We start from the raw sequence: 123996 nt of genomic DNA on the forward strand, positions 1-123996 counted from the left end.
TATTAACCAAACTAGTTTCTTTTTTTTTCTTAGCATAACTTCACCATTTATATCTTCGCAGGTGACAGACGCCCGTGACGGCGCCTCCAGGACGGTTCGCCAGTTCCAGTTCACAGACTGGCCAGAGCAAGGCGTCCCGAAGAGCGGCGAGGGTTTCATCGACTTCCTGGGCCAGGTGCACAAGACCAAGGAACAGTTCGGCCAAGACGGTCCCATCACTGTTCATTGCAGGTGCGTTGTGGGTTTGGGAATGTCAGTAAATAATAATCGGTTTTTCTTTTACGGTCTTGAACTTATTACAAGCCTAGCCTGTATCGACAGCCCGAATTTTCTAAATTTATTATTATTTTATGGCCTGTGCCATATCGATATATAGATATGAGGGTAGAACAGAAAACGGCATAAGACGCTTACGGAATTGTACTTCTTGCCAACGGAATAATATATAAGCACTAGAGTTTAGGAATCAGGATGAATAATTTGTCAAGATATTTTGATGTTAAATACACTTAAAAACAAGACTTAAAATTATGATTCAAAACGCCATCAACATTTCTGGCACCAAAGCGTCAGTCAAAGAGATCTAATCTAATTGACAAAACTTTAACGTTGCATCAACTAATGAGAAACAAAAATAACATATAAACCTATCCAAACAAAGTGACCCGTTATTTCTGTCCGGTGTAGTTGCCGAGTAAAGAAAGATTTAAATAGCCTTGTCCCAGACTAAGTAAAACTTGTGCTATGCGTACTAGGCACCTGATAAACGTACTATGTAGCAGCAGTACATATATCGCAGGAAAATGGAAAACAGTAATTTGAACAAATCTCTTAGGGATATTATCAAATTACGCAGGATGTTAAAATGGTGAATCCATTTTATCATTTGCCCAGAAAAATCACTCATTTGATTAAATCTCTGAATCTCTTTAATGGATACACAAAATCAGCCAAAAAGGCAATTCGTTTGTTAATTTTACCAGATATATTTAGTCACTTGATGTAATCCCTAACCACTTGTCTATCCGGGTGTCAAAATTCATGCTTCTTTTTGGGTGACATTCTACCGGCCCGGATAGTACCAACATGGAAATCCCGACCGTGTTCCGTGTACATACACGCCCATTGAAACTCATGTCCGTTTACAGTGCGTGTACACGAAAAACAGGGTCGGTATTATTAGTTCTTTTGTCGGAGTGTCAAATAACTGGCGTAATGTTTGGTGACAGCGCGGGCGTGGGTCGCACGGGCGTGTTCATCACTCTGTCGACGGTGCTCGAGCGCATGCAGTACGAGGGTGTGGTGGACGTGTTCCAGACAGTCCGCACGCTGCGCACGCAACGCCCCGCCATGGTACAGACTGAGGTAAGTGCCGAAACAGAAACGAAGTTACTCGTCAGAGAATCAAAGTCTTGTGATAGTCCACGAGTATACAAATGCTAACATAGCTTACGTATTAGCAAACTGAAATATATTGAGCGGCAAACAATCTGGCCCTAAAATGCAGTGACAGGTAATTTTGTATGTAGAGTGGGCCAAATTTTGTGCCACTGAGTAGGTAGGTCATGTATGCCGTTGAACTGATGACTGATGACGTTGATGACTGTTGCTGGTGATGATGAAGACTTGACAGATTTGAGTAGAGACCTCTTGACAGGAATATTTGTAAGGCAGTGGGCATGGATTGAAGGAGGAGACCTGAGGTTAAAGCTCAGTGGCATACCACGGGTGAGGAACATGTTCAGCAGTGGTTAGATTCAGTCGGATGATTAACTATCTGCTCGCTAGACATCGCAATTGCATTAGTCACAAGTCATTTCAGAAATCATTATTTTGTGCAACAATTCAAACTTTATGAACGAAATCTCAATTAAAGTCAGAGTACGGCAGCATATACGAGCATAATTGGTTCTATGAGGAATTATAAAAATGCTTGTGTTACAGGACCAGTACGAGTTTTGCTATCGCGCGGCGCTCGAATATCTGGGCTCGTTCGACCACTACGCCAACTGACGCTGAGACATGCTCGTCTAGTCGAACTCACGCTTAGCACTACGTATGTACTTAACTGTATTGCATTTACTCTGAATTAGGTGTTGAACGGGTGGGCGGGTCATCGCCGGCCGGTCTTCTTTTGTTTTGTAATAATCTTGTGTCCTTTCATAAAAATTTTGAAGTCGGTTTACAAGTTAGTGTCGTTTTGCTCAGTGAGTGCTATACTGGCTCGTCCAAAAAGAAAGAGACGCTTTTAACAACTATTAGTCAGCACGCGTAAATGTCGCGCCGAGCAGATAAGTTTTTTTTTTAATGTGTTTGTTGGCAGTATTCAAAATTAGAGAAAAAAGTGTGCTGTCACAAATTTTGACGAAGGTAAAAAGATGGGTGGACAGTTTATCTAACTTATTTAAGTAGTTTTTGACACTTTGCCGCATATTCCTTTTCTGTAACCTCCCTGCGCTCATTCAAGGAACGTATAAATACTGAATTATCAGGGGTCAGACGAAATCGAGTTTGGGGGCGTGAATTTATTATACTTTCCTAACTTTTATTGACATGTTTTGTCAAAGTTGGCTGACTTCCATATTTGTTCGCGAAAGTTCGCGCTCGCGCCGGCCCGCCCGCCTGTCAACTCGTCCTGCCGTAGTGACGTTCGACCTCGTGTATTGTTGAATCAATGTGTAGCATACAATTATGAGGCTAAACATGTACGAGTGCCTAGGAACGCTACTTATGACGTATATTTAAAGAATGTGACCACTAACAAAATCATGATTGTGAGTCTGAAGGGTAATAACTATTAATACTTAATTAACCCGTATCTACTTATGATAACTTATACGATGCTGTTCGCGCTATTTTTGTCTTCAAATAGGAACAGTTAATGTTGAATTCCATATAAATCAGTTGAAGAATAGATGCATTTAAAATATTGAGACAGTTCCAAATGGAAGGTACTTATCTAAATCAGTGTAATATGCCAAAATGTATAATTTGCTATCAGGTAAAGTAATTAGGGAATAAAATCAGTGCGCTTAGAGAGTCAGTCTTCGCAGGAAAGTTTCTAAACGGCTCGGGGAAACGGTGAAATGAAATTGAGATCCGTTCTTTTTCAATCAATCCTTTGAGATCTGCCTGAAATAAATTACCTTTCCAAATGTGAAGGAACTTGCCTGCGTCAGACTATGATGATTTAACGCGATATAATAATAAATTCTGGTCGTCACATCACATATAACTAAAACTAAACTAAATATTATAAAATGTATAAATAGTTATTGCAGCTGTAATTTAGAAGTTTATTTTTCATATCGTGTGTTAAAAATATGTTAAGTAGTGTAAAGGGCGGTAAATCGTTTCATTATTGCAATACACGTTAACCCTTAGACGAATCGGCTGTGTCGTGTGAAATGAAATTTTGTGTCAGTACTGTGCTTAGTACATAATTATTTTGTGTACATAGTGGTATGTGACGTTAGTTCGCTTTATATACACCCAGTTATACTTAATAATCAGCCAGTGATATGTAGGTTAATTTTGTTATTAAGGGTCCGCAATCGGTATACTTGGATGTGTCAATTGAAAAGATTGAAGTTTTGATTTTGATTGTATATTAATTGAAGTAGAAATTAGTGTGAGTACTTACTATGAGGGGAGTTAATATTATGCTATTGCTATGAAAGTTACCCATTGTGACCCCTTAATCTTCAATGACTGCTGTTCTATTCATTCCGTTGTCTGCTTGACAGTCACTCTTGCTACACGTCATATACCTTTTAGAATTACTAGGTAGTATTTTTTTAATCACTGCTTGCTTTTAGATGAACGTGATTCGATGACATATCTATATTTAGGTAGAAAAAAATGTTTCGTCGGTGTGGTAATGTTTTAACGAATACGAGGGTAGTTAAAAAATAATTTGCATAATTTTCGGGACGAGTTGCGTAACGAAACGGCTAAATGAAAATGAGATAAATTAATTAAACTGTTGAACGTGTTATTCGAAATAATCAATTAAAAAATGCGATAACTTTAATGTTTAAATTTTGTTTAAGTACCTTTTTATAATATTGCATAACATGAAACTTCCCAAGTAAGCGGACTCTGTACTGAAGGTCCCGGCGACTCCGTAACCCTACATTAAGCTATCTCTAAGTGTAGTACGTTGATTAATCTTTTACAGTAATCCCTTGCCTAGTATCGTGTAAGATTTTTAGGTTTTTCACTCATTTTATACAATATACCTACTACCTACTTATACCTATCAATGTACGTATAAGTTAGTATTTAAAGTTGAGCTTCTAACCTAGGAAATACGACGCGTCTATGATTCGAACTAGAGGCGAATTTAAAGTGTTTTCTGAAATAACTTTGCGGGTACTCAATTTGATCGTTAATTGGTCGTAACTGCCAATTTCTCTTAGATATAATAACAAACAATAATATACGAAACGTACGTAGAGATAATGAGATATTGTTAAATTGAGGATATAGCGAAATTTTAATACTCGTTGATGAATCACATGTCGAGGACTGCGGCAACGCATCATACTGCCACTGAATGGGGAGCTTTATTTTATCTTTATTTTTTTAAGTCCATGGCAGCTTAACTGTAACTTCTGTCCACATTTCGTTGTATATTTATTATAATTTTTGTTTAACTTAAACTATAACGTCCATTCCGATGTAATTTGCTTTATTTTTATACGGTATTCAATTGTAATGGATTACGTTTATTTTATGAACAAAACTTTTTTAATTTACGTGTTTTTTTATATATTCTCACAGCTTGCCGTTTCATTTTATTCTTAAGGTTTCCAACGCACACTATCGATCTCTTGTACAATAGTTCCCATTTATGCTTAGGTGACCAAATTAAATAACCTAATGTTGTTAATAAACCGTGATTTCCATAGCCAATTTTTTGTTAATTCGTAGTATGTAAAGCCATAGAAACGGTGCTGGTATTTCGTTCCATTGTATAGTACAAATTATTTGTCACTGTTTAATCGCTCCTACTTATTCTCAATCATAGTATTATGTTAATCAATAAATTAAAAAGACTGATTTAATCATTTCGACGTGTTCTTAATATAATTTTGTTTCATTGTAATTACTTCATGATTTCTTAATGTTTAAATTTTAAAATTAGCATTAGTTTCATCTATCGATTGCCAGTGTACCATGGTTAGATTTAAATGTGATTTGTACAAATGGATTATTCTGTTAATGTGTAATAATGTCTCTTTCATGCCAATGTTACTTTTTGCAAAATGAAATCGCAACCAATCGTATGCTATCTGTGTTATAAATAAAAATGGCACTGTCTCCAACTTCGCTTTAAAAGTTATTATTTTAGTGCAATTAAAATGGCGGACGCATGCAAATGGCTGGCGGGCGACGTGTAAATGTAGTTGTAAGAGTTTGTAGGCGATGATTATTTTGTAAAAATTCCCGCGCTGCGTCTCGGGACACAGTGGATTCGCAAAATTATACATATGTATATGAACAAATAAATTATGTGAGACCATATTATGATATTTTTATTTTGTTATGAAATAATAGTACATTGTGCATTAAGGGCCGTAAGAAAGGGATTACTAACGAGAGTCTATTAGAAGTCCGACGCCTAAGGCGGAACACTTTTAATGACTCGAGTTTGTAATCCTAATAAAGACTGCTCATGATGCACAATGATTCACACTGCGAAGAAATAAAATGCAAAAACTAAAATTAAATATGTGTTTTGTGTCTAGAAACACTTCACAGCTTGGCAAGAGAAAGAGGATAAGAAAACAACTGAATGAAATAATGGCTACCTACCTGTCATTACAGGAGGGGCTAATACGAAATTCTCTTTCCGTTCCTCTCACTCTCGTATTAAATAAAAGTATTAGCGATAAGATACGAACATCTATTTTCGAGTTTTGTAGTAGTTCCCCTGTGCGCCTAATTCGAAATTCGAAAATCGAAGTTCGTATCGTACCGTCCCTCTCACTTGTATTAAATAGTATAAGCGTCAGAGAGCCGGAACGACACGAAATTCGAATTTCATAGTAGCCCCGCTAAATGTCACTTTTTCAAAGTCGTCTACCATAAATAATGCTAAGAACAGTTTCGTTTAGAATTTGAATGGTCATATGGCCAGATTCTACCATCATGCTAAAAAGATACTTGCTAAAGTTATTATAATATATTATAGTTGATATAAATTCAAAATATAAAAATTTAACGAAGTTTCATTAAGCGTAGATAAGTTTTATAGTGTAAAATTGGGTCATAGCTAAATATAAATAAAATGTTGGCTGACTTGAAACCTCTTTAGTCTGAAATGATGTACGTACTAACTTGATTGCAAACTTGAAAACAAAACTTTTCCTCCCTTGGGAGAAAAAACTAAAAGTAAATCCATTATTCCCGTGGGAGCAATTAAGGCCATTTTCCTTTAGTATACAGGCATGGAACAACATCATTGACGAGCAAGTATGATGAAAATAAATACATTTCATATAAAATGACATTAATAAAGTATTACATTAGAAGCAAGGTTAAACTTATTTAAAATTATTACTAAAAGTAAAATAAAAGTGAGTAATAACAAAACTACTTATAACTAGAAAAAAATTGTTAATAGGATCCCCCCGTAAATTAAATTCACATCGATTCTTTTTAATAACATGAATTTAAAGGGATTCGGAAAAATAATAGAAATATCTATATCGGTCTGTTTACAATCATAATTCATAAGTGAATAACTGCTGGCTTATTTTTTTTTTAGCATTAGAAAAAGACTCGTCAAAATAGTTTCCTTATTTCTAATGCTAAAAAAACGGATACGGAGTATAGACTCATGGATTTCCAAATATACCTATAAAAACGATCTACATAATACTTACTACCCAGACCCACCTATGTCCCTATAAAGTTAACGAAAAAAACATGGTGCAAATAACGTAGATACCTAAGCTCTGAATTAAAGATGTGTGCTCATTTTTACCTACGTAATAATTAAAGTTTCTACCGTAGCGTGTAGTCATAAAATTACTTACGTCATTGTAAAATAAAAACAATAATAATACATAATTATAATTAAATATAGAAAAAGCATTTATTTAGAGAAACATTACCTCTTCCAAAGCTATACAGAAAATGCTTTTCACGACACTGCTCGAAAATGTCGCCTTAGATACGACAACAACAATGTAACACATTACGAAAACAGGTCGTATCAATATATATGTATTTCATAATACGATACGACTTTTTAGAATATAATTACTGAATTCCATTCCTGGCGTGCGGGCGTGCTGGCGGGAGGGGTGGCACTATTTTTATTTCCTCGCAGTGATCGTGAAAAGCACAATGTTTAGTCTCGGCCAAAAGTGCAATAGATGAACTCGTATTATCGAAGGCCTCCCCTTCGGGTCGGCCTTCAAACTAACTCGTTCATCTATTGCTTACTTTCGTGCCTCTACAAACAATGTACTGTTCAACTTGGTGGGGGCACTGCGCCAATAGAGAAATCTCTTCTACCCACATTTCATAAATCAAGAAATTCAAACCTCGGCCTAACCTATCACCATAAATAATTATTTAAATAATCCAAAATGCATTAATAGGCGTTAAGCAATGGCTTCAGCATAGGTTCAACGCAACCATCTCCTAATACCGAATAATCCAATTATAAGAACCTGTTGAAGGCGTTAATTTAAATGGACCTCCGCAAAGTAATGCCTGATTCAATAAATTGTCTCAAACTACCCCAAACCAAATTTTATTATGATCAATTTAGATTTTAAGCGTAACGAAGAAGCATACTCACATTCGCATTAGATATATTAGTTAGGAAATAAGTAAACTGAACCAATGAATTAATACAATGAAGACTGAAGCAATGAATACGCATTGCGATGTTAATTATAACCTTGCATCTCGTAAGATTGGACAGTCATTGTACGTCTCGGGCTTCGATGGCCTTTGAATTGGACGTGAATGTAGTTATATGGAAGAGACCAGGGGCTGATCCAGCTTTATAGCCAGGGGGGTCACATTCACATGGTCAAATTCTAGCTAAATAAATAAATTATCTATTGTCGCAGAATATATTAATCTCATTAAAATTAATAACTTTAGAAAAAAATCTATTGTTGTCCTAGACCCAGCCCAGAGTCCAGGGGGAGGGCCATGGCCCTCATGAACCCCACTGGATCCGCTCTTGGAAGAGCCCCTGAAACAGTATCAGGTTGTGAAAGATTTTGACGGCGAGAGGTAAGCGTTATGCTGCTTAAAAATGCAACGTTGCCAGCTCAGCAGGTATAAACGCTCTTAAGGGACATCGTACGTAACTCCTTGGAATCTTGCAATCGAGAATATACTCGTAGAGATGAATCTGATAGAACTAATTTTGGTATAAGTACCAACATCTTAACCATGTCGCACAGAAGTAGTATCTGCCTTGCACGTGTGGTCGCGATATAACAAAGTGATCACTGATAAGTAAGATTCTTCATTGATATAGACCTCCACAAAGTACCGCCTGAATCAATCATTTAATACAGAAGTATTTTCTAACACGCGGACTCTCGCCATCGCTTTCACCATATCTTTCTGTCATCATCTTACACCGTTAGATTAGACACTGTCTAATAGACAGAAATAAATAATGAATGCGATAGCCAGCGTCCGCAATACGGCCTCTCAAGCGTTACTTCGTTAGGCAATAGCCTAACGTTTCTGACGCTCGCGATTGCAATCAAATGACAGATTTCGCATACAAAAACCGTCATTTGATTACGATCGCGATGGTCGGAAACGTTAGGCAATACAGCCTCGGATCCTTCTAGTAAATCTACAGCCTCGTTGTCATTGTGAGCTGAAGCAAGCCGACCGCCTTTGAACATTCAACGTGCCCGTACCGTTCTAGATTCTAGAATATGGATTTAGATTTTCGACACCATCTTGAGTTAGCATATCAATTGGTTGTGGGCAATCGAAAATGACAATTGACCGGATTACCTGCCTGAGAGCCAAGACGTATTTATGACTTTCCGTATAACGTTGAAATTTCGATAACCTATTTGTTTTAGGCAGGAAAACGTCGAAAAGTATCTGCTTCTGATCGATTGAGAGGCAAAGATTCAGATATTTAGTTCTACAAAGAAAAAGAAGTTTAGTGTTGATATTTATTTTCACATGCTTTATTTACCTTTGCTTTTCAAATATTGGAGGTTGAATATACTCTACTCGTAAGATATAGGCACCTAACTCACTTACAGTAGTTGCTACGATCAGCTAAAAAATAAATATCTGTTTAAAATATTATTTTTTATTAATTACCTACTTTTTATACTGTGAATCTCTATTTAAAACAAGAATATCAGATACATCATAACGACGTAAGTACCTTTAATTTCAATTTCCCGTTGCTAAATATCATAATCAACGCGCCGCTATAAAAATTTCTAAAACTCCATAAAAACGTACCTGGAACGTTTCGTAATTTCACTTTCCCTTTTTATACTGTACTTACGCTAAGTCTTCTAAGGGCTAAAAATATGATTAATGCGTTTCGCGTTTTACCAAATCGACGGGCTTGCGGCTTAAATCATGGGCTTACCCGCCATATTGGCCAGGCGTTGCCGCGCTAATCCCGCCATAAATAACTGACTGACACTTGTCTATGGTACCTAAGCAAAGAGTTTCGTCTATGCCATCTATAGATCCATGGTAAGGATGAAGAAAGGTTTTATCGAAAACTGTTAAAGAGGTTTTGAGAAATTACAATTAATATTGGCGTTAAAGCGCGAACAACTGGTAGTTTACAACAAATAATGTTAACACAACGGATCCGACATGACAATTTTACTAACAATGAGGGTATTTTTACAGGTGAAATATCGCTATATGGCGTTAGTATCGAAGAGGGCCGTTATATTATTCTCCTGAATGGCGGCCTTAAGGTTTTGACATTACGTCTTGCTTGCAGTTAGTTGATTTAGTTACCTATTTAACCAATTACAAACGTGACACCAATGTTAAAGAAAGGTGTCAAATGGGCGGCGCCAGCTTGGCGCCAACTAACCTGTCAAAGAAACCCAATCAATCCATCGGACTTTAGAAAATTTAAAATAAGAATTATAAACTATTCATATACTACGAGAATGAGATGGCTTCGATCCAGCCAGTCACCAACTACGTTTATTTATTTTTTAATTTCTCCCAACTTCACCTGATTAGTTTATTCCATCAACAGAGCTCGTCCTATTCAGGTTATTTAGGCAGAAAGAGTAGGCTGTTATTTCCGTCTCGGTTATTATAAACACCGCCATTAATCTTTCTCCCTGCGAATGAATTGTGTCACTTAATAAAGATCTTCGCCACCCACCGGGCGAAAGAGTTAACTAATAAATAATTTATGCCCAAATAAAGCGACGAAGGGAAATATTATATTTCGTACTTCGTTTATTTTAAAGGGCTGTCCTGAAGCAGAATCTAGTTTCGTTCCTCTGAAAGTTGAAAGCGGTATAAAATAATTATTTTATAAATAGGTAGTAACGGTATCGAATAATTCATTCAAAATTACTTTCTATTTTATTTATTTTTTCCTTTGTCTTAGGCTCTACGCTTTCATCATAGAATGACGACTTAAGTATCACACCATTTTCTATTCAAGGTGTATTCAACTGCTCGGTTTTAGTTTAGTTAGACTATTTTATTTGAAGCAAAACTTCAACAAACTGCAAAACAATACTTCCTTCACCATAATGCTCATAGAGGTGCGAACCGGGCTCGAACTCACGACCCTCTACGTGGGAGGCCATAGGCCAAGCCACTAGGCTATCGCGACTTTTAAACAATGCAAAACTTACTTAAGTAAATATATAGAATTTATGTTTTGACTTGGACTTGATTAGGAAACGTCGAACGAAACGTCGGGATCATCATTATCACCGTCGTATCAGCCGGAAGACGTCCACTGCTGATCAGAGGCCTTTGAAGGCCACAACAAACGACAACTCGCCACTTGCATCCACCAGTTGCCCGCACACTCACGATGTCGTCAGTCCATCTGGTGGGAGGCCTGCCAACGCTTCGTGTTCTGGTTAGTGATCATCACTCGAGGATTTTCTTCCCCCAACGGTTAGCTGTTTTTCCAGCGATGTGGCCCGCACATTGCCACTTCAACTTACATGTTCTCGAGCTATGTCGATGACTTTAGTCCTTCGACGAATTTCAATATTCCGCGGATTCTATTGCGCAAAGACCAAGCATAGTTCAATATATTTTGCTCAAAATCAGATGCATAAAACAATGCTTATGACACTGTAAATATAATAAAAAACGTAACGAACCCCCTGCAGGTTAACTTTACCGTAACAATGAAGATTAATAACTCCCGCCGAGCACTTTCTCTGTAAAAACCCCATAATATCCGTACTGTTGGTTTTGAGACAATTTGTCGGGCCAATTTAATTTAATCTAAGATCCGCCACGGAAAAGAAACAATGAGCGCGTAAAACCATTTTATTTTTAAAAGAGTAAAAATTACTGAGCCCTTACCTTACCAGACTATGTACTTTACATTTTAAGAAATGGATCCCGTAATATCCATTACTTTAGCCAAATTAAGTCTTATTCTGCGTGACACCGTTTGCCTCTCTTATTTAAGAATTAAGTAGAAAATGCCTCGCTATAATTACTTGCCTCGACAAATTGCATATTTCTCCTTCAAGGTGCAAATAAAGGTGAAATTTTTCGCTTGTTTTTTTTTCATAATTAAACGGCGAGGCCTGTAAGTACATTTGTCAGCTGCCGCATGTTAAAAGTAAAATGTTTTCTTTTGTTATTTGAAAAAAACAAATAAAGTTGGGGACATTATGTAGAGAACGGCGGTAGGTACTTAGGGCCTTATCACGCTAGCGATTTGCGGGCGAGTTGAAAGCGAGGGCGGTTACGATTTCGCCGCGAGCGCACAACGATATCGCCGCGAGCGAGCAACGATGTCGCTGCGAGGCGCATCGAGTTAGCTGCGTAAAGCGCCGAAGACGCCCTATTATTATTATTGTACGAGTGTTTACTCTACAATATGGAGTTTTTGGCGCTAGACGCAGCTAACTCTAGTGTGATAAGGCCCTTAACTTGATTGCTTAATATTGGACGGGGGATTCGGCAGGCAAAATAACGTCAATGTGGCACACATTAAATTTTGCCACAATAATAACCAACTTAGAAAAGTTGGTATAGCCCCGACGACAAAATTCGATATCTTTAAAAAAAACAATAACAACCGATTTTTATCAAACATAGAGCTAAGAAGGAAACTCACGTAAAAAATTCGCAAAGAAAACGGTGCATTCGTTTGAAAGCTACGACGTCACAGACAGACAGACAGACATTAGAGGCAAACTTATTTATTATAACACCCCTCTTTTTGCGTCGGGAGTTAAAAACGTAAAATACAGACCTGTGTGATCGAGAATGTTAGTAGTTATAGAATTGGAATCACGGAAATCCAGCGCGGAAATCGCACCAGCCGAAACTCACGAACAATATAAAATTAAAGGATAGTTCTAACCTCAAAATTTTTAATAAATTTATATAGATATACCCAGCTTCAAATCTGTTCAACCTACTTCGTTTATAATACCTACTTATTAGTACTTGTTTACAATTAATTCCTACTCTGAGATAACCGTCTCGCGTTTAAGACTGATTAAATGAGACTTTATTTATTTATTTATACAAGGTGGTAATGAAAATTAAGCATTACATAAAAATAAAAAAACAATAAAAAAATAAATGTATACTTGATTAAATATATTTTTTCATTACTGTACCTACTGCATATAAATTAAAGGTACTATACGTAAGCTAAACAAAGATATCGAGTTATTTTATGGGTGTTCATACACTGGAGGACCGAAAACAGAGATTAAATGGGTAATAATAAGTAATCCATGGCGTTCCAAAGCACCTTCCCATTGTTAGCGAAGAATTAATTTTGTCGCACCGCGCCCTTCCCATATCATATGTAAATTAAATCGGCTGAGGGGATAGAAGTCGGTGCATTTGATTTTAAAGAACCTTTGGGGATAATAAAAGGGGGAATTAAATAAGATGCCGGTTTAAGCGTGGTAATTTGACGCCGGATTATTGAAAAGGTAATCAGAAAATCGAGTGGTAAACAGTGTTACGGCCGGTTCTTGGGCATTTTGAACGCTCTTTTTGACTGTGACCATGGGTAGGTATATACCGTTTTAATACCGGTATTCTCGGTGCCTGAACATAAACCGAAACTACTATGGAGGAGCGGGACTTCCTGATACAGGTATCTAGTAGTAAATAGTAGTACAAACTTATCATAATAGGGGGACCCTAACATTCTTTTATGTAACTTTTGAACATTTATATTTTTTAAATGTTTTTTATATGTATATCGGCAGGTATATACCGCTTTAGTACCTGTACTTTTGGTACCAGTGTATGAACGTACCGATATTAATGGTACTAAAAACGGTATAAAGGGCGTCCCAAGACTATGCGACATGAAGGGAAAGTACCTTAAATATTGCAGGTAGGATATTTTGCTGGAAAGAGACTTAATTTTATTTTTAAAAGTATGCATTGAGAATATTATCTAAAAATGACTTGCCTCGTCTGGGAACCGAACCGACTCAAATGTGAAATATAAGGTTTGTCGTATGAACATTTTATCATCACTGAAAAAAAATTAGATACCTATTCCGATGGGAAACGAGTTGTTATGAAGACATTAACAAATTGCAACACCAACTAATAAATATGAGGTTAGAGGCATACTAGGCTAATACATTATACATACATACATATAATCACGCCTCTTTCCCAACGGGGTAGGCAGAGGCTACATCCTTCCACTTGCTACGATCCTGGCATACAGGTCCCGCTTCCTCCACATTCATCAATCTTTTCATGCATGCACGTCGGTTTAGAGTACTCCTGACCCGACCTTTCCTCAGAACGTCCTCGATTTGATACTAGGCTAACTTGTGAGATATTACAATTTCAGAGCTTTAAGCTAATAATTTGAACATCAATGTTTGCCTCAACTTCGAGATATGAAACTAGATATAACAATAACACGACTTATACTATAGATACGGCCTAGTTTATTTATAACGAGTTACTTAGGTAACGTAGATACGAACACCGTTGCGCTGAACTTAGCTTGTTTCTCTAAAGGTTAGGTACAATGAAGGCAAGATTATTCGATCAAGGTGAACAATGCAATATTACAAATGGCAGTCTATTTTTTGGGGTTCCGGAGCCAAAATGGCAAAAACGGAACCCTTATAGTTTCGCCATGTCTGTCTGTCTGTCTGTCCGTCCGTCCGCGGGTTTGCTCAGGGACTATCAATGCTAGAAAGCTGTTATTTTGCATGAATAATGTACATATTCATGTATGTAAACTATGCCGACGAAAAGGTACAAAAAAAAATTCAAAAAAAAAATTTTTACTGTTCCTCCCATAGACGTAAAGTGGGGGTGTTTTTTTTTCTCATCCAACCTTGTGTGGATAGGTCTTGTGTTGGATAGGTCTTTTGAAATCATTAGGGGGTTGCTAAAACGGTTTTTCGATTCAGTGATTGTTTTGCGGGATATTTAGGTACCTACCGGAATATGTTTAGGTAGGTATATTCGTCGGATGACAACCAGAAGTCGCTATGTGACTAGGTACCATTTAAAGTATAGAGGGATAATTAATGAATTCTATTACACTTTAAAGTTTATTCGAAGAAGTAAGGTAAAGCAAAATGTTTGATGTTTGTAGCGTGACAGACGACGTCAATTCGGTTGGGCTCTAGGATGGCGTCCATTGAGAAAAAGGGAAATTCAAAAGACGTGGAACTAATGTTCAGTTTGATAAGTATGTACGATCCATGTTTTAATTATTTTCTCGTTTTATAGGCTACACCCAGTATATGATATTATTGCACATGAAACTCGAGCGACTTAGAACCCAAGCCAAACATAACAATCTCTCGTTTTCCTCATCCAATTATTGAAAATTCATAAACTCTACTAATGCGCCCCGAAACTCGCGTAGAGTCCAACAGGTGAGTATAACTTATCGAAAACGCACATTTATCAATTACGGGAATAGGTCGACATCGAGCGAAATTGAAAAATAAGTCACTCGCGAACAACTTTTCAGCTTGATTGTGATTTATTGTCCACATTCATCCTTCCATTGCGGTGTTGATTTATAATAGTCAAGTTAGAATCGGATTCACCAATCTAGCTCAGCTGGTCAGGAGTGTTATTGAGGTATTCAGTTTCTCCCAGCCAAAACTATATTGATCGAAACCCTTCTTAGGGTGCCGGGTGTCACTTCGATGTGTGTAGTTTGACTGCTGATCTCAGCAGGGCTACTATGAAATTTGAAAATCGAAGCTGGTGTCGTTTGGTCCCTCTGACACTTACACTATTTAATACGAGAGCGAGAGGGACGGTACAATACGAAATTCGATTTTCGAACTTTGGGTAGGCCCTCAGCATAGGTACGGTCCTCCCTGTTCGCTTTACTTCTGCTTCGAGGATGAGTCGAGTCAGGTAGGTAAGTTAGGGTTTTTAAAACGTCGCGAACGAGTTCGGCGCCCGTTTATAGCAAGACTAGCTTTAGCCCGCGGCTTCACCCGCGTGGAATTCGCTTATCGCGCGCTGTTCCCTCGGGAACTGTCACTCTCTGGCCCATAAACTATCGCTATGCCAAAAATCACGTTGATCCGTCGCTTCGTTTTGACGTGAAAGACAGACAAACATACAAACACACACACTTTCGCTTTTATAATATTAGTATGGATTAAGCAAGCAAGACAAAGTACGGATTTTTAAGCATTTAAAAGTAGAATTAATTTAAGAAGTAGAAGAGACATGAAGGCAAAAATAAAAGCAATATTATCATTATCTCACAACCATACCAACTGTTTAATTCAAGCCGAAGCTTATTTAAAATCCAACGCATCCTTTAAAAACAGGGCAACCCTGTTTTTTCAGCTTGCCACATTTGTAAATTTCTGTTTCCATGAGCGTACCTACCTACGTACGATTTTTTTGTCTAAAAAAAAGGAAAGCATAACACGGCATTTCGCATAGAGCGGTTAAATTCTCTCAAAGGGCCTTTTTGCGTTGGTCGTCGTTTTAATGAGTGTTTAGAATATGTTTGAACGAATGAAAAAACCAAACGAGTGACTAATTGGGGGGCTACTACTAAATTCGAAAATCGAAGTTAACGTCTTGCCGTCCCGCTGACGCTTATATTATTTTATACGAGAATGAGAGAGAGACAGAATTTAGTACAATACGATACGAGCCTCCCAGACCCAGATGATAACAAGCGCTTGCAGACCGTAGTAGACAACTGCAATACAAGAGGGGTAGCGAATGCGTTCCAGCCTAAGAGGGTTTTAGAGTGAGGTTTGTTTATATACATATATTATATTATGTATATATGTAATATAGTCGGCGCGGCCAATGAATTCTCTGTGCATTGCATGGTCGATACGCTCACATGATGGATAACTCTGATATTTAAACAATATCTTTTTTTCTCGAACAACGTAGGCACTTTGAATCATGTTAGAGCAAATAAATAACTTACCGATTAAAACAAACATGAACCGACTTAAAATGTATCGAAGTCAAAATTACGACAAAACCTCGAAAGTTAACACTTATGTAATAAAATAAATACCTACAAAAGAAAATAACATCTTCTAAGTTAAATATGAATTAACTGAAACCATTAGGTATGTACTTTGCTCACCCGCGACCTTATGATAAGTAGCTACATTTATGCAAGAAATGCGTGTTCATGTAGTTCCTCCACCTCCACACTGTAAGAACACACAAATCACACAAACCCATCTAACACCCACACTGACGCATTTCGAACTCAATCAGAGCTCATTTTCAGAGCAACACAACCGTTTACCATGCTACCCAACAAAAGAAATGTCTGTTTGCCACTGTAACTCCCCAAGTACCTAGGTACCCACTTTATTTTTCTAGGAAAAAACCACCCACAAAAAAAATCTAAACTTTAATCATCACATCAAACTAATACCTTTAATTTTTGTTTAATTATTGTTAAGGCATGTTTTATTAATCCTTATTATGTTTTATAAAGGTTAAATTTAAATATGCGCCAAAATCCTGAGCCAACCAAATAGGTACTTTAAGAATCGTAACTGAACCAAACTCCAATCAATATCCGGTTTGGAACTCTAGAAATTTTAATTACACGCCTATTGGCAAATATTCAAATCCACCAGCTTCTAAACAATGGTGGAATTCATTCGGATTCCAATTTAATTTGGCCAGCAGGCTTAACGGTCAAACGTCTGCGATAAAATGATATAGGTTCAAATTGATAATAAAACCGTAATAAAAGGTACTCAAAACATTGTTTAATAGTATTTCCTGGTATTCTAACGGGTGAGCGGATTCCGCTAGAGTAGAAAAGGTTTTTATACTTCGAACGTGCTAGGGAAATTTTATGTATGTACCATTTTTATTAAAAAAATAGTAGTTTATTTTTTTAGCGAAGTAATTTGCCATGAGGGCACACAGGATTCTTTCCATTGCATTAAAATGCCGAGGGCCCCCGTTAGGTTAAAGACGGCCTTCATGGCACGGATTACGTTATCTATTGTCGTTCATTCCGGTGGCCGTATTGCCTAACGTTCTGGCAGGTATGGGATGAAGGCAGAAAGAGATGGCGAATGCGATCGCGATTGCTCGGGCGTTAGACAATACGACCACAGGTTTGCCATATAATCAAAGTATCAGTGGCGTGGTGTTTTACGTTTTGTTTTACGTTATGGTAAATTTTTAACCTCTTCAACGCGAGTCATCCAGTCGGAACAGCCAATAGAATGCCTCACACGTCACGGTCATCTATACATGACCATCATTCAACTCGAAATTAATCCTTATGCAAAGGAATTAAAAATCAAGTTGATTTGTCGCTGGTTTTTCTGTGGCGCACAGAACACGTTACTTCGTTCGTTTTGTGGCGGTGAAGAGGTTAATCGTGGTGATGACAGGTATTGCAAAGTTAGTGTACCTTCCTACTATTGCCGACCCGTGTGTTATAGTTATTATAGTGTCAATTTTGAGAGGTGACAAATTTTTTGACGGTTTGATTCTCAAAATGCGATTTGTATTGTATTGTGCCTACTACGGTCATGGCGGTGTCATTACACCGCCGTTAAGCAGTTTATCGATAATGATAAAGTGCACTACTAACGGTACTTTCATTCTTATTTTAATTACGGTCGAGTAAGAGTATTGTCCTGTATAAGGGACTCAACGCGGACCCTAGGGTAGAGCAAGAGGAGCGGTCGCTCTAGGCGCCGGAGCCAGATGGCAAGCGGCGCCCCTTTCCAGTTTAAAGTGCAAAATAAAATAGTGATGGCGCCTTTTGAGAGGCGCGGAAGCGGTGCAGACATCTCGCTCTACCTTAATCAAGGGCTAGGCCGACGCTGAACTTAACAAACAATTAAGTTAAAATACACAATGCAAACTTAAAATTGTTTTATTCACATAACAATATCACATAATCACTCAATTACACTCACGGAATCACCAGGACTTATTTCGTCCAGTTCAAGTCATAAAAAAGCTACTATGAATTATTAATACTAGGTTAAAACTTATCTCTATCGAGGTAATGTTTAATTTAAATGTTTTCACCTCTTCAGTACTGGCCTGAAACAAAAAATTAAATAATCAACAGCCAACCTTGACAATTTTAGTCCAAATGCAGATTCAAAATTATCATGTCAAGTTTTATGGTTTGATAGCCCTTTGAGTTGGGAATCTAGCGAGTTAAGAATCCGTTGAATTGGGGAATCTGGTGAGTTAGAAATCCATTGAGTTGAGCATATAGCTCTTCCTTGGGATAGTGCACTAACCTAGTGTAAGTTAATACTAATGTTCTACCTGTGGAATTTCTATTAGCATTAACTTTGTTGCATATTTGTTCAAAAGGAAATTATTACTGTGTTGTACAGTATAGGAATTCCATTTGAAATTCTGTGGTGTTCTGTTTAGCAAGGTGTATCGTTTGATATGTTGCGCGTCACCTTGCTTAATTAACATGTAAACTATAACTACCTGTGGGATCCTGTAATTGGCTCTGTTGCTATTTCTACTAGATATATTGTGTTTTTAGCTGTTGGTTCTCCTTAAATAAATATATGTTGAGTTGGGAATCTGGTGAGTTAAGAATCCGTTGAGTTGGGAATATGTTCAGTTGGGAATCTGGTGAGTTAAGAATCCATACAGTAGTGAATGTGTTGAGTTGGGAATCTGTTTAGTCGAGAATCTGTGGAATACGAAACACGCTATAGTGGGGTTACTTACTTTTTCTGGAAGCCGAATTTGCCCAGCAAAGTGGGTTGGTTGCTCGGCACAGAGGCGGTCCTCCTCAAACCTGGGACCCTGCAGGTGGACTTCTTCAGGCCGTTGCTCTTGGCAGGCTGGCTCAGTGGGCGAGACTTGAAGCTCGCGTGCCACACCTTGGAGGGAGAATCACCGAACGACGCCTGAACAGAGGGAAGGGTAAATAATGAATAATTATAAACGTAGGTAAGTTCGAATCGCGACTCCGTGTGTAGCTAACATTGTAGCTTTTCTGAATCTGATGGACTGAAGTCTGAAAAACTGCGTTTATTGCAGTTTTTTAACAATGCTTAGTGGGCATTACACTGATTTTTTAAAGGTTTTTATTAGAACACCATTGTCTGAATATCTTTCAAGTACAAAAATTTCTTCGCGAGTTTTTAAGAAAGACAGCGGTAGATGTCTCGCTCCCACAAAGGCACCGTTCTATGAAGTTGCCAGAGGCGTCTTTAACTATAGTGCAGGGCGTGCGTTGCACACGGGCGCAGCGGTGTTAGGGGCGCCGGCACATTTTGACTGCGCGCTTCCTAGATGGCGCTAAAGTTATAATTGCACACGGGCGCTGCATGGGCTAAAGACGCCTCTGGAAGCTGCGTTCAGAATTCACAATAAAATAAGTTAATACTTTTAATTTTAGTTAACAATAAACATATGTAGTCTTTCTTCTTTTTGACCTACAAAATCCAAATTTTGTTATACCGCGTTAGGAAAAACACGTGTAATTAAGAATTATTATAAATAGCAAATACTGTAATTAAAATTTTTGAAAGGATAGCTTATATAGCCCAAGCCCTTTAACACTGAAAGGAAGCCTGCGCCCCACAGTAGCAAGAAGCTGGAGACAACTAAACAACCATAAAATATATTCTTACCTGAGAATCTACGGGAGTGACCAATTGCTCCATTGGATATGTGTTCTCTATCACAGAGTCTTCACTCAGCATATCAAACTTGGGAACTTCATTCTCAATCTTCAGTCTGAATGGATTCTTTCCTCGGGGACTAGGCTCCAGAACCGGACTCAATTTCTTAGGACTATTACAGGGAGAGTTTTCTTTCTGCGAATTCTCTTGTGTATCAGGTATTTCAGAGCACTGTGAATCTATCTCTAAGACTTTAGGCTCAATTTTGAACGGGTTTCTGTTCACACGTTCCGGGGATGGTGCTGTTGCATTGAAGAACTTGCTTTCGACAACATTGTCACCATCTACTGTTGTTCTAGGAAATTTACTCAGTCTTTTAAGTACAGAATATGTGTTGGTCAAGTTTTTCTTGAAGGATCGTCGCTTGTTTTCTAGTATTGGTGACTTGTCTTGTTCTTGCTTGATATCTTCGTGATTGAAAGCAGAATTGAAGTTAGAGTCCTCGGTGTATGTTTCGCTTAATTCTAGAGTTGTTTCGTTATCTAATTTTTGTTTTTTCATCGCTGGCTCCACGCAGTATATTTTACGTAGATTTTCTATTGATAAACTGAAATAAGATAAATTTTATATGAATAACGCCATCTTTACTTAAGTAAGTATAGTTGCAGTCAAAGATTTATAGTGACAAGGTACGAAAATAATAATAAATAATAATAATATCATGGGACCAATTGACCTAAACCGGACGTCAAATATAAAGATATATTTTCATCTGTAAAGTCAAGCTCAAGGTTTTCTAAATTTAATTATTGCCGATTATATCATTTCGCAACCAACTTTTTGCATAATGTCATGGAAATGGGGGCGTCCAGTCGGGCAAAATCCATTATGAACGACTAGGAAGGTAGGACCCAGACAGTGCCGGATTCACCCCGGCTAAAAAACTCGGCTGCACATCCACAACTCCCTGGAGCTCACAAACCATTTTACCTGTCATCCTGATCCTGCGTCTCAGGCACGACCTTCGCCACTAAATTGACGACCTTCCTCGCAACAGGCCTCATGGTGGGCGCTCCTATAATAGGCTCGAGCTTCTTAACCTTCTTCTGCCATGGACAGTTGTCATTCAGATGTTGCGCAAACTCTTGATGCCACATGCTGGGGTGTGGAGCAATGCCCGTGTCTTTCCAGCTGTCAGTTTTGATATTGTTGGTCTGGAAGAAAATACTGATGTTGCAGTTGCTACAACTTACAACTAGTTGTTGTCTCCGACTTCGTCTGCGAAAAATCTCCTGGGATAAAAACTATCCTATGTCCTTCTGAAGGTTTCCAGCGACGTTTTATGAATATACACTTTCAAAAAGCTGACTATAGTTTGATCTTTGAGACTTTATACATTGTTAAAAATGCACTTTGCTTTGAAAAAAAAATACTTTGTGCCAAGTTTCTTGCCGCGCATTTTTCTTGGCAATCATGGACCTGAAATAGACCGGAGGGATTGAATGAAACCCATAGTATGTAAAAGAGGTAGACGACTATTGTCCCACTCCTGCTGGCTCGTGCTGAGGCACCGACTTCGAGCTAGTACGTACCTAGAAAAATATTTTCAAGGGTTTTGTAGTCGGTTCCATTTTTTGTTATTTTTTTAATTTTTTGGAGTCGGTTTTACTTTTTTGTTATTATTTTTACGCTAACGATTTGATTTTTTTCTATTGAAATTATGTCCCAATAGTGTTTTTCTGATAACCTGGTACTAGGCTAGTATTTTTGGGGGCTGGAATGAGGGGCGTCGTAAAAAAATGGCAACGTCCCAAGGGCGTCACAGTATAAATAAGTTTGGGAATCTGTGTCTATTTTTTTTGATCGCAAGAAACTTGTGCCTTACCGCAGGTCTGTGATCAGGGTGCCAATCGTCCATTTTCTTCAGAGAAAACGGGTCCAAATTGCCGAGAGCCAACTGGAAAGCTGTTTTAGGATCCAATAGCTCGCCGGCGTTTACGCACAACGCTTTTTCGATGTCTATAATAAAAATAAAAATAAAAATTTCAATGAATTAAAAAAATCGCTTCCTGTTCGTCTTATCACTGTAAAATAAGGGTGGCCAAACCCAGGCCCGCGGGCCGCAGTATCTCGCCAAAGCATTTTTATTTGTTAGCCAACGCGTTGCTGTGCGTGGGCGTGCGTGCGAGTATGTTTATTACAGTTGATGACTATCTGACTACAAGAAAGACAGATCAAAGTGACTTACCTTCATCATCGGGCTCTGTCAGTCTCACCATTGTCCTCTCTATGGGATCATACACGTACTGGTGTTTAAAAGTAGCCTCTGCTTTCAGGAAGTTTTCTCTATATTCGTCAGTAACAGAGAGCGAAGAGCGGTTGAAGAAACTTGGTAGCTTCTTGAGGGCCTGCATACAGAATGTACTCGAATTTTCACAATGGGAACAGATTATTATCTACATTTGTACTTCAAAGATTGAAAAAAAAAAACTTTTTCAGTTCTCATGCTCGTAAGTTCTTATTTATGCTGTATCTAGGCGACATAAAACGACTTTTTATGCTCTAGTGCATAAAGTAAAATCTTCGTCTAAGACCAAGGCAATCAGGTGTAAACAGCCACAAACAAAGAAGTTTCTACATACATTTGCTAGGCCCTGCTATTTTTGCTAGGCCCCGAGATACAGGCTCAGCCTAGTTCGGGGTCTGACGGACATTCCAATGTAAATAGATAAGCCATGTGTTTACAAATAAATTTATTATTATTATTATTTAAAAAAAAAAATTTATTTAAAACTAAAAATCAATCAAATCAGTCAAAATAGATCAATAAAACTTACAATTTACAACTATATAATAATGCATGAACAATAAAAGGTGCATATATACATATAGTAAGTGAACAATTGCTTTCACTGTTGATATTTAATTTCCTCGCCATTGAAGTGAAAAGCAGAATGTAAAACTCGAGCATTAATCGCATTTTCCCCTTGACGTGTCTATCCACCCTGGCCATACCGGCTTGGGTGGCTATATGAACGTCTCGGATGAAATGGCTCGTTTTTTGCTCTTGTTGTTCAATCTACTATTTTTTCGGACTGTTACTGTTAGGCTCAGATGGCTTTTACAGCTTACTGGAGAGAGGATGAGCTACCAAAAATGCTTCTCAGCAATGGGTAAAAAATATACTTACATTAGCAAAATTGGAATCCTGTGTGGCGTTAACGAATTGCCTAGCCTTTGCCAGCCCAATGCCTGGCAGAGAGGCCAAATAGTCGCATCCAGACATGATGCACATTTGCCGGAATTTGTCAAACCTATAGTGCTCTATGGGACACCGCATCACAAGGGGAAGCTTGCATGTTTCGACTAGCGTGCCCATACCGTCGAGGTCCATTTTAAATAGCACCTGGAAGTGTGTGTCAAATAAATGATTAATTTCAGGGCATTTAACCCATTTATCAGCGTTTCCTCAGCGAGTTATGGAGAGAGCTATGCTTGGTGTTTCTCTGCGGGATCGAATCAGAAATGAGGAGATACATAGAAGTACAAGGGTCACCGACATAGCCAAGTGAATTAGCTCGTTGAAGTGGCAATGGGCAGGCCATATAGCACGGAGGACAGATGGCCGTTGGGGCCGAAAAGTTCTCGACAGGAGACCGCGGATTGGCAAGCGCAGCATAGGTTTTCCACCAACGTAATGGACGGATGACCTGGTTAAAGCCGCGGGTTCACGGTGGATGCAGGCCGCTGCCAACCGAAGCGACTGGAGGTCTAGAGGGGGAAGCCCATGTCCAACAGTGGACGTCCTACGGCTGAAATGATGATGATGATGAACTCCACTGTTGAACAAAGGCCTCCCTGCTAGAATCCAACAAACTAAATCACTTTTCTCCTTCAATGGCTATGTTCTCCGAGCGATGTGGCCTGGCAATAAGGGTTTTATCCATATCATGAGGTCCATTTGAGATTTCTGTCACGCTTGTGATTGGATATCTAACTGAGCCTTAATAATTAAATTAAACCCGTCGCGCGACAAACGACTTTTTTGGGTAATTTTGGACCAGTACCCTATGTTAAAGGGTGATCGAAACTAGTAACAAAAATCGACTAATCACGAGTACTTAGATACGCGCCACTGTGGCGCGCAGGGCGTTCGACGGGTTAATGTCAATCAGGGTGATGTCATTCCTCCGCGCAGCCGCAGCCTGAGGTCTTGTTGTTTCTTTCTATCATCCAGTATGGAATGAGGGTAGAAAGACATGGTGAATGGGATCGCAAGCGCCAGAACGTTAGACAACACGGCCACTGCTCAGCAGGGAAACAACTTAAGCAATGACAAAAATCTATACATCCTTAACGAATTGTTCCTGATTCGTCGTAATCTTGTTTCGTCGGATTTCTGTTTCGTCGGATTCCTGTTTCGTCGGATTTTCAATATCAAATGAAACTATGCAATTACCGTGACTACTTTTGTATTTAATATTTAAAACGTATCTTCTTTTCTGATACTGACTGATTTACTGCATGATAGATTTAATTATATATAGATAATTCCGACAAAAGAAGAAAACGGCAAATCAGGAATGCGACGAAACAGGAATACGACGAATCAGTAACAATTCATCTTAACTATCGTGATAGTCGCGTATAGGTCAGTCCCCCTCCATACTATATTTTATCGTTTACCTTTACTTGCCCGAATCTCATTTGCCCGAATTTCACTTGCCATACCAACGTTTGCCATAAAATATATAGAACCGTGCTGTTTTCAGGATTTTTTTAAAAGTCATCATATAAATGCAGTAAGTTAGGTTAGGTTAGTTTAATAGCAACTCTGAAGAAATTACTATTTCAAAAATAAATTACTTTATGGCAAATGAAAATTCTAGAAAACGATACATTCGGGCAAACGATAGAGAACCATATTTTATACATTGCATTAACATTTAACACACCTTAGTGCAGCCAAACAGTATCAAATCAGAATCTTCCGTAATGACCAACTGGGCTATATTCTTGACGTTCAAATACGCCAACTGAGCGTCAGCCTCGTAAGGGGCCACGATGCAGTCCACATTCCGTCTCCTGCACTCCTTAATGAGACTTAGAGCCATTGCGTGCGTTATGTCTACACTGCGGCGCATGTACGAACGGGCCTCCTCGATCTGGAAATGAATAATAAACAGTTATGTCGGAGACTATGTCAGTGAGCAGCAAACCAGCGAGCGTGTTCTTTATTCATTATGCGGCCGAGTAGCTCGCCACTAAGCATAAACCAGAGGTGGGTAAACTTTCTTAATGATACAGATATTTTAGAGGGCCGAAATTTTTTCAATTCATATATATATCATCAAAATAAAAATTATCTCAGCCCATATTACTATTCTACACTAGTACGGGGGTCAGTTGACGCTTAATTGCCTTTGGATTTTACCATGTTTATAATCAAAAAGAATGTAAGTAGAATAAGCACTTTTATTGGATAAATAAAATATTTGTATTTGTTTGTATTTGTATTCTATTTGAAGGAACATTGGCGGAAGGAATTGGCCCGCAGGCCGTACTTTGCCCATCACTGGTATAAAGCAAGACTGGCCAATAGTTCTAGGTGGGCTAACAGTTAGGTAGGTAGGTAGGTTAGGTAGTACTGTGGTAGCTCGACGCCGCCTCGGTCTTGAAAAAATTTGTCCACCTAGAACTATTGGCACAATTTTAGTAGTTAGTGAGTTTAGCCAGTCTTGGTATAAAACAATTAAAAAATATCTTAGACTATGAAAGGTGCAAATCGCATGACTTTATTTGTAGTTTTCAATTAATTTTAATGTAGGTAATATGTTTTGTTATAATGGATAAACAAAATTTAAATACTTGATGAGTTAAGTATTGGTTTATTTCTACCTCTAAGTTGAACATATATAAAAATACCTTTCCAAGGCTCAGTAATTCAGCAGCCCTCTTCTTTGATATGTCTCGAGACCTGAAAATAATATTAATATATATATCATCATCAGCCGGAAGACGTCCACTGCTGGACAAAGGCCTACCCCTTAGAACGCCACAATGAACGACAACTCGCCACTTGCCACCCACCGGTTTCCCGCCAAATAAAAAAATAAATAAAAATATAATCTATTTTTTTTAATTTAATCAATCAGACTCAATGTTTTAGCCAGACTTAAGATCTTGTTAGAAATAATAATAAATAATAAAAGATATATTTATTCAATAGTTTGTTTATTAGTTAGAAGTACATTTTTTGAACTTAGTACATTTTTTGGTGGAGTGTGTATTGACTTAGGATAGCCGTGAGAGGTATTCGAGTGATTTTGACCTGTTCAATGGTGCAGTGAATATTATTTTGAGATGTCTGGTATAGGAAGATGCAGTACGAATTTACAGGTTCATCAAGCACTCCTTTGCAGCCAGATAATCTGGACATTGTAATAGAAGTGTTTGACGAATGTGGCCATTGAGTCTTCGAATGAGGCTGGCAAAGTCAAACAGGTGCACATTAGCCTCGAAAAAAAAATAAAAAAAAATTACAGCACATTACAAATAACACAGTCAAACTATTAAAAGGGAAAACAATCCAGCTTATGCATGCGCCTTGCAGAACAAAGGTCCTTGGCTAACAAACGCTTAGCTAATAAACCATAAACATATAATTGACCTATTACCATCTATCTTTCAAATTATAGGCTTGAAAGTCTTCAAATTGATTGTCCAATAGTCTAGTGCCCTAAAGAATTCTAAGTAGTCCATCAGTTATTTTATTAGAAAAAATTGTACACATATTTTTCTTTTGTCAGTTCAGAATACAGGCACCTATCGAGGCCTGTAGGCTTTAGGCTTCCAACTGCCTGCCTGATAATTTAAATAATAATAATAAAACAATAAATTATTAATATATTATGCAGTTACAGTTTCGTGTGAGGTCACGCTGTGTGACTCTTTTAAGAACAGCGTGACATCAGAGGCCCCTCACTCGTCTTTGTAATTGTTTTTGTTTGACAAAAGAAAAAAATATGTTGAATTCTTTCTGATAATTTAAGTGACAAACCAAATAGAATACTTTTTTTACCAAATCAAAAAGCCAAATGAAAAAAAGATAATAGTAAATAATACTTACTCTCTCCTCTTGGCTTCAGTCATAGCTTTAGCAGGCAAGTGTCGGCCATCAAACACCAATATAGGCTTGATGTTCTTTGAGAGCAGCATCGTCACATACTTGAGGCAGTACTTTATATGACTGGAAAATAAGAATCAATAGTTAAACTTTGGGTTACCAAATTTACTAGCAATTATCCTGCCTGGGACTGAAGATTAAGTTTCCTTAATTAAAAAGGTTAACTATTGCTAAAAATACCTCCATGTCTTGGCCTTGTTGCAGCTGTAATGGTGAGGAATAAAATTATTTTGAATACACCAGTTTGAGAGAATCTTCAATAGAAATAATATGATGTCATGCTATTGAAGTTATCCTTTCATAAATCGATTTTATGTATTTTGTAAATCAAATATTAAGACTAAAAGACTTATCAAGGCGACTGAATGTATTTACTTACAATTACCTAATTATTGGTAATAAATAACTTTTACGACAACAGAATGCCTGTACACAGATGTAAGGGCAAGCGTTTGGTGCACGTTAAAATGGATTTATTCTAGTTTAATCGCTTGTATCATTCATAAATTCACAAAATCTGAAAGGGTTTGAATACTTACATGTCTGTTTCTTCACCGCGCACCAGTTTGTCAGCACAGGCAAAGGCCCCCTTGTGAAGCCAGCAGTAGGTATCTATTACGACTGTGCATCCACCGAACTCGCCTACATTGGCCCGCCTGGAGGCTTTCTCCAAAAATGGGATCAAACCTGTGATACCCATACTGGATGTTTCAAATCATTTATTAACACGATTGAATAGTACTAAATGCTATAAAGCAGTCATTATGGTATCTTAATACATTATTTAACTAATAAATGCAAACATAACACTGAGCAGAGGATTAAACTAATCATAATTTCTAAAATAAGCCCTAAGTTCCTAAAAAAATATTGTGTTGGGCTGGAATTAAATATGACATTGACAGTTGTTGTCAAAACAACAGAAATCGCGCCGTTTTCCAGAGCATTTACGAAGCTACTAACCAAATCGGCTTAATGTTTTGTTAAGGCAATCCAAAACTTTGCAATTTTTAAATAACTTATTATTAATTATTATCAGGAATCAAAGCTTTCCTGTGTTTATTTCTCGTTAGCACATGACACATCTGCAAATCGGCCAAATGCCGATGTTATCCCTAACTTTCAATACGAAGCGACTGCGGGTAGTTCAAGATTTGTCGCCATTTTCATAGCAAGGTACTACAGCGCAAATTGACCTCTTTATTTTATTTGAAACTATAAAATTAAAAGACCGGTTGCAGCGTGTGCCTTTATAGTTCTATTCATGTTTTAAATCAGTAAAAATGAGATTTAATCCATTTTTTTTGTCGTCGGCTGCCGCGGTCGCATTGACTTGTGCTGTGTCGGTTGCAGCTTTGTATTATAAAAGTCGGAAAACCGAGATCAATGAAGTGATGGTGTTCTGCAAGCTACAGTACAACGTTTACAATTACTTCGACAAATTGCTCAGCTTCATTGATTCTGCTTCGAAATCCGTTAACGTCTGCATGCCGAGCATCCACAACCCCGCTATACAAGGCCGCTTGGTACGGCTGATTAAGAAAAAAAATATTAAAATTCGCATCATAATCGATCGAACGGGATACAACGAATCTACGGAGGTTTTCCTCAAAGAACTTATTGATGCAGGTAAGTTTAATTAAACAAGTTGGGCAGGAAATTTATCTTTCGTAGGTAGGTGCACGGTCACAAAGTCACAAATATGTACCTATTCTTTGTGCGAAACAACGCAATGCTCAGCTTTTTGCGTCTCTTATGTACTTATTATTTTTCAGGTGCAGAAATAAAATGTAAACTAAACGAACCGAACCACTTCAAAATGCAACACAAGTTCTGCCTAGTTGACGACCAGATACTGATGACGGGAACTCTGAACTGGGGGAATGACCGCTCTTTCGACCATTGGAACTACGTCTACATCACCAGCAAGCAACAGCTGGTCTATCCTGTGAAGTCTGAGTTTTACCTGATGTGGCATGACTTTACAAGCGACCTGCAACTTGACGTTGACGTTCTTTCCAATACTAGCGACGTCGACTCATCAGAGGATGATATCGAATTTGTCACACGTAATGATAATGACCCTACTGAAATCCTGAGTGCACTTACTGTCACTGCAGAAGACAGTGTCCGGGTGACACCAGAGCTGATTGTGTAGGTAACACGTAAATAAATATAAACCAACATAACCAACAACAAGACAGTTGCAGCAACTTGTTACTGCAACAGTTACGTCCCATGTAATTGCTGTTTAGTAGACTAACTAACTGGCTTTGAGAAATTATCAAATGAATTGTTCTTAATTTAATTTTTATTTTATGCAAGAGACCTAATTTATTATGATAATTTATGTAAATGCAATTTTAATTCTGAAACATAGGTTATTTATTAGGTAGAGCTGGCCTATGCAATTTTCAATGTCTATTTATTGTACTAAAGCTTGTCTTTTTAATTTTATATTTCAGTATTGATACCACTTTTTAGAAGAAAAGTGTTTCTTCATTTCTGTTTTTTTATTGTTATTCTTAATTTCAATTGTTTACTTAAACTGTCTTTATTTCGTTTTTATAAATTCTCCATTTTATGGTCAGCTTTGATTTATATTTTAATTTTAATATTAAATAAAATGAAATTTTAAAATGTGTCGGTGGTGTTTCATTAACAAAAGATTTAGGGCTGTAATTTATTACAGAAAAGGACCAATTTCTACAATTTTAAAAAATTCTGTGGTAGTTTAGGCTGTGAGTAGACAAAATTTATGTTATACTCATTTGTGGGTACATAATTAAAAAACAATAATTTACTTACTTAACACTTATTTTAATAAACATACACTTAAAAATATTTAATCTTATTCACCTCCCCTAATAGCCTTGTATTTCGCTATTTCATTGGGGAAGGTCTTTCCAAGCTCTCCAAGGAGGTGGCTCTTGAACCGCTTGTAAGAGTCTATCTTGCCTTTGACCTCTTCATTCTTTGCTAGAGCCTTATCTATGCAGTCTTTTGTGTACAGCTGGGGATTGCGGCCTTGGTCAATGTAACTAAAAAAAAAAATGCTTTTGGGGGATATTCACAACAATTTGTAATTTTATGCATTAAATTCAGGTTTTGTTCCGCATACCTTGATTTTAGAGCAGCTTGATATTTAGGCATAGTTGCATGCACCAAGAGTTGATGCGTTTTGTGATCATGGCGCATGCAACTGTGCCGAAATATCAAGCTGCTTTAAAATAAAGGTATGCGCAACAAAACCTGAATTTAATTCATAAAATTAGTAATGACCGCGATAGTGTAAAATATTGCATTTGTAATTTATAATACAAGTAAAAGCCTGTCTAATAAAATGAGACTTCCACTTATATTTTTACAACAGTGAAGAGGCAAGTGGTTCTTGAGTTTTAACAGGTTCCCTGTCCCTTGAGGTACATGTGCCTCATGCATTACTTTACTGGTACATACATAATAAAAAAATATCATAGGACATTATTGACACCAATTGACGTAGTCCCAACCAAACTGAGCAAAGCTTGTACATACTATGGATACTAGGCAACAGATAAACTACACTTACTACAACTTATATAGATAAATACATATTAAACATCCAAAACCCAAGAACAAACATTGTAGAAGCTTTGCTTAGTTTGGGACTAGGTCAATTGGTGTAAAGTGTCCCATGATACTTATGATACTTATGTAAAGCCAGAATACCATGCTCACTTGTATTTGACCATATTAAACTACAGTAGATTTTGGGTATAAAAGAACCACTAATTTTGTTGTTATATCTGGAAGATATTACAGGCAAAAGGAAACAGATGCAGACACAGACAGTACAACCAAGGTTGTAATAAATGAAATCCACTGTAATTCAAGATGCAAAACATCATTAGACAACATGTTTTTTTTTATGTCATTCCAGCTCTGTTGTGTGACCATTGAATGCTATAAAATGAAGCATCCACTCATAGTGAACATTCATACAAGTGAACTGTCTGATATCATGTTTAATTTGGTTTTACTTTGTGTTCTATTTCTCCAGATTAAAAAATATCTAGATACACTATGAAAGAAAAAAGCCAAAACCTATTTTATAAAGATCCAGATGTGCAACTGTTGTATTGAGAAGATAATTACCCATATAATGTAGAAATATACTTACTCAAACACTTCTGTAGGTACATGAATATCTTGCACTTGAGATTTTAGTTTGTCTACCTCCTGCAGGCCAGTTACGAGCGATTGTCTGAAATTTACAACAACAAATTACTAAACGCACTACAGTCTACACTTTTTTATGAAGCAGCGTGGCTTAGTTTCACTTACATCTTTTGGTTTAGAACGCTCTGCCCTTGCGGTTGGAAGTCGCTGACGATAATACGTATTTGACGCACGTTTTCTATGAACATCTCCAGCTGCGTTTCTAGGTTTTCGAGAGGAGAAGTCATTATTTATTTTGTAGAAGGTAATCGATCGCAATGCGCAACAAACAAACGAAAACAGTATATAAAAAAGGTACTCTGTGAACGAAAAGACAATGAGTGAATGAATAGAATAAATAAATGACATGACAGGACAGACGTCACATAAACCAAAAACACCAAAAACATAAAAAGCGTTTTTTTATCTGATAATACCGACATTGAAATACCAACCCTGTTTTTCGTGTACACGCCCATAGAAGCTCCTGTCAGTTTCTATGGGCACGTACACAAAAAACAGGGTCGGTATTTCCAAATCAGTGTTATACGGGCCGGGAAAGAGTGTCATTTTATTTGTTGCCAAAACTAAAAAAAAAACATCACATTATTGCTATTGCTACCGAAAAAGTAAATAAATAAGTTAAATAACCTCCTTGATTATTATTATTTTTATAATGAAAGGGAGGTAAACGTGCAAGTGGATTATCTGATGGTAAATGATCATCACCTCTTTCTACCCTCATTTATCTCATAATAAATACAAAATACCGTGTGAAAAGAAGTCGTGAAAACGAGTGTGATTCCGAGTGTGTCAAACTAAATGTCACAGACATTTTGTTTTTTTTTTTCAGGTTCTGTGAACTTCTGTGGTTCTGTCATCTGTCACTTCGTGTTTTGAAGGTCGAAAATCGAAAATCAGTCCCATCTCAAATAAACAAGGAATATGAAAGACCGATTTTGCATTTGCTTATGTAAGTGCTTCCAAGACATCCTTGTGTTTGTGAATAAGTTTATGTTATAAGATACACAGACATTGCTGTGTTAAGGTTATTGATGCAGCAACATGAATCTAAAGTTACCGCTCTTCAATCGGCGCTCGCCGGCGGCGGATCAGGAGCATTTACTAGAGCCGTGGCCCAGCCTTTGGACGTGTTAAAGATCAGGTTCCAACTACAACTGGAGCCAATACAACGGGGCTCGAAGTACAGCTCAATCTTTCAAGCTGTTACATCAATTGTGAGAGAAGAGGGACTGTCTACACTATGGAGCGGCCACATTCCCGCGCAATTACTGTCCATTACCTACGGAGTACTTCAGTTTACGACGTTCGAAGAGTTAACTCGTGCCTGCCAGTATGCTAGTCCTCAGTTCTACAATACCCATAGACATAGCATTATATTTTCAAATGGCGCCATAGCGGCCAGCGTAGCTACGATATTTTCTTTTCCCTTCGACACAGTGAGAACAAGGCTGATAGCTGAACAGAAGACTCAAAGAGCTTACAACGGGTTCATTCATGCAGCCACAACTATGGTGAAAACAGAGGGCCCACTTGCCTTATTTAAAGGTTTAGTTCCTACTTTAGGGCAGATTGCACCTCATGCGGGCATCCAATTTGCTGTGTACAAACTTTTTACAGATAATGTTTTAACTAAGGTTCAATATTTCCAAAGAAGTGATACTGTTAAATCTGGTACCATAGAGTCATCTTTGTCGGCTAATTTAATAGCGGGTTCAATCGCTGGTTTTGTTTCTAAAACCGCAATATATCCATGTGATCTGATGAAAAAACGAATGCAAATCCAAGGATTTCAGCAGCACCGTAGCAGTTTCGGTAGACAAATGTACTGCAATGGTTTGTTGGATTGTGTAAGACTAACAATTACAGAGGAAGGTTTTTGGTCGCTTTACAAAGGTTATGGGGCCAGTGTTTTTAAGGCTGTCTTAGTGTCTGCGTTGCATTTTGCTGTGTATGACGAATTAAAACATTTCCTAATGAGGGTGCAGATTTAAGTGTGTGATTGATTGAGATCAGATTTTAGCGCCGATGTAATCATTAATGTTTTGCCATCATATTTTGTCAGAACAGTTTGTATTTATCTTGCTTTCTCATCTAGCTTATTGAAATTTACTGAAGCTAATCGAAAAACTAAGATAAATATGAACTTATCCAATCAAATATGATGGAAAACCTTGTTCACTGGATCTGTAGTCCTATTTAAATACTGTTGATTCTATATGTTGGGAAAAACCACAATTGTATCGAATATGCTTTACTACATTTTGCTTTGTAATGTTCTCATTTAGGATTGAAACAATGAATATTTATATTGTTTATTTGCTCTTAAAATAATCTTATCTGGTATTTACCAAAACTCCTGTGATAGAGCAATTATTTTTAGTTTTTAAGATAAAAATTTTATCATGTTAGTATTTCCATTAAATAATTTATTCAAATAAGTTTACTATCTCATTAAAATTCCACTTTAACAACTAATTTTATAATTTGCAATTAAATCAACAACACTTTTTTAATGTAATTTAACAAAAAGGTTCCAAAGGACTGTCATGTTATTCTTTAACTTTGCTTTTGTTGCTACTGAAACTGGATACAAAATAAAAAATAAATTGTTGAGGGTTGGATCCTTTTTGTTAAACTACATCCTATTTAATGACAGTGTTTAATGATTTGCTGGTAATGACATTAAATATATTTGCTACAAGATGTTCAGAGACTGATACAGTCAAAGTTAAGAAAATATGTATATGCAACAGGTTGTGTATACATATTTTTGTATCTTTGTCCTTGACTGTACTATGATCTATCTATCATTTTCACATCACAATCACGAAAGCATATTTTAAAGTAATCACAGTCTGCACAAGAGCATCTAATATCGGAGGTTTTTTGCAATACCGGTATTATTTCGATACCGAAAATTCAAATACCGGTATTTCGGTATTTTTTCGAGATTCGTATTATTAAAGTAAAATGATTGTGTTTCCCACTTCCAAAACCTTTCCGGTTCCGACAATCTTAAGTATCAAATATGTCTTAGATTATTTCAAATTACATCAAACAAACTTGTAAAGTATTTTTATACAATTTCCAGATACTCCGTATGATGATACACGTTTGTTGTTGTCTAAATGAGACGAGATCTATGTGTAACATAGGTATATTATTTTATTCCTGCGAATTTAATATTTCTTTTATCCCTAGAAACAACATTTACATTGCTTTAAAATAACTTATTTATTATTATATTTACTTTAAAAAAATCACGTGGTCCATTTAACTAAGATAACGCAATTAAGCAATATGTCGTATAGAGACACATTTAAATGATAATGGCTATCTGTCGGAAAAGCAATATGGTTTTCGCAAAAATAGGGACACAACCACAGCGATAACTGAACTCGTATCAGAAATCATGAACAACCTTAATAAGAATTTAAAATGTGCGGGTATTTTTTGCGACTTAAGTAAGGCATTTGACTGTGTGGATCACGAAATCATGCTGAGTAAACTGGAATACTACGGCATCCGAGGGTCTGTTTTGAGCCTAATTTCATCATATCTTCAATAACCGTAGGCAATTTGTTGAACTTAAATATACAGATAATTTGGGAAACATAGAGATTAGTAAATCTGAAGAATGCATTATTAGACGAGGTGTTCCGCAAGGCTCTGTTCTGGGACCACTATTGTTTATAGTTTTTATCAACGATTTGCCCGATAATATATCCTGCGGAACCTCATATTTATATGCAGACGATACTAGTCTAATTTTTAAAGCTGATAGTTGTGAAAGGCTGTCGGAAATGGCGTCCGCTAGTTGGAAAAACCTTTCTGAGTGGTTTGACGCCAATGGGCTTAGGCTAAACTGCGATAAGAGTTTTTATATGGTTTTTAAACGTGCGGTGAATTCTACGGACTACGCACTCGATATTCCTATCAGTCGAATGGACTCAATACGTTTTTTGGGAGTTGACCTGGATCCCTACCTTAGATTCCATGATCATATAGGCAATATCACAAAGAAACTAGCAAGTGCATGTTATTCTTTAAAGGCTATGGCAAAAGTTGCTGACGAGCATACCTTGAAGACCGTATATTATGCTAACGTTGAAAGTATAATTCGTTATGGAGTCGAAGTGTGGGGTAATAGTACATCGATTAATAAAATTCTCTTAATACAGAAAAAGTGTATAAGGTTGATCGAGGGGTACTTTCCTGAAACCCATAGACATTTATTCATCAAAAACAACATCTACACAGTAATTTCCCTATACATATACCAACTTTGTCTTTATGTGTTTAAAAACTTAGACACATTTAAATCAGTAAACGACTCCCGAAGATACCCGACACGGCGCAGTCTGGATCTCGTACTACCTGAGTCGTACTTTTTACAATATAAAAAAAGCATAGGTTATGTAGCAATAAAGGTTTATAATCACCTTGATGTTGACATAAGAAAATCAGTAAACCTGAGAGAATTCTCTAATAAGTTGAAATCTTATTTAAAGTTAAGACCATTTTATGCCCTTAACGAATATTTTGCTAAAATATTTGACTGATTCATGGTAAATGCTTGCTTCGTCTATATGTAACTCATCTATGCTATACTTGATTCATCCGTACTTCATTGAATTGAATTGAATTTTTAATTGCATACATACATTATTGTATTTTCTGGTAGTCCAAACATTTTGTAAATTATAATTGTACCTCTTTTGACATTATTTATAATATTTATGAGAAGTCTAAAGATGTGTAGTGAAATTAGAATAGAATGAATACTTTTTGAAATTTTGTATTAGTGTAATTCTCTGAATTGAACTATATTGTATTGCATGGAATTCTTTAAAGCAATAAATGACTGAATACTGAATAATAATAAAAAATGTGTAAAGTTAGAAACACACTACTAAAATGCAACGCCATGCTACGCTACCCGACGCGTGTGAGTACAATCAATCGCATACATTTATATTTACTATGGCCAGGTGCAAAAATATAAAACACGCCAGCCACGTAATGAAACGCGGTTTTCTCATAGGCATTCCTCTCAGAAAGAGAGGGCTTGGGCCGTAGTTCCCACGCGGGCGGAGGTATTTATTATAAATAATAATATTAATTAAATAAGTATTAATGTATTTGTGACTTTTGAGAATGTTGAGACTGTAATACTCTAAGTATGTAAAAACAAAATAATTGGTATTTAGAGATCAATATCGAAATTATCGAAATACCGGTATGTATAATACCGGTTTTGCCAATATCGGGATTTTGCTCCCATATTCCGGTTTTTCGGTATTATCGAATACCGGTATTCATGCTCTCGCACCCAGTAGCAAATATAACTACTTATTTTTATTTAAATAAAACACCTGTAATAAGATTGTTATATTGGCTTATTTATTAACAATTGTTAAATATAAAACAATTTGTAGTGCTGGCAAAAGACGTAGTGATTTTCTTGCGCAAGTTTACTTGCACAAGTATACTGGATTAATTTGTGCAAGTGTCATCCAATAACACATGTTAGTGTTGGAAAGCCGAGTTTAGACTTGCAAGAAAAATCGTGCAATTGCGAGGCCGTAAAGCCAACGAGTTTGTAGTGGTCAACCGAGCGCCGCAATGTAATGCAATTTGCAAGATTTTTCTTGCAAGTCTAAACTCGGTGGAAGACATTTGCGCAAGATTTTGACTTGGATAAGTTTTATAATAATAAGTTGAAATTTTCGATTCACGCGCGTTTTGTCCATGTTGATTTTAACGTGTGTGGTAAATTGCGTGTTAGTGGTATACTATGGTTGAATTTTTATAAGTTTATATATTAATTAAATGTAAAATCTCGCTATTATTAATTTAAAAGATTTATCGATTCGATATGGCTGCAGATTCTTTTAATCGAATCCTGCAACTTTCCTAGACCTACTAACTACTATAATGCCAAGCGTCATCCTAATACAAAACAACACCAGGACGCTCATTTTCACAAGAATAAGTTTTGTACTTATATACCTACTTGAGCAGTCTGTGATCACTTGCAAATACCGTATATTTGTGCAATGTGCAAGTCTAAACTTCCACAAGTAAATCGCTACATCTGTGGCCAGCATAATATCCTCATAACTAAACATATTTTTTGTATTCATGACTATAGCTAACCATACGATATCACATAGCCCATATTCCGCATCAGAGTATCTTTGATTGCAGGCTGCAGCTCTTTCTTCATATAAGTAGTCAGAAGAGTTCTAATGCCTTTAGTGAAAATATCTTCCATCTCTCTTGAGATATCTTCTGCTTCATCCAAATCATCTCCAGGTCTAAACAGTTTACTTCTTTCATAATTAACCCTGTTCGTTCGAGGCTCGTATATACTGTCCCAATTATTGTCAGCTGATCTGCTATCAGAAACTTCATGGGGCTGGTCTAATCGCGGATCAAAAGAAAACTCGTCAGATCGCCTTCTTCGTTTTAATGGTAGATTGTCTTTATTTCTCACAGAGTTCCTATTGATATATTTCTCGCAGCCGTACGCGTAAACACTTATGAAACCCGGCTCGACAAACTCTGAATCTGTTTTCACATTAAATTTTCCTGGTTGCTGATGTAGAGGCCGTGTGTGGAAACCTATTCCAGCTTTTCGGAGTCTTAGGATCATGTTGCATCCGTTGCCCCGTTTCGTGTAGGAATCATCATATGGACCATCATATCTTCTGTTATCTGCGTAGTGCCTTCTCAGTCTTCGGCTTGGTGGTATGTTTCTGTCCAGCTCATTCGCATCAAACAGATCCACGTTGCCACTAATGGTTATATCGTGGAATAGCAGCATTGTGTCAAGGGAAACATTCCTTGGGTCAAAGTAGCACTTCTCGACGCGCACCCAGTTGGCATTCTGAGGAAGCCGTACGCGCATCCTCGTGACGTACATGTCCACTGGAGCGCTTCGCATTTGCTGGTACAGGCTGTAGCCGTTGAGGTCGATGCTTTGGCTCTGAAACAAGTTTGAAGGAATGCATTGAAATATTAGGGACAAGTTCTGCTTTTTATCTCAACGTCTGTGAATTGTGTTTATTTCTTTATTTTTTGTACAAAAAACGGAGTGTCTTAGGTGGGGACCACTTCCATCGATTGAGGTGGTCCAAGGTTCATTCCAGCCGATACAAGAATCGTTCTTCTTAATGCCCACTGTTAACAGTGAAGACATCGACTTACCACCTGAGTGTCCAGTTTGTTTGTTGATTTCTTTTGCGTCGTTTCAGCTGGTCCGAAGCTGACTTCATCCGCTAAAAGCATCTTTTTCCGCTATAATACTGTCAGTAACGATAAACTTACCAACGAAGTGTCCAGATGTCTTGGGTTGGAACCTCTTCTACCGATTCAGCTGGTCCAAGATTGATTCCAGCCGCAGCAATTATTGTTTCCCACAATGGACACTGTTGATAGTGATGACTGACTTACTAGCAGAGTGTCCAATATCTTGCTTGGGCTGGTTTCTATTTCGTCGCTTCAGCGGATCCAGAGCTGACTTCAGCCGCTGAATCGTTCTCCGCCATTGATACTGTTGTCACTGACGATAAACTTACCAACGGAGTGTCAAGGTGCCCAACCAGGTGTATTGACTTAGAAACTCTTTCGTCGATTGAGTTGGTCCAAGATTGATTCCAGCCGCTGCGCTTGTTCCCTGAAAAAGCCACTGTTGACTGACAGTGACGAAATAGTTACCAACGAAGTGTTCAGTGTTTTGATTTTTTTTTTCTGTCACACAACTACTCCAGGGTTGATTCCAGCCGCTAGAAGCATTGTTTGCCCGTATAGACAGTGTTGACTGTCATGACAGATTTACCAATGAAGTGTCCAATGTCCAGAGCTGACTCCAGTCGCTGAGAGCATTGTCCCACGCGATGACCACTGCCGACAGTGACGAGAGACTTACCAACGGAGTGTCCAATGTCTTGGGCTGGTTTCTCTTCCGTCGCTTCAGCTGGTCCAGAGCAGACTCCAGTCGCTGAGAGCATCGTTCTCCGGCTATGGGCACGGTTGTCAGTGGTGGCAAGCCCCCTGGTCCGAGACCGGGTCTGCTGTCGAATCTCTTGACTTCGAACAGTGGGAGGAAGCGAGACTCTGCAAGACCAAAAGTCTAATTAATCTGATTCGCTAGCGTTTTAACATTTCTTAACGCCGTTATTTTATAAGATGAGTGTAGTGTAGTTATAAATCCAATACATTAAACGCACGAACTAAGCAGTTCACTGCAACAACTTCGAGTAACAAAAACAAAAAACTCATTTTGCGTAAGATTCAAAATGGGCTATTATTTATTTTCATTAATTAGGAGACAGTTAAAGAAACAAAACTAACTCATTTTACATTATTGCACAAACTTGCAAACAGAAGTAACAAAAGAAAAAAAAAATATGTATATAAAAAAACTTCACACACATAGGTATATAATTATTTTGGATCCCCTGGACAAGGTTACCGAGAAGAGAATCCCTCAATTTCGTTTTTAAACCTGCTTTACTTAGTTTAGGGGTCTTTCTTAGTAAACTTATTTTATTAAAAACTATTGGCACTACAAATTTTGACATTCTTTTACCAAAGTAATTTTTAGCCTTAGGTTGAACTAGTCTTTCCTATCTTAAGGTGGTTTTCCACCGGCGAGGCGAGACGAGACGAGGCTAGACGAGAATTGAAATTTGTATGGCAGCGCCCGCGGCGGCCCGCGGCGGGCGCGCGAGAATGCATAACGTACAAATTTCAATTCTCGTCTCGCCTCGCCGGTGGAAAATCACCATTACACTCTTAGGGCCGTTTCACCATCCATTGATTAGTGTTAACTGACGGTTAAATGTGATGCCGTCTCCGTCTATTTTAACAAAACTAATAGAGACGGCATCACATTTAACCGTCAGTTAATACTAATCAATGGATGGTGAAACAGCCCCTTAGTATTATATTTATGTTTAACACGCACTTTATATTCACTACTGTAGTAATGCTGTAAGTACATAGGGGAATTCGACATTGCGGTGTATGTGATCGAATTTTCCGGACTAATTTCGGTTTCGCGAGCCACATCCGATACCCGGACAAGGACAATTGACGGAGTCGCTGTCGCCGGATACGGCGAGGAGGACTATACTTAGGGGAATTAATGTATCGTAATCTCTGTTGCATTTTTGTTTAGCCTTTTCGCTGACTATATAGGAACTTAACTAATCTTATTTTATTTGTAAATTTTTGATGTCTTTTATGTAGGTAATGAATGTATGACCATATACAACAAGCCCAGAAGTAATCACTGAGTCGGCAAGCGCACAATATACAACCTGTAACGTTTTTTTTCTCAATACTCTTTTTAATTAAAGAAACTTTCCTAACCCAGACCTCAACCTGTTACAAACGTCACTTACGTGCGACTTCCAATTAAAATTTCTATCAATCGTTAATCCTAAATACTTAAATATCTCCACATATTTTATTTTCTCTCAATGATTACAGATACATACATCATACATTGAGATTCTATACATCTGCCAAAGAAATCACAGCGAATTTGATTATGAAAAGGTTCCACCCTGGTACGCGTTTCAGTTTCCTCGACTGTACTACTTCATGATTTTATATTTATAACGTAAATCACAAAATAAATGTATGCTACATCATTATGATTAAAATAATTTGAAATGGTCCTTCGAGCCAGATAACTACTAATAAAGACAGCATTCTCTTTCAAACGTAATAGAAAAGAATCTAGATAAAACTGAAAGTTGTATGTTGGTAATTATTTTCTTTCACTCTATTGTCTTGTGCTCGTAACCGTGAAATAGCTGCGCTAGGTCCAAGTATGATTCAATGTCCAAGTGTTCAAATTATGTTTGTTTTAGTAATAGTACGTTTTTTGCTGGAAATTACTTAAGATTATGGAAATGAAAAGTGTAATGTCGAAAGCGTGGGAAGTTAGAGCGGCTTAAAGTGAACCGTGGAATTGTGGTGACTTTGCGCATTGCTTTCTTTTATTTACATCCATAAAAAGTAAGTTATACGCAGAGTTAGTATGAGCAAGAACACAATCATTAGCGTAATTTAGGTTTAAAAATGGTAACTTCATTTCATATCCTTTAGATTTAGAAATTTCCATGTTGGGGAAAAAATGAGGGATCAAAAAGTACCTACAGGTAGTAGGTATGTTTATATTAATATTTTACCTATGCGTAAGTATAAGAATCGAAGCTTTACTCCTTCCTTCGGTAAGTAGAACTAGAATAACCAACAATCACTAAAGGACCAACTTCACCTATCAAGAAAACTCTAAAAAACAAAACTACCTAACCTACTTAACGAATGAAAATTGATAAAACTAATTCTCTAGAAAATAATGTTTCTACGTTTACCTCAGTACGTAAACACAACACAACAGTTAGGTATATTTTTTACTAAATACCTAAATTTCAATACAAATATTCTTTCTTTGCACACCACAAACGCAGAGAAGTCTCATCGCTCAAAAGCGATGTCTTCCAGACAACCATTTGGGAAAGTATATAAGATAACATTTCATTAGTAAAGAAAAGATTTCTCATGTCACCAAATCTAAGATTCAACTAAGACCAGAAGAAAAACTATTTTAGACGAAAACCAACCTTTTCCTGGCTCCGAATCAGGCAGCTCGTTGTCACTGGCCGAAGCAGTTTTCGCAAACAAAACAAACATCCACCAAAATCTCACCATGGCCACAGATTAATAACATTAAAAAAAAACACTGGCCGAAAATATCGATAATTCCAGAGTCTATATATAGCGGCTTAAAAAAAAACAACTGCCAAAAATACGCGCGAAAGGAACCACTCGCCGCGGAACAGAAAAGCGAAATAAATTACTGAAGGCAAGGGACAATAAGAAGTGCAGTCTGCGGAAAATGGTCCCCCGCTAGTCGAAGATGAAACTTGTACGCGGTGTTCTAATAAAGTGCGGCAAGAGGTTATTAGAGCGAAGATGGAGATGCTTAGAATTCTAACCATTGTTCGCGATGTTTATTGAAAAAGCGGTTAGTTAGTAAGTACTTCGTTTAAAGACGCCATGTAAGACTTCTACATATTTAACTACTTACTATCTTATTGATTGAAATTGATTAAAAAGTGGTAAAACGTTTTGACCCACGCAAAGAACAAAATTCTCGCCGCACTAATGATCGCATGTGGTCGTGACTGAGCCTTATGGCTATAATATGATCAACACCTTACACGGATTCAGTAATTTTAGAATTAATTTGTAGGTAAAGTAAGTACGAGTATGTACTCAAGTTTGCATTTCGGCAAATTTCAAATCTGGAGCAGCTGTTTACTTAAGAGCCTGTCTCTTGTACGTAATAGCCGCGTAAACATAGACAAGTTGACGCTCCACATTAGAAAAAAAACCTAACAGTAACAGTAGCATAGTGAACGGTTGTGTTGCTCTGAAGATGGACGATGGGCTCTGCAGGGCTACTAAGAAACTCGAAGTTCGTGTCGTGCGGTCCCTCTGACACTTATACTGTTAAATACGAGAGCGAGAGGGACGGTACGATACGAACTTCGAGTTTCGTAGTAGCCTTGCTGGTTGAGTTCGAAATGCGTCAGTGTAGTGTGGTGGTGGTGGTGGGTTTGTGTGTGTGTTCTTACAGTTTGGAGGTAGAGGAACTGCATGCACACATTTCTTGCTACATTTATATGTAAGTCGCAGGTGAGCAAAGTAATTGTTTTAGTTCATAGAAAAAAGGCGTTATGTATGTATGCCAGAAGGGTTTTTCTTACCTACTACTCTTAAGTTTATACTTACCTATTTCCTGTAATCACTACCTACATATATATGTGAGGTGTAAACCAAAATCGAGTATATTAATTAATCCTAATTCATGCATGATGCAATTAACTTGAACGGAATACTTATTACCTACTAAATTATCCAGGGAACGTTCAAACATAATAACAATGCTCGTGCGCAATCAAAATCTTACGAGTGACATTAAAGCAATTTTTTTATCAGCATCAAGATCGTCTCGGTTGAGGCAAGTAGACTGCGTCGTAATTATGAAAAGAAATTGGGTTGATGCTTGAAATCGCTGCAAAATCAGAGGTGAGCGACCTCAGATGTGACTAGAAGAAACAATGAGATTGTCAGCGCGTCAACGTCCCGTGGTCCCACTTCTCAGTCATTGGGCCCATTTTGTCGTGTTTCACAATATCTTTTTCAACCCCCGGCGCAAAAAGAGGGGTGTTATAAGTTTGCCGAAGGTCGTCCATATATCTGTCTGTCTAGTGTCTATCTCTGGAATCGTAGCTCTAAGAAAGCGAGTTTCCTTGCAGTTGTTCTAAGCTTGAGATTGCATGAGAGTAGAAGGGGTATTCTACCCTCAACTGAAAACTTTTAAATAATGTATGTCATCATCATCTCAGCCTATAGTCTATGTCCCACTGCAGGAGCAGGACACCGGCCTACTCTCAGAATAATGAGAGGGCTTGGACCGTAGTTCCCACATCGGCCCAGCGGCAGCGCGGATTGGGAACTTTACACACACCATTAAATTTCTTCACCGGGGTGTGCAGGTCAAATTTCTTCAACGCATCTGGCCCTACTACGAAGTGCAAAATTCGAACTTCGTATCATTATCATACCGTCCCGCTGACGCTAATATTATTTAGTATGAGAGTGAGAGGGACAGTACAATACGAACTTAGAATTTCGTAGTAGCCCCTCTGCTCTTAGATTTCTATGTGAATGACCTGGATAGATTACGCGGCTCGTTATCTCAGGAATTTATAGGCACCTACTGACGAAAGCGCGATAAGAGCTTAAGAATGTTATACATAAGCGCTGATATTATACCATTCACTCCAGTTGACAGTTAAGTATGTATCTCGTAAGATTGACGCAATTAAACCTAACGACAGTGTTGCCTCAAGTAAATGATAGGAAACAAAATAACGTGTCGGTCGGTACTAGACCAGCCTGCTGTATTTACTAAAGTTTAAAAACGAATTGTAAGATTGTGTCTAGATTTAGGGGCTGTTTCACCATCCATTGATTAGTGTTAACTGGCGGTTAGGTGTGATGCCGTCTCTATTTGTTTTTTTCGAATAGACGGAGACGGCATCACATTTAACCGTCGGTTAACGCTAATCAATGGATGGTGAAACAGCCCTTTAGCTAAGTATAAAACCATTTTTCCAGTGCGCATCTACCTACTCTCATAATTCGGAATCGGATTCGGATTCGGATTCGGTTTGCGGTTTTTTCGGAAATGTAATATTTGTCATAATTTTTTCCCGTCGAAACCATATTTTTTTAGAAATTATTAAAAGCTAACGAGTATTAGAATTTATATCGAATATTTGCTCATTCCGAGAAGAGGCGCCTGTGTCCAGCAGTGATACTTAGGCTGAGATGATGGTGATCATGCGATTTGCCGCATCTTAGCACTCGCAGTGTAGGAAGGAACCCTACACTAGTGGCCCGACAAGCCAGTTTTTTTTAAACTACCAGGACCTGGACTGGCCAAGCGAGAACGGAATCACCATCAGACCAGCTGTGGGACGTCCACTGTTGGACACATAACATAATCTATTGCCATTATCGGCCATCAATTTGCTAGACGAAAGTATAGTAGACACGCCTAATTTTACTGTAGGTACCTACCTACGTTTTTAAATTGGTTCTACTCTACTCCGTTCCGGTTATTGTTTGTCGTGCAAGTAATTCGTACAAAAACATTTCGTGTACTTAATTGTGGACGCCCCATTGTTAAGTTAATAATATTATCTTTTGAAATTTCCGCGAAATAGTTTTGAATCTGGTTTTCCATTAATTTAATTATTATACGCAATGTTTGTAGAAAACAATCCCGCGGTATTGCATGCAAGTGGGCTCCAGTTTGTGTAAGTTACCAGTTTATTACCACGTTCAGTAAGCTTTTGTTTTATTTTTGTATAGCAATGTTGTAATAGAACAAAATAGGAACGTAGCGCCTTTTAGACACACCGGGTTAAACACGCGTTTTAGAAAAGCCGAGCGACACTAATTTTTTCATACCTGGGCAAAAAAAGTATACCCATTTTTTTTTTAATTTTGGAAAAAATATATTTTTTCCTACTCAGAATCAAGAGCACTTTATTTTGTATGAAAAAATGCTTATTTTTTTTAAACGATCGGAATGAGGGCTATCGCGAATGAATTCGCCGCTAGAGGCGCTAGTGTAGCGTGAGGTCTCCGAAATGTCAAATCTCATAGTTTTTGGGTGAGCTACGCGGGTTTATTTATAATTAGAATAATTTTGTAAATATTTTGCAATATCTGAAATTAATTATGACAAATATGCGTTCCGGGGCAATGAATGTCTGAGTTTTGAGACAGTTTTATCTTTCGGAAACCTTGTTCCTCCCTTTTTTCCGAACAAAACGGGGACTATGCAACACTGTGGCATGTTCGATATTTTTATGTTACGGTTTTAAGGTGTATTAAATATGATTTTAATCTAAACTTTGTTTTCACGCCCGTAAAAACAGACTTTGAAAGCCATACTTAAAAACCTCACGCAACAGCGCGCCATCTAGTGAGACAAAAAACGATAGCCCTCATTGATTGTGCCCTTGATTCTGAGTAGGAAAAACCATATTTTTTCCAACATTTCAAAAAAGAAGAAAGGCTACACTTTTATTTGAAAACGCCCACCTACAAAAAAACTCGCTCCTCGCCAGTTCTCGCTACTCGCCGGCGGTGGGACAGTGTCTGAATCTATGGGTGTCGTATATTATCGCTGGGTCTTTAAGTTAGTTTGCCGTTATCATCATCATCATCATCATGTCAGCCGAAAGACGTCCACTGCTGGACATAAGCCTCCCCCAAGCAGGCTCTCCACTCGGGCCGGTCTTGTGCTTTCCGATTCCACCGCGATCCCGCGATCTTAACCAGGTCATCGCTCCATCTTGTTGGAGGCCTACCGACAGCTCGTCTCCCGGTCCGCGGACGCCATTCGAGAACCCATCGGCCATCAGTCCTGCGAGCAATGTGCCCCGCCCACTGCCACTTCAGTTTTGCAATTCTTCGGGCTATGTCGGTAACCTAAGTTCTACTGCGGATATCATCATTTCTGATTTTGTCCCGTAAAGAAACCCCGAGCTTAAGCCCTCTCCATAGCCCTCTGAGTGACTTTGAGCTTCCTCATGTGGCCCATCGTTAGTGCCCACGTCTCAGATCCGTATGTCATCACTGTCAACACACAGTGGTTAAAGACTTTTTACTTCAAATCAACACTGCGGTAATTTGGACGAAAAGACACTGCGAAGCTTCCCGACCGAACGCAGCCCAGCCGAGTCGGATTCGACGAGTGACCTCTTTCTCGAAGGTGGCCCTACCTAACTAGACCATTTGTCTCAGGTATACATAGTCGTCAACAACTTCGAGCGCAGAGCCTCCGACTATGATGGGAGCTGGCACAACATGGACATTAGACATGACTTTCGTCTTGTCCGTGTTCATTTTCAGGCCAACTCGGTCGGTTAGTTTGTGTTTATCAGAGGGGGGGAATTCGAAAATTCGTTAAAGATACAATTTTTCACTGTATAAGTAAACCATTTTGAATTTATTTTGTGTAAATACGCGCGGAGCCCCTAGGCATCCAGGTGGTTCCCTACTCTGCCAAATGGTTAATCCGGCCCTGGTCGTTATCAGGGAGAGTGAAACGTGCATTGACTACTCATTACGTGTTTCCTGTGTCCTGACTATCCGCTTGTATATTATATATTTTGCAGATGCATCAAGCGAGAAAATAGCAACCTTCAGTCTTTCCTAAACCCTTAGTTGCTCCACCATATTTCGGAGATGTTACATACCCCGTATGACAGCGAACAATGTCATTGTGTCGGTTGTGCAAGCGTGTCCGACGGTGGTGCAAGCTGTGGCCATTGTGGCCGAACAATGGGGAAAGCCGTGGCGGGTGCTGGTGGTGGTGGGGCCAAGGAAGGAGCGGTGTATAAGGCTGCGGCCAGGAATGTAGCGGTAGGCATCTGATAAAACTATGACCAGAGGTGTTGCCTTATGTGCTAGTGTCCGCAATCGAATTCACTAGAAACATTTGACAGATATTTGTTTTTTTTTTCAGGTTCGACAGAAAGAAGTGATGAAATGAACGGTTAGATAGTGAACCAAGAAATTCCTTTACTAACCTAAGGTCTAACGTCATTTGCACGGCATAAAACAAAAATACAAAATACGTCTCGATCGCATTCGCGTTAAAATCTCAATTTGTATGTAAACACGAATATCGCAAACGTTCCGCTAGAGGCGCTGTTCGTGTTTGCATACAAAATGAGATTTTAACACGAACGCGATCGAGACGTATTTTGTAACCGAAAACTTACACTAAGACTAAGGGCACTGTAGAACCGTGTCCCACCCAGGGAGGGAACCTCTGCTGCACTGCTGCTGCCTTTATCGACATTTTTTTGACACATACGAACTTGTCAAGGTATGTATAGTAATTAGTAAGGCCATGGCAACTTAAGTTAATAGCAATTTATTGGTGAACACGAGGTCATATGAGCGATTTTTGGCTGTATGTCAATTATAGTTTTCAGTTTAAAATGGTGTTAGGTTGACTTTGACACTAAACATCACGTTATCAACTTCTCAAATATATGATATCTTATCTATCAATATCAGACAGCCTTTGCGGATTTACGGATCGCGATTATGCCAGCCCGTCTACTTTATAGCCCAACAACAATAGTCGGACTATTATTCCAATTCATAGCCATTGTCATATTACTGTCCATTTGGAAAAAATCCGCATCCGCGTATGTAAACACAACAATCGAGACATTACGAGATCTATTGAGCCTTTATAGCAACAGTACCTGAGCGACCGAGCTTCGCTCGGGTTAAAACTCGATCATAAGCGTTTCCCCAGAGATAAGACCAGCTAGAGATCTCCGAAATATATACAACAAGAAGAATTGCTCGTTGAAAGGTATTATAGATTAGATAATCATCATCATCATATCAAGCACAAACAATAGGTCAGGTAGGTACGAGTATTTTGCACTTTTCATCAAATTTCAAAGACGGATCATGTTTATTGTTTTTGTTTCCATTACATCAGTTCAATTTAATTCGACTGCGTCTTCTAAGTATAAGAAAAAAGTACCTATCCTTGTGGGCCCTCGCGTACTTTATAAAGTACCAATTAACACTAAGAATAATAGCCGAATGTACTTTATAAAGTACAAATTGTTCTTTGAAAAAGGCGGCCACACCGCAGCTTAAATACTAACCTAAACCTAACTAACAAAAAGTTGGAAACCCCCAACTTTGTCACTTCAAAGTTCAATATCTCAAAAACGGCTAAGCCGATTTTGATGAAACACGTCTAAGAACCATCGCTAGAAAATTTGATTTCAAATAAAAAAAAACTGCATTTAAATCGGTCCACCCACCCGCTTAAGCGTAACGGTGCCACATACAGACACACATAGCGGTCAAACTTATAACACCCCTCTTTTTGCGTCGGGGGTTAAAAATAATCTTAAGAATTTTGAATAATATCCAAAATATCAAAACTGGTGAATTACGTCTAGGGCGTAAGTAAAAAAATCAGGTCCCAGGAGGCTATACCATAGTTACTTATGTATTATGTTATGTGTTTCTTTTTCTTTTTTACATAGGGAAACAAACATTTGTAACAACTTGATTATGTTATATGGTGTTGCGTTGATGTCTTTTTAATCGTCGTCGTCCTCTAATGCTATAGACATCAACGCTTAAGCCAGCAACTGTAAGTTTTTATTTTATACAGTTTTTTGTAGTACTTATGTACACACCGTTTCAATCCAGATCCACTGGAGCACCTTTTCACATTAACTTTAATAACATTGGTACTATACCACATCAATGTCTGCCACAGCGGAGCGTGCAAAAATATCTGACACGTCCTACCGTACCGGCACTTGAAATAGAGTCGCATCAGATATTTATGCACGCTTTTTTGTGTCAGATATTGGATGCTGGTGACTGTACCATGTCCACAGGACGTAGTAGAAACATAGAATAGGTATTTGTCTAGTTTCTGCTCTAAAGCGTGACGGAAAAGACACCTAGTCGTGTTTATTACTTGTAGCATTAGGTAATTCTTTAATACTGGAACTATATTTACTTTTTCATACGTAGATACAAGTATCATGTGAGTTGGAATAAGTAAACATTATGCGCCTTATCGCCGAGCTAACAATTTCTTCATTAGGTATTTATGTACTTTGTGCAATTGTGATAACAAATGAAGTAACATTGTCAAATAATGTAATTTTTTAATGCTTTTGTAGGAGTAACATACGTCTTAATACGTGATTTTTAAAATAATTATACCTAAATAGGTAGGTATGCCAACGGAATTCGCTTGGGTATGGTCAATGGTCATCCATCGACATATGGGGTCTTTTACTCAACCATTGATTTTTCCAACTATCAAAACGAGTAGGCAGGTTTGCACTAATAGTAATCGAATTTTGTTTCTTCGATAATTATATTAAGTCAATATCATTAATAATGAATCATATTGTAGTACCCTAGGTACACACATCCTGTGTACCTAATAGATAGTAGCAGAAAGCCCGAAATCGATAACAAATTGATAATGACGCGTGCGTACTAGTACGACCCAGGATAGGCAATGTATGTAAATTTCGATGCCCTACACATCATTAAACAATGAATCATCAATGATTTTGAGTCAAGGTGCCTTGTTGCTCATCATTGCTTGCCTCTAGTTTTACTCACGGCCATTCTGCTCCACTCTATAAATAATCTCTATCGTGATTGGACGCTCTGCGTCAATTATTTTTATATTTGTCGGTCGACTGGCTCAGTACAGTACAATATAATCTAGGGCTCGAGTCGAGCAGAGTGGAGTTATGCAGAAGGTGTGACAACCCTAGTGATGCAATGCTGTTAGTTTGGATTCACATCAAGAGAGAGCGCTAGCGTGTCACATTTTAAAATTAAAATAAATACAAGTATTTTTTATTGTACTAAAACATATAAGACTTATACGTGAGTATTGTGTTTTAAATAAAATAAATCACATTACCGGTTATTTTAAAAAGTTTTAAGCGAAACTTGCCTTTGATTGTTAATAGATGTCACTGCAAACTGCACTAGTTTAGCTCTTGACAAACAAATGACGGGCGCCTATCTCGCTCATCCTCAAAGCAACAACAAGCATCTCCGTCGCGCAAAGTGAAACAATTAAATTCGTTTCGTGATCACACAATAAAATTACGTAGCGTAGCTGCATCTAACTTAAGTGTTCGTGAAGTAAATGCGAGACTCTAAAATGGTGTAAATTGACGCGAGTGCAATAGATCTCTCGATCTTTTAGCACCGATACGTGTTAAACAATAAGTCATCATAACAAGGTAACGAGGATGTTCCTCTAAACAAAAGGCGGCGTCCTTCACACATTAGTAAGGCATCATTTGTTTGAATTAGTTATCTCTGCACGCCCCGATACTAAAGGTGATTACTGAAGGCATGTAAGTACAGTACGCACACGACTTCGTCGCACCCAAGTTCCTACTAATTATTCTCCGGTGGTGGTCTCTCGCTTAATAATTATTTTTATCCGGACAGGGATTAATATAGAGGCTTACTAATCACTCAGACCAGACATGGCTAAAACTAGAGAAAAATCTAAGAAAAAAGTTAAAGATGATAAGTTATCAACAGGTAAGAAAAAGAAACAAATGACTCCGCAAGAACTTAAGTTTTTATCGACGGATGAAAAAATGCAATACCTACTCGAAAATGGTCACATGATCCAAGATAGATTATTTAAGAAAGTGGCAGTGAAAAGGGGGATCATTCAGAAGGATGCCTTCATTGAACCAGAAACTTTCATGTCTAAAAACGGCAAACTTAAAAAGAGAAAAAATCATCATTTGCAATTCTTGGACCACATTTTAATGGATGAGCTTAAAATTGATATGAACAGCAAGAACAATAAACACAACATAAACAAAACAAATGGGGATAATAACAATGATTTGGATATAAGCAACCAAAATAATACTGTAAGTAGTTCAAAAGATAGACCAAAAGAAACCGAAAAAACTAAAGATAAATCTAACAGTAATTTATCAGAACTACCGGTAGAGCTTTCTGAGACTATAACTAGCTCATCTACAAATCCTCTCAGTTTGGAAGAAACCCATGAGCATCCCAAAACGGACAAAGACAAAACCAAAAAGAAAAACAAAAAAGTGGACAAAGAAACAAAAGAATTACCCTCTAAAAGACTCCAGAAGCTTCAGACAGCGACAGTGAGCACTGCAACTGTTGGTCTTAGTCGGTTTGACTGTGACTATTGCAGGAAATCATTTAACACTAAGTCATCCCTACGAAGACACATAAACATGCACCTTAATGTGAAACCATTTGAGTGCCGCTACTGCCACATGAAGTTCGGGCAGTGTTGCAATTGGCGCTCGCACATGAAAAACGTCCATCCAAAACTCAAGAGGGAGAAATACATTTGCCGCAAATGTAGAAAACCGTTCTTGCTCAAAGAAAACTTGACCCTGCATTTAGCTGCGCATATTAAGAAAGAGAACTCTCATAAATGTGTGTTTTGCAATAAATTGTTCTCCACCCACTTATTGCTGTCTCAGCATGAGAAGCAGCACATGAACTTAGGCCGTTACAAGTGCTCAATCTGCACCAAGAGCTATGATTCCCATAGTCGCTTCTCCCTTCACGTAAAAAGCCATTTGGAGGTCAAGGATTTAAGCTGCCAGTACTGCGGTAAGCAGTTTCTGAGGCCCAGTTCGATAAAGAGACACATTCAGATATGCCATGGTGGGATAAGAGTGCAGTGTCCAGTTTGTAAGAAGAAGTTGAAGGGTCATTTGACTGAGCATATGCGGACTCATGAGAATGAACGACCGCATGAATGCCAGGAGTGTGGGCAGAGATTTACTCAGTCTACGCAGTTGAATGTCCACAAGAGGTCGCACACAGGAGCTAGGCCTTATCCCTGTAGGATTTGTAAGCGGCCATTTTCACACTCCAACGCTCTTATGCTCCACATAAGACGTCATACAGGCGAGAAACCCTTTCAATGTGCTATGTGCCATATGTCCTTCTCCCAGCTACCACATATGAAGAGTCATATGCGTAAAATCCATGGTAAAGAAAAGTACTACAAATGTGGACAGTGTACCACATTCTTCAGGCTTAAAGCGGAACTGGAAATGCATGAAACCAATTGTGTAACTAAAGATAAGGACTTGACTTTCGATGAACAAGTGCAAGCTTCCATGGAGTCTGGGGAAACGCAGATGAACATTTCGAAAATGCGGTTCCTGCTAGCCCTGCTTTTTACCAAGATCGCGACCAAAGAAAAACTTAAATACTTAGGTGCGTATATTTTTTTAATATAAACTGTCACATTATTTAATGGTTGCACCATTTTTGATTTACAGTGTGGATATCGCTTCCTGTGTGTGCGCAAATAACAGGAATCCATTTCGAAAATTGGCAGTACATTCAATTCATAATAATCGATAAAAAAAACCTTTTGGTAAAAAGATCCCTTGCATTAGACATCAACGGGTTTTCATATAGGTATTATTCATCGATTCAAGTCACTGTAACGAGGTTGAACAATAACAAATTTATGCACTGTCATTGAAAAACGATTGCCATAAAAAGCATTCTATAATTGTTTTACGATGGGTTGAAAATCGTTTGCATTTTAAGTGTGTCGCTTATGTGAGTACCGACGTAGCTTCATCATGGTCACAGTGTGAAAGAAGCCGCAGTATGGACACTTTAACTGGAATAAATTTAACAAAAAAAAGATGCAAATTGTGTTTTTTTTTAATCACTTATTGTTTGTTTTTACGCATTCTTTTTTAAAGAATGCGTATGCGATAAATTTCACAATTTGTAACTAAAGTAAAGGCAAACAGTATGGGTTTTCATATTTGCTGTGTGAGGTAAAACTTCTCTTTGGGATACTCTTTTTAAGTTCCAGTTTATTTTTATTTTTCTAGCATATCATAAATTATCATTTTATCAGCAGACAGCGAGCGGCGTGATCATGGGTAATAGAGTGAGTGATATCATTTCCCATTCTTAATTCGGTGAAGGTTGGTGAAGGGAAATGGAAAATGGTTATTTTTGGATGGGAATTGGTTAATTTAAGCTTAGGAATAAGAAAGGTGTTGGTAATAAAACTAGATATTTAAGTATATGTAAAGAAAAACTGCATTTACTATCTTTTTGTAAATATTGCTTACTTTCAACTCATAAGATTTCTAAAAGAAAGTAGAGCTATGGGTTTGGTATACTAAGTATTTTCCTAAAAAGTAAAAATTTAAAAACCAGTATGTTTTAATATGTCCAACATATATTATTTATTAAACTGGGCCTCAAATCACAATTTTTGAGTTCCACTCTGTGGTAAACCAGAGCATATAAAAATGTTGCCCGTGTAAGATCGCATGTTGGTAATAAATTATGCAAAAACATCATTTCACGAATTATTCTATACAATATTCCTTCTAGAATGCGTCATACAGCAATTTTGTTGGTGTCTGATCTCCCCAACTAGAGCAGTGTACATATCCATGGCTTTCATTACTCGTATGGCGGTAGCAACTCTTACAACTATTTTTTTCTCTGCCAGGTTTCAACAAACGTCTCATAGACGATATTCTGGTGGAGTCAGTCGAAGCAATGGGGCACACGCCATGCACGGACAAGTTCCAGTCTCCTTTCATGCGTCTTAAGACCAACATCTCGATATTAATGCAAGGGACCGTGCCCAAGCATGATTTGATCAAGTTCAGAGAGTCCAAGAAAACCATCGAAGAATTATTGGAGTTGCTGACAGATGATAAGAAGTAGGTTTGTTTAGTGATATGGTGCAATTTTTAACTATCAAACGAATAATGGTCATTCGTAAAACTTTGCGGCATATAAATGAAAAATGGGTGTATTCTTTTAAACTTCCGCAATTCTCATTTATATTTTTACTACACTAGGACCGGGACTTAAACACGACAATTTGGGTACCTATTTTTAATTTATTGGTAATTTTGGCAATAAATGGTCATGTTTGAGTCCCAGTATTAATAATTATGAAAAATATACCTGTCGTTAAAACTCGCAAGATTTTCAACACATGCTGATTTTTGCCTATTACTATGTTAGGTCAATAAACTAGATGTGTTTGGCCAATAAGGGAGTTTCTATATTTAGTTAGAGGATCATTTCATTCGGTATGTGTACATTTTCAAATATTTTACGACAGTTAAACACTGCAATAATAGGCACAGCAATGTCCTTGAGCACGGTCCTAGGCGGCAAATTTCAAACAACGTGTAGTTCACGTAAAATTGTGCTTAGTGCATTATATTCGGTGCAAGCAGACTTGTCACAGAAATAACAAATGTTGCAATACTACATGTATGTATTCCAGTGTGAAACTAAACTTCATACTAATAGGCATAGGCATCACATCATAAAAGTTAGGTCCTTTCAATTTTAAATTGGTGACAAGGCCAAAGCTGTTATAGTGACCGCCTATTGATATTTAAGTAAATAAAGATATTAAGTACCTAATTAATTAATTATTTTATGCGTCGCTATTTAATTACATGGTAGTATTTGCGTGCTAGAATATCATGTTAGGTTATAAATGTTAAGATAATTGTTTATTTTATTGATTTTCTTTTATCTATGACTTGCCATTGAATACAAAGTGATTAGTCCAAAGATAATTATATTCCTGCATTTTACTTATTTATTGTAGCTTTAAGTTTTCATTCCGATATTGAATGATTGTGCCATTTGTTGTTATCCGTTTAAAGATTTTAAATCGTTTTAGTAACTATTTCAGAGTTAAATTTAAAAATCACAATTCTGACTGCTGTTTTTATGTCTTCTTCTTCTCTTTTAAAAATATGGCTTTTCTGTCCTAATTAATAGGACAATTTCGCCAGTGTCTTTGAGAGGCACGTTGTACGGTGGTTGTAGTTTTTGCAACTTAATAGTAAAATTCCAGAAACCACGTCGAGACCAGACCTATTTCAGAGTTAATTTTAAAAATAACACTTCTGACTGCTGTTTTTATGTCGTTCATGAGCATAAAATACAACTGCCAGTGTGAATTCTCGTAACGTAACTTTTTGTCAATAAAGTTTTCTTTCTATTTCTACATACTTTGCAAAGGCGAATAGAATGGTCTTAAAAATGGTCTTGGCAATAAGTAAATAAAAAATAGCAAAATAGTCTTAATTGATTTTAGCAAAACAGTGTAATTGCCAAGTTATGCTTCATTTATTAAAAATGTTTTTTTATCGAAATGTTATTTTTAAATTGACATTTTGTGGTAGGTTGTTAAAATAAGATTATTTTTAATCGACTGTGTGCATCTATTTATTAGTAATAGTTGTATTGATTTAGTGTAATGATAATACAGTTGGCATGCATTAGGTCGATTCAGGGTAGGCAGTCGGTAGTTTACGCCGCAGCAGTGCATCACCGGCACTGGCGCTGCTTAACCTGCTGCTGCTTACTCAATGCACGCCATAGTAATTATGTATAGTATAGGTTATTCAACCAGTGTTGTGGTCAGTGTCGAAAAGCATTAATATTCTAACCATTATCAGTAAACTTAAAAGAATATTGTGATTTTATGTAAGGTGCACACGTTCGGCAAGTCTCGAAGAAAGCGTAAGATGCAGTCATATGGTAGAAGAGGACAGGAATAGTCTCTGCTTGCTTATTGCAGGGTTATGCTAAAAATCTCGAAAGCTCCGAGCTGTTCCGTTCATCCTGATGGTATCTAAGAGGATAATAAGAGGGACGGTGTAATCATTATCATCTTGGCCTGTATGTATACGTCTCACTACTGGACACAAGACTCTTCTCAGAACGAAAGGGCTTGAGCCGTGGTTCCCACGCGAGCCCAATGCGGATTGGTAACTTCACACACAATTGAATTTCTTCGTAGGTATGTGCCGGTTTCCTCACGATGTTTTTCTTCACCGTAAAGCTCATATTAAATTTCAAATGTAATTTCGCACATAAATTTCAAAAAACCTAGAGGTGCGAGCCGTTCAATCCCCTAGACTACCACAGCTTAAGGTGTAATTTGAACTTGGAATTTCGGAGTTCGAAAGTCGGACGAGAGCCGTGTATCGTATTGTATAAGGCGAGCGAGGGGTGAGGGGAGGCGAGGAGTACTCGTTCGTTTCCCGGTGTCTGAAGTTTTAAATCCGTAAATCGTACGAGATACATCATCTGTTACTTTTTCAAACATTTATTTCGTCCAAATAATCCCATCTTATCCAGTAATGAGGCGACTAGTTTTTATTATAATTTTTCAGGTGCTTCATTCTTTCGCACTAAAGTTCAAGATTGATTGGCGTTTTTTGCTGCATCTTTTTTTTTTAATTATCTTAAGTACCTACCGCATAAACTCATTCTTCAATTGTATTCAAATCAAATCCAAAATATTCTGATGTTAAACGGTGTGACATGATACCCTCGATGTTAACTTTATCCATTGCATGGTCATTTACTTAACGTGACTTTTGACTATGAAATGATATAATTAAAAAAAAAAACATAAAACAACAACTACTGAATAAGCAGAAAATACTGTATGTAATATAATATTATATCTTTCAAATTTATTATTAGTCTATGTCAATAATTATTCACATACACTGATAAAATACACATATAAAAATTCTAGCTAAAAATATGAAATAATTTTCAACATTTTTTAGATTTATGTAAAAGTAATCTAGATATTGTCCCATTTCATTGTGAATAATTCTAAAGTACATAATTCAATCAATTGGGCTAGCCAAAGATCTTTTAAAACCCACCAGGTGTTAATTTTTTTCTAAAATACTTAGATATATTAATAGATATATTAATTAAATCATAGCAACAATTAACTTAAGGTCAGTTTTAATGGAATTTAATAATTTATTTATATTTTAGTAGGAACTACAATTGAACTAGATGCTTTTGTTTTTATTTCGATGATTATATCTGACCTGAAGTACCAAAGAGTGTTGATAAGACTAATAAACTATTTAAATATATGTATGCTTGTATTTTTATTTCGATCCTTTTTACTAAGACGAATATCTAATAGAAACCATTTTTTAAATATTCTAAAAGTAATGAATATTCTGCTGCTCAATCAAATGACTTCAAATACTTAAATCTATCCTCTAAAGAGACCTAAGTATATAATAAATACTAATATATAATATTATAAATACGAAACTGATGTCTATCTCTCTGCCTGTCACATCTTTACGCTTAAACCACTGAACTGATTTAGATGAGTTCTGGTGAGGAGATAGTTTAACACATTCGGCCCCGGCAACGATCCACTTAGCTCTTACGCTATGTCTACGCATATCCCACAGCGGTCACTTCTATGCCAGTGACACGTATGCGTGTCACAGACGTACTTAATACATTCCGGTGCCAGTGACACAACGTCTTGACTTTTTAGTTCTTACTCCTATGCCAGTAACACGCATCGTACCTCCTAAAGACTGGCATTGCGGAACGTTGCCGGGCCGAATGCGATCCACTAAGCTCTTACGCTAGGCATAGCGCATATCCCACAGCAGTCACAAATACGTGTCACTGGCATAGGAGTAAGAACTAAAAAGTCACAGACGTTGCGTCACTGTGGCCGAACGTGTTAAAACCCAGGGAAGGACATAGGTAGGATAGTTTTTTTATCCCGGAAGATTGCGTAGTTCCCGCAGGAGAGCGAAAAAACATGCCTACTCTTTTCTCAAATCGCCGGCAACGCATGCGTAGCTCAACTCATGCTGTGGCTGTCCATGGGCGGGGGTGATCACTTTCCATCAGGTGACATGCCAGCTCTTTTTCCCCTTATCATATGTATAAAAGTTCTGGGCACACAAAGTCGTGGGTAAAAGCTGGTAACTATACTTAAATCAGTTCAGTTTAGACTTGCACCGTAGCAAGTCGTCAGGGTTACAAATTATTAGAATTAGATTTCTGTCCGATAGTATACTGTGACGGTTGCTTTTCAATCAGTATGACCACTTTTTGTCGGGGAATCTACCAAATATAAGTACTGCTAATAACTACTATATCCCATTTTAGGGTTCCTTACCTCAAAATGACCAAACCTGTCTATCCGTCTGTCACAGATGATTTGCTCCGTAACTGCTGAACCGATTGAGTTGAAAATGTGTAGGTAAGTACTTACATATTATGATATATTATGTAAGTCGGTGAATTCAAACTAAAACTTACCGAAATATTTTTCTTTATTGGTACATTCAGCATTAAAAGTAGCTGGTTACTTTTGTACTTTGTCGTTTTACAGCCACGTACTAAGCGCCATACAAGATTGACAAATGTGTTAATGTGACAGAGTAAAAAAGTAACCAGCTACTCTTGATGCTAACCATACAGCATACTTAGATACTTTAGCATACTACAATGTACTACATCATTATCATTTTCGCTTTAAATATACTAAAAAAGTAGAAATCAAATCAACTAATAGTGGTCACACTGCTTTCAGTTTTCTTAATTATATACTTACTTCTTTTTGGGATATTTATCGTACTAGCTTATACATAAGGGGTAAAATAAAGTGGATAAAGCTACATAAAGGTAGGATGCAAGATTTTTCACTATTGTAAATGAGACCATGAAAATGCAATGCATAAATTGCAATCAGTAAGTTTGTAACGATTTTATACGTAGATGAAATAGCTCGATTCCAACGAATGAGCAACGAATCCACATCCACAAAAAAAATATCTCAGCTGTCATATCAAATATGTCAAAACATCTGTGATGTGGTGGTGTTTTGGTTTGTAGGCGTACTTATAATTTAAATTTTGTATTGAATATCAACACTACACCATGGGTACAACGGGCCAGTCGATCACCCTTGCCAATAGTATTATTGGCGTAGGCATATTGGCTATGCCCTTCTGTTTTCAACAAGTAAGTTTCCGCTTCTAATAGCAGCTTTCATTTGATTCAATATTTCCAGAAATTATTTTCCCAAAATCTCTTCACAACGCGTGTGTAACCAAACCACCAATTTCGTTAATACTCTATTACTTGGCTTTTATTAAAATTAACTGCTATTTATTTTGCATTTAATAGAATGATGTTTTTAACAAAACCGAATTTTTCGAACATGTTTGCATTTCTTTTTAGTGTGGAGTTTTACTGGCTACGCTGATATTGCTGTCCATGGGGCTTGTTTCCAGACTATGTTGTTACTTCTTACTCAAAGCGGCACTCCTTGCCCGCAGAAGGAACTTTGAGTTTCTTGGTAAAGTATCACGATGTTAAAGATATCACATAATTAAAAGAGGTAGATATGTAATTATCGCAGTAAATAAAGCATAAAAGTTGTTAATTGTAGTCTGGCCTCATGTGAAGAAAGGGATAACCATATATGTATATATATATGTAACAGAAGCAAAAGGGATATGAAGCATATTGTGTCTTTTCTATTCTATGGCCATGTTTCAAGCAATTCTTTGGATTTTTTGTGAGCATTATTACTTAAATACCTAGATAAAATAATTGGATTCTATTATTGCAGGTCCAATGTTGTGACTGATTTATAGCTTTCTTTTTTGTTCATGCAATAATGTTCAACAGAGTCTAACGGTTTGCAAAATTATTGAATATAAAAGCAGATAATAATTCTATGTGAATGGAGTAGCGCGCAACAGCTACTTAAAAATAATTGTTAATTAATGCTTCCAGCATTCCATGTGTTTGGTTCAGCGGGCAAGATGGCGGTGGAGCTCGGCATCATCGGGTTCCTCATGGGAACCTGCATTGCGTACTTTGTGGTTGTTGGGGACCTCGGCCCACAGATCATTGCCAAGATGTTTAACATTAATCAAAGTGATATATTGAGGTAACAATAGTGTATATGTTATGCCTATCCAATTTATTAAGTGTAAACAAACCAATTTCATCAAAATTCCTGTATAAACACTCACTAGATCAAATCAATAACACAATTATCTATAATTCGTGTCTTTTAACTAGATGTCTAATCACGTTTTTCACCAAAATTAACTTGATTTCAATATTTGTTTTTCATTTGAAAAATCTTCGTCAAAATCTGATGTTATTTCTTGATTGAAACATGTGCATAATCTGTAGTAGCATAAACTAGCGTAGAGATGGTGGAAAATTTGACATTTTAAAAATTGATTAATGCGCGGACGAATAAGCGACTTTTATTTACTTTCCTTTAAATTAAAAAATAGATACTGCTTTTATAATTGAATAAACAGTCTTTGGAATGAAATCAAGTATTGTTAATAATAAAATTCAATTAATAAATTTATCAATTTACTGAAGGGATTAATTATTTTGCAATAGGTTCTAAGTTTTCACGTCATTGAATGTCTGTGGTCGGATAAATGGCGTCTTTGTTTACACTTTTTATAAATTGGATCAAAATACAATATAAATGTCTAATTTAGTTCAAAACTAGCAACCTGCCTGGCTTCCCATTGGTGTAATTTTGAAAACAGGTGAAAAATAAAGAAATTCTAAAAGGCTGTGACTTCACATTAATCAATACTTATTTCTTCATAATTATTAATTACATCTGTGTGAACTAGTTACATATATGTATATGACATCTATACACCTTGTTTTTCTAGGTTTCCGTTATCTTTGAGGGAATTAACATTCAATGGGTCAAATACAGATAATTTTTCCAAGAGACTTGTGACCATAATTCTTACTGTTTAACAGATAATTAAGAAAACTCGCTGCGCTCACTGCGAAAACGTTGGCCGCTCGCTCAATCGCCATTACGCAAGATTATATTTTGTTTTGCAGAACATCAATTATGGTAATAGTGTCATTAGTGTGCGTGCTGCCTTTGGGTTTGCTGAGGAATGTAGACAGTCTCAGTAACGTCAGTGCTGCCACCATTGGATTCTACTTCTGCCTTGTTATAAAGGTAAGAGTGAGAAGTATCTTTGTTTAATAATTTTAAAGTCTCTGAGTATGGCAGTAAGTGTTGTAAGTTAAGGAAGATAATATGCATGCTTTGAGTTAACATACAGTATATATTGTTTTCCAACATATCTTCATTGTCCTATCCTACTAATATTATAAATGTGAAAGTTTGTGAGTAGGGCTATGCGGTATTGGGTTTGATGGCGATACCGGTATTATTCCGGTATTCAAATTTTGAAAACCGGTATCCCGGTATTTTTTCGGTATTTTCCGTATTTTCCCCTTATTTTTCTTTCTTTCTGTATAAGTCTGTTGTTTTGTTGAAATATAACCAATATAAATGAAAAGCAAGATTTAATAAACTTCCCTTTTAATGACCAAGTATTAAAATAAACAACTGAAGTTGCTAATTGTTAACTAATACTAATATGGGATTCTCTAATTTTTCGGTGAAAATTGTTTTGCCGATTATTAGTTCTCAACCAAATTTTCGCATAATATCTTTTGCTTGTACAAGGCTCATTAAATACCCAGTTCAAGCTTGAAAGGTCTCTACTGATGAAATCAACGCTCCGCCCGGAACCTGCTCAGTGCTCAGCTCCAAAACCCGCTTTCAGCTCAAATTTCAAAACCGTTTCGAATGCCTAGGTAGCGACGTGGACGATTACAACGACGGGTTTGTGGAAGCTGTCCATACGATTGGGTCTAACTTCTTCAAAACCCGCCGAACCGAGAACCAATAGGCTCTCGCGCTCTGGCCTTAGGCTCATGGAGGTGAGGCGTGAGATGCTGCTACAGTCCTCTGGTGACGCTTGTCGCTTTCGGCAGTGCAATAGGCAGATCTCAAAGTCTCTGAAGCGCGATGTACGCCGATTTAATACCAATAGCATTGAAGAGGCTATTGAGCGTAACAGAGGCTCTAAGGTGTTTACCAGGGATCTGTCTCAAGTGTCGCCCCCTGCGCAGTGCTTTGTGTAATATTCCATGTTGTCAGGACTTTTAGTGTGATGTCAGGATTTTTTAACCTCCGACGCAAAGAGGGGTGTTACAAGTTTGACCGCCGTGTGCCTGTCTGTGGCACCGTAGCTCTTAAACGGGTGAACCGATTTGAATGCGGTTTTTTATATTTTAAAGCACGTTTTCTAGCGATGGTCCTCAGACATGTTTTATCAAAATCGGTTCAGCCGTTTTTGAGATATTGAACTTTGAAGTGACAATGTCGGGGTTTTCCAACATTTTGTTGGTTAGGTCATGTCAAGCAGGATATTTTTTTTTTATATGGCAACCCTAATTGCAGGTGATATCGGAGGCGGCGACGCAGCTGTTCACCGCGGAGCTGGGCGCGCGCATGGAACTGTGGAAGCCGCAGGGGGTGCTTCAATGTGTGCCCATATTCTCGATGGCGCTGTTCTGTCAGACGTGAGAATCTATCTAATACCTTTAAACGAGCAATTCATGTATAAACATTTATATTATCAGAATCTCGGAAACGGCTCCAACATTTTCGATGAAATTTGGTATGTGGGGGTTTTCGGGCCGGGGGCAATTAGGGGATGACAAATCGATCTAGCTTGGTCTTATCTCTGGGAAAACGCTTATTAACGAGTCATAGCCGGAGCAAAGCTCGGTCGCCCAGGTACAAATGTTTTAAACATTCGTGATTTTCACTCATAATTAATACCACAATCGGGACTTATCACGCGGAAAAACGAGTAATAGTTACCTCGACGTTTCGACCACATTACAGTGGCCTTGTTCATGTGGTCTACTCGTATCGTGTCATGGTTGTGGTATTAATTTAGACATAAGAATAATTACATACAATCTTATTGCTTTTAATTTCTTAAGTTCAATTCAATTAGATTGATGATTCCGCCAAGTTCGGTTAGCCCTTTGGTAGCTTCAGTGTGCTGTACTCTATTTGCCCAAGTTTAGACTTGCACAATAAGATAATGTTCTAATTTTTTTAGTAGTACCCAATTATCTATACCTACTATAACTGTGCTTGTGCAAGATCTTCTAATTTAAAGATTTTAATTGAACATAATAACATGGTTATTTAAACAATAAGTTCGCAAACAGCTGCATTAGCATAAACTGAGTCGCAGCTGTTTACGTCAACCTCAATACATATGAAGTCATGTTCCACAGTGTTACACTTTGAAACATGCCAATGAGAAGTAGACTAGCTTCAGGATCTGTGTATCAGCAATGGATCTAAGGGACCTGAAGACGTAAATTAATTTTCTTACTCGACCAACTATTCTAACACAGCAACAGTGCAAGTCTAATCTTATGCAAGTCGCTACGCGTAATGTAGAGGTCAAGAGGACAGGCCCTACTAGGCCTTATATATTATATTCCACTAATTCAGTTACATACCCTGGTCGTCTCGCTATCTCCAAGGCGGATATTCTGTTTGTATTTATTTATCGTCGTATCGTATTTCTCCTGCAGACAACTGTTCGAGATTTTCGAGAGCCTGCCCACTCTGTCGCTCGAGAAGATGAATGTGGTGACAAAGAACGCTATTAATATATGCACGGCCGTCTACTTCACGCTCGGGCTCTTCGGCTACATCGCGTTTAGTAAACACGAGATATCCGGTAAGTGAGTGACTACACCAAATTATCTTATTTATTTATTTATTTTATTTTGTGCAACATCGTTCAATTAAAGATTTTAGTTTACATAATAACATGGTTATTTAACATAAGTTCCCTTAATAATACAAGTATATAAACTGAGTAGGAGTAAACGTACCTTAAATAAGAAAAAAAAAGTTAACAGGAAATGACGAATATATATATAGAAATAAATAATAAATATACATTATAATAAGATGTGTCACTAAAGTAAATTAAGTGTGAAACATGTGTATGTGAGTGTGTGTGTTTGTATGTTATAGGAAATACTTGTTCACAATTGAAAATTTAATTGTTGATGTGACAAAGGGGTACACATTGAAATGACTTGTTATACGTGCGTAAACCCTTGTAGTAAGAGTCAACGTAGTTGTTCGTTGAAAGGGATACTTTAAATAGTTGACGAGTGCGTTTAGTTGGGCGCACAAGGCCCAACCTGCGCAAGCAATGCGGGCAGTCCAGGCGGCCTCTCGCCACGTCGTGGAGCAGCATCATGTCGGACACGGTTCGTCGTAGTGTAAGTCAAGTGAAATTTGCAATTCATATGAATTCGAAATGCCTGCGACTTTAAATTGAGATTTTTATGAATTTACTTTGAACTCGTTCTATTCTCTTAGAATGAGTTACGTTCTGAGGGGACCAAACGCAACTGGCATATTCAAAGTACGCTTAAGACATATGCACAATAAATATTTGTATGCATGCAAGATCTTTAAGGGGCTGACAAACTCTCATGACGAAACCGAGACTCTTATATGCCTTATTACTTATAGTGTCTATGTGTTCGCCCAGAGGAATTCAGTTCCATTGCCTAGAGGAATTCAGGTAATTCAAGCACGGCTAAATGAACCATGTCAAATAGTTTTATTTATTTCTCTTCTTTTGGCTTCGATTATTCGTGTTTGTTTAATGGTGTGATAGTAAATAGATATTTTTTATTAAAAAATCTGATTTTAAAATTCTTTTGTATTTACTTGTAACGTAGTAATTTAATAATTTAATTTGTAAAAATACTTTGGAAATACTAGTATACATTTCGGACTTTACGATAAATGACAACTGTTTAAAGCCGGGTGCGCATCATGTGATTAAAGTTCCATCTTTGTCACTCGTTGCTATTATAAGCAGGACAGCAACATTTCAAACTGTCAATTTGCTTAAGAGTGTAGACCTGCTTTATAACTGCTTTTGTGACGGGACACTGCAGGGGTCGAATGAGGGTCATTACTTAAATTTTGTTTATTTAATTCAGTTTATCACATTTTTGGAATCTGATTTCTGAAAACGCTTCACAAAGCCTATTTCTCCAAATGGTTTTCGATTTATTGTATGTTGTCAAAAATTGGGTCATCCCAATTGATGATTTTATGTGAGAAATAAATGTGATAGACTCTGGCCAGCGAAAGCTGTCTACTGATGAAATGAAACGATGTTGATACTTAGATATTATTTAAATTTTCCAGATATTCAATTATACTCGGGACTTTTCAAGCTGCATCAAAATTCATGTAGTAATGTGTGAAAGTTGGTGATGCACTTTAAGAGTCCCTTGGTAAATTTTATGACCTTTGTCAGTGCCCATTTACGTACATTTTTTTTTATTATTCGACTGGAGGGAAAACGAGCACTTGGGTCTCCTGGTGGTAAGAGATCACCACCGCCATTAAACGTCTGCAACACCAGGGCAGATGCATCAATTTAATTGGACCATTTTGACCAGATGTGCAATGAATATATTTTCTAACATTTCATTTCTAACATAATCTTATAACATTTGCATTTTGAGGATGGTTGGAGGTTGAATTAAACAACAAAACCAACCAGCGATATGCTGAGCAGGGACCTTTTTATAGCGGCAACATTTCTTATTGTTATTTTTACTAATTATGTGTCATTGCTGTTATAAATATAATTTATAGCAGAAGTTTGATTTTGGCAGTCTCAAAAATGATACCAGATTAAATTTTCGTAAAAAATGCTTGGACAGTTTTCGCTGCCCAGTCTACCGTCTCTTTGTATACGGTACGGACAAAACTTTACATCTGTCAACTAATACAATATGACTTATAAATATGCTAAGATCATCAACGTGCACTAGATATGATAAGCGAGTTTTTTTCAGGGAACATTCTAATGAGCCTGAGTCCAACGATGACGAGTGACGTCATCAAGCTGGGATTCGTGATGTCACTCGCCTTCAGTTTCCCGCTCATTATCTTCCCCTGCCGAGCCAGCTTGTACTCTTTCCTCTATAGAAAGGTAACTATAACCACAACTATAACACAGTTATCCCACTAATTTTATTTATGCGAAAGTTTTTAAATCTGTTTGTTTGTTACACCTTCACGTCTAAACCGCTGAACTTCGGTATACAGTTTGAGTCCTAGGGAAGGACATGAGATAGTTGTTACCCCGGAAAATTGCATAGCCGCGGGATAGCGATAGGCGAATTCTACATGGACGGAGTCGCGGGCAACAGCTAGTAATAAATAGGTATTGTATTATATTTAAAAGGGGTCATTCACAAAGTACGTCACACAATTACGTTGTCAGGCCAGGCAACTTTAGGGATGGCGCCAAAGATATTTTTTCGTGTGTGCCGAAAGGGGGTCGTACCAGCATCTCTTGGCAATCCGTCGCCAATGAGGGCTATCGTTTTTTGACTTTCTAGATGGCGCCACTGCTGCGTGAGGTTTTAAGTGTGGCTTTCAAAGTCTGTTATTACGGGCGTGAAAACAAAAATTAGATTAAAATCATATTTAATACACCTTAAAACCGTACCATATAAATATTGAGCAACCACTGTGTTGCGTAGTCCCATTTTGTTAGAAAAAAAAGGGAGGACAAAAGTTTCCGAAAGACAAAACTGTCACAAAACACAGACATTCATTGCCCCATAACGCATTATTGCCATAATTAATTTCAGGTAATGCAAAATATTCACAAAATTATTCTAATTATAAATAAACTCGCGTAGCTCGCCCAAAAACTATGAGATTTGACATTTCGGAGACCTCACGCTACACTAGCGCCTCTAGCGGCGAATTCATACGCGACAGCCCTCATTGCATCGCGCCCAAAAAATATTTAATCACCATTATTTTCCACAGGTCCACCCCTCCCAACACGATCACATAATCAACCACTCGATCCCCGAGGGGACCTTCCGCTGCATCACCGTGGCCATAATAGCCATGGCTCTTTTCGTGTCCCTCCTTATACCCAACATAGAGCTGGTGCTCGGCTTGGTGGGCTCCACTATCGGGGTGCTGATCTGCGTCGTGTTCCCTGCTGCTTGCTTTGTTAATGTCACGTTTAAGAATACCAATGAACGTGTGCTGGCCAAGGTGAGGTTATGATCCTACTTATATAAATGCGAAAGCTTTTAAGTCTCTTTGTTTGTTACGTCGTCCTAAAAATATGTAATTAGTCCTTCAATTATAATATTATCAAAAAAAAACATCGAACATCACATCTACATACAAATTTTACTAGAAAGGGACGAAAGTGACGCGCTTTATGTGGCCTAACCAAAATGTAGTGTGTCTTATTGTTTTGTAATCTTTATTGTGCAGTACCTGGGCGACCGAGCTTTGCTCGGGCTAAAACACGTTAATAAGCGTTTTCCCAGAGATAAGACTAAGCTAGATCGATTTGTCATCCCCGAAAACCCCTACATACCAAATTTCATCGCAATCGTTAGAGCCGTTTCCGAGATTCTGATCATATATAAATACAAGAATTGCTTGTTTAAATGTATTAGATTAGATAGATAGATAAAACACATGAACTTAACAGTTAAAAAAAACACTCCACGCGGCTGATAATTAACATAGTATCTCAATTCCAGGTGATTCTAGTACTAGGCCTTGTTATAATGGTACTTGGGACATACGCTAACCTACAAGCGGCTGAGAACACGCACGACAAATACGACGACAAATATATCACACAGGAGAAAATCGACAAAATTGTTGAGGATTTCTTCCAGTCTAAGAAACTTGAAAATGAAGGTAATCTTATCTTATAATTAATCCGAATCTCATTTATATATCTGAAAGATGAAACGTCATGTCTTTTTAAATTTATTACATTTGCAGGTGTAGTTGTTAAACCACCGCAAACGATTGAACCGGTAGTAAAAGAGGAAATCAAAAACATTAAAGAAGTAGTCGTTGATTCAGAAGTACAACCACCGAATCCAGTTCCTCCAGAATCTCAACCCGTCGAGAACAACAATCCACCCCCACCAAACCCTGACACAGCTAAAGAAATTGAAAATAAAAAAAAAGAAATCGATGATAAAAAGAAAGAAATAGCCAAAGAAATTGATGACACAAAGAAAGAAATAGCTAAAGAAATAAACGAAAAGAAGAAAGAAATAGCTCAAGTAATTGCTGATAAAAAGAAGCTTAAAGAATCACCGGAAATCGACAATCAAGAAATCGATAAGGTATCCGAAACACATCCGAAGAATCTGAATAAAATTACCGATGCGAAGCTTTCGAACGGAGAAACGAAAAATGACGAAAAAGCCATACTTACTAAAGATGATGTGAAGCAAATGAGCAATCAGCAGAAAATCGACTATATAAAACAAGCTCAATTTATAGAGACTATAAAACAGCACGGAGAAGAACAAAAAGAGTTGCTAAAAGAGCAAAAAGAGATTCTCGATAACATTATGAAAACAAAGCAAGAGTTGCAGCAAAATAACAACGAAGCCAAGAAAATTGCCGTGGAAAGTATACAAAAGATCGCAAATATGGCAATACAAAGCTTAAACGCCGTATCCGAGCAACCAGTTGATCCTATTGAGAACATAATGCAGCCTGTTGATAATACCAATGACGCTGTTAAGAAGATAGCCGACGTTGCTGTTGAAGCTATTAAAGAAATTAAAGAAAAGCCTTTAGTTATTGCGCCGGTGGTCCATAAGGAGAACATTCTTGCGAACGAAAATGATGGACCCAAGCCAGCTCAAAGTAACAATCAGGTAAAACGAAGCGAACCAATTGTGGTTCCAGCTCAAAATGGTAACAAAGAAGTAACACAAAATTCAATCGACGTTCCAGTTAAACCTACACTAGTGAAGCAAAACCAAAATGTGCAACAGCAAAATAGTGTCAATGAAGTAATACCAAACGAACCAATTGCTCAAAATCCTTATGTTCCAGTTCCAAATGTCAATAACATAATTGCACCTAAATCTGTAGACGTAAACCCACAGGAAATAAAGATAGATCAAGTTAATAATGTTCAACCAGTAGCAAACATTGCTCCAGCAAATAAACCTATTGAAAACTTAGTATCCAGTAATATTGTTGATAAATTAATAGCAGAAACTAGTCAAAATAATGCAGTGCCTCAAAAACCAGTAGAACGTAGTAACGATCATTCTCATTCTCCTGATGAACCCCAATCTTATAAACAAGGCGAAGATGCACAAAAAATATTAGATACTAAAGAAAATATACTGAATAACGTACCTTTACCTATTGCAATGAACGGTAACGGTATAAAATCTGCAGAAAAGAAACTAGAGGTCGTAAAAAGTCCGGAAATACACGTTCAAAATCAAAATGGCGCTAAAGAAGACAGTGTTAAAACTAATGATAACTTGCTTGGAAGACAAAAACGAGAAGTAGTAGATTGTGGAGATAAAGTATCGCTTAAAGCTGAAGACAAAGAAATTTGCAAAAATTTACTTAATTCTAAAGATTCCCAGGAAATTCTTCCGAAAGTGGACTTGAATGATGCACTAAATAATGGCGTGCCGGTAGTCAACATGGATATGGTGCATCACATGCGGTCTTTGAAAAGTTACAATGAAGAAAAAGAAAGATAGAAAACTAATTTTTATTCATATTGTGGCAACTTAATTCATTCAGATAATTTTGTAGCAATACCTGTATAATCAAATAAGTCGTGATAGCCTTGTGGTTTGAACAACCTCTCAAGCACAGGATCGTAGGTTCAAACTCGGGCTCGTAGTTTTTCGTCCTAGTTTTTCGGAATTTATTTGTGAAATTAAATTTGAAATTTACAATGACCTTGACGGTGAAGGAAAACATCGTGAGGGACCTGGATACACCTGTGAAGAAATTCAGTGGGAACTACGGGCCAAGTTCTCTCATTCTGAGAGGAAGCCTATGCCGTATATATTTGATATTTTTTTAGTTATTTTATAAATCAAAGCTTAAGCTACTTTTACCTTTTATAGTTGCCACAGTAAAATCTTACAAAAGTTCCTCAATAAGTCCAATGAAATTGCAGACAAGATTCTGAAGTCAAGTAACGATAAATTAGGAATTATAGGGCTTTTACACAAGGCGACTGGTGCAACTAGGTATAGTAGTAAAAGTTGAGTATAGCTGCAAAAGTTCGTCATATGCGAGATCCTTGCTTAGTTTTCATAATAAATTAAGTTTTTAAAATTGTATATATATAATTGTGTAATTGTATATGAGTTACGTTACATTGCGTTGAACCATCGAGAAAACCGTAGGTTCACGATCGCAATGTAACGAAACACCGCGTAAATAACGCTCACAGCCTTTGCACACCGCGTTTTTAAACGCACCGTCGATGCGCGTTTTTCTTTCCATAGCAGCCATTCAATTCGCGTGCGTATCGCGTCCGTATCTACACAAACACGCGTCGACGGCGCGTTTAAAACGCGGTGTGCAAAGGTCCTTACTGTGCTTTTTCGAAATGTTAGTAAGATATAATGTTAAATACTGCATTTACTTTACTAATTTATTGTTATTTATTGTAATTAGTCTATTTTCCATCGATAAGTAACGTGAATAAGGTTAACGAATAAGGTTTTTGACGTGATCTCATACGCGATTTTCTAAAATTTTATTGATAAAATAGTTTTGAAACCATTTATATGATTCCATCGAATGCATAAATTCTAAGTTTACAAGGCACTGACTGAATAAAGTTAAAAATAAAAAACATTGTATTGAACCTTTGACTTTTATTTTCTTAGTAAAAAATGTAAAATCATATAAATAAAACGAAAGTTACACTATTACTACAGACTTGAAATAAGCATTTATTATGGCCCTGAGATCAAAGACTGTCATAGATACACTAAAACCAGCATTAGAGTACATCAGTTGGGTCTACCAACTCCAACGTCCATGAGTTAAAAGTATAAAGGTGTATGTTTTCGCGATCTCCTAGGGTTTCATTACATTTTCACCTAGGACTTAAATGTAATGTGATAAAGTCTATAATTATATCAGTTATCAGTAAGGAAAATAAAATCCTTAAAGATAACTAGGTACTACTTGTCTGTGAGGAAAAAAAAACTACACAGATAACCAGAGGCCGTATTGCCTAACGTTTCTGATGCACGCGATCGCAATCAAATGACAGATTTCGCATACAAAAACTGTCATTTGATTGCGTAGCGTCAGAAACGTTAGCCAATACGGCCTCAGTTCTCTAGTTGGTTATCTCGAAGAAATGAGGGGTGATTGTGAAACAAATATTATACACCTCACCTCAACTCAATGTAACCAGGATAAGTAAATAAATAATAATTATAAATATGACAACTGACACTAATTTGTTATTTACTTTACGTGCCTACGGATCGCTAATCTAGCGACATCGTAACCGAGCTGCGTTAGCTGACGACGCGAACATGCCGGCGCCGCGTGAGCACGAAGCACGAGGCGCTGACCAAGCACCGCGCGCCAGCGGCGCCGGCGGACGCAGCCTCCAAGAGTTAGTCAATTGCTAGCATCGCATTGGCCCAGGCTCTTAGGTTAAGTTAGGTTTAAGAACTATTTCATGTAATTTTTATATTTTAAATAAAGTTATTCCATATAATTGGGTTTTTGGATTCTTCGCCTGCAACTTCCATATTTAATTTACCTAGTCTCAAGCTAAGCAAAGCCTGTAATGGGTACTAGGCAATGGATAAACATTATGTACTCGTACTTAAACAGACAAATACATATTAAAAGTCCCAGACTTGACAACCATTTGTATATTATTCATGCAAGTATCTGCCAAGACCGGGGATCGAACCCCGGGCCTCCAGCTTTCAAATCGTAAGTTATAGCAGGTCTAATCGGTGTACTCTCTTGCTGTTTCAACATAATACCTAAGCTCTTTGACCTATACGGACTCATAACGGTTATTTCCCAGTTTTAATTGCTTATTAATTCCTAGCCAGATTACACGTAAGTAAATGCAAACAAAAACAAAAGGAATATTTTCTACGCTTATTTAAATAATAACAATCACTAAATTAATTTCTACTTATTGACATCACTTTCTTCGACTGCTAACAATTTTTTGGATCTGAAATGAATGAAAATTGACATGTTGAATGAAGATATAATATATTATCATTATCACAATTAGTTTACCATTTAAACCAATGTAATTGGAGCCCGCCATGACTAGACGACGACTGTGTAACTCTTCTCGATTTGAGAGCTGGGTCCACCCTTGTTACTTATCATCATTATCATATCAGACGCAGGACGTCGACGTATCCACTGTTGGACATAGGCCTCCTCCATAGACCTCCAGTTGCTTCGGTTGGAAGCGGCCTGGATCTCGCTGAGCAACACTGAGCCTATTTTTATAAAGCCTATAACCACTTGACAGTCCAGAGCGCGCGACCGATATGCCTCCAACCGTCCGGTTTTTTTATCGACGGACAAACTGCGCTGTGCTTCCACAATTTTATATCTACAAGGTTTTGAATAAAGACGAAATACTGAGACGTAAATTAATGTTTAATTATTCAAATAATATTTATAAAACAATGGCATATAAGGTTTCTGCACAAAATCAAGGCTAAACTTTATGACACTAAAGTATCCATGGACGGGTTTCAGCATTTTGGTTTTGGATACCATGGTATCATCGGACTGTCAAGAGGATAGTGAACCACAACACACTGGTTGAAGACTTTCGCCTTAAGACACTGAGTAATTTTGGATGAAAATACGAACCTTGTGGTCAAGAATATTACCTCTTCCCGGTATCGGATTTAGTGGCGCTAGCGTTGGAGGCGCGGCGCGGGCGGCGCGACGGCGTGACGCTCCCCGACGCCTCCGACGCCGGCGAGCCTGGCTGGCTGTCTGTGTCCTTCTGCAAATACGGTGTTCGACAACATTCATTAACAACTCCAAGATATAGCTGTAGTAAATAAGAATTGTCGGAAGGAATGCAGTGACATGGTACTGAAGTGTAAAGTTATCTTCGACTTACCCTACACGGATTTAGGAGTAATCATTGGAGTGTTTCAATCGCCTTATTTTCGTGTCACATAATTTTATCAATGGGCTGTATTATTTAGACGTCTTTTACTTCTACTAGAAAATCTGGAATCTGTAAGAGACCCCCCACACTGGCGTTTTTCGAGCGTCGTCGTCGTGCCAGCGTCCCCGCAACGTCGACGCGACGCCAGCGCTGGCCGGCTTTGGCTGGCGTTGTGCCATTGTACTTGTTCGCAAAAAAACGTTGCGGTGGCGTCGCTGTAACGCGGTAACGCTGCGCGGACGCTGGCAAGACGACGACGCTTGAAAGACGCTAGTGAGGGGTCTCTTACAGAATCTTCCATGTCAACAAAAATGTGCCCACGAAAATCATACAAAGTAAATAATCTCTCGAATAATAAGCGTAACCCTTAGACTTGTGATGATTTAGGTACTGACGCCTCCAAAAACGGTGCTAATACTAACCCGTAGGTCGGTGGAGGCGCGTCGCCCCTTGGGCGTGTGCAGCGCCTCGCACGCGCGGTTAAACGACGCCCGCCGGCCGGGCCGCGCCGGGCTGCCGGGCGCCGGCGACCCGCGCTCAGAATCACCCACTACAACACAATATTCATTTGCATAGACACACTCATAAGTATACATAAAAAAAAACCGGCCATTGAGTTAATTTGAGACCCATTTGGTCAAAAAACCCTTTGCATTGTCATACAAAATGACAGATGGCTATTCGATCTTAAGTGGGTCCCAAATTAACGATCGTGACCGTATGTGTTTATGCGGGCCTATGACATCTGGCAGCATGGTACGGTAGTGTTGCTCTGAAGATGAGCTCTGGTTGAGTTCGAAACGCGTCAGTGTAGTGTGGTGGTGGTAATAGATGGGTTTGTGTGATTTGTGTATGCTCTTACAGTGTGGAGGTGGAGCAACTGCATGAACACGCATAATATTGCATAAACTTAGCTATCCTTAGGTCGCTAGTGAGCAAAGAAATTCTTTTAGTTCATTTAAAACATAAGGAGACAAGAAGATAAGGTGATATGGGCCTCCGCAAAGTAACGCCTGATTCAATAAATTATTTATAAGGAGTTAAATTACACTTACCGACGTCTGCGGAAACTCTTCTAGACGCGGCGCGAGCCGCTTTCGGTAAAGTCTTGGATTCAGAAGCAGCACGACTCGTCCGAGCTAAAAATAACATTCAACGTAAGTTATCTTGAATATGCTTGCTACCCAAAAGAAAAGAGGGGGCACGTGAGTTTTATTGGTCAAACGAAAATATTAATAAACATTGCTTGACTAAAAATGGTTTTATTAATACAACATAACGCGGCGCTATACAAATTGCTTTTCGTTCAATTAAATGTATTCAATAAACTAAAAGAATTTCTTTGTTCACCCGCGACCTTATGATAGCTAAGTTTATGCAAGATATGTGTGTTAGAGTCTAACGTCTGGTAGCATGGTGTACAGTTGTGTTGCTCTGAAGATGAGATCTGGTTGAGTTCGAAACGCGTCAGTGTAGTGTGGTGGTGGTGATGGATGGGTTTGTGTGATTTGTGTGTGTTCTTACAGTGTGGAGGTGGAGGAACTGCATGAACACGCATATCTTGCATAAACTTAGCTACCATAAGGTCGCGGGTGAGCAAAGAAATTCTTTTAGTTCATTGATATGAACCTCCGCAAAGTAACGCCTGATTCAATATATTATTTAAATGTATTCACACACAAACGCAAATATATTTTCGATTTCATTTAAACGATGAAATTCAAGTGGCCCTTATTTTCTTTTGACTTGTATAATATATATACTCAGCGCCACTCAGCGGCACAAAATGTTGCCCACCCTTCATACAAAATTGTCGATTCTGCGTTCTGAGTAGGTATATTATACAACTCAAAAGAAAATAAGGGTCACTTGAAAAACCTAGAGGTTATAAACAAGAATAACATCGCATCATGTTTCAAAATCAACTTTCTTTACACAAATCGCACAGTACCTACCAGATGGGAAGAATTTTATGCCATGACTATTTCCAAGATATCATTGGTGTGGTACGTATCTTGTGTACCTTGGGGGACGACACAACAGAGAGATATTACATACACCCCAGTACGTGATTCAAGTTTCCTCGACTGTATCTACAAATCGATTGTTATGTTACAAATAAAGAACCTATACGGGTAAAGACCAAAAAGTTGCACACCGTTAAAGCTGCGTTAGTTATCCATACAAATGTATGATTAATTTTCGTGTCACAATGGAAAAAGTTAATGGAAATTAAAAGAAAGTAAAAGTTTTTGGTCTTCACCCATACTGCAGTGGATGAGTACTGCAGTGGGTAATAAGTATTTACGAGAAACCAGGTTGCGTGCAAATCGTACTTTATTGTTGGTCGTTTGTATGTGAATTAATCAGATTTATACAATTTACCATTTTGGTTCTGTTCGCGTGGCAACATACGAAGCTTAGTCCTTAAGTTTGGGCTAACTCAATATCAATAAAAAGTCAAAGTTAGGGCCAACGCTAGCTGGCGCGGGTACAGGTACAGTCAAGTGTAAAAATATGAACTTATTCAAAGTTTCAAAAATAAATACCACGAACTTTTATTCCGACGCAATATGGCCGTAGTAACATTTTTGAGTGGTTCCAATAGATACTTATTTTTGCACTTGACTGTACAGTCCGTCGCACGCGACGCGCGCAGTTAGCGCTGCTCATTCTATTTTTCAACCTGCTCCGTGCAAACCGAGTCAGATAGCGTAGGTCCTTTGGGCGTGTTTAGTACATGAAAGATAGGTCGACTGGTGGCACCCGATAGAGTACAGGTTCGTATTACAAATACTAAAGCGCTAAAGAAACAAGCAGAAGCAATACTCACGCATACGTTTGCTGTTATCCGAGTGTATCGAGCCGTTGGACTCGGGGTACATCTCCGAAGAGTCTGGCGAGCCTGGGTGTTAGGACATTAGTGCTAAGTGCAGTATTACGTATTAGCGAAGCGTTCTGAGTAAAAGTGTGCAACGAATGTTAATTAAGTTTTAAGATTTCCCAGAACGTAGTATTTGAATTGAATAAAAATTTAAAGTTTTGCCAACCAAATGTTTAAAAAAAATAGCTTATTTTCCTTAGAAATACTATGAAATACAAACAGCAAGCTAGCTTTTAAATTTGAACAAAACCTTCATGCGTCAGTTGGTCTCACATTTGACTGGTTTTTTTTACTAACTTTTATTTAGTTTCACCCGTCCCGTTGTCTGTCTGTCTGTAATCAAATCTTGCAAGTTAAATTTGACCAACTTCCAGTAGTCAGATTAACTTGAAATTTGGAATACTTATGTAAATCGCGTGACAATACAATAATCTAGTAGTGACATCCTGGTAGTCCAGCCAAGATCGTCTCCGCAGGACGGAACTCTTCAACGATTCATGGCATCAACTTGAAATTTGATATGCAAATGTAGTTTGGGTGACAATGCAAAAAAAGCTTGTACTAATAATGAAATTTTTATATTTAGGTTATTTTGGCAAGGCTGATTGAATCTAAAGATAGGTAGTTAATATACTAGGTGCCTTAAAGTGTATTTCAAATATTTCATCAGGTGGTTGGTTTGTTTCATTAAACGCCTCAGCAAATTTTTGCTCGAAATTTTTGATTCAAATGTAGTCACGTCTTTGACGCTGTACACTTTAAATGTATGGCAACATCTGTTAATCACAATTAATTATCCTGAAAAACATTTACATGGGTGTTCAATCAAACTAACCGAATCATACGCCGAAATATTTTTCGGATAAGTTTTAAAATACCTTGTATATTAGCAAACTCTTACTGGGGCCTCTTAATTCCGACTAAACAAAAAGTAAAGACAGACTTCTGCAAACAGCAACGTAAGACCAGTAAAATTACGTTCAGAGGTGGCTTTAGACTGCGTATCCATCAGAGATGTGTGAGGATGTATTGCGAGGAATAAGTTTGTTATGAACCAATAGAAACGCTTCATTTACCAATCTTCGCTCAGCGCAGCTCTAGTGGAAACAGCTCGGCGGAGCGAGGTTAGGTAAAAAGGTAAAAAAACTGGGGTCCAGAGCAACAGCCAAGTAGTCTCATATTTGTATTTTTTAATGTCTTTAACAGCAGAAAAATAACTGCTTTGGATTCACATACTTTGATAGTAACTAGGGCCTCGCAACGTTAAGGCTTCGTTTCGACCAGGGATGTACGAGGTAGTTGAGCGGCGCGAGGATGCGTAGCGAGTCTAGCGAGGGCGTGTAGCGGGCTCTTTTCAAATAAGAGAGGGGTGCGGTGAGGCGGGGGCACGTCACTGGCCGCTACTAGTGACTGAGTACTTCGCAGTATATTCCTCGCACACATCCTTCCCTTGTTTTGTATACCTACACAAAAACCTCTCCCCGCTGAGCTGTTTCCACTAGATCTGCACTGAGCGAGGATAGGTAAATGGAGGGTTTCTATTGTTTCATGATAAACACATTCCTCGTACATCTCTGGTGGAAACACAGCCTTAAGGCCGCCATGGCTATGCCTAGTTAAGCAAGTGCCTGGCAAACTAGTTGAGCTACGCACACGTACGAAGCGAGGCGCGGTTACACCCGGTCTCACATTTTTTTTCGGAGGATTCAGTCTTTATTTATTACTTGGTCAGAATTTTTCAAAAGCAAAATAAAAAACATCGAACTTTACAATCTACAAAGTTAAAATAGCATTGCAGAACAAACATCAAACAAACAAATAGACAAGTATCTTGGTTATATGCCAGGAACCAGTAGCATAATTGTCAAATCGCAATCGCATTCATTGTTTTGTTTTCTCAGCCAAACGGTAAAAGATGCCGGTAGAAATAAAGTAATGCAGAATGCGATAGGATATTTAGGTGCTGTTTCACCATCCATTGAATAGCGTTAACCGACGGATAAATGTGATGCCGTCTCCGTCTATTCGAACAAAACAAATAGAGAAGGCATCACACCTAACCGCCAGTTAACACTAATCAATGGATGGTGAAACAGCCCCTTAGTTTACACTTTTAAAATAATTCATACTTCTTTCAAGTGTATTTCTATAATAGGCAACACACGGATATTTTCACTTATTCAATGCAGTCGTGCCGGCTCTTGTGCATTGACCTGTACTATCGGAGCTTACCGTCAAAGTCTTCTTTATTCAACAGGCTGATTCTGTCGATGGGCTGCACGTCGAACGCGGGCGGCGCGTCGTCGACGGAGCTGTCCGACGCGCTCGTACGTCGGCGACGTTGCACGCGTTGCGGCTTCGTCTCGAGCGACGCGAGCATGGATTGCTGATTACGCGTTAACCTGCCAATGTGAAACAATATGATCAATGTTTTTAGTGGCATCTTTTCATTTCGGCAAAAAATAAATCAAAATTGATTCGTTTCACAAATGGTTCACATGGTCAAATATATTTTATTGGGATACTTTATGTTTCACGTTTTTCACCAGTTATAGCATCTTTTTTTTTTTTAATCTCATTATGTAAAGCTGTTGTGCATTAATCATCATAATGCAAGCAAATACTTAATTTTTTCCTCAATTAAAAATCAAATTGAAGTAAAAATAATTAAAAATAGTTATTACCTTCTCGAGCTGGAGTATTCACTTATATCAGCCTTTGAATCTTCAACCGGCATCTCAGGTATAGCACTCAACTCCGGCTTCACAGCCACAATTGACTTCCTGCCTTTTCTGACGGGCTCACTCTTTTCACTCGTTCTACTTCTGGTAGATTTGACAGAGCCTTCGGACGCCACGCTAGCATTATCATCTATATTCTTACTCCTAGTTCTCGTCGAACGACGTTGTGGAGTAACAGGGCTTTCAACTTTGCCTTCTTCCAAAAGCTCTATTTCTCTTGACGCTCGGCGTGTAAGTATCTTTCTAACTTCAGGAGTTTTAGCGCGCTGTTTTGATGGGGTTTCTACTTCAACTTCTTCTGATTTGTTGGAAGCGATAGATTTCGCACGCTTTCTGGTTGTAGGAGTTTTTAGCGTTTCAGGAACTTTATCATCAGTTTCTACTTGTTCTGTATCAACATCCATTTTTTCTTTACTGGACTTGTTAGAAGACGTCGATTTGGTGCGCTTGCGTAAACGAGATTCTGAGTTATCTTTTTCTATTGGTTTATCTTGTTCCATTTTTTTGGGTAGCTCAACAGGATTATCTTCTAGGATAGCTGCCGGTTTTTCAATTTCTTTTGCTGATTTTAGTTCTAGTTTTTCTTGCGTGGTTTTTGTCTCTAAGCTTTTTTTCTCATCGCTTACACCGTTATCATTTTTGGTTATAGTTGATTCAACTTCCAACGTTTTTTCTATATGTGTTCTGTTATCTACTACATCAACGCTTTGTGAACCAGATGACACTTTTTCTTTTTTACTATGAGCATCTTCCACTTTTTCAACTATTATATCGAGGCTTATTGGATCAGCTGACACTTCTTTTTTTTCACTAGCGGCTTCTACTTTTTCAACTACTACATCAACGCTTACTGGATCAATTGATACTTCTTCATTTTTCTCATCAGCAGTTTCCATTTCTTCAACTATAATATCTACATTCAAAATATGCTGAACACCTACAAAAAATATAACGTACAATTTAAAAAAAAAACCGATGTGATGAAACATTACACAAATGTGGAAAAAAAATATTACCTGACTCAGCCTTTCCTTTTTCATCTTTATTTTTCTCATCAGAATAATTAAGCTCCATTTCGTTGTCCGATATATAAGAATTATCATCAGTAAGCAATGAAACTTGACCTTGATTCAGTGCATCAACGCTCTGTTCACTTGTTTCTGGCTTACTTGTTTCCGTATTGCTTGTAGGTGCTTCTGATACCTTTTCATGAGTTTCTGTTGCAGGAGCTTGTATAACTAGTCTGTTACTATCAGACGATGTTTCTTCATCTAATTCTATGCTATCTGATGAGGTCTTATCGTTAGATGAGTCTCCTATTGATATTATTTCTTCATCGTCGTGTTCTGACAGCGAACCCTGCAAAGTTTGAAGTTAATATTATGAACAGTATTACAGTAAAGCAATACTACTAAAGCAAATACAACAAACTTAACAAAATGAGAGTTACAATAAATACAAGAATATTTTTGATCAATTCTCTGACTACACAACTAAAAATATTAAATAACATGGTTCAAAATGTATCATTAGTGCAGTTTTACTTACAACACCATCATCCTCATCTGAGCTTTCAACACTTGACGTATCTTCAGCTCGCATGACAATTTCTTCATCCGACGAATCACTCTCATTGCTCATATCTCCCTCTATCTCGTTAATCTCCATCTCTATCTCAACAATCCTTTCTTTTTCCTTCTGAATATCTTTAGCCGAACTGTCTTCTTTCCAACCTTTATCATCAACGTCACTATCATTAGTAATGAGGCTAGATTCATCTCGTAATACCGATTTGCATGACAGAGTTGATACTTCTACTGTTTTAGTCTTGATATCTTTGACTGATGCTTCATGAACCACGCTTGTTGATGATTCCGCTACGCTACTCTCATAACTGTGCAAAACTGATTTAGCAAATATACTTTCACTCATTGTAGTAAATGCTGGTAAAGATTTTACGTTCACCAATTCATCTCTATCTATATCTTTTTCTGGAGTTTCACCGGCGCTGCTTTCACAGCTTTTTAGTACCGATTTACCGAATTGGGTTTCGTTGATTTTGGGTAGGTTCAAAGGTTGTATGTTGGTCGTAGTGCTGTCAGCTGATTTGATTTCTTTGTCTGAAGTGTCAGCTGTGAGCACTGATTTGTTGATGATAGGTGAAAATGAGACATCTATTGTGTTTGTAACTGGTTTTAGTGGTTTCATTGGAGTACATTCCATTAATTCGGGGTCTTTCTCTTCTATTTTTTCTGTAACATCTTCAGGTTCTTTTTCGACATTTAATTTTGTTTTAGCGAATGCGTTAGCTTCTAATACGATTCGGGACAGAGATCTCTTGCCTTTCCCGGTGCGATCAGCTTTAGGTGACATCAGTTTTTCTGGTGTTTTTGATCGGCTTCTATGAAAATATTAGAACCTACGATTAGACTCGATTTTGGATCAAAAAGTTTTCCAAATCATGGCATGGTTATCATCATGACTATCCGTTGCACTCAGAAATTTCAATTGAATTTATTTATGTGTTAGATTCTAATAATTCGAATATATACTATTAAAAAATACAAATGAAAAGCTTTTAGGATCCAATAACGTTAATTGACTTCTGAGTGTGGCAGTATTCAAGACTGGTTTAAGAATACAAATAACCTATAATATTTCCGTTGTTCAACTCAACCCTGTGTCTTCGGTCCGTGAACACACGAAGACACATGAGAGAGCAGATCCTAGGACAAAATACAATAATATATGAAAGGATTGGTAAAAGTATTTGACTGAGACTACAGGTCTTTTCATTAATCAACCATGACTTTTAAATCACTCATCAAGCCAAGTTTAAACCGGCACGAAAAATTCTGCAAGTTGAATTACACTGCGGCGCTCGATTAACTTCAAATTCGTTTGCTTTACGGCCTCGCAATGTATTGCAACTTGCGCTATTTTCTTGCAGGTTTAAACTGGACTATAGTAGGTTTCGTTATAGAATATTACGAATACCCATATATTTGAATAACGATTACTCAGTCTTGTACCAAACTCTGTAAAGCAAAGCCAACGAGACGAGATATACTTCATCTTTGTCTAATACGTCATTATGACTATTTCTCTCCCTTTCTGTCTCATGACTTAATTTATCCCGTCTCGTTGTCTCTGCTTTAGTTTAGTTACGTGTCCCAAGTGTCACTTCTACATTCATTGTTATTTATTCTGGAGAATGGGAGAGGCGTTCCATTTTGTCCATACCTCAAACTACGCGGGCTCTTGGGCACTTCGACCTCGACTTCGGGGGTGCGCGAGCGGCTACGGAGCGCCCTACGCGGCGGCGACTCCGCCTCCGACTTGGTCGGGGACTCCGTAATAGGATCCAGGCGCGGGGACTCCGCTACCTTTTCTATTCGCTCCGGAGTACGAGATCGGCTCCTGCGCAAGTGAGTAAACATTCAGCGGTTTTGCGGTTTTTTTTTTCACATTACCGGGAAGTATTATTAAAAGAGATGATGTTCAGGGTTACATTTTTACCAACTAAAGACAATACCGAGGCTAAATCTAGCGTGATCAAAATTCTTGCGAGGTCCTTTCGTTGTGCTAATAAACGTGGTACGGTAATGACGTTTTTTACCGCGCTGTCAAAACCCTCGAATACTCACTAAAGTAGTTAAAGTTCAAGCTGAAGAACGACGGACGACGGAAAGACTGCGGTGCAAAGGCCTTTCTCAATGAGTTTAGTTATCGGTCCTGCGCTGCTATCTTTACCAGATCATCGGTCCATCTGGTTGGGGACAAATCGTATTCTATCGTAATAGTATCGTATGTTTTATCTGAGCTTAATACGTATATAGGTATCCCAATACTACAATATAACGGTGTTCCAAAACATAAGTATACATCATTTGTATTTTATTTAAGTAGATAATATAATTTACATATTAGATAGTATAATTCATGTTTTTTCCCAAGCTTTAGAACTTCTACGCACTAAAATAAGTATTTTCAATGACAATGGCATTTCACGTATTAATGCAAAAACGATATACGTGCTTAATCGTATATTAATCTCGGTTTGATAATACTAGCTTCATGCAGCATTACTTTACCTTAGTCGTCTCGGTAGACTGAGTAAGGTGGTGGCGGGGTGCGGCTCGCTGGCGGTTTCCTGTTTGGGCTGCTCGAGGATGGGGGCGAGGGGGGACGCGCGGGGGCTTATCTCGGGCGTGCGGGACCGACTCCTGCGCATGCCAGTAGTATTAGTAAAGCCTTGCGACGCACGCTAGGGTGAATTTAGATGTACACTTAAACTAGTGTGCTAATGTCGTTCGGAATTCGAAACATAAGATCGGTCTTCTTTTTTTAAATTTGAATCTTCAGGAAAACGAAGAAAATCGACAAATTTAGTGTTAGGCGTCAAGCAAGTTAATGTGATTGTTCAACATCCAAACGGCATAATAACGCGCATGAAATGAGATAATGGTCTTACCTCGTTATTCTGCCGGTGCGCAACGGTGTAACGATGGGCGAGTCAACACGTTCCGGTGTTACAGAGCGACTTCTGAATTAAAAAAATAACAAAATATGCATGTAAAAGAACCAGTTAAGTAAACGAGGGTTTCTAATTTTCTAGACTTAGTGGTTGGGATTTAAGTATTTGACATGCATAAATTATCCCCTAAACTTGAATAGGCTAGTGTTGTTAGATTATCAGAAAATAATGAACGCGTATTTTTTATTGACAATTAAACTAAAAAAGGATGAATTACCCAGTTCCCACGACACAACAGTAGCCTACTTGTTGATCCAGAGATCCAATTATCTGCATACCAAATGTCATCAAAATACTTCCAGCTGTTTTAGCGTGAAAGAGTAACAGACAAACACACAACGCTTCACATTATTAGTAGGATTTTACAAGTATTTCACTTGTATGCGTTCCAACTCACCTATTGACCAACGGTGTACTTTGCGCCCCCGTACTTCTTATGCCCTTTCTTCCTTGAGGCGTTCTCGGGGGCGATATCTCTTTCTCCCCCTCATGGGCCACCGCATCTTTCGTCTCCTTCTGGCGGTAGCGCGGGTTGACCAAAGTTATAGGTATGTCTGCGATACTCTCTATTGAGGTGTTGGGGTCATCGGATAAACTGCTATTGGCTGATATGGAGAGAGATCGCCTGAAATGAAAAAAAAAAAAACTTTATATTGTTTTGTATTAACTATTACGAGGTCATTTTAGAGTATGTATACATTATGAGACACTGGTGAGCAGTGAAAATAACTATAAAGACGTCAAAATTTCTTTGGATTATTAACTATAGATTTTTTAAAACAACTTTTATTTCTCACTTTTTACTTATAGTTTTGAAGTCAGTTTAATTGTGTATTATATTTTATATTTTTTAATGTCAAGCGAATTTGCAGGGAATATTCGCCTATCGAGGAATTCGTATGTGACAATTTATTTCAGTACATCTGATTATCGTGAAAAACAAATAGTTATTATTCAAGACGTCATTTTGTGTTAATAACAGACGTCAACCCCATTTTATGGGATGACAGCTTATTTGTTTACTTTTTTTTTACTAATGAAAACGACTGTCGAAGGATACCTTATCAGAAGATTTTGTTTATTTATTAATTTATGTATTTCAAATTAGCCGTGGTGGCCTAGAGGTTTGACCTATCGCCTCTCAAGCAGAGGGTCGTGGGTTCAAACCCCGGCTTGCACCTCTGAGTTTTTCGAAATTCATGTGCGGAATAACATTTGAAATTTACCACGAGCTTTGCGGTGAAGGAAAACATCGTGAAGAAACCTGCACAAACCTGCGAAGCAATTCAATGGTGCGTGTGAAGTTCCCAATCCGCACTGGGCCCGCGTGGGAACTATGGCCCAAGCCCTCTTGTTCTGAGAGGAGGCCTGTGCCCAGCAGTGGGACGTATATAGGCTGGGATGATGATGATGATTTCAAATTATTTACCTGCCACGAACATTATCTTTGTAAGATTTTCTAGCTGCCAATTTTTCTTCGGTTGCAAGTTTCTTCGGCGGCGACTCGAAGGGATGGCTGTCCTTCTAAATGAAAAAAAAAAAAACATTTCATCACACGCGTGACGCAATCATCAAGTACGCGTAGATAGAAATAGGTATGGTCATAAGAACGGCGAAATGTATGAGAAACGGACGTGTCAAAGTGGGTTTTCTTGAGAGACGAATTATCGCTAGATGGCGATAATAGCGCGAGGTCCGTTTCACGTTACAGTACTTACAGTCTTGCTTGTGGTTGGTTCATTTGTTTATTCAACCAATCACAAACGTGACGCAAGTGTCAAAGATATCAAACGGACCTCACGATATAGCGCCAACTAGTCCGTCACAGAAACCCTTATTGTTGGATTTCGTCATAGGTACATTTCAGGCAAAAATATAAACATGTTAATATTAATTATAGATGCTGAATAAAAAAAAAACTGTCGGGCGCCTGTTGAATTAGATTAGAAAAATTTGCCATTTTCGCTACTGTTCGCAGTTATTCGGCACAAGAAACTATCGTGAGACATCGTGGAATAATTCACTGGCGTGTGTTAAAGGACCCCGGACCTGAAGTATGGAAAATGTGGTTTTAGTTAAATATCCTGATATTTTGATATGTTATAGATTTCAAAATCCCAAACAAAAGTGTCTAAAAACTAAACTAAACTCTCTGAAAGGGACTCGGAAACAGAGGTAGCGCCCTTAGAGACTTTTGATCAGGAGTTTGAAATCAAGCCCTCTTGTTCTGAGAGGAGGCCTGTGCCTAGCAGTGGGACGTATATAGGCTGGGATGATGATGGTGACATTTTCCATACTTTAGGACCGGGGTCCTTTCTGATCCGCACTAGGCCCTCAAAGAAACTACTGCCGAATCCTTTCGATTCTCAGAAGAGGCCTGTGCCCAGCAGTAAGACGCGTATAGTCTAGAGACGATTAAGAAACTAAATATTTACCATAGCATGCGTAGAGCTAGTGGTGACGAAGCTATCCACAGAGTCGTCCATCTCTTTCTGCCCCGCGGCTGTGTATTGCTCTCTTGCTTGGACCACGTCGACTACGTACGGAGCTATGGCCGGCTGGGGTGACGGAGTTGACCCGGACTCCGAGGCCGTCGGAATTGTAAAACGTAAGTGTCTGCAAATAAGGTTGAAATTTAATTAGATAGTAATAAAAATACCTAGTCGAAAGTAAACATTTCAATTTTTTCGGTGAAATTCATGAATTGTACGTAAATTTGCATGCGAACATATTTTAACTTTACTTTTGCGTTCAGCAGGCTACCGAATTAATCATTTTTGTGTGTATTATTGGAAAGTGTGGCTCTTGAGAAACTTTGAATTCAAGGCGCAAATACGAAAAGTTCCTTAGTTTAAATCAAGGTACGCGGAACAAAACCCGAATTTAATTCATAAAGTAAAGTTCCCTATTTTTCTGTAATATTCCAATCAAAGTTTGTTTGTTTGTTTGTCTCTTTATTGTACAAAAAGGAAATACAAAAATGTTACAAAAAAAGTGCTAAGTACAAAGGCGGTCTTAGCCCTGAAGGGATCTCTGCCAGTTCTTTGTAGTAGTAGTGTACTTTTCTGAGTAAAAAATTAAACACTTTTCTTTTTTAATAGAAGACCAACGTCGGCTGCAACGCAGAGATCATGCGGAGTTGGGATCATAATCGTAACATTTGACCGTTTCCGTTTTTCTGTTTAAAAACATACATACACATACGATCGAAAAACATAACCCTCTTTCGGGCAGTCATAATTTCGTACAAAAATACCGCATTGAATATCTGTGATGTGTTTCGAGACAGATTACAGTTCCAGAAAATTCGTTTTTGAAGATTTACTGTCCTTCGGTGTAAATGGAAAATCGTCCACTTGAACATTTTGAATTTGGACCAAAACCAAAAACCATCCAAAGTGAATTTTGTCAAAATATAATTGTGCTGAAAAATATTTACAACCAAATTTATTTTTGTTGTAAATGAATTATACCCAAATGGAATATTGTCCATTATAAAGTATGAGCAAAATGAAATAAGCAATAAATGAATTTTGTCTAAATCAAGTAATAACTTGATATGTAGGCACAAAACAAATGATTTCGGGTGGAACATAATTACAATATACACATCACATCACATACACATATTTACAATGCCGATGCCGTGGTGGCAGAGCGGTTTGACCTATGGCCTCTCAAGCAGAGGATCGTGGGTTCAAATCCCGGCTCACACCTCTAAGTTTTTCAGAATTCAATTGCGAAATTACATTTGAAATTTACCACGAGCTTTACGGTGAAGGAAAACATCGTGAGGAAACCTGCACAAACCTGCGAAGCAATTCAATGGTGTGTGTGAAGTTCCCAATCCGCACTGGGCCCGCGTGGGAACTACGGCCCAAGCCCTCTCATTCCGAGAGGAGGCCTGTGCCCAGCAGTGGGACGTATATAGGCTGGGATGATGATGATGTGATATTTACAATTCGTCATATTTCTGAGTGTACGTAAATACAACTGGTCGTTTTTTTTTCGGCGTACATCAAATTTGACAATTCTACCATGGCACAAGATTTAATTTCAAATTGTAATTTTTCTGCTTTGACGTATACTTTCGAGTTGTCCATTTACCATTTGCAGTAAATGACAGTAAATCTTTTTGAATAGTGCACTATTTGGGAAATTGTTGATGGGCAGTGTACGTTTTGGGAGTGTAAATTGCACCATTTGAGATCACATTTCGGGAAAGATCCTCAGCCTATTGTCGGTCGCAAACTTACTTGTTGGTGGAGTCGCTGTAGTGTGTGTGGTTGCTGGCAGTTTCTAACAGTTCGTCGTCGCTGTCGCCGAGGTAGCGCGAGTCGGCCGGCGAAGGCGCGTCGCGCCCCAAGGCGGAGTTCCGGCGAATCTGTTTATACAATACAATACATCATCATCATCATCATCATCATCATACCAGCCGTAGGATGTCCACTGTTGGACATAGTCTCCGCTTGTTGTTTCGTTTGCAAGCGGCCTGCATCCACCGTGACTCGGGAGACCTTTGCTCGGGGTTTCTCTACAATATCAAATCAGAAATGACGAGATACGTAGAACATTGCCAGTGAATAAGCTCGTTGAAGTGACATTGGGCAGGCGATATAGCACGGAGAAGAGAAGTCTTCGAGTTGCGGAGAACAGCCTGCACCGTGTTTTTCTTAATTCCCGGTAACTTCAACAGATGGCTAAGATTGATAGAGCCTATCTGATAATGAACTGATACCACTTTAATCCTATGAAAGGCGTAGGCTTGTACTAACCTTTAATATACTGTGAGGGGTCCCCGCCCCGCTCCTGTCATACATCTTCCCGTCAGGACTCTGCACTTCGGGCATGTCCAGTAGACTCGCCATTTGCCTGCTCATCGGTTCACCAACTTGCGGCTTCGGCGTTCGAGGAGTACCCGTGATGTTTAGTTTCGCGCGCTTCGGAGGCGTAGAATCGGATTGGTAGTCTGAGAATATGCTGGAAAGAAATTGGTGGGTCATAGTAAGTATCTGTTTAACGTTCTTCCTCCAGTAATAAATTTTTCAGCATTTTTTTTTTATATCTAAGTATATAAGAGGGGGCAAACCAGTATGAACAGATCATTTTGTTAGCTATCATTATGTTCGTAACTTTTACGAATAAATAAATAAATATCACGGGACACTTGACACCAATTGACCTAGTTCCCTAAAAGCAGGTAAGCAAAGCATGTGTTATGGTTACTAGGCAATGGATAGACTAGACATACTTAAACAGACAGATAAATACTTAAATACATATTAAACACCCAAGACTCGAGAACAAACATTCGTATTATTCATACAAATATCTGCGCCGACCGGGGATCGAACCCGAGACCTCAAGCTTCGTAGGCAGGTTTTCTGACCATTGGGCTATCCGGTCGCCCGAATAGAGGTAAATGAGTGAAAAAAAAATCTAAAGCATATCAATATAAAACTTACCTCTTAGTTCTTGATAATTTCGGAGTGCAAATGAACGGGGTGTCTTCTATGTTCAAAGCTCGCTTGATGCCGCGTCTCATTTTCGGCCTGTTCACCCAAGTTTCACTCGCATTCTCTATGGTGTCCTTAAAGAAAATTAGAGTTCTAAGTATATAAAAAAAATATTCAAATGCGCCTGTAGGAAAATTAAACAAGCCCATAAAGCACGTCATTTTACGTAAGACTTCCCATCCACCCGAGCCGCAGGCGAGGGTTGATAGTCAATTCAAGGGTTAAATGGGTTTTATTTATGAATTATACACTGCTTTTCACATTGATTGCGAGGAGATTTTAATTTCTTCATGCATTGCGAACTCTATAATAACGTGATCAAAAAAACTAAGAAAACAATTAAAGTACAAACTTTATTTTACTGTTGTTCGTGCCTTATTGCCTTGGTCTTAGACGAATATTTTACTTTAGCACTAGAGCATTGAAAGTTATTTTATGCAGCCTACGTACACGAACTTTATACTAGCATGAGAGGTGAAAATATTAAATTGTTGTACCTGGATAAATGAAGACTTGTAGACGAACGTGTTTATAGGAGATTTAGCTTTTACAAACACTGACATCGGTTTTGGTCCTATAACTGAAAAGAGAAATGATTATGGTTAATAAGTATATTTTCAACCACATTGGATTGTTTTCGTTCGAGTCAATAAACTCTGAAATCCAAGAACGGAGTTCGGACTTCGGAATATCCAATTATTCCGCATCCAAAAATTTTACTAAGGTTTTTTCATAAACTTCCGACACAACCACCAACATCTTAGAAACGTTGAAAAACTCCCGATATTGCCATTTTCTTGTCGATATCTTACTTTTCTCAAATTTCAATGCAATTTGGTAAATTGATAAAGTTGCTTATTCTGACTATGGTAAGCCCAATTTCACATTATGTCCTACAAATTTTTCCATTGAGTTACACAAAGTGTATGGAAGATTTCGTAACTAAACTGAAAATTTATTATAAAATGAGGAACCCAAAATGAAAAAAAAGACAACAAAATAAAAATTGACCCAAATAGCAAATTATATTTTTTTCTACATTTTAGTAATGAATAAAAGACATATCACTGGCTATTGCTAAACTATTAAAGAGTTGTCTTGACTATACCGCGTGGTTCGTGCGTCATGTCGCCTGTGGCAGCGATCGCGACTTTAGCAGCGATAGTGAAGTGAGCAACACAGCGTAAGTGGCGGCGACTAACGCGTCGTGCGCGCTATCCCGCGTCACAACGTCTAGTAGACACTCCGTTAACGAAGACATGTAACTGCCGATTGGTTAACTATTGAACAGTTATCATCACTATGATGTCCTCCATGTCGTGTCCGACAAAGGCGAACCTTTAGGATTGAACAGTTATCTTCACTATACCGTGTGGTTCGTGCTGCACGTCGCCTGTGGCAGCGATCGCGACTTTAGCAGCGATAGTGGGCAACGAAGCGCAAGCGGCGGCGACTAACGCGTCGCGCGCGTTGTCCCGCGTCACGACGTCTAGCAGAGACTCCGCCGAGAGAGATATGTCGTTGCCGCGTGATTGCTTCATCTTGTTATTATGCTGTTGAGCTTCTAAGTATCTGGAATAGATATATATGTAGGATGAATGGAATGGAGCGAAGTATGACGTATGAACGAGGGTAAGAGATAGCATGCGATGCGAGTGTAAGAGAAAGAATGAACACGAAGCAGGTTCATTTTATTTTAAATATAGAATTGCTTAACGACGAAAGATGTGATTTTTGTGTTATTGCTTGGATTTTTAACTATAATTTATTTAACTTTAGAAAGTGGTTTTTTCTACAACCTACGATACCACAATAATTAAGTAATTTTGTGACGATAATAATAATTTTTGGTTTTAAATAATACAGATGTTCTTAACTGTGCGGAATGTATGCTTATATTAAAGTAGCGCGACTGACTGACACACAGACAACGCACAGTCTAAAGCACTGGAACCAGAGAATTATTGGCATATGCTTAGGGATCATAGAGGTGCACTATGAAAGAATTTTTCGAAATTCCCACAACATATAATAAGTAGCAAAATTTTTAATTTTGCTACTTATTATAGCCGCGGTATATTTTATATCGTATAAAGCTAGTATTTTTCAATAATATTTATTTATGTTTTGGTAAAGAATATATGTATACAACGCAGTTAATACTAACCTTGCTTGTTGTAAATAATACATGATCAGTATATCAGAAGTTTGATGTTCGTTGCATTTTTCCAAATATTTAATGAACGCCTCTTCTTCAAATGGTAGCAAAGTGACTTGTAAAATTTTCGACAATTGGCCCGTATTGCGACACCCTGAAACAGATTTTAGTAAAAACTTATAGCATATATTTTCTTTACCGTAAGAGTTGGCATTAAAAACAATAACATAATCTAATAATCATAAACTCCTGTACATTCAACTACAAAGATATAGATAAGGCCAAAGTTACAAAAATACGTATAAAAACGACCTTAATGCTTAAGTCAATAACATATTTTTGTAACTTCGGCCGCATCGTTTTTTTTTGTAGTTGACTGTACGAGTTCTGCAATGTTTTAATGCACTTTTCTTCTCAGCATCTGACTAGGATGCATTTGCAAGCAGTTGGGTTATTGCATACCGAGAATGCATGAGGTTTTGTGAGGGGATGGATATCCAGTCATCGTCTGTAGTGTCTTAAGTTTATATCTTTTCGGTTTCGTTTATGCTGTATAATTTACATTTGTTGTTTGTTGCAATTCGTAGTGTTTTAGCTTTTATTTGCTATGCTATGTCCGACACAATGTAAATTGTTATGGAAATAAATATACTGAAATACTGAAATATGCAATTATTTGGAAATAAATGAATAATAAAACACGCATATCTATTAAAAAAAAATTGGGAAACCCCCGACATTGTCACTTCAAAGTTCAATATCTCAAAAACAGCTGAGCCGATTTTGATAAAACATGTCTAAGAACCATTGTTAGGAAACCTGCTTTCAAATGAAAAAAACCATATTACCCGAAAAAAAAGTATTTCCAAGAGAGATCAGAATTTTTAAATAAATTTTTCGCCCGCCCCAGTTAGTCTAACAGCAAAATAAAACCAACCTTTGAAGAAAAAATTCAGAACGTGCAATTTATCCTCCAAGCTCCCAGCATTCTGCACACACATCCTGACTACATCCAAAGCTTCAAACACCAACTCTCTGGCCAAATACAGGTTACAACAAGACTGCCAATCCTCCAGCTTGTCGTGATCATTGACTTTATTGTTGGTGTCGTCTTTGTTTTTTAAATTCTGTATTGGCGCTGGTTTTCTAACGTGGAGGTACTGGAGGGCCGCTTGTGTCTTTTTTTGGGCTAGCAACGATGATAGGACGACGTGGTGTTGCCATTCCGAGAGAGTGTTGCCGGTTAAGCACTGCAGTTGGTCCAACGCGAACTGAGAAAATAAAAAAGGTGCGTAAATACGGCAACAGTGACAGAAGATGTGTGTACACAAATGGCGTGACGTCGCGACAGCTGGATCCTCACCATATATAACGTTACTTTTTATGTATTGTCAAAACATGATCCTCGCGAACTATTAACGTTTCCGGGATAAAAACTATTCTATGTCCTTCCCCAAGACTTAAAACTATCTGTATACCGAATTTCATCTAAATCAGTTCAGCGGTTAAAACATTCTGAGATAAAAGATAACAAGCAAACAGACTACAAACTTTCGCATTTAAAATATTAGTGGGATGATACATTATGGTATACTAGCGTGTTACCCGCGACTCCGCCCGCGTAGAATTCTTTTATCGCTATCACGCGGGAACTATGCAATTTCCCGGGATAAAAACTATCATGTCCTTTCCCGGGACTGAAACTATGAGTATACCGAAGTGTTTATTACTTCATCACGTCTAAACCGCTAAAGTGATTTAGATGAAATTCGGTATACAGATAGTTTGAGTCCCGGGGATAGTGGAAACCGAATTCTGCACGGACGGAGTCGCAAGTAACAGGATAGTAGGATGAAGTTCGGGTAAACGATAGTGAAGCGATGTAAACTACCCTATTAACGTAAATAGTACTCACATCAAAATCCCTGTGGTCGAGATGCCAGAACGCCTGAGTGGCTTTGATGGCCGTGTTACTGAGACCGAACATGGTCGGGAACTGCATCAGACGGCGCACCACCGCTTCATACCTAAAAATATAGAACTAGATCGTTTTATAGAGCATTAAAACTTTACTGTTTGTTTACATTGAAAGCGTGAGACTTGAGCGAATAATTTTGCAAATGGGACGGCTATACGTATTATAGAGGTAGTATCGCCCGCGCAGGCGGTCGCGATCGCATATGCCGTCCCTTTCTATTGTTTGGTCATCTATTTCTTTGGTCAGAAAGAAGTGGTGAAAGCGCTTGTGATTCAGAGTGCGTGAAACAGAATCACCAAAGAGATCGCACTATACAACGTGTAATTTTTCATTTCCGTTACCTTTAAGGGAACATTCAACAGGTTCAAGAAGTTAATTAGTCGAAGACAGTAGTGTTCTTATCTTAATTTATGACGTTTTGTCTAAAGCCGTAACTAAAGAAAAAGAAAGTTAAATAAGTAAGTTTTTATGAATGTATCTCTTATGTGTCATGTACGGTTTGTGAATTTTACAATCTGATTAAATATTCATTTAAATGTGCATTTATTTATTCGTAGTCATTGTTAACAATGACTGCGAAATTACATTACATGAAAAGAAAAAATATGTTTTCTCAAAAATGACCGGAAAAGTCTACATTATTCCTTACATATCAGAAGGCTAAGTGCATAGTTTGTGGTCAGCGAGATATTAAAAAGTTAAAAAGATTGCAGGCGCGCTAGCTCGACAGTAATTTACTTATTCATTTTATTATTGTCGAGTCTCAAACTTTAAAAAAAGTGAAAACGGCAATGGAAATGTTAGCACAAGTATGTATCAGTTATTTTGTTGGAGCTCGTTTTTTTTTATTGGATCTGAAACAGCTTGTGGTATTTTTCCTGCGTACGAGTATTAGTTAAACGGACTCGCAAGCTCTTCTCAGCCAGCAATTGCCTACTTCCAGGCCACGACAATAATCTACTATTTCGATTTGGCCAAAACTTAATTATGTATCACGTAATTTCAATAAATGAAACAGGGCGTATGTATGTATTTGAACTCAATATTTTAATACTGATCTCTTTACCAAATAGAACGGGTCTGACATCACGCGAACATAAAAGTTTACGACGAAAACATCCGTTGAACTAATTTACTTGTTGTTCGTTCAAGATTTAGGTCAAGTGAAATACTTGACGTTTATCTGCATTTGATATTGCTAAACTAATTTAGAACACAGACAGGAGACAAGGGGGCTCTAGTGCTCGGAGGCCCGAGACTTATTTAGCCTCTTCACCGGAGCCATCTAGTCGGGAAAGCCAATGAAATGCCTCACACGCCACGGTCATCTATACATGACCAACATTAAATTCAAAATTAAACCTTCTGCAGTGGAATTAAAAATCAAGCCTCATCTGCACTTAACATCAGGTGATAGAGGTCAATCACGGTCAGTTATAAAAAAAAAGTTGATTTGTCGCTGGTTTTTCTGTGGCGTACAGAGCACGTCACTTCGTTTGTTTCGTGAAAGAAGAAGGTGAAGAGGTTAAGGAGTTCGGTCGCATCAATTGCACTATGATTTCCTCGACAAAAGTATGGGATGTCAACATGACATTAGTAGCACAAAGGTTCCGCCCTAGTACATGATTGAATGTTCGAGTGTAATCAGTCAGCCCCATGTTTCCATAAAAAAAAAATTACATCTTATAATTCTGTAAGTAGGCCGCCAGTTCACCTAATTTTTTTCGCCGCAGCTACGCACACTGGCAGCATGTAAAAACGGCTTTGGAAAATATAAAAAAAACTCACCGAATTTCATCATAGACCATAGAGTAGTCGACTAACAGATAGAGGACTAGCGAGTGTTTATGTTCCTCGGCAATATCAGGAAGCAGATATAGACGCAGCAATGAATACAGCGAAGGCGGCGGGTACAGACCGTTGCTTTCGCTGCCGCCTTTTATCCACATCCTAAAAAAAAAAATATTACATAAGCCGAAAGACATGAAATTTTGCACATAATGTTCTTCACACAGCGGCGGCGTAGCATGCGTTATGGGTTGGCGCCCGGGGCTGATTACTACAGGGCAACCCCCTCACACGTCATGCAGAAGCACGTTATCTTTGTCACCCCCTTGGTGCTGGTACCCGGGGCGGACCGCCCCTCCGCCCCCCCTATTATACCGCCAGTGTCTTCGCACAACGTAAACGACACGATATGTAGTTTTTGGGCATTTCCACGGGTATATAGTAAAATCTCTTATTTATCAGACCAATACCAGACTTGAGTTGTAATATTAGAAGGACGAGGTGGCGAGTGGTTAATAAGACGAGTTGTGGTTGTGCGTAAGGCAACGTTTAATAAATGGTGCTGGTTATACACAGTTTACGTTGTCGCTGATACAAGCAATATGCGTTTATATAGCAGTAAACTATTGTGTTACTGCTAATCACTTAAAGTGGCCAGTTGCCAGAGTTCGAAACGGTGGGTCCGGGTTTGAGAAGCTGCATGAACACACATTAGTTGCACAGACGTAGCTATTGTAAGGTCGCGGTGGGCAAAGATTTTTTTTATAGTTCACTAATGGTTAAGCCGCCGTTAAAGACTAGTTACAAAATGTATAGGTAGTGCCACGAAAGTTGTAGTGAATGAGTACACACACAGCTCCATGAAGAACTATTTGCATAAAAGGAGAATGAAAGAAATGAATGAGTGAATGTCAAAATCCCGCTGTCAATGACATGTTATTGTGTGCGTGACCTCAACTCTGGTGGCACTACCTATAGTTATGTCGCACTTACTGATGTATCCTGTCCCCTCCGAACTCGTGTTCTATCAGCTGATCGATATAGAGCAGCGAGCACGACTGACCGTCGGTGCTTGTGTCCGGCATAGAAGCCTCCTGCAAGCGCTGGAGTTTCAAACGTCTGCAACAAAATAGTTGTTTTAGGTCACAAAAATAGTCTTAAGAGCGTTTATTCCTGCTGAGCTGGCAGCGTTGCATTTTTGTTAGTTTTTCTCGATTATTCCATAAAAATTGAATGAAAATTAATAATGTTGTCTGATAGAACTCTTCTTAATACAAGTTAAAAAACGAATTAATGTTTATGACCAGTTTTTAAAGAAAATAAAAGTCTATAACGAATAATTATTGTAGACACATTAACTTATATATTAAGAAGTGTTCTATCAGACATTATTTTTTTTTCATAATTTTTTTTGTTTATTATTATTTAGAAACAAACATAATTTTTATGGAATAATCGAGAAAAACTAACAAAAATGCAACATTGCCAGCTCAGCAGGAATAAACACTCTTCATCATCCCAGCCTATATACGTCCCACTGCTGGGCACAGGCCTCCTCTCAGAACAAGAGGTCTAGGGCCATAGTTCCCACGCGGGCCCAGTGCGGATTGGGAACTTCACACACACCCCATTGAATTGCTTCGCAGGTTTGTGCGAAGTGTGTAAGAGTGTTTATTCCTCACGATAAACACTCTTAATTGAACGAAAAGTATTTGTATTGTGTTACTTATGTTGGATTAATACAACCATTTTTAGACAAAGGATGCTAGGCTGCGTTTCCATTCCATCAGAGAATTGCGAGAATTGAAAAATGCGTTTCTCATGAACCAATAGAAACGTTTAATTTAGCTATCCTCGCCCCGCTGTGCTGTTTAGACTAGAGCTGTGCTGTCCATTATACTCACCGCTTACTATAGGTATTGTGCAGCTGTCGAGCTGGGTACGGTAAGTCCATGTGTCTCTCGGGCAAGAGCCCGACCCGGAGGAACCATTGCACCACTTGGAAGTAGAGGGACACAGTGCCCACGCCTTTGTACTTCTCCTCGATCTCGCTCAGTGCTGTAATATTATAAATATAAATAAATATCAAGTGTTTCATAAAGGCCCTTTCTTCCCGGTTGATCGACACCTCTGGGGACCCAAGAGCTGGTACGTATTTATCCCAGCGGATCTCACTTGCGGTCCAAAGGGGTAATGCGGCCAGCATCATGGGAACTCCGTCACAGGCAGATCTTTTGGACGGGGTTTTCTTTTTATAATTTTTATTTTTATAGTAACATCTTAGATATATTTAGTTAAGGTTTCTTAGGTAAGTTTTCTTCGTCTTCTTCTTATTAGTATTATTTTATTTAATTCAATAAATATCATGAGACAAAAAATAATGGGAAATATCATCGTTTCGAGATCATGGCGCATGCAACTGTGCCGAAATATCGAGCTTCTCTAAAATCAAGGTACACGGAACAAAACTGAATTTAAATCATAAAATTAGTAATGACCGCGATAGTCTAAATCATTGTTTCATGGGACATTATTGACACTGATTGACCTAGTCCCAAACTAAGCAAAGCGTACTATGGGTGCTAGGCAACGGATAAACATACTTATAAGATAAATACATACGTAACTACATATTAAACATCTAAGACCCGAGAACAAACATTCATAATTATTCATACAAATATCTGCCCCGGCCGAGGCTCGAACCTTAGTAGTCAGGTTCTCTAACCACTTGGCTATCCGGTCGTCGCGTGTGAAGCTGTGAAGTGGGAGTTTTTTTTCTGTAATTTTTCTAGACAATGGTAAAATGGATTCGCCATTTTAACATCTTGTGTGATTTGGCCATATCCCTTAATATAAGCGTGCGTACACAGAACTAAGGTCATCGGCATAGCTCAGAGAATTAGCAAGTTGAAGTGAAGTTGGGAGTAAACGAGTTCTTGAGTGGAGACCGCGTCTTGGCAAATGTAGTGTAGGACGCCCTCCGGCCAGGTGGAGTGACGATCTGCGAAAGGCTGCTCGTAGAAGCTTGATGCGTCGAGCCGAGAACAGGACGTAATGACGCTCATTGGAAAAATGTCCAGCAGTGGACTGCTGTAGGCTGATGGTGATGTGGTGGTGAAGCGTGCTAAAAAAGGATGTAGTTCGTCAAGAGCATAGTTACCGTCAGGCACCACCAGATTGCAGCACTTGGTGAGTATTGCGTCCAGGAGCCCCGTCAACTGTGTCAACTGTTGGACGCAGTGCTCCAGGCAACGGACTACATTCCTGCCAAAACATAGAAACTTAGGCTGTGTTTCCACCAGAGATGTGAGAGGAATGTGTTTTTCATGAACCAATAGAAACGCTTCATTTACCAATCCTCGCACAGCTTCGCTCTGGTGGAAACAGGCGAGCGGCGCGAGGCTAGGTAAATGAAGAGTTTCTATTGGCTCATGTATGAAAAAATCATTCCTCGCAACGCATCTTCGCACATCTTTGCAACGCAGCCTTTTTACAAGCTTTTATTTAGTTTCACCTGTCCCGTTGTCAGTCTGTCTGTCTATAGTCAATCTTGCAAGTTAAATTCGACCAACTTCCAGCAGTCGGATTGACTTGAAATTTGGCATACTTATGTAAATTGCGTGACACTACAATAATCTGGTAGTGACATACTGGTAGTCCGACTTGGATCGTCTCCATAGGACGGAACTCTTCAGCGGTTAATGGTAGTTTCGGTGACAATGCAAGTAAAGTCGACAAAAAGTACAGTTAGCAAAAAAAGCTTGTATTAAAAATGAAATTTTTACCGAAAACTTATTTAGACTCTAATCAGAAGATCCAGAGCAGAGCTTAGCCGAAATCGATTGAAATCTCACCTATCTGGTAGTGACGACGAAGAAAACAGTGGAGCGGTGAGGTCTTTGGCGTTTTCCTTCAATTCCAGGGCACGTCTCCAACACCAGTCCACCTGGTAAACAAATAATTAAAAATAAACGATGATGATACGTTCGTTCACGTATTTTGAAAGACGGATGTTATGACAAATTGAGGCCGTATTGTCTAACGTTTCTGAAACTCGCGATCACAATTAAATGACAGTTTTCGCATACAAAAACTGTCATTTGATTGTGATCGCAAGTGTCAGAAACGTTACGCAGTAGACCCTCTGGTCTTTGTATATACGGATGCTGTGACAAACGGGATTTTTAGGCATACGGGTTTTATGAGAAACGGATCTTTTGGCATACGTACGGTACGAGAAATGGATGTTTTTTTTAATATAAAATATATGGATGCTATGAGAAAGACTTTTGGGCATAAGGTTATTGAAACTATTATTTTGGAACGGGTGGTTTGGGAATGGATGTTTTGGGAAACAGCATGACTAAAAACCTTATGGGGAGTTTTCTATTGTTTGGAGTGACGGAATGTTACGGTGTATTCGATCTTAACTTGGAATCATTCTTACAGAAAAGATAGCCGTTGGGGCCGAAAAGTTCTCGAATGGAGACCGCGAATCGGCAAACGCAGCGTAGGACGTCCACCAACGAGATGGACGGATAACCTGGTTTAAGCCGCGGGTTCACGGTGCATGCAGGCTTCCAACCGAAGCAACTAGACGTCCATAGGAAGGCCTATGTTTAACAGTGGACGTCCTACGGCTGATGTGATGATGGATCATTCTTACCAGAAACGGTAAAGTGCACCCGGCCCCGTTGTGGCTGCCGGTGGCCCAGTCGTGGGCGCATCGCTTGAGGAACCGAGACAGCCTCGCTTCCAGCGCCACTGAGAGGAGGAATCTCCGTTGCTCTTCCTGCGAAATTAGATAGTATAAGGTTTATAGGTCAATTCATAAGGGCTGGCACGAATGAAATGAATGACTGAATGATTATTGTCTGTGTGCATTAAAAATTATCAAATACAAGTTAATTCAATATATGCTAGGTTATGTAGGTTTATAGATGTATTATGTCAGTCACGAGCATTAATATCTGCCACAGCGAAGCGTGCAAAAATATCTGACACGTCCTTCCGGCCCTAGAAATAGAGTCGTATCAGATATTTATGCACGCTTGTTGTGGCAGATATAGGTGCTGGTGACTGTACTTATTTACAAAATATTATGAGACCCCTGTAAAAGAACGGTATTAACAGTGACAATGACAAGCGACATTAATTTCGTTCAAATTAATTTGTGCTACATTCGTAAGTCGGAACATTGGAATTTTATACTTTACGATTTTTCCGTTCGACGTTATTTACAAAATTTCGACTAAGACAAGATTAAATAAAAAATTAAAGAAAAATGGAATTCTACTAATAAATGCGAAAGCTTGTCTGCGTATGATGTGTGTTATACTATTTCACGCTAAAAGGGCTGGACAGATTTACAGCCTTATTCATAAAAAGTTAGAGCCTCCTTGAAGGCTCCTTGAAGGCCCGATGCTAAAAAACATGATTCATAAACGTCTGTTAGCGCTAATCAGTCGATCAAGGCTCTGCTAAAGTTAGAGGACCGTAGACCCTCCTTTATCTCCCTGCTAAGTCACAAAATGGCCGCCACAAGTTTGAACAGCTGACTTTGACAAGAGCAAAAAACCATACCGAAGATATTTATAGTGAAGGCAGGGCTACGCAAAGATTAAAAAAAAAAACTGGAAAATTTATTTTCAGGAATTTGTATTTAAAAATCCTCTAAATTAGCAACAATAAATTAACAATAAATATGAAAAAAAATAGGATGATTAACATAATTATGGCTTTTTGCACAACATAAACATGCGAATCGGAAATGGCGGGAAAACAAACATCTCGCTTTTTTTTTCCTGCTAATTTGCTATCACTGCTGTCAAATTTTTTTTAAATTATCGATTAGGCCATTTTTTGTCTTTGATTTGTCAAGGTGGCCAACATAACGCGTCTAATCCGTCTATCAGCAGCTCAACAACTAGCAGACTGCTAGCAAGTGTTTATGAATCATACTTCTTGACAACCGTCTATTAAGCTTAATCAGTCTGCTAAGTAACAGACCGATCAAACCTCAATTAAGGTTTTTTTATGAATAAGGCTGTTAAACTTTAAATTTAAAAGTTAACACTAGTACGGGGGTCAGATGACGCTTACTTACCTACTGTTTTACTCTGTGAGCACCTAATGTTTCAATAATATGTAAGTAGTAATTTATGTAACATTATTTTCTCAATAATCATTTATTATATAGATTAGATAGATTTAGACATTTCCATGATTTCAACTCTAAACGTCGGATGCCTAACCCTTTCGAACACAGTCGAGTATGAAAAGAATTACGACAATGGACTTTATGTACAATCCATGTCAAGTTCAAAATTAAAATGTAAGTTATGACAGTAGACCTTATGTACAATCCATGTCAAATTCAAATGTAATTAACCCACACAATCGTATTGGCTGGGTTCGAAAGGGCTATTGTGTTCAGTACATCACTTACCGGGCTAGGGTTCCTCGCAAAAGCGTCCAAATACAGCGGCGTCAAGCCAGCAGATACGCATGCGTTGTACAAACGAGGCGGGTTGAGGAGCGCCGTCGGCCCGATCTCGTCTATGGAGCTGATGATTTGACGCTGAATGCCTATTGTAGATAACACGCAGGAGTCCGAAGTGTTGAGGCAGACGCAATCTAGAAAAAGAGTAAGTTTACGTTAGGTATAACCAGAGCTCGGAATTTTCGTGGCACTTTGACCTGTCAAGTGATTAAATCGATGAGGGCTACGGTATAGATGTCGCTAGCGTCACTGCTTAAGTGGCTAAATAAGAAACAAACAAGCTGAGATATGTGGTGCATAGGGGAAATTCGTGTCTGTACCGTCGTCCAGCAGTGGTGTAGCGGTATAGCACGTGGCACGGAGTGCCGAGGACCTGGGTTCGATTCCCAGTGCTGGTCTTACTTTTCTGGTTTTTCTGTGCATCTATATTTCAGTTTGTATTTTCAATTTAGGTTTTACGGGATGACCGTAAAAGTAAAAATTTGGAATTGAAATAAAAAATACAAAAAGATTCCAAAAAACCAATCTTAATTTCATTAAAAAAAGATAAAAAGTAGAGGTCAACAATCTGAGCGATCCCTTTCAGTTAACTTTTGAGCAGTTGTGAACGTGAAATAGAAATAATATGCATTATGCAATGAAAACAATGAATAGTTAACAATTTCTAATTTAATAATTCAATTTATATTCAGTCTGTTGTAGTGCTAATAAGTGCTCTATTAGTGTCTCTATAAAAGATATTATGATAATATCATTATCGATATCATTTAGATAAGAGTCGCCTCGCCACGAAAATTCCGGGCTCTGGTTATATCGCAAAGAGACCGTCGGACGCTGTCAGTTTTGTGTGTCAGTGTGATGGTGACGATTAGCAAGTTGAAGTGGCAGTGGGTTGGCCATATCTGTCGAAGAACCGACAACCGCTGGAGTAAACGAATTTTTGAGTTCTCGAGTTCTCTGCAGATACTTTGCTATGAGTCAAGCCACTTACTGTAGTGTATAGAGTTGGGGTAGAAGTGTTCCTCGAGCCTCGTGGCGTGCGAGTAAGGCGCCACGGAGCCGGGCGCCAGACGGACGTCCAGCGTCCTACTGGCGCCCGCCCACAGCTGGCCGCACCAGCTGGCGCTCATAAATGCGTTGCTCTGCAGAGGATATGTCGCTGGAAAGAAGGTTACAGTAAGTTCAGAGGTTTTTCCGAACCGGTTTTTTTACATTCATAAATGCTTGTTAGATTCTAAATCGAATAAAGAGAAGACTTTGAATAGTAAGCTACGGTGACCGAATTAGGTTCTCTCATCCACACCTATCGACGCGGAGTCGGAATAAGAGCGGAACAGACGTTGTCCTGATGACATCTTTGCCTTACTTTCAACAGAAAAAAACTTACATTTTCATAGAGGAGCACATTTTAAAATGTAACTAAAAGATTGTTTACTAAACAATTTTTTTTACAATAAATATTTCAGTGAATATTACAAATAGGTTATTTTAAAGTTTAAATTGTAGGTTACTTACTAAATATTGTGCGCCCGAAATGGATAATGATAATACCAATAAAAGAGTATGAGTATGAGTATGATACACTGTTTTTCGAATTTCAAATTTCAGCAAAAAATACCTACTAGCGTACGAAAGGTTAAATTATAACATCTCGTCGGGTGACAAGCAAAAGTCACTAAGTTCCAAATACCTACTTACAACAAAGCTCTCTCTATATGATCTCAATATGAAATTACTAACTAGATACGACTTTTTGAAGAGCAGTGACAGACATTTTTGTGAGTTTGCTTGTCAGCCGGCAACTTATAATATAGTTATTGACAGTGAAATAATTCTTATTTTTATATAAAAAAAACAAGTCAACTAATAAAGCTTACCCGGCATCTGGTCTTTGTACCATTGATCCAAATCAAAAAGCAGCATCCCATATTCAGTGGGAGAATTAACGTTTTCGCCCCAACACTCCCACACTATTTGACAGATGTTCAACATACCTGAAAGGCAATATACATAATTCAAAATTATCTACATATTTTCACTTTAAGTACCATCAGCCAAATAAGTGGTCTATCAATTTTTAAACAAGTTCCTATCAAATGAATATGTAGCTAAAGTCGAACTTTCAAGTTGACAGACACGTCTATTGGCTTTATTGTTTTATGGCATGCAAACGATTATCAACTTTAGGGTGGTAGACCACATATTTAGCTGAAAATATCTGAACACGACTCGATTGTTAACGGCGTAGAAGCGTGTTCAGACATTTTTGATGAAATTTTTGCTCATAAGTTTGTGAAAACGACTTTACAAAAAGAGGTAAAGAAGAGGCGCGAATCGCTATTTTAAACGAAAGTTTTTTTTATGTCTCAACTGTTGACAGTGTGACGCAAGGGTCTACAAAAAGAATGAAGACCACAAAATTCTTCATTGCAATTCTTAAGTATAAGTAAAATGTTATATTTATATGCAACCAAAAAAACATTGATTTAGAGTTTACTCTGATTTATTTATCTAATACTTTTAGACAAGTGTTTCTAAAATAATTATTTATTTCGGAGTCCTAAAGGCTCTAAAGCCCGGTTTAGTTAGACCTACAAGAAAAATTGTGCAAGTTGCATTACATTGCGAGGCTGTAAAGCCAACGGGTTTGTAGTGATCAATCGTACGCCGCAATGTAATGCAACTTGCACGGTTTTTCTTGTGGGTATAAACAGGGCCTTAGGATTTCGATGTAATTTACAATAAATTGGTTTTTGGAGGCAAAAAATCGATATAGCTTAATCTTAACTCTAGGGAAACGCGTGATTCCTACTAAGTATGGAAGTAACTATTGTTTGCTATGAACTTACTGTCCTCCCCCTCCTCGCCTAGAGTAGAATTGACAGAGTAAGCGTGGCATGACACACACCGGCCGCCAAGGAACTGTGCTGCGTTCTCGATCGCACTCAATTCCACTTGGAACCTTATCGTCGCCATCAGGAACTCCTGTTCACATTATTTCAGATTTAGTATATTTCATAATAAAATTTCGCATGCTGTTTTTAAATGCTTTTATTTGACTTGCTATGCTTTTGTGGTAAAATCTTACATGTCAAATTAGGCTCATTTGCAACGGTCGAATTGATAAAAAAATTTGGCAAGCATATGTAACTTGTATGCAACCAATAAAAAAAGTTCATATTAAAAAAACCTTATTTTAATTTTAGACGCAGATAACGTCTCATTTAATTAATTAAGTCTTTGCGATGCGACGCCATAATAAAATGCAAACAAAACTTCGTTTCTGATATGACATATCATGTCACCACTACTCCTCCCACCAGCCCTAGAAACAGAAATAGATATTTATAAATAGAGAGTACTGCCTTTTCGCAACGTAACGTTTGGCAACCTGTTTCATTTCGCAAACTCTAAAACTGTAAATATTTCAGGATTTATTTCAGGGCCATTGTGTAGAACCCTTTTGGTTAGGATAGGTTAGTTTTATAAAAATCCTGAAATATTTACAGTTTATTGGACTTCGGCGGCGTGGCAGACCCAGGCGTCGATGGCGGGACGATCTGGACGCCTTTCTTCGCAGCTGGTCAGAGATCGCCCAAGAAAGGGTAGAGTGGAGGACATGGGGGGAGGCCTTTGCCCAGCAGTGGGACACATCTACAGGCTTCTAAATAATAATAATAATAATAATATTTACAGTTTCAGAAATATTAAACAGTTGGGAAATAAAAAGTTGCGAAATGAAACAGGTTGCCAAACGTTATTCGCCGAAACATTAGTAAACCTATAAATAGATATACAAATCTATTTCTAGACTGGTAGGATGAGTGAGATATTTTTGCGTGCATGCACCACTGTGGTAGATATTAACACAGGTGACTACCTACAGCAATTGATTTTTAGGGTTCCCTCGACGTGACTAAAAAGAGAAAGCTTGTAGTTTTGTCGTGTCGCCAGCTTAACATTCGTACCTGATACAAACACTTGGTGTCCGAAAGCATCCTTTTCCCTTGGTAAGTCAGGGAGTACATCACGGCCAATGGGAACTCTTCCTCCTCAAATCTTTCCACTACTGAAAAGACTGCCCACAAATAGCAAAAGGCTCTTGGGTCATCACAAGGCTCCTAAAAAGAAAAACATTTTGTTTCATTAGATCCAGAGATCATACTAAATAAAGCATTCAATATCTCTCTATTTGAGATTGAAATGGTGATTGTGATTGATACTGTCTGTTTGTTAGATAAATTAATTTACAGTTAGTCAAGATATTGAGTCACTCGGTATAGGACACATAAGACCCAACAAGAGTTAGTTAAGGTAACCTAACTTAATACACATTTCTCCCCTTATCGGGTGCTTTTGTGTATGGAAATTATCAATATTTGACCCCTGACAAATAGGTACGAATGGGGCCTTATGGTTACAGCTTGCTTGCATTTAACATACCTGAAAACCAAATCGTGTAACTGGCAGGCATTCGCGATTGACCTGCGACGCGAATTCCAATTCTAAATTCATCATATTCCAAATTTGAAACGCTCCAAAGTTGTAACCAACCGCCAAACTAGCCAACTGAGGTATGTATTGCAAAGAGGATACCCTAATATGATCGCTCTTTGCTTTCATGCGTATGGAACCATCTGGATTTCTGAATAGGTACTGGCCATCGACTAAAGAGTTTTCGTTTAGGATTATAGCTAAGTGGTCGTCATTATCTGTGGCTTGGTCGTGATGTTGTTCAATTTGTTCTAGGGCATCAAGTGAGAGGAACGCTAGATTGGCCGGGTTGGATTCCATGCGGACTAGATGCTCATAGCCTTGAGATATGTCTTTCAATGCTGTGAAATAAATCAGAGTTCTTGTTATTACTTTGTGCTGTTTTAAAGTTGTTTAAAACATAGTAGGGTATGGCTCACGAGCGTTTTTCCCGCCCGTTCCAGTGTGTTATGAATATTGATGCATACGAAAACTATTTGCGTCAACTTCTGATAAAAGTAGTTTCTCTTTTAAATGAAGTACTCATCCTTAATTAGTAGAAACGGGCGATCGTTTGTATGCATCAATATTCATAACACTGAGCCATACCCAGTAATGTTAAAAGATTTCTGTAAAGTAGAAGTAGTCAAATTATTCAACAAGGTCAAAGGAGCCATTTTCTATCCAGGCAAAAGCCGAATATTAGCAAAAAATCTGAACTATTTTGATGACTCATTAAATAAAAAAAATAAAAGATTTTTTTAAACAGAAAACAGCAAAAACAAACAGAATTTTCATTCAATTAAGCATATTACTACATTAAGGGGCTGTTCCAACATCCATTGATTAGCGTTAACCGACGGTTAAATGTGATACCGTCTCCGTCTATTCGAACAAAACAAATAGAGACGGCTTCACACCTAACCGCCAGTTAACACTAATCAATGGATGGTGAAACAGCCCCTAAATCAAGTCTCCCTTAGCAACATTTATGTTACGTACAGTCACGAGCATGAATATCTCACACAACAAAGCATGCATAAAATATCTGATATGACTATGTTTAGGGCCATTAGGATATGTTAAGATATTTTTGCCTTCTCCATTGTGGCAGATATTAACGCAGGCAACTGTGCAAGCAAGATGAAAGGTGAACAATACACTAATTAATTCAGTGTAATTGTATAAAATGATTCATGCAAAATTTATATTAATTATTAATATTAACCTTGTATTAAACTGGCCCTATTAAGATCAAAGGCAAATATCTCCCCTCTTTTAGTGCCGGCCATGATAACACCATCAAAGCACGTCAACGGACCATCAGGAACACCATCACATACAGCCACCTCTGTGATCACCACATCAGTTTGTATGCATCTTAAGATTTGCGAGCCATTGACATGGAGGATGCAGATCAGACCTGTCAGATCTTCGCATTCTAGGCTGATGACTAACTGTTTGGAATGTTCTGTTAGAGGTGTGGGGAGTTCTACAACGCTGGTGATTGTAGCATTTGTGTTGCTGAAATTATAAGTTATGGCATCAGAGATTATTATTACAATGGAGTTAAGATTTTTTTTTTATTTCTACTGTAATGGAAACACAATACAAAGCCAGGTGCATATAGACAGAGTTGGAGAGAATGAGCCGCTTCTGCCTATACAGTGCCGGTTTTAGCACTTCCAGCACCCTGGGCGAGATATCCTCGGCGCTCCAAACTTGTGAATTTTCTAGAAGGTAAAGGCCCCACCGCGCCCTACCCTAAAGCCGCTACTGTGCCTATAACAAGGATGGGGAGATATCGGCCCGCAATCAACCTATCATCTAAATAAAGTAGTTGTCTCACCGCCAGCGAGAAAACGATTGGCTATCGACTATTTTCTCGCTCAAGAATAGAACAAAAGATATAAAATCCTATGTGAGTAAAAGAGACACATATATTAATAGTTGATTGCTGGTTATCACACTTCTGGCGAGAACTCGCTCTCATATGTTTTGTTGCAGCGATAAGAGCTATAAAACTCGCCAAGCTATAAAACTAGCTACTTGATGAGAATAAAATGTATTCAATAAATGCTCCCTGGCCCGCGGAAATGTTGTAATTATTTCACACGCACCATTGAATTGCTTCGCAGGTTTGTGCAGGTTTCCCCACAATGTTTTCCTTCACCGCAAAGCTTATGGTAAATTTAAAATGTAATTGTACATGAATTTCGAAAAACTCAGAGGTGCAAGCCGGGGTTTGAACCCACAACCCTATGCTTGAGAGGCGATAGGTCAAACCACTAGGCCACCATGGTGTTTCACCACTAGCCCACCACGGCGTTTCGTTCTTACCTAAATGGAACTCCAAATGTCCGTGCAGCAACTTTTAGCCCAGTTTTAAGGTCCACCACACAGAACTTAGGTCCCAGTGCGAGCCAGCCATGACGAGTGTCATTCAAAATACCACCTAGGGGGACATTATCTAAAAAAAAAAAACAGATTAAAACCATTATATAATTTATTGAATCAGGCGTTACTTCGCAGAGGTCCATATCACTCACAACTCAAAGAATTTGCTCACCCGCAACAACCTTATGATAGTTAAGTTTATGCAAAATATGTGTGTTCATGGAGTTCCTCCACCTCCACACAGTAAGAACACACACAAATCACACAAACCCACCTTTCACCACCACCACACTACACTGACGTGTTTAGAACTCAACCAGAGCTCATCTTCAGAGCAACACAACCATACACCATGCTACCAGATGTTAGTCTCACAATACATGAACACACATATTTTGCATAAATTTCACTATCATAAAGTCACGGGTGAGCAAAGAAATTCTTTAAGTTCGTTGAAAATGAAAAAATTAAAATATTTTATTGCATAAAAAACATAAACAAGAGTCTACGGCTCTGGATGCGTTACAGGATCGAGATTATAGACAAAACTTTTGATATTCCTGCTGGCAGTAGCATACAAAACTGATTTAGAAACAGTCCTTTTTTGAAAAAAAAATACAAATACAAATATTTTACTACTACATGCATAAGGAGCCTTGAGAACTGCTGAATAAATATCTTTTGTAATTACTATTATTGACCCAGTGAATATGTTGCTACAGAAGTATAGTGAACTTAATATTGTTTTTAAACTATCATATTGTACCAGCATTGGTTCTAGTTATATGTATCTGATTACAGGAGTCAGACAAGTTTATTACACTGTAGCAAAAAGTGACATCATAAATTATACAAAGGAAGCTCCAAACTATGCGGTAAAGCTATAATTTTTTTTCGTTAATTTACTACCTACTAATTCCATCGATGCTGTCATACACACCTGAATTTTCGGAAGGTTGTAGGTAACTGAAGACGGCCGGTGAAAGGTTAGTGGTTTTTACGATTGAAAACACACTATCTTGTAACTTCTGCATATTTAACACTATCTCTTTCAATTTGTAACGGAAAACAATCAGGCTTTTAGGTTAGAATACATTTTACTTTAACAAATAAAGTACGCAACCGCGCTATGTAAAATTTGGCAAATCTGATGATAGTTTATTAGAAGTGTCACTAAAATTAAGTATAACTAAATAAAAAGTCTGTTAGGACATCAGTATCCATTTGAATTTTCTATGATATATTCAATCGCTCAACGCGCGGTATCACAATAAAAAGCCGTCAATGTCATGTCATGTCACATGTCAAGCGTGCTTGGTATGACTTGACAGTTCGTGGCGGCACTGTCAAACGATTGACGATAAGGGATGCACAGAAAATAGCCGTTAAAAACAACCATTGTTATTTCGACGGCATGAATTTAGAAAAAACCAAACAAATAACGAGTACCTGTTTACTATTTTACAAATACTATGGGTTTAAAATTTAAGACATTTTTCTGCGAATAAATTATTAATCAAAAAGAAAACAAAACAAACAGGAAATTTGAACTCAAAACGCATTTTGTCTATTTTACGAGTTGGCAATACTTATTCGTAAATTTCTTAAATAACTGCCAAAAAAGTTGAAATGCAAATGTTCAATTAAATACCTTTATAAATAAGAATAATAATAATTTTATTTAGTAATAAAACTTTACTGTCCACAAAAAATTACAAAAATACACAGTTGAGTAAAAAACAATACATTTGACTTTTTTACGGCCTTCGCACTAGACTCTGGGTCTGTATCGCGAGTGCCAGAAGGATGTATTAATCTGTCATCTCCCAGGATAACAGGATCAAAGGAATTTGGGCACAAATTTGTGCCTCTGGGAGAGGACAGGTTAAATTACAAAATTAAAACATTACAAAATACGGTAAGAGTAAATACTCTATAAGTTACTTGAAGTGAGTGTGTGTGTGGTATTTGTATGTGTGTGTGTTCGTGTGTGTGTTCCTTTTTACAGGCGTTTAATTGCAGGCTTTAAGGAGATCTTCCGTATCTTGGTAATTCAGTTTGGCTAGATGCTCTTCTATAGCACTCTTTAGAAGTCTTTGGGGTTTTTAATTTTTTTGCATATTTTGTTGTAAACATTTACATGGGAGTAAGGAGGCATATGTCTGGCGAAGCTAGATCTGATTGATGGCAGAGGTATGCTAAATACGAGGCGTGAGGGAAGGGTAGGAAAGTCATGTCTAGAAATTACTTTCCGATAAGTAGCCACGGCTACTTTTGAAACATATAATTGTCTTACCCTTAACACCTTACACTCCTTATACAGGTCATCAGTGGGAAACCTATAAGGCTATAACTTTTAGTACAGCAGCACGGCGATCTCCAAACTTTTTATGTTGGATTTTACTATACCACGATTTTAAAATACAACTAACCTTCACTTTATAGAGAAACTGAGTAAAAAGGATAAAACTACCGTCTTCTTTCATTATTAAGATAAATAAAATAACAGTAAAATACATTCAAATACTTTATTTTTAAAAATAAAAAAATTGCAATTCATATTTTCTGTAAGTTCAATTTCAATGTTTCAATTGTCTTTGGTTTAATTAAATATACTCTAAGTGAATAATTGATCAATGAAATAAATAAAATAAATAAACCTTAATTCATAAGCAAATAAAAACTAGAAATGTTACTTTTCGTTTCATACATTTGTAAATTTGTATTTAAATAATTATTCTCACTTTCGGGGGCTTATTTATACACTTGAAAATTTTGTGTCAAAATAATTAAGCAAGCACTATCACAGCCATAAGGCATTTAATATAGAAAATTAATGTCGCTATCTAGAATTTCAATTCAAATTTAACCACTTAATTAAACATTCGATAACCATTACCTACACTACGCATATATTAAGCCAGACCATATTATTTTATACCTTGTTTACCTTGTTATAAAACATTTCGAATTAAACTTAATGAGGAAAATGGTATTGATTTGAAATAATTACTTGTAAGCCGCAATTTAGATAATATACAAAACAAGACATTTTAAACTGGTTTACATACAAGGGATCGATTTTCATCAATATTATCGACGACATTCACTGAGTGCACAGGATCGCTGTTGATGATATACAACGCAAAGAAGCATTATATCCTTGAACCTAAGGGCTTTTAAGGACGAATGAGACAATTTCAAGGTAGCTTTACAGTCTGTCTGTATCATGGGGCTGATTGTCATTGTGAAAACAGCTATGAAAACCATTGAACCTTTTCACGAAGGTAAGTTTTTCGAAAAACTAGTTCAGTAAATAATAGTACAAAGATAATTTTCAGTTTGATTACCAGATTTTAACAACAGTAAAAAAACTAGTAGAAATTAATGCCATTTTTTGCCCCATCAAGAACTAAGTGATTAATGTTTGTCGTTTAGCATTGGCCGTCTAATAAATATTACTTGATAATGTTATCTGATATACCAATAAAACAAACTTTATTGTAAAAAATAGGTAAACAAACACAATTGACAAACATTACATAGCAAAAAGACTTATGAGAAAACATTAGACAAACATTTTTCAAAACTATTCAATGGCTGGGGTAGGCATGTGCACTGCTGGTCTTGGGTCAGTTCATCCGATGGATCGGATTTTGACATATTTCTCGAATGCACATACTTGTGGCTTGGAAAATTGTTTTTCTTGGAAAGTATTTTCCACAAATATATACGAGTCTTAAATAATTATGAGGATAAAATATATTAAATAATAGATAAAAAAAATCTATCAATAAATTATACTTTGATACGAGTTCCAAGAAACGCTAAATTTTAGCATTTTATTGCCACCAAGTAGGCATGGATTAGCCAGGATTCCTTTGGAGGAGGGGGGGGGGAGGTGGCAGGTGGTAAAATCCTTGAACATACGTAAGGCATAAAGCTGCTACTTGAGCTGAGGATCGTAAGCCTGCTAATAAGCATCATTCTTTAGAGGGGGCGGCGCCTCCCTCTAGCACCTCGCTACACCCTTGCCAAGAAGAATTAACTTTTACTGTCGTTTTTCTATTAAAACGCATACGACATTCTTTTTGAGCAATTATTTCTTTTTATTGCGATTGACATTAGTAACTGACACATTAACGACGTTCCTGTTGGATTCACTACTGTGTGGACTAATTTTGATTTGACCTTGAACTATATTCATCATTGAAGTGTAGGGGCTGTCCGGTACTGCTGCTTGACCAAAATTTGAGTTACTGTCGGTTGTAGAACTGGGTTCGTTGCGAACGGTATCATACGGGGAATCTTTTAAAGATGTGTAAGTTTGAGGGTTTGGTTGTTGCTGTCTTGGACCAGGACTGAAGCCATTTTGTGTCACAACCGGGTTATGGGGTCTAGAAGCTGTAATAATATTATCATTTTGAGGCGGCACGTTATTAACATGAACTAATGAATTGTCGAGCGATCCGTTGCGAGATATTTGTAGACTATTGGATCGAGATGAATTTCCTACAGAATGAAGAGTCGAACAGCTTCCTTTAATACTTTCGATCTCTTTTGAAAATACTTCTTCCGTTTTTTGGATTCTTTGTGCATGCGCTGACATAGGTGAGCGATTTGGTATGGATGAACCACTTAGTGATCTACTTGGTGAATTGTTGTAAGTTTTCTCTAGGTTCGTGATTTGTTTATTTTCTACTCTATAAGTAGTGGATGTGGTATTTACTTTGCCTTCTATTGACCCGTATGCACTGTCTTTTGCTGAGCTATGCGATGATCCTTCTTCTTTTACTCCATACCTTCGAACAACATTTGCTGGTGCTACAGGTTCAATATTTTGTACATCATAAGAAAGGGGGTTTTTCTCTGGAGCAGGTTTAGCACCATCTATTACTTCACCGGTTCTTGGATTGATATGTTTTTCTGTATCGTAGCGGAGTGTAACTCTGTGACTTTCATCAAGGGGATGACCACGTGATGTATCTTGCAGTTCTTCATCACTCTCATCAAACATTAATTCATGGTCAGTTTCATCCTATAAATGAGAATAAGAAATAGGTTAGCTATGGGTTTTTCGGTTACGGCTATTTGTATGGAAACGCCTATTTGTAATTTTGATTTTTGACTGCTTTAAGAGGGAGCAGATTTTAGAAAGGCTTGTTCAAGAAAAAAATTAGCATATCGAAAATACAAACTGAAGTATAGATGCACAGAAAAACCAGAAAAATAAGACCAGCGCTGGGAATCGGTGAGCGGTTAGTTCCAATCCAATGGAGTGCTGAAAGTTTCTCGATGAGCACTACAGCATAGATGTCGCTAGTGTCGCTGCTTAAGTGACTAAATAAGAAACAAACAGGCTGAGAAATGTGGTGCATAGGAGAAATTCGTATCTGTACCATTGTCCAGCGGTGGTGTAGCGGTATGGCACGCGGCACGAAATGCCGAAGATCTTAAGAAAACCCTTTTTTTGAAGTCTATTAAAACTACGGGCGCGGTAATATATTCATAATTTTTTTAACATAAGTCATCATCCTTTAAAATGCATCTGTCGCGATTTTCAATTAAATACTTCTTTAAGTTTTAAGCTCGAGATTTTGCGTTTTCTAGCTGGACAGCGCTTTTTTTACACAGACACAGGACAGAGCTACATCTCGAGTAGATGCCGATGGATTTTGACGAAAAGATGCAACTACTGCCGCGTCCAATTTCGGTTTAACGCAGCCTTTTTTGCCACCTCTTCCTGGCAAATCATCTAGCGTACGTAAACGCCCCAAACTTTTTGATAAATTAACGCACGGCGTATTTAGATATTTTATATCTTTTTGCGAGTTGTCGCATGGAAATTCCCTTTTCTGTACAATAAAATTATTTTACGCGTATTCTGTTTATTCATAGCCTGTTGATTTTATCATTTGAATGAGATCGATTTTATATTTTGACCCCTGACTAAGTACTTTTCGTGAACAAGCCTTATTTAATGTTAATTTTAGATTGATACCTCCACGCGTTCCTGAGAAACAGGGCACTGACAGACGGACTGACGGACAGCAAAATTATCCATAAGGGGTCCGTTTTTCCTTTGAGGTACAGAACCTTAAAAATGATTACAAGTCGTAATGTTTCTTAAAGCAATAGGTACTCACATCTTCATCGCCTTCTTCAATAACGCTATTTTGTATCCAGTCACGTATTCTCTGTTTCTTTGCTTGGCGATCTACTGTTGTCTCGATGCCATTGTCCCGAAAATGTTTTAATAGTATATTTTTCTCATTGACATCGCTGTGAAAACTGTACATCGACGGACAAAGTTCGTCTATGTCACTACCCGCTGAAAAAAATAACAATAAGTGTAGCTTTATGCTGTCGTGGGCACAATATAGAAGATTAACAACTTATGTAATGTAAACTAAACTGACTAGGTTTTCAACTTACCGACTCTATCTGTGTAACCTTTAGCCATCCATCGATCATCATAGTATCTAAAAAGTTCTTGGAAATTTATTGCTCGCCTCTCTGGTCTGGGTTCAACCAACTTTTTGAACATTTTCTGAGCTCTAGAAGAAACCATTTTCCATAATTTTGGCTGCCTTTTTAATGGATTAGCGCTACTGTACCAGTTAAAAAAGCTGGAAAGAAACAGTACGTAATTATTGGACACCTATTTTTTACGTAAAATTTCCGGACGTATCCTAAGTATTTTTTTCCCTCCTTTTGGGATTGTCATCGTTTGTCTAAACTAGCGTTTTTCAACGTATGTACTTAAAATATATTTCTGTCATACATAAACATCGATTAAAACTTCAATTAATCTGATTCACATTAATTAAAAATGTTCTATGGTTTTCATAATTACACTTTTTTTTCAGGCACTTACCCTCTGGTAATGTTACATAAGTACTTACTTCGTGTCATGAAAATGTATGAAAAACAATGGTTTAATATATGTCACTTCATCAGCGTAAAAAAAAAGAATTTGCGTGATGTTGTGTGACGATAATCACAATAAAATTAAGATTATCTTCTCTTTAGAAGCAATTCATATTTTAATCTAAATCAGCAGATAGTAAGTATATTAAAAGCTGTTACCTGGTATAACGTGGATCGTCAAACGCTGCCTTTTGCCAGGGCAAGCAACCAGTTAGGCAAATGAAAATAACAATTCCAAATTGCCAAACATCGTGGGTTATTAGCGCTCTAAAAACAGAAACACATTATGAGTTATAGGCCGCTTACATTCTTAGGTTATTTACGATAAACAAACGTCCGTTTCAAATTTGTTTTCACATAAATGTTGTCTCTGTCTATCAGAAATATCTATACACTTTATAGTAATATTTTACTTTTCAATTCCTGCGTTCATGTAAAAAATACAAGGTAAATCTCTTAAGTCTTTTTCAGTTGCTTTAACATTAACAATAATAATGAAATATTGTGTTGATCTTGCAAGTCTCGAAACCGAAAATTAAACTCAAAAAATGTATAACAAAAAATTTAACCGACTACAAAAAAACCATTAAAAAATTTCTACCAGTCTGAAGTCGGTCGGTGCCTCAGCACGAGCCAGCAGGAGTGGACCTAATGTTATCTACCTCACCTACGCACTTTATATTGGGCCTCAATCACTCCTGCTGGCTCGTGCTGAAGCACCGACCGACTACAGACTGGTAGAATATTATTTTCATGGTTTTTTGTAGTCGGTTGAATTTTTTGGTATAATTTTTTTTTTACGCGTTTTAGTGTAAATAATCTAAGATACAAGAGTACAATATCAACTGCTCGTCACCTTTTACGAAAGATTGCTTTTTCCGATGCAAGACGTTCATTATTGAGGAGTCCTGGTGCTTCACCACCCGTTTTACCATATGCATTACGAGAAGCATAAATTGCTTAGCAACTGTGTCAAAGTAATTAAAATTTAACCCGTGAAATACTTGTTATCGAGTAGTAACTCCAATGGTCAACTGTGATCTTCATCATCAGTTCCACTTCACCAAATGATGATTTTCAAGAGCAAATGCACGAGTTACTTCTAAATATATCCAATTCACTATAGGTGTCCCTACAACGTTTGAAGATTACCCTCGAATTCCTTAAGATCTAATCTTTATATTCTGATTTGGTGCTTATGGGACCTAATTGTACATTCCAAGATGAACGCAAAAAAAAAATCAAATCGGTTCATAAATGGCGGAGTTCTGAGGTAACAAACATTAAAGAAAAACAAGCGAGTTGATAACCTCCTTTTTTGAAGTCGTTTAAAAAGTATACAAGGTCTTCAAATTCGTCCGAAATGTTTTCATCCATTGATCTATCTTCAATGTGTACCGCATCAAAGGCATGATTACTCCTTGGGTAAAATACCAATGAAAAACTTTTACTGGCGCTTTCAGTCAAACTATATCATTCACCTCCAGAATCCCGGAAGAATTTAAAAACACCTAGAATATTTACTTGTATGTAGAATCCATAGGCAATTTGAGGACTTCCGGGGGAGAATAAGGCAGCCATTCGTTTCTTCTTCTTACAGCAGAATTTACTTTTCTGGTTTCACCAAAATCACATAATTTTATTCTTGAAAAATCTGATTTGAAAATGAGAACATTGTCAAGCTTAACGTCTCTGTGCACCAAGTCTCTTTGATGAAGGTGTTCCAAAGCTGAGGATAATTGTTTTGCGACCCTTTTTGTATGAATCTCTCCAATGCCGGTGTCGAGCATGTTCGAAGTCAAGTCACCTGAAAATTTTCTAAGTGAAATTACGACGAAGCGAAAAAAACTTTACAATAAGAAAAATCTTTATAAAAGACAGTAAGTTTTCTAACTAAAATTATAAATCCCAAAATGATTCTGTTTGTCTGTCTGTCTATTTGACTGGCTGTCTTGTCCGTCTGTTATCTCTTTTCGTTCAAAGCGCTGAACCGATTTATATGAAATTTGATAAGGCAATAGTTTGAAACCTTGGGAAGGACGTAGGGTAGGTAGTTTATAATTCGAATTTTTGGTAGACAAAAGCTAGTTTATTATAAGTTAATATTCGAGAAGCACTGTCTATTTCTTCATTATTGTGGCCTCGCAAGTGGGTTCAAACCCAGAATTTCTACTACGAAACTCGAAACTCGAAGTTCGTGTCGTGCGGTCCCTCTGACACTTATACTATATAATACGAGATCGAAAGGGACGGTACGATACGAACTTCGAGTTTCGAGTTTAGTGGTAGCCCTGTAGCTTTTAATTTTCTACTCGCTCGGAAGTACAACCCAAGCCAAGTAAGGCAAGCTGTATCCAACAGTGGGGCATATTATATAGGCCGAGATGATATAGCCTAAGTATTTGTAAACTATGTTCGTTTAAATGTGTTTTAATGACTCTTTTCCGTATAGTCGTGAAAAAACATATTTATTTTTATTGAAATATGAATTAAAATGTCAGAGAAGTATCAAAATAAGAATCAAATGCAGGTTTCCTCGCGTTTCTTATTCTAGTTCAGTTTGTAAATTAAATAACGTCGAGCATTAGAAATGAGTCTGATTTAATATTCATTCAACGTTCCGTTGGCGGTTTTCCAAATCTAGCCGTATGAGTAGAGTGCAAATCGAGTTTAATAGCTCTCTATCATGTCTTATTTAACGACCATACTTGTCTGTATTTACTTTCTTTTTTGTAAAATTAGTCAAAACAATAAAAAATACACCAATTTGAGTTATAACATAAAAAAAAACTTCAGAAAAAAGAGAGAGGTAATACAAGTTTTTTATTTTATTTAACTGGATGAAAAACGAGCAAGTGGGTCTCCTGATGGTAAGAGATCACCACCGCCTATAAAAATTTGCAACACCAGGGGTATTGCAGACGCGTTGCCAACCTAGAGGCCTAAGATGGGATACCTCACGTGCCAGTAATTTCACCGGCTGTCTTACTCTCCACGCAGAAACACAACAGTGCAAGCACTGCTGTTTCATTGCAGGATTAGCGAGCAAGACGGTGGTAGCAATCCGGGCGGACCTTGCACAAGGTTCTACCACCTGCAGAGTTGTCGTGAAATGGTTCCATCTCAGCATTAAACCAGCCTTACTGGCCGGGCTGTTCTTTTGTTCGGTCAGACCTTAGTGTAACCCCATGCTAAAAAGGGATTATACTTATTTAGCAAGGACGTTTAAAGAATTTAATAACTTACCTAAGGGTGCGTATTCCTGACAGAATACGTAAAATCCAGCAGTCTCAAATGCAACATCGAAAGTGGTAACGATGTTTTTATGTGCACTAAGGTGTAATCCATAGTGAAACTCCCTGTAGAAATCTCTTATTGATACATAGGGCTTTGGTAACGCTTTCAAAACTATCTCCGTGTCGGATGCTCGATGTTCTACAAGAAGTATTTTTCCAAACCATCCTTCTCCGACTATTTGTAAAATGTCGAATTCTTCCACAAGACACACCTGTGTAAAATAAATAAAATCATGAATTTTTAAGAGAGTCTAATGAGTGCACAGGAAGCTTAGTGTTAGCCGTGGCCTAAAAACGTTCAACTGGTGATTTTGGATTAATGAGCTCATTCTTTGTCTATTCTTTACGACTTAAAACTAAAATTAAGCGCGGGAAACATTATAAAAATACTAATAAAATTTATTCCTGTTTCTACAAAGTAATATTAGTAAAATAATTTACATTAATGAAAGATATACAAGATTGGAGCTTACTTTTTCTAATTCAAATTCTCTAATTTTGTGGATGGAGCCGGTCAAAGCTCTCCTTGTGCCGTTATTCATGTCTTCAATTTTTAATATAGCATCCTTTTAAAATCTGGAACAAATGGTTTTAATATATTCTGTCTGTAAAAAATCATAGAAAGATCCGGGCTATAAACATTTAACATACACACTATTTTTGCCTTTACTCCATTACTGTAATATGGTGAAAAGCTACTTATTTATGGTTCTCCTTATAAAGTTATAACTCGAAATCGTTGAGCTACTTGACACTCGTAATTTGCCCGCGTAATGCTAGTGTGGCTCATTAAGAGCGTTTATACCTGCTGAGCTGGCAACGTTGCATTTTTGTTAGTTTTTCTCGATTATTGTATAAAAATTGAATGAAAATTAAAAATGTTGTCTTATAGAACACTTCTTAATATATAATTTAATGTGTCTACTCCAATAATTATTCGTGATAGATTTTTATATTCCATAAAAACGAACTAATATTTATGACCGGTTTTTAAAGAAAATAAAAGTCTCACGAATAATTATTGGAGTAGACACATTAACTTATATATTAAGAAGTGTTCTATCAGACAACATTTTTAATTTTCATTCAATTTTTATGGAATAATCGAGAAAAACTAACAAAAATGCAACGTTGCCAGCTCAGCAGGTATAAACGCTCTTAAGGACAATGTTTTGTATATCTCGTTCTTGTTATCTGTTAATTTCGTGTGTTTTATGCACAATAAAGTGTTACACAATATATTTAATAAAATACAATATTCACTACGAGTGTTTTTTTTTCGGTTAATGGCAAGTGGCACAACAATCTCATGTTGCGACTGTACTATCAAACCATTTCATTCCTGACTCCTGACTCATCACTGAACGTTCTCACAATAAGTGTCGCAGTGATTTTCCTCGTTAGGCGATTTCTCTATGACGTTTACTGTAAAAAGATTCCACACTAGTTCAAGGTTCAGTTGGTGCAATGGTACTTGCTAGCTGATCTGACAGCAGAAGTAAGTAGAAAGTGTAGTTGTTCCTTTTTAACTGATAGGCTGATAATTCTTAATTCCTTTTCCTACATTCTACTTTTATATTCCTAAATATTAGTGTACTTTTTTTTACATAACTTAAATTCAACAATGATATCCAACATTGTCTAAGCTACATTAGAATGACCCTTATTTCTGAACAAATCTGACGAATGAGTGATTTTGGATGATTGCCAGCTTTTATGTCCAGACTTTTGATCCAGACAGATGTCCTGACGTCAACCATGACGTCATTTTTGTTTCAATTCAAGAGTATGCTTACAGGTAACTGATAATTTATATCTGTTTGTAATATTACTACCTTGTTGCGAGTTACGTTATTTATCCTACAGGCATTACGGTTTACGGTTCAAACATACCTAGCTGCTTCGTTTACAAGGTATGTAAGTATGCCTGTGATAATAGGAAGAAGCTTGTCTAGGTAATTTTTTAATAAATTAAAAATTGAAAAATTACTCATCTGATCTATTTATAGCTTCAATTAAGACCTTATGATTCGTGTATTAAGTCGAAAAAATGTTCTTAGTTGCATAGCTATCGCGCAACAAAACCGCGTAGTAGCAAATAGTAGATGTAATTATGTTATAAGTGGAATCAGAAGCAAAATTATAAATTTATGAGAACTACGGTGTAATATCAGATGTAGATACAAATAAATTTTCAGTGCAAATCAGTAGGTCAGTTCAATGTTACTCATAAACATTTCAATAATTTTGTGTGAGTAAGATAATATTTAGGAGGTAGAAAATTGACCGAGTACAATTTTTTATCTGTATTTTATAAAATATGTATCAAATTGTTATCGTTTTAAACATACATACACGCGAATCTATTTAATTACTTACTTAAAGCATTAGAAAAGGTGAAGTGCATCTCATCTAAAGGTAAGTAAATAAAATAACAGCAACAGTGAATCCTAACACATTTACTATAAATGGATTTTAAACAAGGGACAAACAGCTTCATATAATAGAAATGGAAATTACCATTCAATTAAGGGCAGGCCTTCCACAAATATGGTTCACAAATACACTTGGACTTTATCCAATAAACTCACTTCAGAATCACATTCCACCTATTTATTCACATTTCAAACACTAGCAATTTCACTACACTGTATTCCAAAATGAGTGCTGATGTGATAAGAGTTCACGCAATATTGGATGTATTTCTGTGCTAGGGCGGAACGGGTGAACGGGTTGGGCGTCCAGTGCTGATGTCTCGACTGGCGGCGCGTACGCAGCGACGCCCGGGGCTCTATTTTCGTGCTACAACACGTACAAAAATCAATTTGTAACGGAAATGTAACGATCAACGACCTGATAAGTGAAATTTGTTGCACTTCGTGATTAGGAAAATTAAGCAAATGGGAGGTCAACGGTAGAAAAAAAAGGTGACCAAAAGTTGCATAAACTTTTATGTTTATTAAACTTATAATCACTAATAACTTTTGCCCGCGACTTCTTCTGCGAAGAGTGAGTTTATGGTTGTCCTGTGGTAACTATGCTATGTTCAGCAATAAAAAGTATCTCAATAAAAAGTATCTCATGTCTTAATTCAATTTATGAAGTAGATATTTGCATGAAATGGTAACAAAGATATTTAGAGACGCATACAAACTTTCGTATTTTCAATATGCATGTATTGTAGAAGAAACGGTTTTAATAGGAAGCAGAGATACTTAACTATTAAGAATCCGAGATAGGCCCCTCTTCTGATTTCATACATGGGAATGAGCAAGATCAATACAGTACAATAGGGAATCAGGGTTTTATTAACATCATCAAGGTCACTCACGGTCAGGTAAAAAAAAAAAACATTTTGTATACGTCCCACTATACGAGTACGTGATAAGCCTCCTCTCAGAATGAAAAGGCTTATTCGCCGTCCACACTGGAATTTTTCACCGCGCGATATTTATTCGCGCATTTTACATGCGTATATAATTATTAAATACGTACCGCATCGCATTCAATGTACATCAGATTACAGATTTTTTTTCTCGCGATTTTTTTACCGCCAGTGCGAATACTTGTATAAGATTCAATGTGTTACGGAATTGAGAGAAAAAAACCGCGCGGCGTAAATTCGCAGTGTGGAGAGGCCCTTAGGCCGTGGCTAGTTCTCAAGCAGGTCCGGTGCGGATTGGAATTGGGAACTTCACACACTATTGAATTTGTTCGCAGATATGTGAAGGTTTTCTTATTGATAAAATTCCTTCACCATAAAGGTCCTGGTAAATTTCAAATATGGCTGTGTCTTGTGTAGTGTTGTTTATTGTTTGTTCGTTTGTTTTTTTATACTCTTTATTGTACGAAAAAGAAAAACAAAAAGGTTACATAAAAAAAGTAGTGTAAAGGCGGACTTATCCCTGCAGGGATCTGTTCCAGTCAACCTTTGAGTGGTAGAGAAGCAATCAAAAAACAAGGATCAACAAATAGAGCAAAACATTTGAATAAAATGCATATGTAAACCACAAATACATCGGGGTTTTCGGTGCGGGAATGTTTGACATTAGCCAGAGTAGGTATTGACATAAAAAAACAGAATGCACTGTGGTAGGTTTCTGCCTATCGAATAATTAATTGAAAAAAAACATGAACACATAATATTTATATAAATGAATAATATCAGTCATTAAGATATTATAAACCTCTTCTAAGTCCCTACTCGCGCCTATTACAATTACCGACGTAGAAAGATCGTTTAGTTCGTTGAAATGGATATTTACAGAAAGACGTCGTAGCTTGACTATTACAAATATAGAAAAAATATTAATATGTATTTCGTTATGAAAATCGCGTCAACTACACTATTACTGCATGTAATTTTTAATTGTATTTTTATTATTATATTATAAGGCTTGGTAGTAAGTTTTTTGTAGTCGGTTCTTTATTTTGTTATCTTTTTTTCACGCTTTTAAGTGTAATCAATAGTTTAATATCAACTGTTCGTCACCTTTTACGAAAGATTCCTTTTTCCGATGCAGAGACGTTCATTATTGAGGAGTCCTGGTGCTTCACCATCCGTTTTACCATATTTATTACGAGGAGCACAAATTGCTTAGCAACTGTGTCAAAGTAATTAAAATTCTACCCGTGAAATACTTGTTATTAAGTAGTAACTGCCATGGTCAACTGTGGTCTTCATCATCAGTCCCACTTCACCAAATGATGATTTTTAAGAGCAAATGTCCCTACAACATTTTAAGAGTTTCCTCGATTTCCTTAAGATCCAATCATCAGATCCTGATTTGGTGCTTATGGGACCTAATTGAGGATAGTCCTAGACGAAAGCAAAAAAAATTTCAAATCTGTTCATAAATGACGGAGTTGTGAGGTAACAAACATAATAAAAAAATACAACCAAATTGATAACCTCCCCCTTTTTGAAGTCGGTTAAAAAAAGTACCGACTTCTAGTGATAATTTATTTACATAACAAAATGGGTGTAATTGTAATTAAAAAGGAACAATTGAGGTTACACTAAACTATCCTAAAAATAAATTAACTATATATACATTTCGCCCAAGTCTTAACAT

General features: G+C 37.7%; 10 protein-coding genes across 27 annotated transcripts in view; 5 read left to right on the forward strand and 5 right to left on the reverse strand.

The window, feature by feature from the left end:
• The window catches only part of Lar (tyrosine-protein phosphatase Lar), a 474823-nt gene extending 469294 nt beyond the window's left edge, over positions 1 to 5529 (forward strand). For all 8 annotated transcript variants that reach the window (XM_074091236.1, XM_074091242.1, XM_074091237.1 and 5 more), the window contains 3 exons: positions 62 to 231; positions 1230 to 1365; positions 1945 to 5529. In XM_074091236.1, coding sequence (XP_073947337.1) covers positions 62 to 231; positions 1230 to 1365; positions 1945 to 2013 — 375 coding nt within the window. In that variant the 3' untranslated portion in view covers positions 2014 to 5529. The remainder of the gene's footprint in view (positions 1 to 61; positions 232 to 1229; positions 1366 to 1944) is intronic.
• Positions 5530 to 18558: 13029 nt separating this feature from the next.
• tos (Exonuclease tos) lies at positions 18559 to 28475 on the reverse strand. The gene is made up of 11 exons (XM_074091244.1): positions 28032 to 28475; positions 27436 to 27555; positions 26232 to 26283; positions 25262 to 25471; positions 23497 to 23712; positions 22555 to 22714; positions 22192 to 22325; positions 21297 to 21520; positions 20316 to 20913; positions 19405 to 19586; positions 18559 to 18747 (listed from the first exon to the last, which is right to left on the reverse strand). The coding sequence occupies exons 1-11, from the start codon at positions 28190 to 28192 to the stop codon at positions 18729 to 18731; spliced, it is 2076 nt and encodes a 691-aa protein (XP_073947345.1). The 5' UTR covers positions 28193 to 28475; the 3' UTR covers positions 18559 to 18728.
• A 169-nt stretch (positions 28476 to 28644) lies between these two features.
• On the forward strand, positions 28645 to 30136 carry LOC141430517 (mitochondrial cardiolipin hydrolase-like). Its single transcript, XM_074091245.1, has 2 exons — positions 28645 to 29121; positions 29268 to 30136. The coding sequence occupies exons 1-2, from the start codon at positions 28776 to 28778 to the stop codon at positions 29648 to 29650; spliced, it is 729 nt and encodes a 242-aa protein (XP_073947346.1). The 5' UTR covers positions 28645 to 28775; the 3' UTR covers positions 29651 to 30136.
• Positions 30137 to 30291: 155 nt separating this feature from the next.
• Positions 30292 to 32050, reverse strand: MED10 (mediator complex subunit 10). Its single transcript, XM_074091246.1, has 3 exons — positions 31819 to 32050; positions 31655 to 31738; positions 30292 to 30533 (listed from the first exon to the last, which is right to left on the reverse strand). The coding sequence occupies exons 1-3, from the start codon at positions 31938 to 31940 to the stop codon at positions 30344 to 30346; spliced, it is 396 nt and encodes a 131-aa protein (XP_073947347.1). The 5' UTR covers positions 31941 to 32050; the 3' UTR covers positions 30292 to 30343.
• Positions 32051 to 32565: 515 nt separating this feature from the next.
• Positions 32566 to 34154, forward strand: Tpc1 (Thiamine pyrophosphate carrier protein 1). The gene has a single exon (XM_074091249.1). The coding sequence runs from the start codon at positions 32748 to 32750 to the stop codon at positions 33705 to 33707; it is 960 nt and encodes a 319-aa protein (XP_073947350.1). The 5' UTR covers positions 32566 to 32747; the 3' UTR covers positions 33708 to 34154.
• A 2943-nt stretch (positions 34155 to 37097) lies between these two features.
• On the reverse strand, positions 37098 to 47677 carry LOC141430519 (uncharacterized). 2 transcript variants are annotated; one of them, XM_074091248.1, is made up of 3 exons: positions 47583 to 47677; positions 39650 to 39837; positions 37098 to 38707 (listed from the first exon to the last, which is right to left on the reverse strand). In XM_074091248.1, the coding sequence occupies exons 1-3, from the start codon at positions 47653 to 47655 to the stop codon at positions 37871 to 37873; spliced, it is 1098 nt and encodes a 365-aa protein (XP_073947349.1). In that variant the 5' UTR covers positions 47656 to 47677; the 3' UTR covers positions 37098 to 37870. The 2 variants fall into 2 exon arrangements, with proteins under 2 accessions (XP_073947349.1, XP_073947348.1); XM_074091247.1 differs by lacking the exon at positions 47583 to 47677 and adding an exon at positions 42360 to 42604.
• A 3259-nt stretch (positions 47678 to 50936) lies between these two features.
• LOC141430522 (uncharacterized) lies at positions 50937 to 57870 on the forward strand. Of its 7 annotated transcripts, none has more exons than XM_074091250.1 (4): positions 50938 to 51275; positions 51373 to 53157; positions 54431 to 54647; positions 57138 to 57870. In XM_074091250.1, exons 2-4 carry the CDS (start codon positions 51411 to 51413, stop codon positions 57157 to 57159), a joined length of 1986 nt encoding a protein of 661 aa, XP_073947351.1. In that variant the 5' UTR covers positions 50938 to 51275; positions 51373 to 51410; the 3' UTR covers positions 57160 to 57870. The 7 variants fall into 7 exon arrangements, with proteins under 7 accessions (XP_073947358.1, XP_073947351.1, XP_073947354.1 ...); XM_074091253.1 differs by having other exon boundaries at positions 51469 to 53157; XM_074091251.1 differs by having other exon boundaries at positions 50938 to 51258.
• A 1721-nt stretch (positions 57871 to 59591) lies between these two features.
• Positions 59592 to 71240, forward strand: LOC141430528 (uncharacterized). Its single transcript, XM_074091267.1, has 10 exons — positions 59592 to 59775; positions 59995 to 60112; positions 60556 to 60712; positions 61654 to 61777; positions 63074 to 63195; positions 64234 to 64382; positions 66544 to 66680; positions 67532 to 67768; positions 68272 to 68434; positions 68522 to 71240. Exons 1-10 carry the CDS (start codon positions 59692 to 59694, stop codon positions 70267 to 70269), a joined length of 3039 nt encoding a protein of 1012 aa, XP_073947368.1. The 5' UTR covers positions 59592 to 59691; the 3' UTR covers positions 70270 to 71240.
• A 251-nt stretch (positions 71241 to 71491) lies between these two features.
• On the reverse strand, positions 71492 to 109980 carry Elys (AT hook containing transcription factor 1 homolog). 4 transcript variants are annotated; one of them, XM_074091262.1, is made up of 38 exons: positions 109636 to 109980; positions 108639 to 108768; positions 107527 to 107822; positions 106269 to 106660; positions 105794 to 105946; positions 104675 to 104810; positions 103703 to 103819; positions 102817 to 102984; positions 101772 to 101959; positions 99990 to 100115; positions 99178 to 99269; positions 98484 to 98587; positions 97225 to 97378; positions 96314 to 96439; positions 95321 to 95482; positions 93470 to 93581; positions 92492 to 92825; positions 91564 to 91708; positions 90766 to 90968; positions 89894 to 89976; positions 89346 to 89470; positions 88656 to 88860; positions 88137 to 88264; positions 86316 to 86496; positions 85310 to 85404; positions 84278 to 84505; positions 83818 to 83889; positions 83438 to 83569; positions 82587 to 82763; positions 80892 to 81744; positions 80360 to 80702; positions 79287 to 80280; positions 78835 to 79004; positions 76552 to 76623; positions 74774 to 74857; positions 74141 to 74268; positions 73429 to 73547; positions 71492 to 72746 (listed from the first exon to the last, which is right to left on the reverse strand). In XM_074091262.1, the coding sequence occupies exons 1-38, from the start codon at positions 109727 to 109729 to the stop codon at positions 72701 to 72703; spliced, it is 7467 nt and encodes a 2488-aa protein (XP_073947363.1). In that variant the 5' UTR covers positions 109730 to 109980; the 3' UTR covers positions 71492 to 72700. The 4 variants fall into 4 exon arrangements, with proteins under 4 accessions (XP_073947363.1, XP_073947364.1, XP_073947366.1 ...); XM_074091263.1 differs by having other exon boundaries at positions 73409 to 73547; XM_074091265.1 differs by lacking the exon at positions 83438 to 83569.
• Positions 109981 to 111209: 1229 nt separating this feature from the next.
• LOC141430525 (serine/threonine-protein kinase meng-po-like) lies at positions 111210 to 121675 on the reverse strand. The gene is made up of 8 exons (XM_074091261.1): positions 121442 to 121675; positions 119395 to 119497; positions 118872 to 119133; positions 117150 to 117432; positions 115785 to 115892; positions 115131 to 115324; positions 114842 to 115026; positions 111210 to 113733 (listed from the first exon to the last, which is right to left on the reverse strand). Exons 2-8 carry the CDS (start codon positions 119461 to 119463, stop codon positions 112795 to 112797), a joined length of 2040 nt encoding a protein of 679 aa, XP_073947362.1. The 5' UTR covers positions 119464 to 119497; positions 121442 to 121675; the 3' UTR covers positions 111210 to 112794.
• Positions 121676 to 123996: the final 2321 nt, after the last annotated feature.

This window comes from Choristoneura fumiferana, chromosome 8, assembly GCF_025370935.1.
Source record: "Choristoneura fumiferana chromosome 8, NRCan_CFum_1, whole genome shotgun sequence".
In the NCBI taxonomy this organism is placed as follows: Eukaryota; Metazoa; Arthropoda; class Insecta; order Lepidoptera; family Tortricidae; genus Choristoneura; species Choristoneura fumiferana.

What these genes read in the sequence shown, in the direction of transcription:
- LOC141430517 (XM_074091245.1), top strand. Translation starts at nt 28,776, where the DNA reads ATGAGATTTAATCCATTTTTTTTGTCGTCGGCTGCCGCGGTCGCATTG. An exon ending in CAAAGAACTTATTGATGCAG is followed by an intron (nt 29,122 to 29,267) that starts GTAAGTTTAATT and finishes ATTATTTTTCAG; the next exon opens with GTGCAGAAATAAAATGTAAA.
- LOC141430519 (XM_074091247.1), bottom strand. Translation starts at nt 42,447, where the DNA reads ATGGTGAGATTTTGGTGGATGTTTGTTTTGTTTGCGAAAACTGCTTCG. An exon ending in TGATTCGGAGCCAGGAAAAG is followed by an intron (nt 39,838 to 42,359) that starts GTTGGTTTTCGT and finishes TTGGTCTTGCAG; the next exon opens with AGTCTCGCTTCCTCCCACTG. An exon ending in AGACATTGGACACTCCGTTG is followed by an intron (nt 38,708 to 39,649) that starts GTAAGTCTCTCG and finishes AACTTGTTTCAG; the next exon opens with AGCCAAAGCATCGACCTCAA.
- MED10 (XM_074091246.1), bottom strand. Translation starts at nt 31,940, where the DNA reads ATGACTTCTCCTCTCGAAAACCTAGAAACGCAGCTGGAGATGTTCATA. An exon ending in AGCGTTCTAAACCAAAAGAT is followed by an intron (nt 31,739 to 31,818) that starts GTAAGTGAAACT and finishes TGTAAATTTCAG; the next exon opens with ACAATCGCTCGTAACTGGCC. An exon ending in GTACCTACAGAAGTGTTTGA is followed by an intron (nt 30,534 to 31,654) that starts GTAAGTATATTT and finishes TTTTTTTTTTAG; the next exon opens with TTACATTGACCAAGGCCGCA.
- Tpc1 (XM_074091249.1), top strand. Translation starts at nt 32,748, where the DNA reads ATGCAGCAACATGAATCTAAAGTTACCGCTCTTCAATCGGCGCTCGCC.
- tos (XM_074091244.1), bottom strand. Translation starts at nt 28,192, where the DNA reads ATGGGTATCACAGGTTTGATCCCATTTTTGGAGAAAGCCTCCAGGCGG. An exon ending in ACTGAAGCCAAGAGGAGAGA is followed by an intron (nt 26,284 to 27,435) that starts GTAAGTATTATT and finishes TATTATTTTCAG; the next exon opens with GTCTCGAGACATATCAAAGA. An exon ending in AGGATTCCAATTTTGCTAAT is followed by an intron (nt 22,715 to 23,496) that starts GTAAGTATATTT and finishes TTCTGTATGCAG; the next exon opens with GCCCTCAAGAAGCTACCAAG.
- Elys (XM_074091262.1), bottom strand. Translation starts at nt 109,729, where the DNA reads ATGCAGAAGTTACAAGATAGTGTGTTTTCAATCGTAAAAACCACTAAC. An exon ending in AGGCGAGGAGGGGGAGGACA is followed by an intron (nt 103,820 to 104,674) that starts GTAAGTTCATAG and finishes ATTGCCTTTCAG; the next exon opens with GTATGTTGAACATCTGTCAA. An exon ending in GTACAAAGACCAGATGCCGG is followed by an intron (nt 102,985 to 103,702) that starts GTAAGCTTTATT and finishes CCTTCTTTCCAG; the next exon opens with CGACATATCCTCTGCAGAGC.
- LOC141430528 (XM_074091267.1), top strand. Translation starts at nt 59,692, where the DNA reads ATGGGTACAACGGGCCAGTCGATCACCCTTGCCAATAGTATTATTGGC. An exon ending in ATGGCGCTGTTCTGTCAGAC is followed by an intron (nt 63,196 to 64,233) that starts GTGAGAATCTAT and finishes TTTCTCCTGCAG; the next exon opens with ACAACTGTTCGAGATTTTCG. An exon ending in TAGTAAACACGAGATATCCG is followed by an intron (nt 64,383 to 66,543) that starts GTAAGTGAGTGA and finishes AGTTTTTTTCAG; the next exon opens with GGAACATTCTAATGAGCCTG.
- LOC141430525 (XM_074091261.1), bottom strand. Translation starts at nt 119,463, where the DNA reads ATGAATAACGGCACAAGGAGAGCTTTGACCGGCTCCATCCACAAAATT. An exon ending in GACGATCCACGTTATACCAG is followed by an intron (nt 115,325 to 115,784) that starts GTAACAGCTTTT and finishes GTTTCTTTCCAG; the next exon opens with CTTTTTTAACTGGTACAGTA. An exon ending in TTGAAGAAGGCGATGAAGAT is followed by an intron (nt 113,734 to 114,841) that starts GTGAGTACCTAT and finishes TCTCATTTATAG; the next exon opens with GATGAAACTGACCATGAATT.
- LOC141430522 (XM_074091250.1), top strand. Translation starts at nt 51,411, where the DNA reads ATGGCTAAAACTAGAGAAAAATCTAAGAAAAAAGTTAAAGATGATAAG. An exon ending in AGAAAAACTTAAATACTTAG is followed by an intron (nt 53,158 to 54,430) that starts GTGCGTATATTT and finishes TTTCTCTGCCAG; the next exon opens with GTTTCAACAAACGTCTCATA. An exon ending in TTGCTGACAGATGATAAGAA is followed by an intron (nt 54,648 to 57,137) that starts GTAGGTTTGTTT and finishes ATAATTTTTCAG; the next exon opens with GTGCTTCATTCTTTCGCACT.